This window comes from Mastigoproctus giganteus, chromosome 6 (genome assembly GCF_048544385.1).
Source record: "Mastigoproctus giganteus isolate SK-2022 chromosome 6, ASM4854438v1, whole genome shotgun sequence".
Classification (NCBI taxonomy): domain Eukaryota; kingdom Metazoa; phylum Arthropoda; class Arachnida; order Uropygi; family Thelyphonidae; genus Mastigoproctus; species Mastigoproctus giganteus.
In genome coordinates, this window is record NC_143580.1 from 224590139 (window position 1) to 224734317 (window position 144179).

The 144179-nt window shown below is 37.8% G+C and overlaps 2 protein-coding genes across 2 annotated transcripts; both read left to right on the forward strand.

Annotated features, from left to right (window-relative positions):
* Window positions 1-18744: 18744 nt before the first annotated feature.
* LOC150085032 (uncharacterized) lies at window positions 18745-41579 on the forward strand. Its single transcript, XM_090375727.1, has 10 exons — window positions 18745-18870; window positions 20325-22424; window positions 23668-23780; window positions 25373-25622; window positions 25895-26053; window positions 27218-27287; window positions 34744-34790; window positions 36075-36153; window positions 36912-37174; window positions 41280-41579. Exons 1-10 carry the CDS (start codon window positions 18822-18824, stop codon window positions 41381-41383), a joined length of 3234 nt encoding a protein of 1077 aa, XP_090231853.1. The 5' UTR covers window positions 18745-18821; the 3' UTR covers window positions 41384-41579.
* A 15148-nt stretch (window positions 41580-56727) lies between these two features.
* On the forward strand, window positions 56728-89746 carry LOC150085033 (coiled-coil domain-containing protein 97). Its single transcript, XM_090375728.1, has 4 exons — window positions 56728-57556; window positions 61365-61522; window positions 76796-76916; window positions 89536-89746. The coding sequence occupies exons 1-4, from the start codon at window positions 57012-57014 to the stop codon at window positions 89624-89626; spliced, it is 915 nt and encodes a 304-aa protein (XP_090231854.1). The 5' UTR covers window positions 56728-57011; the 3' UTR covers window positions 89627-89746.
* The last annotated feature ends 54433 nt before the right edge of the window (window positions 89747-144179 follow it).

The following is a 144179-nucleotide window of genomic DNA, read 5'->3' on the forward strand; positions in this document are numbered from 1 at the left end:
TTTCCTTGCTTTTAATGGTGATTGCAGACTTTAATAAAGAAAAAAAACAATCTCAGCAAGTTTCAATGTTTAAATTGAGAACCAAAACAAATTTTCATTTCCTTCAATAACATTTGAAATTTTTTGCACATAGAGTTGTAATGGATTTTTAATTTTTTTAAAAAAATCCATTACTCTATATATAAAAATTTAATTGGAGGAAAGGTACTGAAATAGATATTACTTAAACCATAATAGTATATTGGACTAATTGATTAATATCATTTTATTTGGATCAGCAAAAAATCATTTGGGTAGAGTTTAAGAAAATTAAATTATTTTTAAACAATTTGTTACTTAATTTCACCGTTAGTGATTCACCGTAATTCCTATTTCGATATTATGGCTTCGCTTTTTCTGTAATGTTTTGCACTTTTTCTTGGTAATTCCTCTAGATAAATTTGCACAGAACATTTCTGCAAACTAATAATAAGTTAATTTTTCTCATTATGCAAGAGCTACAGTTAAAATTTCAAAACTATTTTAAAATAGTGAATAAAACAAAATTTCAGCATACGCACATACATATGTAATATTGGTTAAAATATTAATATGAAGAGAAATTTTAATTTCTTTTTTTTTTTTTTTTTTAATTTTGATAAATCATAAGATTAAGTCAAAATGAAATTTTTGCACAATTCTTACAACTATTAAAGTAAAACAGAAGAAGAATGATTAGTTCATAAAGGGAAAATAAATGGAGATAATTTTAATGACCTGCTTGAGAACATAGGAATTCTATCTCAAAGTTTAAGAGTGAAGATTATCTGTGATCAAAATTATTTATAATCCTCAAGGATTAATCTATGGAGGTTGGGTAAATTAAAATCCACAGCAATCCAGAAGATTGACTACTTATTAACTAGTCATTCTGTTGACTTGTTAATAACTAGTCATTATTAACTATTAAACACTACTGATTGCATATTTTTTTTATAAATGAACATAACACAGCCATTTGAGAGAAGGAAGTTTAATTACTCCTAGTAAAAGTTCATAATTGTCTCATTCCTTTAAAGTGGTTTTCGGATTAATGTATATATTTAAGCTTTGCTTTTCTGTAATTTTGCTCATTTTTATGAGTAAAAATTATGACTGCACGCACATGTAATTAGCTCCTGTGTTCGTGTCTGATCTAACTTGTGTTTTGTTAAGAATTCATGTTTTACAAACTATTATTTCACACAGCATAGTTGCCCATCTCATTGTATTTACATAGCATCAAATACAAATTAAAAATATTGATTTATGCACACTTTAATTCATGATCTCTTTCTGTAAAGTAGAGCAAAAATGCTTCTTTCTGCCATTCTTAAAGCACTTGAGAAGCATTACTACTCTGCTTCTAGTCCTGGTAGATGAACAGGATATTTCCATTTTATTTATTAACATCTGTGATCTCCCTTAACTGCTGGTTTTGATGAAATCATGAAAAAAGCAGAAATGTGTATTTGGAACTTTTTTTTTTTTTTTTTTATTATTATAACAGTTTGAGAGTTGTCAAAATATGAGTAATTTCTTAATGATTATAATAATTTTGTAGGAGAGGATGAGAAAGAAGAATATAGGACAAATGAAATATCAATTTTCCCTTAAGTGTTCTTAGAAATTTTAATACAGTATTACTTTTAAAAGCCAGTAAAAGGCTGTGTTGAAAGAGAGAATAATGCACTGTGATATCATCTGCCTAGCACATTGAAAAGAGAAATAGAAAAATCTCTGGACATGTACGATTATTAATGCTGTTTTTAAATCTGATATTGTTATTGTTCTGAAAAGAAATGCTTTAATTTTAATTACTCTTGTTGCTTGAATATGATGAAAAACAAATTTTGGAGGTTACTTATAGCAGATAACAGGAAGTTATTTGAAATGCACTTTTTTGCATATGTAATCTCTGGGAAGATAAGGATTTTTTTGTGGCAGCATGATAGTGGTATGATTAACTGGAATGATTTTTGGAAAAGCAATAGGCAATTCTGAAGTCTGTAGATGAAATTAGCTCAAATTGTTATAGTTTAGGATGAGAATTCAATACTGATATAATTCGCTTAGAAGCGATGTCAAAATAGCCAAGATATTAATCAGGAATATTGGACATTATTTCTTGCATTTCACTTGTTAGAAAAGTTTAGCATTTAGCAAAGTCAGCATAAGATGTAACCAAGATTGTTTATGGATATGTTTAGATAATTTGCATGCCTGGATATATGTTTATTTACATTTTACAGTATTTTCACAGAGTTTTTTTGAGCAAGCATATAATTTGTATGCTTAAATTTTAAGAAATATTGATAAGATGGAATTTGAAGATGTGGAAACAAAATCATTTCTTGTGATTGCAGTTTGCTGAAACAAGAAGATTATACTTTGATGTGAAAATTGCACCTATTAAAATTGAAGTTATTTTGAATTGTTTAGTTTATAATGATAGTCTATGTATGCCCCGTTTCTTTTTGATTACTCAAATACAGAATGCCATTCAGAATCTAATGCCTTATTTGACTGTATTTGTTGTTCTATCTTATACTTGTTTGCTGAAGTAATTGCTGTATATCTCTTTTTTGCCACTTAGGTTCCATGCAAGCTGGATGAAACTCTTAACTAATATCTCTTTAATGTATTAGAAATACCTATTAATAAGATGTTCCTTTTGCATTCTACCTTATTATTGTATCAACATTCTCTTTAGTTGCCATTTTCTGAGAAAAATGTTTCATGTCCAACTATATCAAGCAACTTTATTTAGTTTTTTTTTAAATACTTGATGGTATTTCACAAAGCATGAAACTTCTAATAGTTTATTTCAATTCAAATCAACGTCGATTGTTTTATTGTTTTTTTTTTTTTTTTTTTTTTTCTTGAGAAGATACAAGTGAGTGGTACCTAGTTAATGTTTCAAAAATATAAAACAAATTTTTTTTGTAGAAAAAAAAAGGTAAAAGGGGGAAAAGAAATGTGCACCCAAATATAGTATAACATAATACAGAAATTGCGGTGGTGCCAATTGTGGATCTATGTCCAGGATGGGAGCATTAACAGTGAATGTAATTCCTGCTTTATGTGAAGCACCATAGAGAATTCTAAAGTTGCTTCCTAATTAATGTTTGCTTTGAAAGATTTAATTTTGATAAATGTTTTAATCTAAAAACATTTAAATTTTCATTTAAAACAAGTTGTATTAAAACTCTGTGAAAATGCTTCATGTATAAACTCTTTAGCGAACAGTATTCTTTTAATATCTGGTACTGAAAAAAAAAGTAAAAATTAAACCTAACTGCACTAGTGACTAAAATTAGCATTTTAGTTGCACTTAATTCTTATTTTACTGAAAATAAATTTACAGTATAATTAGATGAGACTGTATGAAAAAGTTATGATATTCAGATATAAAAAAAAAAAACTATTTAATCCTGTAAACAAGAGTGGCTGAAATTAGCTCTGTACTCTGCTATAAATATACTCAGGAAAAGGTTAATATGTTTGTATGGTAAAATTACTGTAAAATGTATTATGAAATTAAGTTATTAAAAATTTCAGCGAATTGTTTTATTTTAATGTGTGCTTAAAAGAAAGTAAGACTTCAGATAATCAAATTTAAAATTAAGATTTTTAAACAAAAAAACTAAACCAATTTCTTTCATTCAGTTAAGGTCAGTTATAAAAACTGGATTTGTTTAATTTTTCCTGCACCAGTCCAACCTAAAATGAGGCTTTGTTGATGAGCCTGTTTCTTATCTCTCAGATAGTCATTTTAAAAGGTTAATGTTTTACTGGCTTTTGAGTTTAAAAATTCAAACATGTAATACCTACAGAAAAGTTGTCATTTGAATTATTCGACTTTGGAAAGAAGTTAAAACACCCCTTTGCATTTCAAAAGGGGAGGTCTGTGCTGTATGAACCAATAAAGTGACAATGGAAAATATTGATAAATATTCCAGTTAGCATGTTCATTGCTGTTGAACATGTACTTGAGTCAAGTAGTAGTGATGATAAATGATGCAAGAAAGCAAACATAAATTCATCGGCAAAAAAAAAAAAAAAAAAAAGTTCCCCCATCTATACCCTCCAAGGATTTATTCAACCCATCCACTTCCACAACAACAAATGATGCAAGAAAGCAAACATAAATTCATTGGCCAAAAAAAAAAAAAAAAAACAACCATCTATACCCTCCAAGGATTTATTCAACTCATCCACTTTTAGATGGAAGCCTGTTCCAGCAATCAACCACCCACTGGCTGAAGGCAAACTTATGCACATCTATCCAACAACCATCCTTCCTCAACTTGAATTTATGCCTCCTCGTGTGTAGTCTCAGCAAGTGGAAGAATACAATTAATGTTCGGATTACTCAATCCATTCAAGGCTTTAAACACCTCAATCAGATTTCCCCGCTGGTGTTTAGTCTCAAGATGCTGCAATTTGCAGAACCGAAGTCTTAGCAATTCCCAAAATTATACGCTTGGTGGAGATATACATACATACACATTAACAACTTCATCCCATATGTGCCTCTAGGGCCTAGTCCCATATGCACTTAATTCTCAAGGTCCAAAGACCATGTATACAGGCTTTGATCTAAAAGTATGTATTCATAATCAACATAATAATAAAATATATAAATAAAAAATAAATCTTTCTAAAATTTCTAATCAAATCTTGGTTCAATATCAATAAAATTTTACATAATATGCACTATAAAAACAGAGCTGATATATTAGCCCGTCAGCACCGAATAGCACATTGTGTTATCCAGTGCCTTTGGCTGCTATATCTATACCTTGTGATGAAATACCTCTACTATCACTTGGTGGGGATGAATTAAAAACAGTGGAGGAGGAAAGAGATTTGGGAGTTACAATACAGGCAAATATGTTTTCTGAACAATGTAAACAGGAAAGCTCATGGTGTCCTATTGATGATTTATCAAATTTTATCCTGTAGAGATAAGGAGAGTTATAATCCCATTGTATAAGGTAATTGTAAAAATTGAACTATTTGGAACACTGTGTTAAAGTATGGAAACCTCGTAAAAAAAAAAAAAAAAAAACCTAACTTCTTGAAAGGGTCCAAAGACAGGCAACTCAAATGGCGAGATCGGCAAAGGATTGACTGTAAAACAAAAGACACTGATTCTGTTGGCTACAAAGCTAGGCAACCAGGCACCTCAGAGGTGACATAATTGAGGTTTTTAATATGCTGATAGGGATTAGTAAGATGAAGGTAAAATTTTCACTGTTATAAAGAATTCCAGAACTATGCCTTAAATTCAAATTACAGAGGTGGAAGTTTAGATTAAATTGTAGGAAGTTTTCTTTCAGCGAGTTGATTGTTTGAACAAGTTGCCCTCGTGTAGTTGAGGCTGACAGTTTGAATAAATTCAAAGATCAGCTGGATAGCTACATGTATGAGAAGGAAGCATATAATTGCAGAATCATCTAGACAAGACTGTCAGACAGCATGGGTTTGTTAAGGGGAAGTCGTGTCTGACCAATTTGATTTGATACTGTGATGTGGTCACAAAAAAACTGGATGCAAAAAATAATTTTGATATATACTTGAATTTCAGGAAAGCTTTTTGATACTGTTGCACATGGAAGCTTACTGTACAAATTTAGCAGTATGGCATTAAGGGCAAGTTGCTACAATGGATAAAAGGGTGGTTGAGTGAAAGAAGACAGAGTGGTAATCTATGGTCACTGCTCTTCGTGGGCTAATGTTCTTGGTGGAGTCCTCCAGGAATTGGTGTTGGGCCCATTGTTGTTTTGTATATTTATCAATGATATTGATAAAGGTATATCAGGCTTAATGTCCAAGTTTGCAGACAATACAAAGGTTGTCAGGGGTGTTAATGACAGTATGCTACTGCAACAGAATTTAGAAAAATTAAGCAGATGTGCTGAGAGGTGGCAACTGAAGTTTAACATTGACAAATGTAAAGTACAGTACTGCATTTCTAGAGGCCTGATTTTAGGAAGAATGTAGAGTTACTAGAATGAATACAGAGAAGGGCAACAAGACTGGTCAGGGGAAGAAAGGGGTGCTCCTATGAACAATTTGCAGAACTTAAGCCTTTCTTATGAAGAAAGGCTTAAGTTCTCCAAATTGCAGCATCTGGAGACTAGGCACCTGAAAGGTGATCTGATTGAGGTGTATAAGGCCTTGAATGGATTAAGCAGGCTCAATGCTGATGGGATTCTTCCTCTTGCTCAGATTACAAACTTGAGGGGGCATAATCTCAAATTGAGGAAAGCCAGCAGGTGGTGTTGATTGCTGGAATAAACTTTCATCTGTTGTAGAAGTTGACAGCTTAAATAAATTCAAGGCAGAACTAGACAAACATTTGGAATGAATTGGATGGGTGAAATTGGAAGGTTTTTTTGCTGATGTTATATAAGCTTGCTTTCTTGCATCATATGCCAATGCTAATGCTTTCTAGTTAAGAGCACCCTTTTGTTTTGTTCAAAAATCTGGTTGTACTTCTCTCCACTTTCTCCAGCAGGTCTACATGCTTTCTCATGTGAGTCCTTCAGACCTGTATACACTACTCAAGGAAGTTATCTAACCATGGGCTTATACAAAGGGATAATCACGTCTTTATCCTTTATAGCAAAGTTTCTGTTTATCATTGACAAAACCCCATGAGCTGTCCTGTCAGAATTAGGATATTAGCATTAGAGGCATATGAAGTATGAAAGCAAGCTTATACAGCATCAGCCAAAAAAAAAAAAAAAAAAAAAAAAAAGAAAATTCCATTTCACCCATCCACTTGCTCCCAAGGTTTGTCCAATTCAACTTTCAGAATGACAGACAGAAGTTTGTTCCAGTAGTCAATTACCTGCTGGCTAAAGGCAAATTTTTGCACATCTATTCTACAACTGTCTTTCCTCAATTTAGGAGTTTATGCCCGCTCAGGTTTGTAATCGCACCAAGAGAAAGAATCCCTTCAGCCTGCTGAAACCATTCAATGCCTTATACACCTCAATCAGATCACCTTGCAGATGCTACAATTTGCAGAACTTAAGCATTTCTTGGTAAGAGCATCCGTTTGTTCTCCTCACCAATCTTGTTGCTCATCTCTGTACTCATTCTAGCAACTCTGCAGGAAGGCTTTACAGCCTTCCTAAAATGAGGCCTCAGACATGAATGCAGTACTCAAGGTATCGCATGACCATTACCTTATACAAAGGGATAATCACCTTATCCTTGCTAGCAAAATTCCTGTATATCATTGACAATACCCCATGCAGACAGGGTGCCCTACTCGGGCACCCTGTCTGCATTGCTCAGAAAACATATCTGACTGCACAGTTACCCCCAAGTTTTTCATTCTAGATCCTGTTGCAGTAGCGTGCTGTCATTACTGTGATTAACAACCCTGTCAACGTTCATATTGTCTGCAAACTCGGACATAAAGCCGGATATACATTAACAATGCCCCTGATAAATATATAGGGTGGCCATTGAAAGAGTGAAGGGGTTGAAAAAGTCATAACTTGTTCATTTTTAATCTTTTTTATTTTCTTTTTTTACAGGTTATAGAGCATCCCTTGGAGGTTAAAATGTGGACACTGAAAGACTGACCACCCTTTAAGAATCTTCTGAAGCAATGTTCTGGCGATGCCTAGTTGAGCAGAGCGACGACGGGTAGAGGCAGATGGATCCTCAAGGACACTCTGCCGTACAGCTTCCACCACTGCGTCAGTGTGCACAGTGCACTTAGGACCTCTTCCCTGAAGATTGCCGACTGATCCAGTTCTTTCAAACTGGGCGATTAAGTTCCGAATCATGTTATCGCTAGGAGGACTTTAAAATGTTGCCAGTATTTTCTCTGAGTTTCAATAATTGATCTTTCACTGGAATAGAAAAACCCAACGAGTTTTACTCGTTGCTGGACATCATACGTAGCCATTTTAATCTCCAAGGGATGCTCTATAACCTGTAAAAAAAATAAATAAAAAAGATTAATAATGAACAAGTTATGACTTTTTCAAACCCTTCAGTCTTTCAGTGGCCACCCTGTATAAAGTGACAAGGGCCCAGCAATACTCACTAATAACATTAGTCCACAAAGAGCTGTGTCCATTGACTACCACTCTGTCTTCTCCCATTCAACCATCCTTTTATTCATTGTACTGACATGCCCTTAATGCTATATTCCTCCAATTTGTACAGTAGTCTTTCATGTACAACAGTATCAAAAATTTTCCTGAAATCCATGTGATAACTAAATTATTTTTTGCATCGAGTTCCTTTGTGAGCATGTCATAGTATCCAATCAAATTGGTCAGACAAGAACCCCTTAACAAACCCATGTTATGTCTAAATAATTACTGCAGTGTTGTCTAGATGATCCTGCAATGCTTTAGCCAGTGACTCCATTATTTTCACTGGAAAAGAAGTTAAAACTATCACATCTGTAATTACTCATGTTTCCTTTGTTAATTGGGTATACATTTGCACATCTCCACTCCATGGGGAACATTCCTGTGTCCAAGGATGCCCTCATAAGTATGGCTAAGTTTTTTGCTTAATTTCTTTGCTATATATCAAATCCTTTAATATACTGGATAGATCCTATCCGCGCCAGAAAGGTATCTATTCTTATGTGTAATTTCAACAAAATCATTTAGCTCCCTGTTAATTTGATAAGCTTCTGGTCTCCGATTCCCTACAGAATTCCTCGTGTAGATGCAGAATACTCATTCAGTTTGTCAGCCATCTGAGCAGGATCATCAACAGTCGATCTATCGATATCAAGTGGACCAACCTGATTCATCCCCTTCATTCTAGAGTTTATATAAGTAAAGAAGTTACTGTATTTCTTTGCATCCTTTGCCAAAGATTTCTCGTAATCTGCCTTAGCTTGCCTAACTTAGGGATTACGAGACTTTTGTGACTTGATTACAGACTAGCTTATATCTGCCATAGGCTTTTGTATCACCTGATAACTTATATGCATCCCATTCATTTTCTTCTCTACCACGTCTTGTTCGCTTGACATCCATTTAGGCACAATTATTGAACAGCATTTCTTAGTTTGAACAAAGAGCCTAGTAGCTTCTAACGGTAATTCCTTATATGCTTCCCATTTAGAATTTGCTGTTGGTAACCTCATCAGTTGGTCTCACTGTATAGAATTTAAAAATTATCTCAGACTACTATAGTCACCTTTACAAAAGCAAAAACTTTCTTTTACTGTTCATCTTTGAGTAAATTCCACATCAGTACACTGATTGCTGCCACCAAGTGATTCCTTTATCTGCAAATTCTTAATGCATGAATAATCAGTGCTGATAATCAGATCAAGATTATTATTTCCTTTGGTTGCCTTTCGAACATGCTGTTGTAAAAAGCACAATCATCCAGTGGATCTCTGCACTGCTCAGGGAATTTCATGTCTGACTACACAATTACCCCCAGGTCTTTTTCATGCTTCCTACCCTATGTGTAGTACTACACAGTTAAGTTACTCTGGGGTTACTGCTATCCATGTGCAGTACCTTGCATTTTTCAATATCAAACTTTAACTGCCATTTCTCTGCCCATTGACCCAATTTTCCTAAATCTTGTTGCAGTAGCTCATCCTGATGACTTGTTAACCACATTGTCAACCTTTGTATCATCTGCAAACTTAGATGCTAAGCCTGATATACCTTCATCAATATCATTGATAACTATTGAAAACAACAATGGACTCAGCACATCAACCTCAGGGAACTCTACTAATAACAGAAGAGCAATGCCCATTGATAACTACTCTGTCTTTTTCTACTTAATCATCCCTTTTTCCATACCAGTAACTTGTTCTTAATGCCATACTGCTCCAGTTTGCACAGCAGTCTTTGATGTGAACAGTATCAAAAGCTTTACTGAAATCAAAATATATGATGACGAAATTATTTTTTGCATCCAGTTCCTTGGTCACTGCATCATAATAACCTATCAGATTGGTTGGCCAAATCGCCCCTTGATAACTCCATGCTGTGATTGCAGTATAATTGCATGCCTGTCCAAATGGTCCTGCATTGCTTCTTTAACCAGTGATTCCATACTTTCCCTAGAACGGACATTAAGCTAACAGGTCTCTAATTACTCAAGGTTGTCTTTTGATTCTTCCTTATGAATTGGGATATATTTGCACTTCTCCAACCCATATGGATCTTTCCTGAATCCAAGAATGCTCTCATAATTATAGCTGAGGGTTTTCTTATGCCATTTGCTGCCTTCCTTAATTTAATTAGATTTCCTCAATAATTTTTGCCACTTTCCTTTCAGTTATCATAGTCATTTAGCTGCCTGTTGAGTTTGATAAACTTTTTGCATCCCCTCCCCTAAAGAATTCTTCATATGTGAATGTGCATGCAAAATACCTATTCAGTTTGTCAGCAACCTGAGCAGGGTCATCAAGAGTTAACCCAAAGACAGCTAAATGACTAAATTAAGGGCCAATGTGATTCAACCCCTTCCTTCTACTGTTAATATTAGCATAGAACTCTTTGCTGGTTTTTTGCACTATTTGTCAGAGACTTCTCATAATCTGCCTTAGCGTGCTTAACCTTTGTGACTTGATTACAGACTACCACAGGTTTCTATATCACCTTATAATTTATATGCATCCCATGCACTTTTATTCTCAATCACGTGTCTCAATAGTTCTGATATCTATTCAGGTCTAAGCCTTGGACAGGATTTCTTTGTTGGCATTAAAAGCACCGTCGCGCCTTTGATTATTTCCCTGAATACTTCCCATTTTGAATTTGCCATTGCTACCATTATCAGTTGATCCTACTGTACAAATTAAATGTCTGAGACCTTTGTAGTTACCCTTATGAAAGCAAAAGCCTTTCCTCTTACCGTTGACAGTAGTTGTCTTTAATTAAATTCCACATTAGTACACTAACTACTGCCACCCAGTGGCAGTAGTTAGTGTACTACTGTACTACTTTATTTTAGTGTACTACTTTATTTTACCTGCAGATTCTTAATGCATGAAGAATCACTGTTGATAACCAAATCAAGAGTACTTCCTCTTGTTGCCTCTCTAACATGCTGCTAAGAAATCCACAAAACTTGCTAGTGTGTGAGTGACCACCCCAGAAATTCCTGTAAAGTTAAACTCCCCCATTATATGACATTCTGAATTACTGGCCCACTCTATTTCTCTGCATGCTACCAAATAGCTAGACTCATCACAGTCATTAGGCCTATAACATACTCCTACCCTCAATTTTTGTTTTCCCTGTGCTCATATCACACCAGACTGACTCAACATTGTACTGGTCACCCATTTCGACTGGATGCACTGCCTTAGATTTAATATGCTTCTTAACTAAGATCATAACTTGTCTGCCCCTCCTGCCCTGTCTGTCCTTTCTATATACAGTGGCAGACAAAAAAAAATTGCATCACCTCAAAAAAAGTAACATTCGTAGTGAAACGTATAAGATGTTTGATTACAGTCATTTTGTTTGTCGCAAAGCAAAGGTATTGCGTCAGATAACGCTTCTATTGCATAAGACAATAATTGCAAGGTATTGATTGCATTAGCCGTTTCTATAAATACGGCGTTGGAAGGGTATACACGGAGGTGTAAGCATGGTTGCGAAGGTGTAAGCATGGCTTCATATGTTCAGTTGACACCAAGAAAAAAAAAGTGTAGCTGTTGCTTTGTCCCAGGAAGGGCTTTCTATGCGTGCTATCGCTGATAAAATAGGCTGTCAAAGTATCCCAGGTGCTTAAATTAAAGCGTGAAACCGGTGATGTGAAGAGAAGACCTGGATCAGGCCGTAAGAGAGTGACTACGCCTTCCCAAGATCGATATTTGAAACGGCTATGCCTTCGTAATCGCCATGCTAGTGCTCCTGATCTAAAACTGGACATTGAGATGGCCTCTGGTGTTAAAACAAGTGCACGAACTGTCCACAGACGGCTTTCGGGATGTGGTCTGCATGCCTATCGGCCCAAGAAGAAGCCTTTGTTGACCCAACAAATGAGGAAGAAGCGAATTGCTTGGGCTAAAACGCATGTTTCACGGACAAAAGAGCAATGGGACACCGTCATCTTTTCTGATGAATCGAAATTCAAATTGCAAGGCTCGGATGGGAAGCGATATGTCAGAAGACGAAAATCGGAGGCATACCATCCTGACAGCATAACACCGACTATAAAGTTCCCCGCCGGTCAGATGGTCTGGGGACGAATTAAGTTTATTAATGGAATGGTGAATGCAGAAACCTACACTGCTATCTTGGAGGAGTGCCTGAAACCCGTTATTATGGATCACCACACAGACGTACAAAACTGCATTTTTCGACAGGACTCAGCACTTTGCCACACAGCAAAATTGGTAAGTTTTATGCTATTTAGATTTAATGATGAGTTTGTCTTCTTGTCTCACAAGGCTTAAAACATACTTGCACCAATGTTTTCCCTAGTTTTTCTCCCTTAAGGTGGAGTCATACCTCAGAAATGCTGGCATTACAGTGTTGGACTGGCCTGGCAACAGTGCAGATTTGAACTCTATTAAAAATTTGCTGGTACGTAATGTCATCTAAAATTGCTAAGAAGAAGCAAACAAGTAAGATTCAGCTGCAGAAGAGCATTGTAAGGGTGTGGTATCACGAAATTGGGCAACCGTATATCCAGAAGTTGATTAACTCTATGCCAGATCGTTGCAAGGCTGTAATTGCAGCTCGAGGAAAAACAAGAAAATATTGAGGACTTATTTTGCAGATTTACAGTACATAATACTATTACGTTAACTTGTCATTTCAGTTTGTACACGTAAATGAAATAAAATGTATGTTTGGTTGTCATGATTGCCATTTGCATTATTTCTCATAAATCCATTAATTATGCATTTTACCCTTTTGGAAGGTATTTATGGCAATTAAGTATATTAGGTGGAGTCTTTTTATTGGATTTCATTCACAGAGATATATATCCCATCTAACAAATTTAGAACATTTCTGCAACTTATAATGCAGCGCAGAACACATTATTTACAAAATTCAAAAGTGATGCAGTTTTTTTGTCCGCCACTGTACATATTACTCACCATATTCAAGTTCAGCATCACTTATGTCTGAATGACACCACGTCTCCATTGTCCCTACAATGTTTGCGCTTGATTACTTAATCAATATTTCAAATTCATATTTATTTACAATGCACTTATCATTAGTGTACATGGAAATAGGGTTTTAGCAGCATTGCAACTAAGGCCATATTGTTCCGTATATATTGAGTGTGTTCTGTGGTTGATTTTCTGTTTGTTGGACGAACGAGCTATTTCCTGAAATCCCGGGAGAAAAAACAAACCATGCTCTCCTCGCCTGAGACCGACTAACTCAGCCAAATTGTGAAAAAGTCCATAAAAATTCCTCACGTAATCGACGGGACTCGAACTCGTCTTTTACACTCGGTGTGTGGAGTACGGTAATTCTACCAAATGTGCTACGCACGAAGCCTCAAGTATATATGCACACGTTACTCTTAGTCACCCTTACACAGTCCATGTGTTCCCTGGTTCTATGATGTCCCATAGTAGGGTCTGTAATCCCCAATATCTTTTCCAGGCTGCTGCATTTTCCAATGGAAGCAGTGCAAGAATGATCTTTACCTCTGCTTGCGGCTCTAGTCAATCTATTAGTATGTCTGTCCTATCATTGCATCAGCAAATATTCTTGCACCCCCTTCCAGTTAAGTGTATTCCACCCCTGTAAAAACAGTTTCTTCTGTTTTCACATTGTTTGCACATGCTGTTTTTACCTCAGTATACGTGTAAAAGGAGGCATGGCAGTTGTGCAGTAATTTCGCGATTGAACATGAATGAAACGTTTTGTTCGATGGGAAGTGAGGGTGCGTGCTGAAGGTGCTCTCAGCTATCTTTACAAACTGTACTCTAGAATAAAGAGTGGAGTTGCACATGGTGTTGGAGACAAATACAAATGTTCGATCTTGGACAGGAGACAGTACACTGTAAGTGCAGACTGTTCACTCGTGGCCTAAGCGATTCCCTCTTTGACTTTGCCAGTTTATTTCTTGTGGGATGGGGATTAGCTCAAGGACATGCTTTTTAAAATAATCTTATTTCACTACAGGAACATCCTCCATCTATATGAATGATAATCTAAAGGTAACGGCGCTAAATGCATATCTGCAATTAGCCATACCGTGTAGCATTGCTTCCAAGAGGGTCGCATCAGCGACTAAGGCTATGTTGCCGTGTGTATATACTGTCTGTAAATTGCGTGCGTTCTATGGGCGATTTCTATTTATCTGGACGAAAACCCGGTTTCTGGGAGAAAAACCATGATACCCCACCTGAGACCGACTAACTCAGCCACGTTGTACAGAGGGCCCATTAAAATTCCTCACCTCATCAACGGGACTCGGACTCAGGTCTTTTCCACCCGATGTGTGGATGACAGCGATTCTACCAACTGTGCTACCCACGAGGGCCTTTTTTTTTTCTGCATATCCAACTTTGTTTATGATGGATTGCTGGGTGGCTGCAGGGCGGAAGGCAGACAGTTGTGCTTAATGGATATTATTCAGATTGGTGTAATGTCAGGGACGGGATCGTCCTCCAAGGATCGGTTCTTGAACAACTGTTGTTTCTCATTTTCATAAACTACATCGACGAAGGGATAAAGGGCGTGATGTCAAATTTTTCAGATGACGTAAGGATTGGTAGAATTGTTTATGATTAGTGTCAAGCAGCATTCCTTCAGGATGACTTGAACAGACTTCAAAAATGGTCAGAAAAGTGACAGACATGTTTTAATTCAACAAAATGCAAGTCTTTCTCCAAGGGAACAAATTATTCAAATTATTATATTAGGGTTACCCGTAATTTAATACATAAACCTGTATTTTGTGTCTGTAAATTGCATCTGTTCTCTGATCGATTTGTCTGTTTTTCTGGACGGAAAAAAACCTTGCTATCTACTCCTGAGCCCGCGTCAGCGACGGGATTCGAACCCGGGCCTTTCCCACCCGGAATGGGGAGGACGGTGATGATACCACTGTGCTACCGTGAAGACTTACAACACCGTACAATGTAGCATCCTGTACAATACAGTGTAGTCACGTTAGCTGTGCAAAAAAAAAAAAAAAACCAACCTATTATATTTAGGCCACCCAAATAATTAAAGTCATCTGCCGCGCTGTGTGTCTTATGTCTGTTGATTGCGTGTTTTTTTTGGTCGATTTGTCTGTTTTGCTGGACGAAAAACCACATTTCTGGGGGGGGGGGAACTTGTTATCTACGCGTGAGACGACTAACTCAGCCACGGAGTGAAAAAAGCCCATTAAAGTTCCTCGCGTCATCGACGGAATTCGAACCCGGGCCTTTTCCACCCGGTGTAGGGAGGACGGCGACGACACCACTGTGCTACCGCGCAGACTCGTTAGTTATGCATATCTTCCTACCTTTATGGGTAACACAGCTGGTAGATTCACCGTCCTCCCCACACCGGGTGGAAAAGACCTGAGTTTGAGTCTCGCCGATGACGTGAGGAATTTTTATAAGCCTTTTCACAATGTGGCTTAGTTAGTCAGTCTCAGGCAAGAGAAGCATGTTTTTTGCCTCCCGGAAACTCTGATTTTTCGCCCAGAAAACAGAAAATCGACCTCAGAACATCGTAATTTACAGACAATATACGCGGAGCAATATGGCCTTAGTCGGAGCAATATGTTACGTCATCAGATCTTTTCTGCAGGGCTGGCGCTAGGGATGCGTAAGTGAGGCACTTGCCACAGGCGCTGCTAGATGCGCTACTGTATATACACATATTCGTGTACGATATGAATTATGTGCCGTTACAAAGTTTGCCTCAGGCGCCACAAACGCCAGCCCTGCTTTTCTGTAATAAGGAACTACTTTTTTAACCGGAGGGTAATAGTGAATTCTTCAGCAGGGAGTGTAAGGAGGGTAGTTGCATATGGGTGTCCCTTATTACAGCAACGATCAGTCTGTGGCACACTTATGTGTAATTTGGTGTTAAATGATTGGTTGTTCCCTGCTGTAAAGCCACACACACTTCTGTGCGATAGCAGCCTTTCATAGATCTTTCCTACTCCACCAAGAAAAGCAATTGGACGATATGAATACACTCCATCATTCGGCTTTAATGGCGACTTCGATATCAATTTTAATAGAGCCTCCTTCCAAGGGGATGGAAATGAGACACACATTGAACATACCCAACAAATGGGATGGGACTATTTTGAAGCTACGCTTTCCATTCCAGAGCATTTGTTACTTCTTATTCTCCCTATTGCGTTCTCTAGTTCTTCCATAGTGAAGTCTTGTTCATCATCTTCACGTTGATAATCATCATTCAGCTTTTTAATCAGCTTCTGTTCCTCCCAAATCTCATCGCAACATCCCTTCCAAATATTGTCTCCCTCCAGATGGTCTAAAATTAACTGAACACTTTCTCTCCAAGTCGGGCCATCACACCGTTTGCTGTGATTGAAAGTGCCAAATCTCTAGTAGGATCTTCTAGTTTTCCAGTACTTAATTTGCATACTGAACCTCAAGGGTCACTTACCGTTCTGCCTTACAATCTCTTTCCAAGATTGATATTTCTTTAAATTAAAAACAATAGAGGAAGAAAGGGATCTGGAGTTACCAAAACGGGCAACTATGAAGTTTTCTCAGCAGTGTAGAGTCAGCCTGGAAAGTCCATGGTATCCTATGAATGATTTATCAAACAATATCCTGTACAGATAGGAAGATCATAGTCCACTATATAAGGCAATTGTTGAGCCATATTTGGATTACTGTGTCCAAGTATGAGGCCTCATTTGAAAAAAGACATTGAGCTTCTTTAAAGGGTCCAAAGACGAGCAATATAACTCGCATGGTGAGATCGGTAAAAGGGCGACCGTAGCACGAAAGACTCCAATTATGTGGGCACAGCGCTTGGCAACCAGGCATCTTAGAGGTGACCTGATTGAGGTTTATAAGGCTCTGAGAGGGATAAGTAAAATGAATGAAGGTGGAACTGTCACTGTTATAAATAATTCCAGAACTACGGAATATAAATTCGAATTATAAATTCGGAATATAAATTCAAATTGTAGGAAGTTTTCTTTCGCCCATCGATTCTTTGGTTGCTGGTACAAGTTGGCTTTGCAGGTTGTTGAGCCTGACAGTTTGAATAAACTGGAAGGTCAACTGGATAATTAACTATGTGAGGAGGGAAGCACATAATTTGTATTTTCTTATTTACTTTTTTGTTTTTTTGCCAGTGCAGCAGAAGCCTGTGGTTTCCTTGCACTATATGGCGAATACTATTACTATCGCTAATTTGATGATGAGGTAAAACCCTACAACAACCAGAAAGATCTTTCTAGACCGGAGAAGTTCTGAAGCACTGAAGGGGTTGAGTAAAATGAATGAGGAGGGTCTGTCCTCCCTCGTCTGTGAGACAAAAACTAGAGGACACAAATATAAAATGTCAGGGAATAACTGAAGATTAGAAATGAAATTCTGCTATGGGCAGCGGGGTGTTGAACACAGGAACAAATTGCTTCCCAACAGGGTAGGGACAGCGAGTCTGGAAAAATTCAAAGTAGAATTGGATAGTCATCTTCTGGGAATGGGAATGGTATGAATATTTTGTTTTATTTTCACTGTTAGAACAAGTCCGTCTCCTTCCATCATTTGGCCTTGCTAACATAATAACAATAAATGTCTATAGGAAATTACCAGCGTTCTTGACGCCCTTCAACCAATAGAAATGACGAATAGCTGGAATTCTTAATTTAGTATGAAATGACAGATGATTGACTATTCGTGAAACGGCTGAAGAGGCAGGTATTTCTTATGGCACATGTTAAGTAACTAAGGATTTGGAAATGAAAAGTTTAACAACTAAGTTCATTGTTTAGTTTGTTGTAGAAAGGTATGGTTAGATTCCTGTGGCTCTTTTCTGTTCCCTAAACTTAAAATCTTAAAATTTGACGGACAAAAGATTTGAAAATGCGAAAACAATCGAATAAAATTCAATCGGAGCAGCAGCTTTTTGTGATTAAGCATGTATATTCCGTCCCTCTTTCTATCCCTCTAAATGTAATGTAATCTTATTTTCATGGATTCAATTCCGATACCTTAAAGTTTGATCAGACTTTCTATATCCTAGGCGAAAGAGAGCGTTTCCAGAACCGCAGACGATGGGCAGGTGATAGAGGAAGGTATCTACGCCCTCTACCTGAAGTGAAATAAATTATGACTTTGACAAATCATACCTTTCTTAATATAAAATATTACTAAAATACTCTGAATGAATTGGAGATATTTACGTTGCATTTTATAATAATAAGTAATAAAGGAATACAACTGAAATTAACGGTTTCATTTTTTCACCCTCTTTACAATTTGCCAAAACGCTGTAAATAAATGTCTGTTTTGAAATAGGCTTGCGTATTATGTAAATATATCTTTTAATTTCTTATTGTAAACGTCCATTTCCATTTTTAACGAAATTAAGCATTTTTTTTACATTTTTATATTTCTGTTCTTTCCTTAAACGTTTATATTCAAATGATCAAAATCACGTGAGATGACTGAACCTCATTTTTTAAGCAACGCGCATTTCAATCATCTTTAACGTACATGAAGCTGACTTTTGTATAAAAGTTAATGCAAGGTGGTTAATCCATTTGGTTCTTTTAGTAAAAGCTAGGGGTTTAGAAATACTGTTTTGATTTTAATGTCTTTCTTTTAGCGTGGACCAAAAGGGGGGAAAAGACGAGGGCAAAAAATGCATTCATTTATAATTAATATATTTATTCTTTCGTCGCTTTGCGCGGGTAAGTGTTATGTGCAGCTTTAGCACACCTCAGTCTGATTTTTTTAATTTCACACTTTAGTGTTAAATCTTAATGTATGAATTGCGAGTCGAGAATAATTAAATAAGTCTGCCAAACAATTTGTGGACTTTTTTTTATGTACGATGTCTATCTGGAATTCTCTTTTCACTTGTAGTAGTCTGCTGCTAAATAGCGTGTGATAATATAAATACTTAAATGTATAGAAATGCTTAATTTTCGATTAACTTTCCTGGCTCCAGTAATCGCAATACAGGTGCTCTGCAAACCCTGTAAATTATTATCCCTCCCCATTATTCATATCATGACGTCCCGTTTTGTTCTTTGTTATTGCTAAGTTTAAGTTATTGCTAAATTATTGTATTGTCTTTACTTTCACAAGTGTGTGGTAACTGAATCCACGCACGTAAAGTAGGTTCTTAACTTTGGTATCATAAGTATCAACAAGTTAGAAGCGACACAGGAAACCAAGGGGCCTGCCTTTTAATTGACCATTAAAAACAGACAAAAGCCAAGCGAACTCCCAAAAATTTGTGATTCTGTGATAATTTAAGTCTCTTTGCAATCAAACGAGAGGGGAGGGGGAAATACAGTACCCTTTATTAAATAGCCAAAGGTTATTAATGCATTGTGTTCAGTAATGAATTTTGACAGTGATTTTGTCTATTTAAATTCTCTATGGTGTCCTAAATGTCGATATTGTTCATCTAATATTTCGACAGAATTTGGTGGGTGCCCTGGAGTCAATTATTTCAATAGTTGGAGGACGCTGCGTTTGCTATTCCGTGGAATCTATATTTCTATGACTAATCTCATACCACGTGAATATTAAGATACTTATCTTAGTATTCAAGTGGTATAAGAGTGGTCATTTTACAAATCTAGATTCCAACAATATTTTTTTTTTTTTTTTTTTTTTTTTTGCAGGAGTATTTAATCTTCGCAATGAAACTCTGAAACAGGGAATCTGCTCCCAACAAATCATTGTGAAAAGATGTGGGCGAAGGGGTGGGGGAGGTCTAACTGCTATGAAGCGCAGTACTAGCTTAACGATGCGGCACGACCTCAGCAGAGTATTCAGTGAGTAAGTACAAATTTAAGCTGTGAGTTTAAATCAGTGTGATGATACTATGAAATACCGAAATATTCTTTTAATCTACCTTGTGAACCTACGTCTCCACTATAGACATCCCACAGTGCAAAGTCCTTTTCATTTATAAGAGTGAGATGGCCACTCATATTCTCCTCTCGTTTGTGAGAGTACGTTCATAATCTGCATTATTTTTTTTTTTACGTTTCTAAAGGGAACAGATACTTTCAAGAGAATATAATCATGTCGCTTGAATCAGTATCTTAAGTTGAATCCAAAATGCCTTTAAATATTGAATTATTTAAGATACAATAAGCATTATTTATTTTTATTATTTTTTTTTTAGGTACTGGTTTCCAGGATATTCCGATCCAATGGGAACCTTCCCAACTAAGAGTGGTTCCATCTGTAATGACCTGGATGACAGGAGACGTCAATTATAAGCCCCAAAAACTTGAATTCTTTCCACTACAAGAAGAATTCCTCGATTTTAAAAGCAACAAATCATTTCACCATGCAGATTCTGGGATGATTCGAATGAGACCTGAAAACACTATGCGAAATAAAAGTGTCGAGAAATGGAATTTAAAACCAAACAAGAATGATTACCATAACCAACAGCGAACGGCTCCTGGTTTTAATCAATCTGCAATTAAGCTAGCGCAGCAAGCCATGTTTCTCCTTTTCAACAAAAGCAACTTACCAGGGCTACAAATGGAACTGTCCTCAACGGAAACATCAGGAACTTTATGGAGTGAATCTAAAAAGATGGAAAGAGAATTCGCCATGCAATCTAACAAGACTTTTAAAGGTGATGGAAGGGATGCAAGGGCATTCTGGTCAGCTCTAGATTCCCTGCGGGAAATACTATTACGGAACTTTGGATCGGATTTAACCACTACAGAAAATACGTTTTCATCTAGTCATGCTACTGTGGAAAATATATTTCCATCTACCCAAACTACTGAATGGTCCACTGATATCACTTCTTCTAACGATAATGTAAGTAATATCTCAACAATTCCAAATTCAATCAGCGTGCACTCAACGCATGTTCTGGAATTTGAAAGGGAGAATTCGTCTGGTGATATAAGAACCGAAATAGTCACCAGTGTTCCTATACTAATCACCACTCATTTTGAGATAGAGAGTTTACTGTCCACGGAGTTAATGGAAACTATGGCAGACAACTGGGAGTCAACTAGTAATGGTCAGCCACTGGAGTCGGAATCCAATGTGACAGCAGTTCAAGGCAGAGAGTCTCGATCACTTTGGCTATCAGTTGGCGAGTTGTTTGGCAATTTCTTCGGCCAGAATCCTAATACTACCGAGAGATTGGAGTCTTTGTCTGTCCTCGAATCGCTTGCTGAATCTGAAAATGTGAATATCTTAACCCAAAATCCAATTGAAAATGCTAGTGAATTGGTCTGGACCGAGAACAGACCAGCAGAGATTACCAGAGACCTTTTTTCTGATACTGTCACCCAGTTCTCTTCAGAACTGGAAGATCAATCAAACAGAGAAGAACCCGTAGATCTCACTATGTTGCCGCTCACGGCTCATACTTTAAACTCCGCTATACAGGAAAACGTAATCGCCACCGGCTTCACTTTAAATTTGCCTACAAGATCGAAAGAGGAAGAAAATGAAGCCGAAAAAGAGAAACTTCCTATAATGACTGAGGCTGAACTTTTCTTTGTTGAAAGTCGTCACTCTGATTTATTCACTCCCTTTCCCATTTCTTCATCTCATGATTTGATTGTAAGTGTGGACCTTCCTGCTCTAGGTTCAGGGATCCTATCCTCCACCGAATCGAGTTCGATTTCAAATGGACATTTTGCCATTGATACTTTAAGTGAAGATGTGTTTGAAGGAAGTGGAGAGAGCGAATCTGCAACACCTCCACATATAGTTAGATCAGGTGCAAGGCGTCTGGACGATTCTGATATCCATGCTCTTAACCTAAGTACGCTGAATGCACTCGATGATGAATTTATATTAACGAATAAGACAAGTCTTGAAACGGAGGAAATTTATATAGTTGGAAGTGGTAGTGGAGATTTTGATTTACTGGCAAAATCAAGTTCATTAACAGAAGAAAATGGTAGTGGGGATTTAACGACCAGATCTGAAACAATGCATTCAGAAGAGCTAACCCCTTCCTCCACCACCATTACGTCAATATCATTTAGGAAGAAGGTAAACATCACTAATGATAAAGATATCTTGACTTTTCACGATGGAGAGAGTTCGACTGATCAGTACAGTTCTTCGACTCTTCGTTTCAGAGAGATGTCAACTGCCGAAGCCCCCGCAAGTAGACTTTGCAGTCGATCTTGGCAGTGTAACACCACTTACAACGAGCGCTGTATTCATAAGGGAAATTATTCGGAATGTGATTGTGGAAGGTCATTTGTAAGAAATCCAGTAACAGCAGTGTGCGAAGGTAAGTTTATTTCTTGGTATTATTTTTAACATTTGTGATGCAAAGTTGTCTTCTATATACTTAGTTTTCATTAATATAAGTACGTAATTTAAGGCTCGTTTAATAACTTAATGTTCGTTTGTAGACGTTCATAACCTTGCTTACAGGTAGCAATGGACACTGTTAAATGCTTGTTGTAATAAATTATTAGAATATCTTTGAAGAGAATTTCTGCGTAGGTAATTACATTATTGTATTATTAACACTTAATAATACAATACAACAGAAGACAGTTAGTGTATACATGAAATTATCGATGTGTGTGAGGATCACAATTTCGAGCCCTGACCTAGAATCTTTCATCTACTCTTGTGCATTGGATTTTATTCCAATGCTGGAAGTCAAATTTTGTATGGGTTAAAATTCCTCCGGATACTAAAGAATAAGGCATCCTAATTCGAGGTTGTAGTTCACTGATGTCAGGCGGATGTAGTAAAGATTTCTCCATCAGTTATTCCTTCTTTGGGTCCCCACAAGATGCAAATCTGCCCGTTGATAAACTTAAAATAACTTTCATACCAGACGTAATGACGCACTGTGTCAAAGTAGTATATGCTTAAATTTGCTATGATAAACTATGGTTATCATAGCAAATTTCGCTTTTCTAGATATTGCTTAACAATCTTTTGCTGCGGTCACCAGAAAAATTCATAACTTTGCTTACTGTCGTGGTTTTTACTTGATGCTGCCAATGGTTTGGTATCGTTATGAGACTGTCCTAACTCTGCTTCCCTGAATTTAATTTCGAGACAGTCTAAAATGGAAAATATCTGTCGTTACAGATTTGGTAAAATCTATTCTTGCTTGTGAACGGAAACTGTTCGATTCAGTCCTTCTGTATATTCTCATATTAGACTTTGGAGTTTTTCTTCAATTTTTTTTTCCAATATTTTAATCAGAGACAGATTGAGTTTAGAACACAGGAAGTATCCGAAAAGTAATCCTTTTAAAATTAACTCCTATTATCAGTTTAGTTTTCCCAGTGGAAATGACAACTGTTTTAATTTTAAGTCTGTAGATGGTATTCCTCTTGCTAGCAGAATATATTCTATCTCACAAAAGTAATTCCTTGAGTTCTACCCTTGTTTGTATAATCGGTTTCCGCAATAATAGTATTTTCTTGCCAGCTTATCCATTGAATATCATAATTAATACAGAAACATTAGTCCTATAAAATTATAAAATCATTTTTCAAATTTTATAGCACAACTCCTCCTGGAAGCAACGATGAAATTCCCTGATGAGAAATATTCTCCACAATTACAAAACCGCCGGTCTGTTCAATACGTACACACAAGAAAAGCTGCAGAGAAAACGGTAAGATAACTGTTGGTATCCACTCAGTCTAGTATCTTGATTAAATTTATTATCATTAATTATCAGCTTGGCACATTGTTTTTTAGAGATTTTATTGGGTACCACCAAAATACCGAATTTCACAAACCAAAGCGGATCGTTTGTTGTAGTAATAGCGACACGTAATGCAAGAAAGCAACCGTATGATGTAGCATCAACCAAAATAAATTTCACACATCCATTCCCTCTAAAAGTTTGTCCAATTCCTCCTTGAACTTATTTAAGCTATCAACTTCCCCAACGACAGATGAAAGTTTGTTCCAGTAATTAACCACTCGCTGGCTAAAGGGAATTTCCGCACATCTATTCTACATCTGTCTTTCCTCAATTTGAATTTATACCCCATCAGGTTCGTATCGCAGGTGCCTAGTCTCCAGCCGCTGCAATTTGCAGAATGTATGCCTTTCTTGGTAAAAGAACCCCATTCGTTTCCCCTCACCAATCTTGTTGCCCTTCTCTATACACGCTCAAGCAACTCTACATCCTTCTTAAATGAGACCTCCAGACCTGTACTCAAAGCGTGGCCTGACCATTGCCTTATACAAAGGGATACTCACCTCTTTTTCCCTGCTAGCAAAATTCCTGTGTATCATTGACAATACTCAATGACCTACTCTGGCAGTCTGTTTGCATTGCTCAGAAGACTTCATATCTGACTGCACAATTATTCCCAGGTCTCATTTTCTACCACCCTAAGTGTAGTACCACACAGTTGGTACGTTTCTCTGGGGTTACTTCTACCCCCATATGCCCAATTTTTTTTTTTGTTAGATTCTGTTGCAGTAGCACACTGCCATTAACAACCGTGCCAGCCAACCTGTGTATCATCGGCAAACTTCGACATAAAGCCTGACATACCTTCATCAATATCATTGTTAAATATACAAAACAGTAGGCCCAACACCGAACCCTGCGGGACTTCACTAATAACATTATTCCACGAAGAGCAGCGTCCATTGATTATGGAGGGCAAGTGCTACAAGCAGAAGTCAGTACTGTAGCAGATTCTTACAAACCAATATAATCTGAACTCGCGGAGACTTTTCTCCGACTATTATTTAATAATATTGAAATATAAGGTTTTAATATTTAAATCTTAGTATTTGATAAACTTCATAATTTATAAAAATTGTCACAAACTCAGTAGTTTCAGTGTCGTTTCCTGTTATTTCTCTAACTGTAACTTCTGTTTCAATTTTAGTTATAATAATCGAAATAAAACTGAAAATATACTATGGGTTTGCATGTCTTTTGAATTACCCGGTAGAACTAACTCTTTCGAACTACGTAGTGTTGAAGCCGCTAACTAGTTCGAAAATGCGTTGTACTCTTGTTCTGACATTAAAAATAACATTAATTTGTTCACGTGTGTATACAGAAAGAGTTGGTCAAAGAATTTTTTTTCCTAATATGAATTATCCTCCATAATTTCTGCGCATGTCTGACCTTCCTGATTCGACTCACTAGTTTTTTTAAACTAGTTATTCGAGTAGTTTAGTATTAACTTTGTCAGCGTTAGCCAAATAAAAGTAATTTTACTGTTTAATTTTTAGATGTGGATGTTGGTGAACATGACCCGTACTCTGCGAAGATCAGTAGCAAGTATTAAAGTTGTCAGATTCCAGCCAGGAAGCTTAATTGTGTCTTGGCAACTAATCTTAGCTGGAGGATCCCTCGATAATGAAACTGCTCTGAACATTACTTCGCTGACGGTGGAAGAATTGATTTCTGCAATGGACAGGCGAATTATGCAAGTGGCGCCTCTAAATTTGCACGACGTGTACATAGTCAGTGTGTCAAGAGGTAGGTTCAAGTCTTATCCAAAATAGTAAGATCAAGCAGCATATAATTCTGTACTTAGTAAAGGCATCAACTAGAAATGCTTTACCCACAATGTCCGAATTAGTTTTAATTGTAATTAAAACTGCGAACTGAAAATAATTTCACTACTCCATAAGCAAATAAAAATATCACATCGAACTATAACCAAAATTAGTTGGTCCTTATGGTTTAAAAGAGTAACTATTAATCTCTTGCATGTACTGTATATTTATAACGCGTGAATTTCCTTTCAGTGCCCAACCCTTGTGTGTACGAGGAACTGAATTATTGTAGCAAAGATGCTAATTGCAAAGCGGATATTACGAAGCCTGGAGGCTTTTCTTGTGAGTGTAAAGATGGGTTCAAGGATATGTCCACAGATAAAGTACAGTATCCAGGAGAAGTATGCAACGGTAAGAAATTTGTCCAAGATTTCAAAACAAATTGGATAAGCTTTTCTTAATTTAATTTGTAACTTTTTATCCTAAGTTAATTTGAGCTTAAAATATTTTAAAGATAAATTTAAGGAGTAACTTTGAATTTCTATTTATGCCAGTCGAAGCAAAACTTAATTACAGTTTTTTTTAATTTTACAGATTAAAATTAATTTAGGGGCTCATTATAGGATTATATCCAGTAGGAATAAAATACGTTACCTTTTCGCAGGTCTTATCCTAGAATACAGTGTATTTAAAGGCTGGAGGAACAAAAGAACCGACAATATCTTTGGGTCCTGGGTACATTGTTAATTTTTCCCCAATCTTATAAGAAGCTTTTAGTCCCTTTTCTGTCGAAATGCTAGTATTGCTCATCTGATTCTCTTCATTTACTGTATCTCCTGGGCAGCTTAATTTATACTTGATATCGCACTTCCCTGTATAATTTGTATAATCCATTTTCATAAGACATGCATATTTGTTAGTGACCAAACACTTTATGCAGAAATGTAAAAGTGAGTTGCATCTAATCCTCCCAACTCACTGTAAAAGTGAGTGGCACCTAACCATTTATCCACAAGTGCCTAGCGAAACAACATAAAACCATAATGCGGACAAATTTAAGCCTTTAAATTTATAAGATCCTCAATAGCTAATGCAACAACCTTTTAATGCTCTTTTAAAATAACTTCGGGGTTCGAACTCGAACGAACTCAACTTTCTATTAATTGATCTCTGTTTTTAGTACCAACTATTGTAAATCTTTTTTATACAATCTACGTCTTTTAGACAAATATATAATTTAGATCACCAACTATCCTAATTTTAAACAAATGAATAATTGTATAGATGTCCCATTTTTCCTTCATGTGTAATTTTGTGTTTTTAGCAAGTATATTGACTAAATACACAATTTCTTTTAAATATTATTACCTTGTTTAAACTTAAATTCCACTCATACGATTGTGGCATAATACATCTACTATGAGAGAGAGAGACTTGAGCCAAAAATAAAATGGCTGTTCAGTATTTGCGTAACTGAGAAAATGTATGTAGTTAATTAGGCAGCCTAATGAAACGTGAAATCAGTTGAACCTGACCAGTATCCTTCATAAAATGTATTTTCTCTTTTTCCTATAGTTGAATGCGCTCCAGATTACTGTGGAAAGCATGGGACATGTGCAGTTGTGAAAGGAATTCTTCATTGCAAGTAAGCTCTTAATTTTTTGTCAATCCAGTTGAGTATTTGATGCCCTCAATTTCCAGTGGAAAATTGAGGGCCTTGCAAATCGGAAAGGAAGACCTCATTTGGAAAAATATTCTTACCATTAAAACTCATTATATACGTCAGCTCAGTGAAATTACCTTTTTAAGATTTCATATTTATGGAATTATTCAGGGGTTCCTACTTTATGCAGGTTCTGTGTGGTCTTCCTCTGCGCCATTGCCTGTCTTAGAAAATGCTATGATTGCTCTTAACCTGTTTGAATAAATTCATGCAAACTATTTGTGCTCTATTTATTACCCCTATTGTTGTAATTTCCCACCAATATTCTCCTTGCTATTGGAGATCTGATGTCCCTCCCAAGTAGACTCCATGACAAAGTTCTGGATTCTGTCATAGTGTAACTGAGGTGAATAGTGGCATCATTGCGAGACTCGATAGCACTTGCGTTTATAAGGTATAGCTTTAAAACTAACTCCCTAGCCAGTAAGGACTGGTAAAGGACTTAGTGTATTGGTTTAGGTTTATGGAACTTGCAGGCAAATCTTTGCCGTTACTTCTTGCTGTTGTAGAATTCGTGGCACTTTTTCTTCAGTAAGAAGGCATATCTACAGTAAAACTTCATTTTACTTTAGTCAACTTTGATCTTAAAGAATCATGAAGACATCAACAGAAGGAACTTATCGACGAAAAAAACTTCTAGTTTTTTTCCCGGTAATGTTGCTTCGTAGCATTTCATATTTTTCATCGATTAACCAATTTAAAGTATCTTTTTCCACAGGTAAACTTGGAATATTGTATGTCCCAGGTCGCTTTAAGTATGTTTAAATTCCATAACCAAAAATCTTTCCCACTTCATGGTGTACTCGCTCAAAAAATCGCCTACGCTCGTACACCCGAAACTTAATGGCAAACCTATCCCAGTTGTTGAGACGCAGAGATCTGGGAGTAACATTTGATACGAAACTTAGTTCAAGTCTCATATCGACCTGATTGTAAAGAAAATGAACTACTTACGTTGGACAACAAAACAGCACCTCTTGCACGTGAAACAGACTACAACAACCGCGGCACCTCCATAGCCAGGTGGGCAGGAGCAGCAGTGCATAGCACACGCTTCTTGATTAGACTGGGGTTCGAGCCCGTGACCACCAAATACGGAGGATGCGGAAAGGTCAGGGAATGACCACCGCATATCCCCGGAGCAATATGGCCTTAGTTGATAATGCTCCTAAAAAAACAAACAACCGCAAGATATTTAAGAACCACAGTGTATTCGGCCATTTTGTATGGCGCCGAATTGTGGGCGTCAGCCACCCCTACCCACATTAGGAGAATATATGAATTCTGGCTGCTGAAGAAAATGATTTGGCTGACACCGCAGCCAAATTAGCAATTCCCAGTAATAATCGCTGCCTGTCAGTCCCCTATACAGACTACAGGCAAATAATACACCAAAAGATACACTCCCAATGGCAGGATTCGTGGAATAAAGACTACGAATAAATTTTATCGTGTAAAGCCTGTAATTGAACCGTGGTAGTCTAGTCTGCGCAGGAATCGTAAGGAGTAAGTTCTTGTCCGGACCCGCATAGGACAGTCATATGACTCATTCGTTTTTGCTGAGGGCTGATGATCCTCCTACGTGTGAGTCCTGTGGCACAATTTTATTAATCGGACACATTTTAATTGACTGTCAGATTTTAGCAATATCCGTTTTACCGCTTTTAATCATCTGACTGAGCTGTAAACTGGATAAAATCCAGTATATCCATTATAAAATCCATTGTCGGATAAAATCTGACTGTATACACAGTCGGATTTTATCTGACAATGTCTGCTGTTTTTAGCTATTTTAAATCAAAGGTTTTTACTTGTATTTAAAATTGACATGTTATTGTTATTTCTTTATTGATTTATCTTTTCTACATTTTATACCTTCGTTATTTTATATCTGGACATGGTGACCTAAGTAATTAGGTCAGTGAAATTTTTATATATCACCTGATTTTGGCGCATTATAGCCTTAGTTGCTAATGCTCCAATAAAACCCAACAACCAACCATCTGGCTGCTGAAGTGGGAAAACCATAAGCACCATCTCCCTCAACAGTTAAGAACCACTCAGCTCTCTGAACAGCTTAAACTGCAGCGTTTACCAGACATCATTGCCTGGAAACGATTAATAACCACAATCAAAATGACTGGCACGATATCATCACCATGCTTCTGGCAGCTTTGTGAGTGGTACACCCCGCCATCTGCATTAAGAGGCACAAAATCCTTGAGAATGAAGACCAACAGACTGAAGATGGCCGACAGGTTTATACCCGCCAGTGCCTTAGAATCAATTCAGTGCCTAAGCTAAGACGTATAGGAATTGACCTACTAAGACTCATAGAAGATCTCAAATATAGGAAACAAACCGCAATGTGGCTCGCTGAAGCTACTGTTGCCTAGTAGTTGTGTGAATTTCTGTCAAGAACTGTGTACGCAATTGAATAATGTATATCTCGCACAATTTGATCAGTGGATGTGATGTTAAGATGTACTTTTGTATTACAATTGCCAGGACTCTACACAGAAATGTAGTGATGAGTAATGCAGTTTATATTTAACTTTTCTTGTATATTTTAGACATGCTTTAATTCATATTTTATGGTAATCCCTGGAATTTTCTGCCGTGAAGGGAATTTGTCACTTACCAATGTACACCAATATTTTAAATTTGGTAGGACAAATAAAGATTTCATCTGGCATAATATTCGGGGAATAGTATGCAAATAAGTCCAACTTATTTGGATACTGTTCCCCAGTAATAAATACCTATACCAAAACTGATTTACCTAATATAGTAAATGTATGGGTCTCAACCATGAGCATTTGCAACCTTTATACGGCACTTTTGGTAAATACAGCAATTATGGCCGAAATGTTATCAGAAGCCCTCAATTTGCTTCAGTTTATCATTTTAAATGGAAAACAAATGTTTGGAAAGAAATCTACTCGCTGTCGACTGATAAGACACTCTATAAGCAATATGACGGGAAGAATATCCTTCCTCACGTAAAGCAACAATAGCACTCTTTCTTCGTGGAGTCAACTGCACGTAACTCACCATCCTGACAAAGTCAAGGAATGACTGCAACTCTTGCAGAGCGTGCTTAAAGTAACGGCTGACGCAATATTACTCGTACCTATGCGTATCAATCTTATCTAATGCAATCTGTAAGAAATATTGCCATATACTTGCGTTATTCGGGCGACGATACAATTTTAAGGGGTGATGCACTTTCTTTGAACACCAGTGTTTATTGTTTATGATCCACAATTAATGGATTGGTACTGCTAATATGCAAAGGGTTCAAAAAAATCTTTATTCACCCACAAGTATTGTGATCAATTTATTTTTTTATTTGATACCTTAAGCTTTATATGCAACCAAACTTTGGTTTCAATCACTTTTTGCGGTGCTGAATGAATGAATTGAAATGGATAAAGTGGAATACAGATCAGTGATTGTTTCCTCATTCTGCAAGGGGAAAACATCCAAAACAATCCATGTAAAAATGATCGCTGTTTATGGAGAAGATTGCCCGGGTTAGAATGTTGCACATGAGTATAAACAACTCAAATGTGGAAGAATCTTGGTGATGAAGAAATAACCAAGATTCTTCTGTTACACCAGTTGCTAGATTACCAGCAACTGGTGTAACAGAAGTTGCAAAAACTGAGGCATTAATCCTGGAAGATCACCATCGCTGAATTAACGTCAGCGAACTAGCTGCAGAGCTCCAAATTAGTGAAGGTCTGTGGAGAACATAAATCAATCAACAGTTGCATATGAGCAAAGTGTCTGCTAGATGGGTTCCCAGACTTCTGACTACTCTCCAGCAGGAGAGGGCACAATGTGCATGTGCAATGTTTTCGATGTGCCAGGAAGAAAAACAAATTTTGCATCCTGCTTATTTTCTTCCTCTTTCCCGCCCTGAAGTTCTTTCTTCATGGAAAACATTTTGTTACTGATGAGGTGACTTCCACTTTTGATTCCTGGTTTGAAGGACAGGCAGGAGACTTCCACAAAACTGATCTGTAGAAGTGTATTGAGAGGTGGTAACCTATATTGAAAAAGTTTAATATAGTTTTTTTCAACCTTCTATCACATTCACTTCTGGGTGAATACAAATATCTTCCCACCCCCCCCTCCCGTATTTATATTTTCAATATGAAAAATTGAGGCCAAAACGATAAATTCTACTTCTGAAACTGAGCGTAATTTTTTTTCTGTTTAGATTGGTTGCGTTATATATTATAAAATTTCTTTCGTAGACGGTGCGCAAGGCTAAAATTATTTTGCAAATGATATGAAGGTTGATAGGGTGGTTAATGACAATAATTTGAATATGCTACTGCAAAAAGGTCTAAAAAATTAGTTGGGCTGAGAAATGCCAAGTGAAGTTTAAAACTGGCACAGGAATTACACATGGGTAGCAGTAATCCCAGAATAACATAGCAAATGTGTTGATACACTCAAATAGAATAGTAGAGAAAAAGACCCAGGGAAATTGAACAGAGGTGGGCTTCCAGAACAGCTCATGGCATTTTGTCAATGATATACAGGAACTTTGATAGCAGAGATAAGGAGGTAATAATTCCGTATAAGGCCACATCCAGAGTACTGCGTAAGGTCTGGAAGCCTCATTTTAAGAAAGACATGGATCTTTTGGAACGGCGCAGAGAAAAAACGAGATTAGTAGAGGGAAACGAAAGGGTATCCTTACCAAGACAGGCTTCAATACTGCAATGTGTAGAGAACAGACCTGCAATGAGATCTGATTTGAGGGGCTTTAAGGCTTTGAATAGATGAGTAAGCTAAATGTATAACACACGAGGGAGTATAAGTTTAAATAGAGCAAGGATGGTTGCAGGATATATGGGGAAATTCTTTCAGCTAGATGGTAGTTGATTGGAAAAAACTGTTGTGGATGTAACAGTAAGTTAGAATAAATTGGAAGAATTAGACAACTTATGAGGGAATAGAAAGGTGATGTGGGAAGTGCGTTTTTGCAGCTTCTATATAAGCTTACATAATTAAAATAACTTCTACAATCCAGTCTTAATCGCTTTCCTGTAACTTGAATTTATGGCCTCGTTCTAGAATAATAATGGAAATTTCACCTTCATTTTACTTTTAATTTCATTTTCATATTACTCTTCTCCTCTCGGAGCCTTATAGCCTTCAATGACCTCTTCCCTCTAAAGTGCTTGGTTGACAAGCTCCGTAGTGTTACTATTCGAAGTCTTTCCCCAGTACTGTTCCTTTTGTAGATCTCTCCATCTTTTTGTCAGAAGGCATTTGAGTATAGCACAGGTTGCACTCTTGGCTATATCTAGAGCTTTCCGTATTGTCTCTAGTGAGGCGCTGCAAGTAATAACCGAAAAATTCCCGTAGACCTAGTGATATTATAAAGATGTTAGATGTACAGTACTTGACTAAAAGAAATGAATCAGTGGAGTTGTGTGGGGTTAGATCGTGCCCCATTGTAACTAAAACTTATGGAAAACGAGATTTTAAACAAAAAAGATTGAGATGGAAGTACATCATATATGGCCGGAGAGTCAAGACTTGGAAGAATAAAATATAGCATGATACCAGACGTTGGCACAATGGAAAGAAATAGCAATGGCCAATTCTAGGCTTGTATCATACTGATCGGGCGCCTCCGTAGCCAGGTGGGAAGGAGCAGCAGTGCGTAGTACACGCTTCTTGATTAGACCGGGGTTCGAGCCCGTCACCACCAAATACGGAGGATGCGAAAGGTCAAGGGAATGACCACCGCATATTCCCCGAGCAATATGGCCTTAGTTGCTAATGCTCCTAAAAACCAAATAAGAAGAATCAAACTGATAATGATGGGATGCGGGTTGAAATTGCAACTACAGCTGGTCAGATTGGTAGAAGTATGAATTATAAATGTGGTGAGATTGAGGATAGCGACCATATAATGTTCAGATGTTCTTTATATCAAGAATTAAGGAATGAGTTTCAGAGGAGAATTGCAGGTGTCATTTAGATGCAGAAATTAAGCTTTTAGTTTTAAGACTTTTTTTTTCATTTTTTATAAACGAGATTTTAAAGTTCGTAATGTTTGATTATATATATTGTAAATAGTAAAGTGTAGAGAGGTGATGTACAGTATTATACATACTGTAAATAGATTTTTGTAGAAGAACAAGAAATTTACCTCAATATGATAAGTAGAACACTTCCGTATGATACTCTCCAGAATTACACGAATATAAGTGTATCGATAGATTATGCCTGGAGAGGAAGGAAGTGAATAATCCTCTCCAGACATAACCTATCGATACTCTTGTATTCGTTCACTTCCGTATGATACTCTACAGAAAGTATTCTCCGTATCATTATTGAAGTAAATTTCCTCTTATTCTTCTACAAATATTGAAGTCAACGTAGAAAACTATTGAGCATCATAGCTAAGTTATATACTATGTAAATATTGTAAAGACTATAGATTATACAAGGTTTTAAATTGTTTAAGATGCTCAAGACTAGAGCAGATTTTATATGATGTGTTAGAAAGAAGACCCACCTCCCCCATGGTAGGAGCGATAAACACTCTCCAAAGGATAGTTTCAGTTGGTGCAGGGAGTTGTGAGGTCTGTAATTTGTGTTGAATGTATAAAGTAAAAGAATTAGTTAAATGTGTTGTTGATGAGCCTTGGCTCAAGAAACACCACGAAGTTAATGATGTAAATCTCGCCAATCGGCTTGCCTGTGTTTGAGCCCTTTCAGAAGCTAATGACATTTTTATAATGTCATCTAACTTCTTGAAATACTGTTTCATGCTTTGAAACAGCATTTCAAGAAGGAAATTGTCTTACGATTTCCTTTACCAGTGAAATTCTGACATCCCTGCCTACAAGCAACGATTCGAAAAATCGATAAGACACTACACCATGGGCCTTCCTTACCACCTGTCTACACTGCTTGTAGAACTTCATATGATTATTTCGTAACTCCCAAATCCCTTTCTTCCTCTGTTCTTTAATTCAACCCCACTAAGTGGATGTTATTTTTGGGATTGCATTCCCCAAGTGTAAAAGTTTGCATTTTGGTGCTGAACTTCACCTGCAAATTGATATCTTACTTCGTAGTAGTCCCAGAACTGATCCTTTGGGTTCACCCAAAGGATCAGTTCTAGGCTACTATTCTTCTAACGTTAGACCAATCTGAAGACTAGCTAATAATCAAAACCTTCTGCATCCTGTTTTTACAATCCATTTTTGAAACATGAACATGATTTCAACGTGTTCCAACTTATACAGTATAATCTCATGAGTGCCTATAAGCTGAACGTGTAGGAATATTGTGTAGTGTAGCAGCGCAGATTCATTTCAAGTTTTTTTTTTTGTTGCAGGTGCCACAGCATGTTTGTTGGACAGAGATGCGAGCTTTCTGTTGTTGGTGAGTAGTCATTTAGATTAGTATATTACTAAAAACTAGTCTTAACCCAAGAAGAATGCATATCACAATTTCATGTGATATGTACTCGGAGTTGAGAACCATTGTACTCTCGCTCAAAAATTGATTTCTTTCTTTCCACATCCAGTAATTTTACGTACGATACTCCAATAGGCATATGTCTCGTATGTTTACTGCGTTTATGTATATTCAAAAACTTTAACGAGAAACATTAAATGTCCGAAACGGATTGGCATCAATGCTATTAGGCAGTTTCTATGAATCCTTATTAACTGCGATGATATTTTTTAATATCGCAGTTGCTGATTAGTGACAACTTTGCACATAGTTGAAGTAAAGTTTTACTACTCTATTTTAGTAGCCGAATTTTGGAGGATTTAAGGTCTACGCTTGATTCGTAACAGCCCTCCTCAACTAACATTTGATCAATAAACTTGACATTCTTCGGTCTAAGTTGTTAGATTTGATGAATTTAAAATCCTGATGAATGGTTTCTCGATGCTTACTAAATTTTTTTGGGCCAAAAAAATGCTTAAGATGACTATATGTGACCTCTTGAATGCATTTTAAATCTTTAAATTACTTAGGGCTCAGTTTTAAAAACTGAGTTATGAGCAAATTTAGAGCGGTGTCAAATTTTTTCATTTGCTTAAGGTTTGAGAATTTTGTTTATATTTAAGAAAAATGTAAGGTTCTATTATATTCATGATATATAGAATAAAACTTCCTAAAAGTGGTATACTTATTTCTTGCACAACTAATTCTGAAATCAGTTTTACTCATAGCGTGGAGTTCATAGGGTTGAGGTTCGCTGATTTAGGGAATTTGGTCACTCCAATAATACATTTAGTAACCTTAATATAATTCTGACTTGAATTTTCGTCAATATTATTACTTTGACTTCAAAAGCATAATCCTTTGTAGGTTATCCTATAATTTTTGTGAAATTTACTGTTGACTAGCTGAGAAATTCCAAACTTAAGTTGGAATGTAAAAATCGTTTTCAATAATATAGTGCTTATAGGCAATTCATACACACTTAGTTTACATAAGTCAACTGTACAAAGTGGATAAGTCAACTCTTTGAACACACGATATAGTGACCACGGTGAAGTTCACTTCACTTAACTATTATAAGAACTCCAGCCAACCTATTATGTTTTGGGATGATGCCCAGTTTTACTGATAATAGTAAAGCAACCGATAAATAACTACCTGTTGAAATACTTGGGCATAAATGAATTTCACTATTGTTTTTCTTTTTAGCTCTGGCAGGAGGTATAACTTCCATCAATCTATTGTTCCTTGGTATCGTAGCCATTACCTGTTGCCTCTACAAACGAAGGTTAGTGTTTATTTTCATTTTTTAGATACTAACTGGAAACTTATTCAGGATATTTTAATAAAGCCTCTAATGCCTCAATTATGACTATCTTAACTTGAATGTCGAAACTATTCAAAAGTAGTAATCGCATTTTATGAACTTCAGTGCTACAAGTTCATAAATTTTTTTTGCCTTCAAGTCTAAAATTTGAAGGCAGATTTGAGAATTTTCAGATAAAGCTTTATCTAAGAAAGTTTCAAACTTCAGAAATGTCCAACATGGGTGACAGCTTCACCTATGACGGACATTTTCCCGGACCCCTTTCCAGCTGTCCAGGAAAATTCTCCAAGAGAAACGCTGGATTGCGCAAGTGTTGCTATTTTAGTTGAGACTTCGATGTTCATTAAGAATACTTAAATAACGCTTCTCTTTTGCCTATTGCAAAAAAAAAGCTTAGTTTCTATTTATATCAATTTCAACAGCAAAGCTACTTTTGCAGTGATAAAGTAGCTGCACAGTTATCAAAAGTGAGTTACTTATTAAATTTCGAAATTTGTATATTTTGTGCTTTACCACAATTAAACTTCAAAATAACTGCAATGAATCGCAATACACTTCAGCAGTTGCTATGCCATTTTAATTAAAATGGCTAGCCTATCCTGATGTTCTCTTTCATCATCGGATATGGTTAATTGCACTAAATTCAATTTTAAATTCTTCACTATGAAACTTGCTCTGTGAAATGAAATTCATACTAATAGTTCCCATTTTCTTAATAGGAAAGTGTCAAGTAGTCCTATGACACGTCGCTATTATCGTCCCAGCAGAAATAACAGCAACCCGGGGAGTCCTCCAGTAACTCTTAATGCTCAGATAACGGACGTTGTAGCCACTGAAGATAAGCTTGCCATTCCATCCGCGTACAGAATGTTGGAATTCTCGCCAATTGTTAGGATTCATCCTCCAACGGAGCCATCGGTATCAAATACAACAGTCATCCCAGCTTCACAATTGCCAAAAATAACAGTAATTTCTCCCGCAGGTAACTCAAAACACTCAAGTGTTTTTGTTCTCTTCCTTGAATTTATGCGATATTTTGGTTTTTACCAAACAGCGGTATTTCTGATTGTGGTACGAACAATTCCATATTGCGATATGGACAGGGCCGTCTTTTGGTGTTAGTTGATCCTAGGCACTCTTCATCCCCAGGCATCACTACGTTATATCAAACATTTAAAATGCCCTTGTGTTAAATCAGATTTTTAAAGAAATTCGAAAGCGTTTGTATAACTTCGGCTTTGAAGTTGTTTTCACAATATTTATTTCGGCACTAACTTACTCGCAAAACGAACTTTAATGTTTATCTTAAAAATCTAAATTACTTTGTAGAATTTTATTGTTGAAATAAAATCGATGAATTTTACCCGAATTATTATTTTTTTTTCCGATCCTGTTTTTCATATGCCTAGGCACAGTGCCTAATGAGAAAAGACGGCCCTGTATATGAAGAGGCCTAACTGTAAAATGAAGGTACACTGCACTCTGATATTTTAAAACTCAATAGTACACAATTCAATGCCTCTTATAATCCTCCATCAAAGGCATGCCAGAAATTTGACAGGTATTTCTCCGCTTGTTCTCCAACATGTGAGCCTGAGTTTACATCTGTTTTGTGTAGCCTTTTTACGCTTTCTTTATTGCACTAGTATTTTTCATTCTGTTTGAAAACTTACTCTTATGCAGCCAGTTCCTAAAAAGGGGCGACAAATCCCTGCAGTTCCAACTGTAGTCCCATTCAGCTTACTTTTACTCTTTCTATAGTAATGGAGAAATCAATTAACCGCCAACTATTAAATTATCTATAAGCCTTCCATCTGATCAATGATCGCCAGTATGGATTCCGTCAGTCGATCCACCGGTTTATACTGGTTTGCCTTCAAGTCTAAAACTGAAGGCATATTTGAGAATTTTCAGATAAAGCTTTGTCTAAGAAAGTTTCAAACTTCAGAAATGTCCAACGTGGGTGACAGCTTCACCTATGACAAAATTCAATGGAAAGGTTTGAACCTCAAGTAGTTGCTTTTTATCGTGTTCAAAATAAGCTTCCGGCTTATGGTTTGCCAACTTTTTTTTTGTAATTGGATATCCAGTTTTCTCTGACCGCTCACTGTAGGTAGGCGGCTGTCTTCTAATTTTGACTAATGATGGTGTTCCACAAGGTTCAGTTCTTCCAACCACGTTTCCTGTTGTATATTAATGACCTTCCATTGACTGGAAATCCTGTCCATAGTTGTGCTGATGATAGCACATTGCGTTCCACCTTCTAGTTTGTGAAACCTTTCCGCTCAGAAACAAGCTTTATCTTCTCGAATATCCACAAATTCCTCTACCAAAACTCAGACCTTATCTCACAAAAATTCTTCTGCTCCTATGCTTATCTTCCACGACACTCAGATTTCTTGACCAATTCACGTCTCTGTATGGATAACCCTTACTTCTAATATCCTGTGCATAAGCGAATCAAGCAAATATTGTTTTTTTTTTTCTGTCTGAAAAAAACTGGGGTTTTTCTTTCGCTCTCAGCACTACTTTTCTTCTAAACAGCTTCCCATCTGTACAAATGTCAAATCCGCCCTACCATATATTGTTCCCGCATTTGGGGGTGGAGACCCCATAACCTCTCTCAGGCTTCTAGATTTAGTTTAATATCCCATCGCTTTCAAAGTCTAATATCAACAAGTATCTTTCATCCCACCCATGGTACTAAGTACTTTGGGTTCTTATACCGTTCGTGTTTTGGAGTTTCATAAAAAAAATTCACCTGTAAATATGGATAAAATAATGCCCTAATTTATGCAACCAGAAAGTTGTCAAACTTGCTTTTCTGAGCAGCTGGGAGTACAGGACTTTCATTTTTGTGCGATGCTTTAGGTGAGATAAAGTATACAACTGTGTATTGCAATTTAAAGTGTCTTCAGTATAAGATCCCCTAATCTGTTATAAAAGTAGGTGCTATACATGCAAAGAATGAGCCAGGGTATCTGACTTCACAATACGTTAGTAACAATAGGCACTATACTGACATCTCAGGAGTACCTTGCAAAAATATGGGCATCTGTCCAAACTGGTTAATTTATACACCATATGAGTTTGGAGTTGCAATTGGATAATACTTAGTCTTTGATAAAGACTGGTCAAATTTCAGCACAGTTTGGGCAGATGCTTAGTTACACGAATACTAATGATTAGTGATTCTTAGATTTTAACAACGGAAAAAGTCTGATCTTAACACTTAAGGCAGATTAAGGTCGAATCATGGAAAATTAATGAGTTACTGTAAAATCCTAATGAGGGCTCAACGTACTTAAAATTCAAAATTTGGAACATTAAATAAAAAAAGCGTAGTATCAGTAGGAGTTTGAACAACCTCATACATTTCTGAACTGTCATATCAGGCATTTGGAACGAATGGGAGGGGTTTTCTTGCCTGATGCTGCATAAGCTTGCTTTCTTGCATCGTATGCCTCTGCTAATGCTAATCATGGATTCCACCAGTACCCGGGTGTCAAATACTGGATGTTTAAGATTGTCACTTATTGCAACGACTGCTGCTATTTCTTATGTCAGTTAAAGGATTCACTATCTGATTTAATTTTATGTTAATGCCTAACAATTAAGGTAAGCTGATTTTTCAGTTTACACTCAAGTGACAACCTTTTTTTATTTTCACTGTAAATCATGAAACGAGGACAATTAAACTAGAGCACATACTCAACAAACATCGTCCACTATTTTTAAATACTGTAGGGTTCGTAAAAAGTACTTCATACGAGTGATGCTTCGCTTTAAGTGAAAGGAATGCACAATATTTCATCTTTTTTAACAGAAAAACTTAATTTTACAAACTAAGTATCTGCGAAAGAATTTCAGTTAAATCTGCTCAGCAGCTACATGGTACTGAAGTATTGACACCATGCAAAAGGAAAATTCGCTAATCTTATACCACGATAGCATTCTATAAATCATATTTCCATCTCATGGGCTTGCATCTTTGACTAGTGCCACTTACGTAAGATTATGAAACGAGATGCAATCTGCATCTATACAGAAAAGTATGCAGCGGATTCCACCACAGCATCTTTAACGGGTCAGTTGATTTTCTGGTCACTGTTCAGTTTACATTTTCGTTTGCTCATTGCTGTAACTCAGGCTTGAAGATGGAATACCGATTAACAAACTCAATCCTTTCAGATTAATTGACTGCATATGAGTGTCCCTACATGCTTAAGTAGTAAGTCGGTTAAAGCGTGCGAATTGCCTGTGGACTAGAAATTACCCGCTACACACACCCAGTTCGGTTATTTGGGCACTGCTGTATTTGTCGTGGCAGGGAAAACGATCGCAACTATATGGGGAAAAACGACATTTTGCTAAACTTTTTTTTTTACTAGAAAATTCAGTAGTTTCTCCAACTCAAGAAGTGGAGTATGATGTACAGTATACTGTTTAAATTCATACTATGCGCCATATTTAAAAAAATTTATGAAACATTTGCTACAACTATGTTAAGGGATTTATGCTACTCCTTTAATCAAGGGCAATTTCACTCGCATTTGTTACAACCTGATCCTTTCATAAACGTAAATTCTAATAAAGCAGGCACTTTTAACAATTGCTGCTACCTTAGGCATGAAATATTCAAGTGCCACGTAAATCTTAGTACGGAAAAAAGTTACTTGATACTGTTAGCATAGATTCTGAGCAATAAGGAGGTTAACATCCAGGTGAAAAAATTAGAATTGTACGTTAAGCTGATACACTTGGGGTTAGTATGTTGAAAGGTTTATTTTAGGTATCAGAATTTCTATTGCTTATATAGGGTCTTATTAAAAGATTCGATCACTGAATAAGAAATAGCAGAACATTCAGATCAAGTTCAGAGTGAGCAATATATAGAATTTAATCTAAGACTTTTGTATTTAGTAATTGTTTATTCAATGTGATTCATTTATTATAGAAAAGTGCGTAAATCTAAAGACAAAGTTACGAAATTAAAACTTTAAAGAAATATCTACAAAATATTTAATTTTATTATTTTTAATATTCACATTGTTCAGATGGCATAAATTTCTTGGTATATTTCCTAGGTTCGTATGAAGACTCGTGGTTCGATTCTGATCATTCAACTTTAAGCATCACTCCCTCTGCCCGTTCCAAGACAAACGACCAGAACTGCAGTTTTGCAGTATAAGTTTTAAACCTGTTTTTATTTGTCTTGATGTTTGTTGGAAATAGTAACTTTTACAGCAATTTCATAGTTATCGTTTTTAATAATTTATTTCTTTGCTTTTTGCATTGATTTGTTCTTTTTTTTATTTGATGTTTTATATTTATCTTTTTAATTTTTGTTACATCGGCCACTTTAAATAAACTCATTCAAGTGTTTAGTCTCTTTGATACAATTAGGTTTACTTAGCATACAGTTTGACATGACAGCACATTGTCAGAATCGTTATGTACTTAAGTCAATGGTGATTTAAAGCTTATGAAACTTTAGGGAAACTCGGGACCAATTAAAGAAAAGATCTACAATCCACCGTTAACTTCATCTACAACCTTTTTTATCGTTAAAAGAAACTAATACCACTACTTTGAATTAGTGGATAATTAAAATATTTTACATAGTCTGTCGTGAAAAAGAAACTTTCTCTAGTTTAAATTATTGGCGAGCAAATAAACTGAAGATTTTTCTATAAATTCTTAAATAAATCAAATGCTCCCCTCTTTTCCTTACCATACAGTTGCGTATTGATTGAAAATATTGGCTCTGCTCTTTCTGTTGGCCGAGAAGGTGTTCTCGCTTCATTGCCAATATGTTCAGGATTTGGCATTCTCTCGGTTTTGAACGATTGCATTTCTTGCTACTTGGAGTGCGTTTGTCAGGCCCTATTGCAAAATCACTTGTTGGGTGATAATTTAAGGAGTCGAAAGTGAGTGCCGAATTGTTCCAGTAATAATAATAAATGATATTAACTGATTTTTAATCTTTGCGACCACTAAACGCTTTGCAATATTTAGCATTAGTTCCCCCCAAATTTCTGTTGAAAAGAAGGTAGTCCGTGTTAATTTAATGGCTAATCTGTCTCTCCATTCTCCTACAAATCAAATGTACAGTTTGTTGCTTGCCTCTTCTACAGCTAATTTCATCTGCACTGCTTTGAATTGACATCCTGTAATTCTCACTTCAGAACAAATGCCACCGCCAGTCAATTTTCTGCCCAACCCACAGAAATTAAGTTTCCTTTCATTTATACTTTCTGATTCATGGTAATTTCCTTCATCCCCCCCCTTAAAAGGGGTGAGGACTGTCTGTAGAAATTAAAGTCCTCTTGGCATATTCAACCCATGCACGATATGAAGTACTGTAGGTTCTCATACCTCCCATGTTTGGGATTTTCACAAAAAAAAAAGCCGTAAGGGAATGAAGATACATTGAAAGACGAAAAAACCTAAATCTTTCAGATTTAAAAAAATCAGATCATATACAGTATAGAAAGGTGTAAAAAAACTTCTCATTAACAAAGAATTGTAGAATTTTTAGTTCTGGTTTAAACGTTAAGAATATCAAGCGAAATAAAAAAAAAATTAAACATCACAATGGAATTTCTTACATAAAGAGAATTTAAATCATTCTCGTTGATAAATTTTTAAATAAATATACAGATTTTTAACATCAGAAGCAATCCAAAATATTTTGTAAGCGTGAATGAATCCTTCTATACATGGAAGTGTATAGAATAACTTTATGAAATAAGATAATTACGAGAAGCTAGAGTTCAATTTATTCTTGAAAATAAGAGTATTGATTTGAAAAAGTGTGGTTGGACAAGAATAAGAAAAAGTTTAATTGAAACAAATGATAAAGTGGAAGAGAAACAAATGATAAAATCTGAAAAGCTTCTGGAATGTTCAAAGCAATCCCAATGTTAATACAGGAAGTTCTCCCTTTAAGGGTTCCCGGGTTTACGAGTTCCCCCCAAGTATCGACAAAATCGAAAATATGAACATTAATTGCAAGAAATGAATGTTAAACATTCATAAATACCTACGTTACAGTAGTTTACCCTGCTTTACGATATCAATCAGTTCAAGAGACACCATTGTATCGTTAAAATATCGTAATGTGAACCCAATAACACATTGTTTTTTGGTAATTCGTTTCAAGATCTCGGAAGTTAATTTTCACTGTATAACTAAGCTATTTATCTCTCTAAAATGTCATTTTTTAAGGTCACGAGCGTGACCTTTTTAAAGTGCACTACCCTTTCATCGTTATCATACGTTCCCGTATAAGAATCAATTTTAAACGCCTTCGTGATATTTTTCTAAAGCACATTTCTGGAGGTCACGACCATAAAACAATTTGCACTTTCCAGTTTATTGGGCTTTTCTGTTACTACAATTATAAACGGGTAGTAAACTTGAACTTGCATTTGCAAAAATACCGATAGCTATAATTGTGTGGTTTTTACATTATGGTGAAATGTCTCCCTTTTACTGAAAAGTTCAATCGTATAAAAAACAATTTTCAGAATCTTCTCCATTTTTTTAAGCTTCGTAAACTTGTTACTCCACGCGAATCGTGTTAGTTGCAACTTGTGTGCCGTTAAAAAAAAATGCTTATGCATGCAATCGTGAAATCTTGGAAACAAACGCATCTCGAAGCATTTCTGAAGACTACTTGTGCAACAAACAAGAGTGCCGAGCCAATAATAAGTGATCAACGAGAGTGCATTTAGTCGATGATGAAGAATAAACATTCTTTAACATCTGTAAGTCGTAAATTTCTCTTATTATAATTTGCCTGATTTTACAGGCTACGTTTTCATTTTTTTGGATAAATCAATCATTGTTTAAACAAACTAATTTCAGTGAGAACGTAACCCCTATTTTTAACCTTATGTCTATGGGAAATTACCGATTTACGAGTTTTCGCTTTACGAGCGTGCGCTAGGAACGAACAAAGTCGAGAATTACCTGTAATGAAATTCAAGAAATAGTCAGCTCATGAAGGTAGTTCTAAACCCTTAATACAAAAGATTAAGATCGTTTCGATTTTGATATTATCAGAAAAACAAACTTAAGAGCAGAATGTGAATTAATATTCATCATGAAACCCATGTGTAAATTTTTTGGTTACTGAGGTAACTACTGCGAACACAGCGCATTTTTCTCAAATGAGAGATATTTGGGAGCAGAAGGCAGTATTTGGACAGCAGTGATATTAGTGCGGAAGGTTTTCCCGAAGAGTTTATTTTGAATAATTATCAAAATCATTTTTCAATGCCAAGAGACAATGTGTATCCAAACATCACAACTAAATCAACGTTTATTTTCCAACAGAAGATAACGTTGACTTATGGTACACAAAAACTGTTGGTTGCACCAAACCAACTACGGCTTGAGGCTCCAGTGTATTGTTTCTTCTAATTGTGTGTGCTCTGGTTGGTCCTCACAGGAGCAGTCGATATGATCATTATTTTCCTATCACTATATGCAAAATACCACGTTCGAATCTTTACGATGATACGGGCATATATATATTTTTTTATTTCTCCACGCCACGCATGAGTAGGTCTGTCTCAAGCCACGGTTGCATAATTTGGTAATCTTTTACTTTAGCGTGGCACCGCTAAAGGATTAACGGAGCGCTTGGGCTCCTACGTGCGGTTCCAACTACGGATTTTGAGGAAACGTGCATGACACTCAACATTTTGCTTATCTCTATGCTGGGATTTGAAACTTCAGGTTGAGTGTTGACTCCTTCCAGAGATGTGTGTGTGCAAGAGATTTGCAATGTTTGCAGCAAGACAATTTTTTTTTATATTTTAGTTAAAACGTTACTTTAACCGACGACTCGATTATTTGCTGTAGAACAGAAGTGAAGCTTGCGGGTCTGCAATTGCGCACTTCATTCTTTGATCCCCTCCCTCATTTGTGAATAAGAAACATTTGAACATGTAGGGCCTGTCCTGAACCGAAGAATGCTCTCAATGGCTAAAGGTTTTCCACTTCTTTTAATATAATTGGAGATTCCATAAGTGAAGGGTACCTTATTCACTTTTAGCTTCAACAATTTTTCACTATCCTCTATTTTCACGAAATTATTTAATTCTCAGTTAAAACATAGTATACTTCTGGTATACACAAGCGAAATTATTATATTGGGGTCACCCGTAATTGATTACATCTACCCATATGTATTTTTGTCTGTAAATTGCGTGTGTTCTTTGGTCGATTTGACTGTTTGTTGGACGAAAAAACCTTGTTATCTACACCTTGAGACCGACTAACTTAGCCATTAAGGTTCCTCGCATCATCGACGGGATTCGAACCCGGACCTTTCCCACCAGGTGTGGGAAGGCCGGTGACGATACTACTGTGCTTCCGCGCAGGCTTCTGCTATACACATCCCTAAAAACTTCTTAACGCTTCAATGTAGACAGAAATATTTATTCGGCTTGTCAGAAAGCTGTACAGGATCATCAATAGTTACGCCATTAAATATCGTGGGCGAATGGATTACATCCCTTTCCATATAGTGCTAACATAAGCAAATAATTATTTGCTATTGTTCTTCGCATTCTTAGAGTGCTCATCATCAGCTCTGGCATTCCCAGCAAACTGGTACACTCACAATGAAAGCAACGCGGAGATGGGGGAAACCCCTGGTGCCGCATGATATCAATATACCTTACATCAGCCATGGCTTGCCTAACCTCCTAGTGACTTGATAGAACACTAGTTTATATTTACTTTAGATTTCTGTCTCCTCTGATAATTTATAATCACCCATATACTTTCTTCTCTATCACTAGTTTCACTAATGAAAAGTTAATTAGTTCTTGCACCATTTGTTTAGGTCTAAATCTTAAACGATATCTCTTAGTTGTTATATAAGACCATTGTAGCCACCTTTAGGAAAGCAAATTTCCTTCCCAGCTCGACATCCAAAATGCACCATTAATGAACCTTATGCAAAAGTTGCGTAGTATGTTGTATGCGATTTTTACATATTTTGCATTTTCACGTGCACTATTTTTGCTTTCCGCAAGGCGGGCTAACTGCTATTGCATCTGGACGGCATTCAACACACTTTCTTCCATGGCGGGAGTTCGCGTCGAACGTGGTCTGCCCGCACTACTCCTGTTAGCTTTAAATGACCCATAATAGCACAAAGTTTGATGCACACGCACAAACAAACGGTGGTCCGGTACATGTCTGTCTGGAAAGCGTTCTCCATAAATTCGTTGAGCGGCTCGTCCATTGCCCTCTGCTAATCCATACACTAGGTGCATGTCTGCCAGCTCACAGTTCGTATATCGATGCATGCTCTTCGTGCGGCGACTACCGCGCCGTCTACCGACTTACGGTGACGTTTCCGGTTATGGGTTCCTATGCGATTCACATTCCTTTAGATGTTACATACTTCCCCTAAACGTTTGTACCAATATTTTTGAGACACCCTGTAGATTTAAGTGAAGTTGCAAGTGTTCCATCACGGCCAGGGGCTCAATAATAAGATCATATAGATAAAATTGCTTCCAATGCATTGCTCATGAGCGGGACGCTCTTCCTCGAGACTGAAGGATTCATGCTCGCCATCCAAGACCAGGTAATCAACACCAGAAAATACATTGCCGAGGTGTCGGCGCCTCCGTAGCCAGATGGGCAGGAGCAACAGTGGGTAGCACACGCTTCTTGATTAGTCCGGGGTTCAAGCCCGTGACCACCAAATACAGAGAATGCGGAAAGATCAGGGAATGACCACCGTATATCCACGGAGCAATATGGCCTTAGTTGCTAATGCTCCTAAAACCAAATAATAACAAACAAGGTGTCCGACGATCCATGTCGACGATGCCACCCTGCCTCAGAAACGATCCAACACATTACCGCGCGATGCAAGGTGATCACCCAGACTGAGTACACTCATAGACACGACCAGGTAGCCAGAATAATACATCAGAAGCTAGCAAGGAAATACCAGTTGATTGAAGAAAGTGTACCGTACTAAAAGTACGAACCCCAGGCAGTACTAGAGACCCCAAGCCGCACTGAGACCGCGCCATAATAACGGATAGGACAATCCCGCACAACAGACCGGACATAACCCTTGCGGACAAGAAGGAAAAGGCTACCTATCTATTAGTCGAATTCCACCTTGCAAAATCTGTGTTGAAAAAGTAACTCTGATGTCTACACCCTACAGCGATCAATACCCGGTCAATCACTGCCCATTTCTAAGCATGACGAGTTGTGCCTGGTTCTATTATCTAGTGCTGCTGCACCAATTTGTCGTCCAGTGGAAGGAATGCAATACCAAAGGACAGGAGCCCTCAGGCTGCCCAACCCAAGGGAAAAAATAAATAAATAAAAAGAAAAAAGAAATTTTTTTCTATGTATAGTTAATACCATTATACAAAGGGTACTAGGAAAGTTTTGCAATACAGCTTTTTTTATTTAATTTTTTTCAAAGTAATTTCCTCTACATTCAATACACCTCTCCATCCTCCGAAACCAATCTTTAAACCAGTTCTGCCAAGTTTCACTAGGGAGTAAAGCACACTCGTTGTCCCAAGCCCGTGGAAGGTCCTCATCACTGGAAAACCGCCTCCCTTTTAGCTTCATTTTCACATGCGGGAACAGTGCAAAGTCGCAGGGAGCAAGGTCTGGGCCTGTAGGGAGGGTGCTCGAGAAGTTTCAGTCCTGTCGTGGTCAAATTTGGCGCGGTGAGCTGGAGCATTATCGTGATGGAGGTACCAGGTGTCCATTCTTGACTTTGGCCGCAGGTTCTTCATAGATCCAATGACTTTAGGCAGGCGTTGTTCAGTATACCACTTAGCTGTGACTGTCTTCTGCATGTCCAAAACGACACGTTCCACAATTCCACTCGATTTGAAAAATACAGCTATCATTTTCTTCTTTACAGATCGGGATTTTCTGACAATTACGGGTGTGTCGTCATCATCAAAGACCCAAACTTTGTTTTGAGCCTTGGTCGGCAGATCGTAATAGTACAGCCAAGTCTCGTCACCTGTCACGATGTTGTTCACATACCGAGATTGTCCCTTATCAAACTTTTTTAACATCTCCCGGCACCAAGTCACACGTCGTGTGATCTGCTCTTCAGTCAGTTGATGAGGCACCCAGAGAGAACAAAGTTTCTTCACGTGCAGATGATATTGCAGAATCGAACGAATTGCTGGTGCATTTAGGCCCAAAGTATCCTCTATCTGTTGGTAGGTCACTCGCCTGTTTTCGTCAAGCATTTTCCTCACAGCAGTAACGTTTTCCTCCGTAACTGACGTTCGTGGCCTTCCCGGCCCCTCAGAATCCTCCAGAGTGAAATTTCCCCTTTGGAATTCTCTATACCACCTGAATATCGTTGTACGATATGGACAATCATCATCTAGTGCAAGAGTCATTTCTTCTAAGCACTGGTCTATGGTTAAACCACGCACGAAATTATACCGCAAAACTGTCCTTATCTCATTTCGTGACCACGATGCCATCGCAAGCACTTTACACTCTCACTACTAATGAATAACTGAGCCCATCGACTTGGCGCGGCGGCTACTATGCACGTATGAACATGTCTCAACATGCAGCAACAAGCAGCTTCCTGTGATTCATTGTTGCGTCATATTGCAAAACTTTCCTAGTACCCTTTGTATACATTCTATATTATTACTAATTTAAGAACAAAACATTTAGTTTCTAAGTTAACAACTGTTTGACCTAGTAAGGTAGAGGTAAGTTCATGAATACATCAGTCTACTGTTCACTACTAGAATTGGTAAACAAGGTGCGTCTTTTTTTAAACACCTTGTCAAAAAACGATTAGAATGCTGCAAAGTTCTTGGCATCTTGAATCAAAATGTCGAGGTTATCAGTCCTAATAGGTTGAGTGCTGTTAAATAGTTCTTGTCTGAAGTCGTCATAAGCCGGGCTATAAAGCAGAACATACCTCCAATCTTCTACTGCCCCACAAAAACACAAAGGGTCAGGTTCAAGTCCAAATTTACACAATTTATCCCGCAGTGAGCCATGTCCAGTAATTAAATATGACGTTTTCATTGTAGGATAAAACCATCCCATAACTTTCTTATTTACAGCAAATGTAGAATCTTCAATGAACTTCCTGGTAGTGAGTCCTGTTTCACTGGATTGCCATCTGTATTTCTACTTCTCAGTGAATTTTGTCCAAAGATTAATTTTCTCCTGCCGAATGTCCGTGGCCGGATTACTTGCAATGTCTAGGATTTGAGTTGCCAAACCTTTCTTTAAGTTATAAATCATGCCTTGGTATGCCACATAAAGATCAATCGGAATACAACCTGAGATCACTTGTAATGCATTAGTTGATGTTGTTCTGCAGCATCTGTGTGTTGCCAATATCATCTTTCTCTGCAATGATAAAAGTTTGGCCTTCACTATGACGTGAATAACCCTAGGAAACCATATCGCAGCCGCATATACTACAATTGGCAAAAATATAGCCTTATAATATAATGCCAAAGTTTCGTGCTTTATACTCTATTCAGCTCTTGAAAGCCTAATCACATTGGCAGTAAACTTCTTAATCTTTTCAGTTACGTTCTTTACGTGGGGATAAAAGAAAATTTATCATCAATTAAGAGACCAAGATATTTATTTTGAGAAACATAAGGAATTTGGGCATTGTTGATATGAAGTTTAGGAGGTCTGTTATAATCCAGTTTATTGTTGATCATCATTTTAGTTTTCGTGTCAGAAATTTTTAATTTGTTTATTCTAGACCATTCCAGCAAATCATCCAGGATTTCTTTCCCATGTGTTTCTAGCAAAAGTCTTGACCTGCCAGGTATGCATTGCACTAAGTCGTCGGCACATGCTTTTTTATTGCAAATTTGACTTTCCTTTAGTAACCATTGGTCTAAAACAGAATTCCAGAGGAGAGGCCCAAGGACCGAGCCTTGTTGGCATCCTCTGTAAATGAATTTTGAAAATACCAAATGTTGTGAGATGACTTTTATCTGCCTATTTGAAAAATAAGATCTAATAACCTGATATAGTAAAGCATCACATTCTGTCTTTCGAAGTAACCTGAGGGCGCTCTCCCACCAGAGTGTATCGAAAGCGCCCTGAAAGTCGATAAAAACAACCATAATGTATTTCTTGTCTGTAGTTTTACATAGATTCACCAAATTTCTGATGGCATCTTCAGTGGAGGAGCCTTTCTTAAAGCCGAATTGTGAATTAGAAATCATATTACTTGTAGCTAAAACCTCAGCATCCTAGGCGCTAATAATCTCTCATAAAGCTTTCCAAGATTTCCTAGAAGGGATATATGCCTTGGGATCCGTTGCCAATTTTCCAGGCTTTCCGAGCATCTTTAATAATGCAATCTTCCAAAAATTTGGAAAAGTTCCCTCTAATAGACATTTGTTGAATACATTCAACAATAATGGGGAAAATGTTGGTGAAATATTTTGCTTACAGCATTTTCAACTAAGTCCATTCCAGGACATTTTGACAGACTGATTTTAGAAATTGCAAGTGCACGTTCATCTAGACTAAATAGTTCCGTGTCATTTGATCCCTTGTAAGATCCGTTAACGAACCTTATCTGAAATTGTTAGGTTGTGTCTTGCTCTGGGTGATCATCAGGGAAAAGTCACTCTATAATAGCTTCAACCGTGGAGAGCCAATCAGTAGTCAGACTTCCATTAGAGTAAACAAAACTATATATCCCATACAGGTAATTCTGATCCATGGGGATCAGAATTACCTGTATGGGACACTAGTTTCTGCCATGAGGATCTTTTGGCTTTCGCAATAGCTTTGAAATTTCCTTACGTAATTGACAGTAGACTTCTTTTAGTTGCCTAACGTCTGTTTCTGTTAAGTATCTGTGCCTTATAGATGCAAGGAAGAAATTCTTCCTTGCATCTATAACCCGTCTTCTCAAAACAGATAACTGGGGATTCCACCATGGGGTGGAGCCAGATCTCCTAACTTTTCTTTTAGTGGATTCAGTCAAAGCTCTGTAAAGAGTGTTTTGCACAAAGTACGCATATTCTATTGCAGATAAACTGTTCAATTGTGCAATTTTATCATCTGAAAATTCTTGTTGCAAGACTTGCTTAAATTTGGTCCAGTTCGTGGTTCTGATAGAGAAGCCGTTTAAATCCTGAAGGTGACCTAAAGAACCTCCATCCCTAACATTTTAATACTAAATCCAAAGTGACAGCACGGTGATCGCTATTTCATACATCCGGGTAGACCATCCAGTTTTTTACATGCTGCGACAAGCATGGAGAGGAAAGGGTAAGGTCTATGTTAGACCGTCCGTGAACGTTCCAAAAGGTTGTTGGCATGTTGGGAAGATTATGCACATTCCAGTGGACAAAACCTCTAGCGTCGTTGCATTCGCTAAACCAAAGTTGAGATTTTGCATTGGAGTCAATTGAAACCAATATATTTGCACTAGGAAAAGTGCTTAAAATTTCTTCCAAAAGATGCATTGATATCTCAATATTATCATTTGGAGCGCAATATAAAGAAACCATGTAGAAGTCTAAAAATTGGGTAGAAATATGGATTCACGTAGAAAAGGATATACAAAAACGAGATATGACTGTTACAGTTAGAGCTCCATTAAATACAACGATGGCAGTTTTTGGCTGCTTGGATTCACATGCAACGACTCTAGCTACTACCGGGTATCCAACAACTTGATATAACTTATCCGTTTGTCTATACATCGAGTAGGACTCCTGAATGTCTACTTTATCCTGCAAACAGGAATCTCTTAGTTCATCTGCAACGCAACGTGAAGGTTATGCGTTCACCTGAATTATTTTTAGGAAGTATTTGTTGGTAGATCTGTTGCAATTTAGATGGTTTATTTGTGTATTATTCATTAGCAATTGTCAGTCTTTCAAGTTCAGCTGCCTTCTGATATTCTGGACAGAGTGGATCCCTTACAGAATGTGCAATGATCTCCATCAAGATCACATAGATAAAATTGCTTGCAATGCATAGCTTACGAGCGAGACGCTCTTCGCTTAGATAGAAGTATTCATGCTCGCATTCCAAGACCAGGTAATCAACACCAGAAACTATAGAAAATACATCGCCAAGGAGCCCTTAGTGTCCGATGACCCATGTCGACGATTCCACCCTGCCTCAGAAACGATCCAATACATCACCACGGGATGCAAGGTGATCACCCAGACTGAGTACACTCATAGACATGACCAGGTAGTCAGGATAATACATCAGAAGCTAGCAAGGAAATACCAGTTGATTGAAGAAAGTGTACTGTACTACAAGTACGAACCCCAGGCAGTACTAGAGACCCGAACCCACAAGCTGTACTGGGACCGCGCCATAATAACGGATAAGACCATTCCGCACAACAGACCGAACATAACCCTTGTGGACAAGATGGAAAAGGCTACCTACCTGATTGATATAGCGGTGCCCAACACTAGCAATGTCCAGAAAACCCATGAGGAAAAAATTAGGAAGTACACGAACCTGAGACACGAGATCAAGGAGATGTGGCATATGCAACCATCCCAATCATCGTGTCAACAACCGGTATGGTACCAAAAATATACATAGCACCCTTGCAGCAATAGGTCTCCCAGAGAACACCTAGAAGGAACTCCAGAAAGTCGGAATCCTGAACACCTGTAGGACAGTGAGAGATTTCCTCGACCGACAATAACACCAGACATTACAACCACCCCGTGTACTTGGTAGCAGTACCCGTCACGGAGTGGAATCACCAAATCAGGGAGAAATAATGTAAGAGCAATAATAATAATAATAATTATTATTATTATCCAAGGTTGGTGTTGGCTTAACATCACATGTTTTACAACAACAATTGAAGGCAGCTAAAAATCTCTTTGTATTAAGTATGGTTTTTTTTTTTTTACTAAAAAAAATAAAATATAAAAACGTATAATTCAGTTTAGTGTGGCCGAAGGAAGTGAAAGGATATTCTGACTTGTATTGTAAATAGTATAAATTTTTCCTTTTAAATAGATTAAATACTTTCTTGTAAATTGTAAATATTTTCTTAAAGCTCTTGTAGTTTTACTTTTTATCATGATTTCCCCCTTCATTTGTATTTTTCAATTTCTTTTTATTCTTACATTACTGTTAATCAAATAATTTTATTTTCTTTTGCTGTTCACAATAAATTGGTACTGTTGTGTTCGGCCCTGGAAAGATTGTGCAAGGCTCAAGCGGTAGAATTTTTTTCAGTCTGGTCTGTACTTGTTAACAGAAGGGACTGTTTCTACAGGGATGAGACACACTTAAATAGAAAGGGTGGAAGAATATTTGCTGATGCTATCCAGGCAGTGTTAGGTGGGTCGGAAAACTGCTAGCTTGGTGGGATACAAGGACTAAAAGATTAACCGTAGCCACTGGCAGAGGTGAAAGCGATTCTTGCACTGTTTCTATTGGAATGAGAAGAAGCCTCGAAAACAACACGCAGGATATTTCAGAGACTGCTGGGAGTCATTGCGGTACAAGTATACACATAGGTTGTGTTAGGGTAGCTAAGAATAGGAACAGGTGCATGTATACTTGCATGTACACCAATGTTAGGAGTTTGGTAAATAAATTTCATGAATATGAGGTATTGCTCAAAGCATCAAAGGCGGATATTGTTGGAATATCAGAGACGTGGTGTCACACAGACATAAGGAATGCAGAACTGGAATTTGGGGAGTAGAATGTGTACAGAAAGGATACGAAGGGAGGAGGGGTTATGCTGTTAGTTAAGAAACACATAAAATGCAAGGAAGTGAAGCCAGTTGACATCGCTGGACAGTGCAGTGTCGAGTCAGTTTGGTGTGACTTAAGCATTGGGAGATCAAAATTGAGAGTAGGAGTGTGCTATAGGCCCAATGACTCTGATGGGTATAATAAGAAACTGTACAGGGAAATAGAGTGGGCCAGTAAATCAGAGAGTCTTATAATGGGAGATTTTAATTTCCCAGATATTCACTGGAATTTGTGGGTTGGTCACTCACACACTAGCAAGGGTTTTGTGGATTTATTGGATGATTGTTTTCTACATCAGAATGTTCGGGAGGCAAGTAGGGGGAGTAATACTCTTGATTTGATTATCAGTAGCGATTCTTCATGCATTAAGAATCTGCAGATAAAGCAACCACTAGGTGGCAGTGATCACAGTTGCTGAAGTGGGATTTACTCAAAGAGGTAACTACCATCAGGGGTAAAAGGAAGGGTTATTGCTTTCGTAAAGGCGACTACGATGGTCTGAGACAGTATTTAAATTCTATACAGTGGGACCAACTGATGATGTTACCAACAGCAAATGCAAAATGGGAAGCATTCAAAGAACTTATCTTGGAAGCTACTAGGCTTTACATACCAACTAAGAAATATTGTTCAAGGTTTAGGCCTAAATGGATGTCAGATGAACTAATGAGACATATGGCAGAGAAGAAAAATGCATGGGATACATATAAATTGACACGTGACACAGAAGCCTATGATAGGCATAAGTTGATCTGTAACCAAGTTACAAAGGAGGTTAGGCAGGCGAAGGGAGATTACGAGAAATTTTTGGCAAGGGATGCAAAGAAAAACAGCAAAGAGTTCTTTACTTATGTAAACTCTAGAAGGTAGGGGATGAATCAGATTGGTCCACTTGATATCAATGGTTCCACTGTTGATGATCCTGCTCAGGTAGCTAACAAACTAAATGAATATTTTACATCGACATTCACACATGAGGAGTTATTCAGCGAGGGGAATGCCCGAGGTGTATTCAACTCTGGCAGTAAGCTAGATAATCTTGTAATAACTGAGAGTAAAGTGGAGGAGAAATTGTTGAAGATAAACAAAAGAAAGGCACATGGGTGGATGGGATCTATCCAGTTATATTAAAGGAGGCAGCAAAGGAAGTAAACAATCCTTTAGCCATAATTATGAGAGCTTCCTTGGACTCAGGGGAGGTACCCATAGACTGGAGATGTGCAAATGTGACCCCAATTCACAGAGGAGGATCAAAGGGTGACACAAGTAATTATAGACCTGTGAGGTTAACTTCTGTTCCAGGAAAATTAATGGAGGCACTGGTTAAAGAAGCACTGCAGGATCATCTAGATAAGACTTCAGTTATAGCTCGGACACAGCATGGTTTTGTTAAGGGGAAGTCTTGCCTGTCCAATTTGAACGGATACTATGATGCAGTCACAAAAGAACTGGATGCAGGAATAACTTTGTTATTATATACTTGGATCTTAGACAGGCTTTTGATACTGTTGCACCTGGAAGACTGCTTCACAACGTGGGGCAGTGTGGCATTGGAGGCAAATTGCTGCTATGGATAAAGGGGTGGTTGAGGGGGGAGAAGACAGAGAGAGGTGATCAATGGACACTGCTCATCGTGGACTAATGTTATTAGTGGAGTCCCTCAGGGATCAGTGTTGGGTGCATTATTGTTTTCTGTATTTATAAATAATATTGATGATGGTATATCAAGCTTAATGTCCAAGTTTGCAGACGATACAAAAGTTGGCAGGGTGTTAAGGATACTACTAACGCTATGCTGATGCAACCGGATCTGGAAAAGTTGAGCAGATGGGCTTCGAGGTGGCAAATGAAGTTTAACATTGACAAATGTAAAGTACTACATATGGGAAACAGCAAACCCAGAGCAACGTATCAACTCTGTGATACTACACTGACAGTGGTAGAGAATAAAAAGGACCTGGGGGTAATTGTGCAGGCAGATATGAAGTTCTCTGAGCAGTGCAGACGGGCTGCAAGTGTAGCTCATGGTGTCTTGTCAATGATATATACAGGAATTTTTCTAGCAGGGATAAAGAGGTGATTATTCCCTTGTATAAGGCAGAATGGTCAGGCCACACCTTGAGTACTGTATACAGGTCTGGAGGCCTCATTTCAAGAAGGATGTAGAGGTGCTGGAACGAGTACAGAGAAGGGCAACAAGATTAGTGATTGGAACAAAGGGTTGCTCTTACGAAGAAAGGCTTAAGTTTTGCAAATTACAGTGTCTGGAGACTAGGCACCCGCGAGGTGATCTGATAGAGGTGTATAAAGCCTTGAATGGTTTGAGCATGCTCAATGGTGATGAGAGGGCATAAATTCAAATTGAGGAAAGACAGATGTAGGATAGATGTGCGGAAATTTGCCTTTACCCAGCGGGTAGTTGGTTGGTGGAACAGACCTTCATCCCTTGTTGTGGAAGTTGATAGCCTAAAAAATTTAAGGCTCAGCTGGACAAGTATTGCGAACGAACGGGGGGGTGAAGTGGAAGGTTTTTTTTTTTTTTTTTGGCTGATGCTGCATAAGCTTGCTTTCTTGCATCATATACATCTACTAATGCTAATTCTTTTTTTCTGGAACAAAATAAAATACAGTTCATCAAAATAAAAATAAAAAAAATTGTATTAAATATTATTGTCTACTGGTGGCGCCACGACTAGTTTTTAGTGTTGCACAAGCGCAAGATGTCCAACTAATGTTTTGAACTTGTGATAAATTTTGTAATGAGGCTTACGCGGTTTGAGTTATTTATTCCTCTTTAGTGTAGTTTTTAACATTTGAAATATATATTTATTAGATGAATGGAAGCGGTCATCTTTATAGCGAAAATTCATTTTGATAGTTGGAGTTTTGTGGTGTCATCACAAAACTTATCATCCAACTTATTCTCTTCATAATGACGCACTTATGACAGACTTATTCTCTTCATAATCTTATATATCCAACTTATTCTCTTCATAATCTTATACATCCAACTTATTCTCTTCATAATGATGGACTGCGCCGTAGAAACTTCACGTAATCCCACAAGCCTCTCCACTTCACCTGATCTTCCTATGGAAATTACTGATGATACCTCACTTCTCGAAAACGTGTTCATAAAATGTCGTATACTTGACCAAGTTGCCCAGAGTAACGCTTATTTTAAAAGTCAGCAGATCGGGGAAGCGGATCTGACCTTTACGGAAAAGCGAAAAATTGCAGGAGAAATACTAGAAAGCAACGTACCATTATTTTTGCAACGCTATGGTAAATATATAACAAAAGAAGATATGGCTTATTTTGAACCGTTTAGCGGCGATTATGAAGTTAACTTTTATTTGAAAGAAATTTCCAAATCTTTTGACAACAGAAAAGTTGCAACAAAAGTGAAAAACAGAAGATATGAGGCACTTCAGAAATTAATTTCGGAAGGGAAATATTTTAGTGATGCAGAAATGAGAAGACGCAGCCCTCATTTATTTGAACAAATGGTAGGAAAGTATATGACAGAACGTGAACGACTCGAAGTGGAGAAGACTGATGAAAATATGAGGTAACTAAAAATAAATTATGATGTATGCGATTTTTGCATAAAGCTTTAATATTTTATGTTGGTTTAGTTTTAGTTACACTACAGTAATTGTTTAGGTAAGGAATGCATGTTATCAGGTTGTGGTATTTCAGCATTAATGATTTCTGAAATTTCCACCTGATAGACAACCTGGCCAAAAAAATATCAACCTTTATTCAGTTTCGAATAACAGCAGTGAGTGGTGCGGTATGGATTCTCTGAGGTGTTTTAGTGCGTTTTGGTCTAATTGTAACCATTCTTACAGTAAAATATTGCGTAGCTGCAAGAAATTTGAAGGAAGAGAACTTTGTTGCAGAATAGTTCCTCCAGCATATCCTACACATTCTCAAAAGGATAGATATGTAACCCTCAGGTGAATATGGGGACCAGGGAAGATGGTGAGAAATCTGTCATGTTAGCCGAACCATGCTGGCAGTGTCATTCATGAAGTGATCATCGCCTTCAGGTTAAAAGTGTACCATTGTAGGGTGCAGTAGATCTCTGATACAAAATTCAAGTACTCTCTGGATGACATTTCACCTTCCACTGGTATCAGTGGACTCAATCCCGGCCAACAAAACATTCCCCATACCATGATACCACCTCCAGATTCTTGGGTTGTTTTAACAATGTGTAGGATATGCTGGAGGAACTATTCTGCAACAAAGTTCTCTTCCTTCAAATTTCTTGCAGCTACGCAATATTTTACTGTAAGAATGGTTACAATTAGACCAAAAGAAGGGCCCATTTCTTTGTGGAGGTTCACAAAGACTTCCATTGTTCCACTGCCCATTCATGATGTTTTTGGCATCGCTGCAAATGGATGTTTCTGTTTTTCTCTGAAACAAGTGGCTTCCGAAAAGGCAGGCAATTGCCAATATACTTCAACTTCTCGAATATCCTCTACCAATTCCTTAAATGCCGATCTACAAGTAATTCTCCAGTGGGGCAAAGACAACTTAGTTGATTTCAATCCTTCTAAAACTCAGTCTTATCTTATATCTCGCAAAAAGGATTCTTCTGCTTCTACACTTATCTTTGGTGACACTCCAATTTCTAAGCAAAATGAAATATCTCTTTTGAGGATTACCCTGACTTCTAATCTCTCTCTTGGCACAAGCATATTACTAATATTGCTTCCTCTGCATCTAAAAAACTTGGTTTTCTCTTTCGCTCTCGGTGTTACTTTTATTCCAAACAGCTGTTCACTTTGTACAAATTGCAAACCCGCCTTACCATGGAATATTGTTCCCACATCTGAGGTGGTGCCCCCAAAACCTCTCTCAGGCTTCTAGATTCCATTCAGAAGAGGGCAGTTAGGTTAATTAATGATTCCTCTCTAACAGAGTCTCTCCACTTGCTGTCTCATAGATGTACTGTTTCTGCTACATGCCTTTTCTACAGATACTTCCATGGGCACTGTTCTTCTGAATTGGTTTCTATAATTCCCGCTCTCTCCTTCAAAACAGTCCGAACATGTGCCGCCACCAGCCAACATCCATTTACTGTCCAACTTCAAACTCACAGAACCAAATTTTCATCTTCCTCATTTATTCATTCAACTGCCGTTTTCTGGAACAACCTTCCTTCATACGTATTTCCTGAAAATTACAGTCTACAGAAGTTGAAGTCTAATGTCAACAAATATCTTCTTTTATCTTCTCAACCTCCAACCCAAGCATGGTACTAAGTACTATAGGTTCTAATACCTCTCGTGTTTGGGGTTTTCATAAAAAAAAAAAAAAAAAAAAAAAAAAACAATTTCTTCAATTCTCCGCATGTGGTACCGGTTGAAATAGGGCAGTTCTGGGCTTGGTTGACTTAAGATATTATTTGCTGCACGCTGGATGTCCTGTTTTTTCCATACAGTCCTCCTTAGAGTATGATGGCTTCACTCTTGAAGTATTGTTTTTCTGTCACATGTATGCTTTTGAAATGTGGAAGAATTGCTTGCTTTCTTGTCAATAAAAGCTTTTGAAATGAACACGTTATGTCTTTGGTTTCTTGAATTTTGGCCCCTTCTCAACATGCACAATAAGATGTTTTTCAGTCTTATCAAATAAGACCGTATAGGCTGTAATCTGTCATGTTAGATAGATTACTGCAGTCGAACAGCCTGTGCAGTCTTTATACTCAATGAGGCAACACGTTATCATCCCACATCACAGTTTTCTTTGCATTTATTTGCATTTCTCCTGTCTATGACTCTCTTAATACAAAGGTTTGTATTTTTTTGGCCAGCATCTGGTTTTAAAGATGCTAAAAATCTTTAGAATTCCAGGTCTTAGAATCAAAAGTCTCAGTCTATTATACTAATTCATTGCTAAAGACAGTGACCAGCTATAGCATAGAAACATTTTTTTCTTTCCCACCCTTCCCCAGTCTAGCAGTTACCAGATAAGTCAGTTCTTTCAAAAAAAAAAAAAAAAATATATATATATATATATATATATATATATATATATATATATATATATATACGTATATATATATATATATTGTTATTTTGTTATGTATATATTTTAATGTATACAGCCACTCAAAACAATGTATAATCATACAGTTTACCTGTGATTGACACCAAGAATATTCCTCAGCAAAAGTTTCATCTGTAATAAAACTGAATACAGTTCTAAATACCAGATTTCAGTTTTATTTTTTTAGCTATGATTTGTGGATGTATAACTAGTTTTGCTAAACTTATCCGCATAAAAACATGCTGTCGTTTGATTTGAAGAAATTCATTCCCAGATATATACAAGATTATTACAAAAATAGCACAGTTTAAAGAATTTAAATAGTAATGTCAGTTGAAAATAAAAAAATAATAATAACTTACCAGTTTTGTTGTATGCTTACAGACGTTCAATATGACTTCTGTGGTGGACTCTTGCTAATATCCAAACAATACCAAAACTCTTCTCACACTTTGAATAAGGGGTCTTGGTCAGTTGGATCTAGAGTTTAACAAACCAGTATTTCCTTAATGTCCAGATTAGCTAAGAATTTTATAGTATAGCTTCAAGTCCCATTAACAAGTTTACCAGATGATAAGTCAATAATAAGTCAAAGAATGAAAATATAAATTGTCATTTAACTAAACTTATCTCATTTCAAAATAGGTTTGAATACTACAAAACAGTTCAATGGTGATTGTGCAATATTATTTAGATCAAATGGCCAGTAAAGTGGACCTCAGTGTAATGGCACTTGCATTGCAAAAACACCCTTGGATACCCAGCACTTCCTATTCAAGTATTTATACTTGAATGGAAAGCATCTTTCAGTGAGTGCTGCCACTTCTCATCTGTATTTCTAAGTAATTATAGACACAATTTATAATAGATAGCAATGCAAAAATAGATTTTAAAATTGGAAATCATTACTGTTAACTATTTTTGGCCAATTTTGGCTTACAAAAGCCAAAACTCTCTCTCGAATTCAGATCCAGGAGTTGAAAAAATTGAATCAAGTAATACTTAAATAGATATAGAAGATAGACATAGATTATATCATAAAAGAGCACGAAATCAATAACTCCAACTAAAACAGGCAGAAAATTCTTGAAATTCTTTTTTAAATGCAGTATATGTCCATCAGAAAGATGTATAGTTTTTCACTCTCAACTTATTTGTTATAAAATGAAGAAATCTGTGGTAAAAAAAATGTCTTGTGCTATTATTGAGATTACCACAGCAATATCTGTAATTGTTCTCTCTGTATTGATACTGTGTTAATTCATAATAAAAAATTTTCTTTTTTGAAAGACTAATTTTATTTTAATTGCTAGGTTTTCAACATTTTTATTATCCTGTCTGGATCATATGGAAACTGAATATTTGTTACGAAAGCAAGCAGAAGAAGAGGAAGATGCATTTCAGGAGAGTGAAGATGATGATGATGATGATAATGATAATCACAGGAAGCAGGAAGAAGAAGAAGAGGAATGTAAGTTATACTTATATTAATACTGCATTCTTGAACTTTTATATGTACTAATGTAAGAATTAAGAAACTGAAAACTGAATATCTGTTGTATCAGGTTGTTATTAAATAACAACCAAGATTGAACAGCAATTGAATAATTAAATTTTTAAATCAACTAGACAATTGTTATTTACATTGAAAGTACTAGGAACATGAATATGTTATATCTAGAATATTCATTCAAACTAGATAGAATCGCAGGATTGATAGTATAGAACACTAGAGTGGGGATGTGATCATGGAATTCAAAGTGGGATGGTGAGAGACAGAGAGAGAGAGTCACAGTTGTTAAAGGCAAAGGAGACCGTCTCCTTTCTGTAAATTAAAGATACTGCATGGCCTCTTATCAATTGAGAAGATAGCAGGAGGAGGACAAATGCAGAGCAATTATGGAATACTTTTAAAGCAGGGTGCTAGACAAAAGTGGGTTGCACATGCACAAATCAGACTTCAGAGAGTAGTCAAAACTTTCCCATTTATAAGCACTGATGATCAGTTTCAATGAAGTATCACACGGTAACTCTATGAGGCTGTCTTATTTGATTGAAGTTAATACTGCCTTGTTATTCAAAGCTGCATCGAATGGGTATCCAATCCAGTTATTACTGGAATCAGGAACAGGAGAATAATCCTATAAGTTAATTTTTAATTCTTATAAATGTTAAATATGAATATTTCTTGTATTGTCAGAGTTGATCTCAGAAATTTTGAGGAAATGATTTGTACGCAAAAATTTGAAAACGATTTAATCATAAATGAAGTATTTTTAGCATTGCTACTTTGTCTTCAATTTTGAATATACTTACATTTACCCTTGAGGGCTCAGATTTAATCGGCTTAAATGGGCAAAAGTATAAGCTAAATATGCAACCATATCTAACTGTGTAAAGTCATTTAAATGCTCAGCTAATTGAAACATATCATAAAATTATTTTTATTTCTTCATGTAATTTAAAAAAAAAGTACAGGAACTGTAAGGGTTACGTTCCGTGGAACGCTACGTAAGTTGGAATTTCCCCCATGCTCGTGCAGCACTCGCAACTGTGCTCGCTGAATTGATCGAATCAAAAAAGAAATCTTCAATGAACATGTAAATAGAATTATTTATTGTATTTATTTAATTTTTTATCTCTTGCAGGAAAAATTACAAAAGCGTGCAATTTAAAAAAACTTAAAAATTATAAAATTACAAAAAAGAGAGGAGACAGGCATAACGTCAGTAAGTTTTACCTCTCAAGCATCATTGCCAGAATTGACGTCATCAGCTGATAAGTATGCCACTGCAGAGGTTTAGGGCTGTGGAAATTTAGAAGGGGTCGGCCGCTCAACCTTACGAAAGAACATATTAATGGATGACTGGACGGTGGCTTTTTCTTTTCATCGTAGATTTCTTTGTAGCAAGCAAGCATATCATTTACCCCTCTGTTAACTTTTAAGAATTGTTTGCTGTCAGGATCCATCTTCTCAAACCTCGCCATTGCTGATGCAATTTCACAAAATGCCATTGCCATCTCTGTAGTGATGAAGCGTCTCAGCTCCTAATTTGGTTCATCTTGAGCTTCGTCAACATTTTCTTCTTTCACTATCGCTGCCTGCAAGTCAATAAGTTGTTTGTTACATAATTCCTTCTCTTCTTTTTCTAGTAATTCCTCCACATCTTTGGCATCAATCTCCAACTGAAGCAGCTTCGCAATCTTTACATTCTTATCTGTAACCTCTTCATGTGATTCATCTTTTTCAAATCCTTCGAAGCCTTTTATGTGCCGTGGGCATATTTTCTTCCATGCACCATTTAAACAACTTTTAGTAATTTCTGCCCAGGCCTTATTAATGTTTAAGATGCCGTGGTAAATATTAAGATTTCCAAGTCTCAACATAAAATTTTTCTCATCGTCTACTGCAGACAATGCCTGCATAAATACAGTCCATTCCGGTTATTTGGGACACATCGGGACTAGTGCATTTTGGCCCGATTAAGCGGCTGCCCCAATTATCCGAAGTTTCACGTAAATAGTTAAAAATACAATGTACCCCCCCCCTTTTACAATTGGTTCACTGTACAATCAAATCACGTTACGACGAACTCAACATAGTAAAGTACCGTTCACTATACGATGTGCAGTAAGCGCCGATCATTGTGATCACATTTGTGAATTGAATTTTAATTCTATTAAACAGCGATTCTTATTATCGAAAATAGGAGGAATATTATCCATAGGCTATAAAAGCAAAGATATATTAAGCACAAATTTACCCTTTATTACCTTGCCAATTAAAAAATTAAATGATACGTGAAAATCAGAATAATTAATACGTACTGTAATATGTACATAAGAGCTAATTGTCTTTTCTGTTCACTGACATTTGTGGGCGGGGGAGGTTAAAATTTAAAACAGTAAAAAGATAAGCAATCAGTAACAAAGAACACAGCACACGCAAATTGCAAGTAACACAACATGCACAAGTGAGAACGGAGTAACGAGTTACAAAGCTTTAAAAATAGGAATGAAGAGAAGATCTGAAAATTAATTTTTTTATATGATTGAAGATTGCATGGAAGTGTAAACACATTTCACCATAATAACCCACAGAATTCCAGCTGTCGGTATTATCGCAAATTCAGTAAGATCGAGTTTACCGTATGTTTATGATAGATTTCACTAACAGAAAAGCCCAATAAACAGGTGACTGCTAATTGTTTTTATTGTTTTATGGTTGTGACCTCCAGAATTTCAACAGAACCACGTGGAACCATCAGAGACAATCATAGGGTAATCTCCAGTGCTGCTGTCTCCTGCCCCGATTAAACGGCATGCTGTCCCAATTAAGCGAAGTAAACCCTGGCTATTTTCTCGATTGGTTTCTGTTTTTTAAGATTTGCCCCAAATAAACGGCTGCCCCGAATTAACCGGTGGCCCAAATAACCGGAATCCACTGTAGTATGCTTTTAAATTCAAAATAACACCCTGATCCATAGATGAATGAAGTCATGTTTGACGGTAGAAATATGACTCTCACGTTCAAACTGAAATCATCTAGATGCGTAGGACGTCCAGGAGCATTATCTAATAGAAGCAAAATCTTGAAAGGAACGTCGTTGTCTTTACAATATTTTTAAACCTCAGGAATGAAAGAGCATTTAAACTAATTCTTGAAGAGATATTGTTATCTATGCTCTCTGGTTCCATCGGAAATTCACGGGCTTTATTGATGCCCTTAAATGCACGAAGATTTCCAGAATGGTACACAAGCAGTGGTTTTAATCTTTAATCTCCCGCTGCATTACCCCCAAGCAAGAGCGTGATCCTATCTTTTGACGTCTTAAAACCTGGCACTGTATTTTCCTCTTTGGTAATGTATGTTTGATCCAGCATTTTTTTCCAACACAGAGCAGTCTCGTCAATATTAAAAATTTGCTGCGTTGAATAGCTGCCCGCCTTCATCAATAATTTTTTTCAACTCATCACGAAATTTCTCTGCAGCTGCAGAATCGGCAATGGCAACTTCACCGCATACTTTAGTATTGTGAAAACCAGCGTGATGCTTGAACCTATTAAACCTCCCGTTGCTTGTCACTAACTTGGCATGGAGTTTACCGTACTTATCCTTAATATCTTTATAAATACTTGTTGCTTTTGCTTGAATAGTCATTAGACTCAGGGGCACTCGCTTCTGAATCTGTTTTTCCATCCATATTATTAACAGCTGTTCCATCTTTGATGTAGCACCTGAACAGTTTTGTGATCACTGTTGGTCTTAAGTGTGTTGATCCTTCGACAGTGCACGTATAACGCACTGTCCTTTAAAATAGTATTCACTGTTGAAGCAGCGAGACCTAATTCCCTTGCAGTAGATGACAAACTTTGTCCTGCTTCTTAATTAATCATCTTCATTTCTAAATAAATTTTGTTTCGTTTTCTGGTACTACCACCACTTGCACTTTCTGTTGGTTGCTTTCCCTTCATCATTGTAATATGTAAATAGGAACGAAGAGATGTTTCTGAAAATTTGTTCTTTATAGGATTGAAGATTTCAGTGGGGGGAACACATTTTACCATAATAGCTTAAAAACCCACACAATTGCAGATATCGGTATTATTGCAAATGCAATAAGATAGAGTTTACTACCCATTTATAATTATATGCACTAACAGAAAAGCCCAATAAACCGGAAAGTGCAAATTGTTTTTATTGTTTTATGGTCGTGACCTCCAGAAACGTTGTTTAGATATCACAAAGGCGTTCAAAATTTATTCTTATAACGGGAACATATGATAACGATGAAAGGGTAGTGCAATTTCCATTATAAATATGACCTTTTAGAGAGATAAATAGCTTAGTAATATAGCAAAATTTTCAACTTCCAAGGACTTGGAATGAAATACAAAAGAAAACCAACCCAGTGTTGTTGGGTGCACATTACGATATTTTCACGATACCTCCATTTATTCCTACGGGATGCAAAATACATTTCCATGATTTTTTTAAGTTTGCACCAGCCAGCAAAAACTTACATAAAGTCGAATTTCCTTAAGTTCAATATTACGTAAGTCAAGGAGTTCCTGTACTTTTCTATGAGATAGCAAGTGAATTTTGGAATGCAACAAAAACTGCTTATTAAGACTTATTTACTCACTTCATAAAGAATAGAGCATACACAGGATATTTAGAAAAATCTGCTGAGGACAGCAGTGTTTTCAATGATTGGAAAGCTAATGCTAGAACAACAAGTTTAAATATCTTTTAGAGACATGTCAGGGTAATAAACAATAGATGAACACTCAGTCTGAATTGTGTTGACAGCAATGTCAGGAGTGTTATCACAAAAATGAGTGAATTTTATCTCCTCAGTAAGGCAATTAATGCTGAAATATAGAGCTAATGGAAATTTGGTATCACCCAGAAAAAGCAGAATGAGAAATAAATTCACCATGTGACTCAAATTTTTAAATCAGCTAGATGAATATGATTTATATCACCATGTTAGAGAAAATACTAGGGTCAAAAATGTTCTAGACCTAATCATTCTCGTGATTCAAATAGCATCGTAGGGCAGGCATCGCAAATGGTAATCAGTAATCATTAGTAGTAGCAAACGATATAAGAACATCAGCCAAAAAAAAAAAAAAAAGGACACCTTCCATTTTACCTATTCATCTCCTTCAATAGTATGTCTAGTTCTTTCTTGAATTTATTCAAGCTGTCAACTTTCACAACAACGATAGAAATTTGTTTCAGCTGCTGGCTTGCTGGCTAAAAGCAAACTTCCTCACGTCTATTCTGCAACTATTCTTCCTCAAAAATAAATTTATGCCCCCTTATGTATGTAGTCTGACAAGAGGAGGAATCCCATCAGCATTGAGCTTACTCAATCCATTCAAAGCTTTAAACACCTTAATCAGATCACCTTGCAAGTGCCTAGTCTCGAGACACTGCAGTTTGCAGAACTGAAGCCTTTCTTGGTAAGAGCATCCCTTCATTCCCTTCACCAGATACAGAGAAGAGAAGGGTTATTCTCATTACCCTTCTCTGTACTCATTTCAGCAGCTCTACATCCTTCTTAAAATTCTCCAGACCTGTATGCAGTACTCAAGATGTGGCTTGCCCATTGCCTTATACAACAGGATAATCACATCCTTATCCCTGTTAGTAAAACTCCTATATATCATTGACAAAACCCCATGAGTTGTCCTGGCTGCATTGCTCAGAGAACTTCATATCTGACTGCACAATTACCCCCAGGTCTTTTTCATTCTCCACTACACTGAGTGCAGTACCACACAGTTGGTACATTACTCTGGGGTTTGATTATTTCATGAATAAGTGCATTATTTTCATTTAACTGAAGATTAGAAATGGAAATTTTAAAAATATGGTACTAGACAGAAGTGGCGCCTCTGTAGCCAGGTGGGCAGGAGCAGCAGTGCGTAGCACACGTTTCTTGATTAGACCGGGGTTCGAGCCCATGACCACCAAATACGGAGGAAGCGGAAAGGTCAGGGAATGACCACTGCATATTCCTAAAGCAATATGGCCTTAACTGCTAATGCTCCTAAAAACCAAATAACAACTACTAGACAGAAAAGCCATTAATCCCATTATATAAGGCTATTGTTAAGCCACACTTGGAATACTGTGTTCAAGTACTGCACCTAAAGAAAGACATTGTGCGAAAGGATCCAAAGACAGGTAACTCGCGTGGTGAGATCTGCAAAAGGGCGTCTATATGAGGAAAGACTTCGAATATGTGGGTTGCAGAGCTTGGAAACGAGGCACCTTAGAGGAGACTTGATTCAGGTATTTAAGGCTCTGAGAGACATAAGCAAAATGAATGAGGACGAAATTTTCATGGTTATAAATGATTCTAGAACAAGGGGCCATAATTTCAAGTTACGGGGAGAGATGTTTAGACTGAATTGCAGGAAGTTTTATTTTAGCCAGCGAGTTATAAATTACTGGAATAAGTTACCTACATGGGTGGTAGAGGCTGGCAGTTTGGGGAAATTCAAAGGTCACCTATGGGAGGAGGGAAACACATAGGTTGTCCATTTCCTTTTCTCTTATTAATTACTATTATTTTATTATATATTTTTTTGGTTGGTGCAGCATAAGCCATAAGCTTCCTTACACCAGGTAGCCATTGCTAATACTAATACTAAAAGTCACACTAGACGTACTTTGGACTATTTAATCCAAAGATATGTATATATGTTCATGTGTATGTGTGTGTATACAGCAATATCCCGCATTGCAATGATAATTGGTACCGAAACTGTTCCGTGTTATGTGAAACCGTGCTGATTGAGGTATAATTATAATGGGTTTTAATTGAATGCGTACCAGAGAAACAGTCTATAAAAAAATTATAATAAATCTATAAACAATTTGCGCTTGATAGCTAATTAAAAGTATTTGAAATAAAAAATATTGAAAAAATTTTATGAGAGATGAGTAAAAAGCTTTATTGTTTATTTAGGTATTTCAATAATGAAGTCTGTTGAAGTCATCTCTTTTTTTCGGCATACAAGTGTTTGTAGCATCGAATCCTATCTTTTAAAATTTGCTGTATCTTGATGCTACATTCATTTGGATCTCCATTCATAATCGCCTCACAGGCCATGTCAAACCCCTGAAACACTTTCTCCAATTCTTCTGTTAAATTCTTTTGGTGCCACTTCAGTGTTATCCACTTCAGAATTGTTTTCCCTCTTCATATGCAGTTTGCTTGTCAATTTCAAGGAGAATTGCATCATCTAAGTCATTTGCATATGAGTCAGTGCAGTCACATACATTGGCTCTGTCCAAACTTTCGAATCCCAAGTCTTTTCCAATCACAATGTCTTAAACAATTGTCTGAATTTGCGATTCAAAACCAATGAAATCATTTGCCAAATGGGACAAAACATGCCGCCAAACAGAACAAATGTTGTTGGCAGTGATTTCTAGCCAATATATTTAGATATATTTTGGATCTCATTTAAAGGATAAAAAAATAAAAGGATAAAAAAATTTCTAGCCAATATATTTAGATATATTTTGGATCTCATTTAAAGGATAAAAAAATAAATTGTGAAATGAAAAGTTTGAAAAGCTATCATGTCATCTCGTCAGGATGGAATTAGAATACTGAACACTGTTGCACATTGCCGCTGACTGCCTGAGGGGAGCTATTGGCATATGTGCGTGTGAGACAATAGAGTTGGCACCGCAGCATATATGTATGCATACCTAGGCTATGACAACACAGCATATATGTAGAGTACGTCTAGGCTATTGAATGAGTTTTAATATGTACAGTAAATTTTTGACTTAAACTTAATTGAAAACCGTATTATAGTGAAACCTGTGCCAAGTGAGGTATTGCTGTATACATACATATATATATATATCTTTTGATTAAATACCCGAAATTATGCCTATACAGTGTAGTGTGGTTTTTACTCTATTATACATACAAATTAAAAATTTTATTAGCTTATTTCCCTTTTCCTAATGTAACTGGATGTAATAGTTTTGTTAAGATGAGTTAGGTTACGGGAAAGTAAGAAACAAGGGCAAGAGTATATTGAAAGCAGCCCTTTTACCACTACTGAAAACTGCAATTGTACATGTGATATAGCTGATGTTAGCTTTCGTCGACTCACTAATCATGATTGACAGTCTTCTGTTATTGCCTAATGTGGAATCAGTTATCTTGCTGATACTGTAATGAGGGAAGAAAAAATTTGTTGAGTAGCAATAGATCAAAAATAACATCATACACTGTGCTGAGAATCAAATTACCGAAAATGATATACTCTTACTGAAATTATAACTCTTTAATGTCAGGTAATACTCTTTAACCTGGAGTCAGTTGTGCGGTGTTAGTAGCCAGGTGGGCAGGAGCGGCAGTGCGTAGCACACACTTCTGGATTAGACTGGGGTTCGAGCCCGTGACCACCAAATACGGAGGATGCGGAAAGGTCAGGGAATGACCACCGCATATCCCCGGAGCAATATGGCCTTAGTTGCTAATGCTTCTAAAAACCAAATAACAACAACAAACAACAGCGGTGTTAGTTCAGCCTGACAATTTTTCAGCACTTTGTGCTTGTACTCTATCTACTCAGCTGAAACTTCTAATAGCTGCTGTTGTTAAACTTAATTATATGTATGTTTTAATTGACATTGATCATCTTCAGTTATTGATAGCAAGTTCGCTTTACTGCTCCATGCTTTCTCCAGTTGGTAACGTGCTCTGGCTTTGTGTTATTGATGCATTGCTTAGAATCAAATTGTTCATGCACTAACTTCATGTTTCATCCAGTGAGCATTCCTGTTACTGACTAGCTGCCTTCTAATTGCAATGTATGTTGAAGTATGCAAGTTTTTAAATTTTAATTTGCTCACCAATAGGTCTAAAGGGAGTTTTAACTTTCAAAAATAAATTAAAAATATATGTTTTTAATATACTATATAGCATCGGTGTAAATACACCATAGTTAACCCATAAATTTGAACTATGTAAGTAGTGTAGAAGGCATCGTTTTAATTGTATCTCATATTGTGGTTGCCTTCACAACGAGATAGCGGTATTGCACTACTTCAAATAAATAATGCTTCTCTAGTAGAAAAGACTACTGTTATTTATTTTCAGAGGATACCACCATCCAGACGATCGTTTCGAAGCTATTGGGCTTCATCATCAGTGGGCGGGTAGGTACCTTGGTAATACAACATGCCATCAAATTTATGGGTTAACTATGGTGTATTTACACCGATACTATATAGTTAATTACCAAAACCCATAAGAATTATTTTTTATTTATTTTTTTTTTATGAGAACCCCGAACACGAAAGGTATCAAAACCTATAGTACTTAGTACCGTGCATGGGTTGAAGGAGAAATACGGGGAGAGGGGGGGGGGATGCCGGAAACTTTGCTCTAGAGACTAAACATGGGTTTCACCACTTCAAGCCTCCAATAAGCAAAGTGGTGGTATTTCACCGGTTGATGAAAGTCATCTACCACCTGTAATGCCTTGTGCATTTCATTTTCAAATTACATTTTTACCAACACCCTTCGGCATCTCTCATATTGTGGATATAACTTTGCAACTGTGATGGCAGGCATGTTGTATTACCAGGGTACCTTCCTGCCCACTGATGATGAAGCCCAATAGCTTCGAAACGATCGTCTGGGTGGTGGTATCCTCTGAAAATAAATAACAGTAGTCTTTTCTACTAGAGAAGCATTATTTATTTGAAGTAGTGCAATACTGCTATCTCGTGAAGGCAACCACAATATGAGATACAATTAAAACGATGCCTTCTACACTACTTACGTAGTTCAAATTTATGGGTTAACTATGGTGTATTTACGCCGATACTATATACAGTGAAACTTCCCTTTAACGGACAGCCATGGGGAACGAAAATGTGTCCGTTAGAGAGGTGTCCGCTAACAAGAAGTCTGAGGGAGAAAAAAAAAAAGAAAGAAAGAAAAATCGTTAAACGTTTAATGTAAAATTAAATTAAAATATATACAGATTTTGAACAATATTTTTGTAAATAATATACAATTACATACACAAGAGATAAAGAAAAATCGTTAAACGTTTAATGTAAAATTAAATTACATTATATACAGATTTTGCACAATATTTTTGTAAATAATATACATACAATTGTGCTATGCATATTATGACTTTATCTTAAGAAAAATACATACAGTAATCACTTATTTTCTTCTGCACCTTCTTCCGGCTGATAATTTTGTTTTCAACATTTGTTTGGAGTGAAGAAACCATCGAAAGTCCTTCAGTATCTTCTTCAGCGGCAAAAAACATTTTTAAACGATTGATTTGTATGAGCGCTTCTATTTTCATCGGTGGTTCGTCGTTAATACGTTCTTCGACAGAATGACCCTCCATTTCTTCATCCTCGTGAGGAACTTCTTGAAAAATATCGATGATGTTGTTGATATCTATAGCACCATCTTCTGTAGTGAGGTTCGAGTCTATATCTTTGTAGCCAGGGTCACTTGTAGCGGAAGTATCGTACATTATCCATAGATGTTGAAGTTCTTGTTCTTCTTGGTGCTCCACGTTGCTGTTCACAACTTCAATTTTTGCGTTTGAGTAGCCAGACTTTACAAAACAGTTCACAACAGTTTGTTTTCTAATTGCCTTTACTGAAGAGGAAATCCACTGAATCGCAACTAGGATGCTGATTTTCTTTGCAAGGTCACTCGCACATGTTACATCATTCATGTTTGCAATGAGATGGCTTAAAACACGTTTTCTGTAGTGAAGTTTAAAAATTTTTATTATCCCTTGATCCAAGGGCTGACACTCTGCAGATGTGTTTGGCGGCAGAAAAACGATTTGAATGATACAATTCAATGTGCGGGTGAGATGCAGCATTATCCATGAAAAGAGTAATTTTTCTGTTTTGACGAATCATGTTTTGGTTAAAGTGACTTATCCATTCGCTCATGATATCTCATATCATCCACGCTTTTTTATTAGACTTCCAGTCAACATTCAAAAGATTCAACTTTTTGCCCTTGAAACAATGAGGATTTTGTGGTTTTCCTATAACAAGAGGTTGTTCAAAGTCTCCCAGCATATTTGAACAAAATAGTACAGTCAAGCGTTCCTTAGAAGTTTTTCCGCCCTGGCACTTTTCGTTTTTTAGACTCTGTTTTTTCAGGAAGAGCTTTAAAAAAACAACCCTGTTTCGTCACAGTTGTAAATATCCTTAGCTTCAAAATCACGACATAAATCTTCCAATTTGACGGTCCACTCTGTTACAACCCCAGTATCAACAGATCCACCTTCACCACTTACGGTTTTCCAAGAAATTTTATGCCGAGTTTTGAACTTGTCTAGCCATCCCACAGAAGCTTTGAACTCATTTACTCCCATAGATTTCGGAATCTCCAAAGCCTTTTCCCTAATAATAGGAAAATTCCCGTTAATGGGAATTTTTTTAGCACGTTCGCGACAAAACCACTCATGCGTAACATTGTCAATTTGAAGTCCAACAGTTTTCGGGAATGATTTTTGAACCTAATTATTTCCATGTTGCCAAAATTGTTTGAGCATTTCATTTTTTTTTTTTTTCTTTAGGATGTCGCTTACCTGCGTCTTCCCGATTTTGAATTTCGCAGCGAGATTGCGAATACTATTTTTTTGCCGATCATACGCATTAATGAGTTCGACTTTATCTTTTAAAGTTAAATGTTTACGAGAAGACATTGTGCACTTCACACGACACTGAACAAAACTGGAAACTGAAAAGACGAAAGGCCGACCAAATTCCCCCCCCCCCCTGCACACACCGAATTCATCAGAAGTTTTACACGTGCCTTAAAATTCTCGAAACAGGGTTTAGAACCGCGACGTAAATCTTGATAAAATTCAGAAAAGCGGAAATAGAAAATAAACACACGATTGAGACAATACGTGGGTGGAAAGGGCCGTCAGCTCTCCCGCAGTCCGTTATGGGGAGATCAAATTAAGTGCTAATCTAAACGAAACAGTGCAGATTGCCTGTCCGCGTCCGTTACAGAGAATGTCCACTAGACAGAAGCTGCAAACACGTTAAAACCAATGGAGGTGAGTTGGGGAATTTGAAAATGTCCGTTGTAGAGAGATGTCCGTTAACGAGAGGTGTCCGTTAGGAGAAGTTTCACTGTAGTTAATTACCGAAACACATAAGAATTATGCCTTGTGCATTTCATTTTCAAATTACGTTTTTAATATAGAACATGGATTTTTCATGGTTTTGTTCAGAAAAGATTGAAAATATAGGTAGCATCAAAAAATGTACAATTTTGATTTATTTTTTTTGCTGATTTTTCATATTTTTGCATGCTTGACTCAGGATTAATATCATAGAAGTGAATTCTGTCTGAAGGTCTAGAATGCCAAGTTTATTGATATTAATAAAAGTAACAGTAAAAGACTCGCTATCACTCCCATATGAGGATTTGGAGTTAGTTGGGAATAAAAGCAATATGTTTTATTTTGCCAAGAATCAATATTTTTGCTGATATGTTTTAATATCAAACAAAAATATGATTTGGAAAAAAAACAAAAAAAAAAAACAGCTAAACTCTATATCCAAGTAAGGGGCTAGGACCTTGTATTTACCAAAGGAGCATTCTACAACCTTCTGCTACCATTGTTGCCAATACGTTGTTTGCTCTCCCTTGTTTCTACTTTCCCAGCTTATCTTAATGAAACTGTTATGTTTGGTTAGATAATAAAAATGGGGATAAGGTAATAAAATTTTTACTTCTAATTTGCAGTTAAAAGAAGAAAATATGCTGTCTCCTCTCCTCCCTGCCTACCCCCCATACTTCGCTTGGTGGGCTTGTCTCCACTGACCTCTTTAGGGATGCCTACTCTATCGTCCCTATTCTTCTATCTGTTTTCCCCCAGTCTTCAGTCTCCCTCCCTCTCTCACTAAATCGACCGAGTACACCCTTAACAATGCCGCCAAATTCTAATCAACGTCTAAATTCTACCAGTTTCCTGTAAATCTCTAAGACAACTAACACTATTAGCTTTTATCTAGCATATAGCCTCACATGTCTAAATTTAATAACATCAAAATTTTGCCCGACCTATTTGGCCTTTAACACATCTCTTTAGCGTTCAACCCCAACCAGCAATTTCCTAACAGCAATCCCATTAAGCATTAATGTCAAATGCAAATTTTTTTTTTTTTTTTTTTAAATAGGTCCTAGCCACTGAAATCCCAGGAAACTAGGTGGCAGGACCTGCCAGAGCAATTTGTTGTGATACTGGATACACCCGGCTAGCCTCCATGTGGCAGGGTATGGGCAACGTCAGGCCCCACTAGGGACCTGGCTGCCAATAAGCCAGATAAACAATGGGCACAACATATCACACTGCACAGACATGGCCCACACACACTTTCAAGTCTCTGGCTTGACAGTGTACTGTCCTCGATACAGCGAAACACACGCGGAGATGGAAGAAATCCCAGGTGCCATCTGACACGAACATACTTTATACCTTATACAAACAAACACAATTGTGTTGTTTGCCATTACAGGGGAGCAAAATAGGATGAACTGTGTTATTTCAGTTCTTCTTTTTCTTTAGGGATAAAGAACGAAACTTAAAATCTTCTCCTTTACCTAAACCTTGGTTTTCCAGTAAATGTTCTAAGGCCGTTCAAAATAAGAATGTAGCATATTGCATTTGGCTCATCCAAATCTCCAGCTTCATTTTGTAAAAAAAAGTTATTAACTATTTGTAACTTGGCTTATCCAAATCTCCAGCTCACAACATTTATAAAAAAATAGCTATTAACTATTTCAAACTTCATTTTGAACAGATTAAAAGTAGAAAGCTTGCTTCTCGTCCAAATGGTAGTCCAGTATTCTTGTGCCTTGCCAAAGCTGTTGGCCATAATTACTGTCCATCTATACTTCTACCACTCTTACATCCTTATGGTTCTGTTGCATCTTGATCTAAAGATAAAGCCAATTTACTAACATTGTACTTTTCTTCTAATTCTCATATCTACAATCTTGGTAAACAACTTCCTGCCATATCCAGTGCACTCCTTTCAATGCCTCATAGTCTTCCAGCAGAAGGATACTGGAATTTTGAACAATCTCAATGCCAAGAAAGCTCCAGGTCATAATGGAATTTCTATAGTTCTCCAAACTTGTGCTCCTGAGCTTGCTGTTGTTCTCTGTCACCTTTTTTACACTTTCTTATTGCACTAGTGTTTTTCCTACTAGATGGAATTTGCTCATATCCAACCAGTTCCTAAATATGGTGACAAATCCCTTCCACCCAGTTATTATTCTATTGCATCTATCTCTACTCTCTCCAGAATAATGGAAAAATCTATCAAGTGCCAACTCTTAAATTATTTTGAAACCTTCCGGCCGATCAACGATCACCAATTTGGATTCTGCCTGTGTCAGTCCACTGGTGATGTATTGGCTTACATTGCTCATTTTTGAACAAATTCAGTGGAAAAAGTTTTGTGAAATTCAAGCAGTTGCTTTTGACATTTTCAAAGTTTTTGATTGTGTTTAGCATGAAATAATTCTAAACAAGATCCCATCTTATTGATTGCTGACTGTCTTTTGCAATTGGGTATCCTGTTTTTTCACTGACCACTCATTGCAGGTAATTGCATATGGCTTTATCTCTTCCAACTTCTCTGCTAATGCTGGTGTCATCCAAAGTTCAGTTCTTTCTTCCACTCTATTTCCTCCTCTTGTATATTAATGACCTTCTACTGACTTGAAATCCAATTCATAGTTTTGCTGATTATAGCACACTACATTCCTCCTTCCAGTTTGAGAAATTCCTGCACAAACAGCCTCAAGTTCTTGAATATCCACCACCAATTCCTTAAATGCCAATTTAGAGTAATCTTCATTCTGCAAAGAAAACTGTAACTTTAATCCTTCTACTCTAATACAACTTTTATTTTCCTTTTGTAGTTTTTCATTCAAATGACCTTTGTATATATATACACATACATGTTTTCTTATTTGAAATAATTTAATTTATTTTTTTTTGCCAGAGATTAATCAAGTTTGATTTTATTTATGTTGATAATGTAATATGGGGAGTTATGGTATAGTTATTAACAAATTATGAGTTATGACATTTGATAACATTTAGTTCTTACAATATCAGATATCAAGAAATAGTAGCATTCACATTTTGTTATCCATTTTTCACCATATAGATTTTGATGATGAGAAGCCTATTTCTGTGTCAGATTCTGAGAAAAAGATGCTTCGGAGTGAATTCACCAAAGCTATGTATGAACAGTTTTTGAGGGGAAAAGATCAAGATTTTGATTACAGGTAATAGTGTTTTTTTTTATATATATATATACACACATTACCAGTGACATAACTATGATATTTTGCCATCTTTCACTTCATTTGCTATAATTGCCAACTGAAGGCAAAATTCAGAAGGTAAAATGCAAACCCTTGGCTACTTTTAGTGCTTTTATTTATTTTTTAATTTCTAAAATTTTTCATTTAATTGTATTTCATGATTTTTAACTTTAGTATGACTAACCGTTATGAAAGGTGTGTATCTTTCCTAAAGTGGAATAATTTTAGTTTCTTAAATTTTCTTTTTATCTTTCAATATTCACTTAAACCAGAAATAGAGATGATTCATATAAATTTGAAAAGCCATTGTTATTTTTCATGTAATTAGTATTTATAGTGAAATTTAAAGCTATTTTATATTAATTTATTAAATAACATACGTGTATATTATTTAATGTATACAGTAACATAAATCGAATGTTTGGCCATGGAGTACTATGGATGACAGTTATAGTACCAATGTCAGAAATGTTTGGTTTGTAAGGAAATTTAATGAAAGACACATTATCATATGACATATTTAGCTTATTGATACAAAAGCATAAAATGATATAATTAGACCCAAACAGTCCTAAGAACTGAATAAAATTGGCCATGTTTCAGATTTCTGTATTGAAGTCAATTTTGTGAAAGTGACATATGACAAAATTACATGTTAGCCTACACCACATGAAATGAATTTTCTAACTAAATTAAAATGAAAGGTTTGGAATTAGCCATTACTTCAAAAACTGTCTGACAGGATGTAGAGACTTATAATACAGTATAATCTCAAACATTTCTTCACACCTCTTATTTCATTATTCTTCCAAGTCCCAACTCCCATTGGCTTACATAAATTTCTCTTTTAATTCTGCTGTTAATCACCTTTTCTGCTTAATTTTCACTTTTTAAAACCCTATCAAAGTATTTATTTCAAATAATTTCATCACTCTCTGAAGAATAATGCTGCTTCCAGAATGAAACTTTAAAAAATACCAATAAGATGATTATTCATCTGGAAGCAGCATTATTCTTTGGAGTTTAAGTTTCATTTTGGAAAAAATGAAATTTTTTCCAAAATGAAACTTAAATTGGAAAAGTGTTAAATTTATCATGCTGTGTGTGCATATCATGCAGTGTATCATGATTAGCAATGGTACTGTAAGTTGCAATAGTGAAACAGTGTTAACAGTATCTGGGCCATATAAAACTAAAAATATTCATCGCTAACTTTATCAGGCAAACAAGAACTGAGAGAAATAAGAGGCTGAGCATTCAGGATTATCTAAAACCTCTTTTGCCAAAGAGCAAAACATTCCTAATAGCATTTTTTTTGTCAAAATAAAGCATCCTTGTGATGGCCGAGTGCTTGTTGAAAGGAAAAAGAATTTGAAATTCTGATTATGATAAAGTGGAAATTGGAACATTAACTTGACTGAAACAAGCACATTTGTGCAACCTTCCAATATCTGTCCCACTCCTTAAAGAGACACCTCTAGAATTTGTCAAAAAAATTAGGAAGACCGTTGTCAAAGCTTCTGATGGTTGATTTAAAGTGCTTCAAATGTAAACATGGCATTATGTTCAATTTGCCAAAAAATGTGACATGTACTTTACAATCACTATATGGGGGAGTCATACAAAACTCAAAATGTTTTATATGATGCAAGCTATTAATGGAAGATCTAATAACTGCCATGAAAACCAGACAGCAACTTTAAGATAAATCTGCTTGATGTTATTCTACACCTACTAGGTTGGAATCAAGTGATGAATGAGATGGCTGTGAATTGTTTCAGGAATGCTGGATTTAAACATTTCTTTAGTAACAGGATAATGAAACAATCTGAATGAAAATTTCATGGAGAATGGAATAGAAGAACATAAAACATTCAGTGCTTCATTTTAAATGTTGCATCAAAATAGATACAGTCTTGTAGAGAAAGTGCAAATGGATTGTGAAGGTGCTGACTGTGATTTCATCTTGCATGGCAGTTGATCATGTTATAAGTGATGTCAGTTTGCAAAAATGTTTTGTCAGACGAGAGAGAGAGAGAGAGAGAGAGAAGAAAAAAAAAAAAAAAATCCATTATGAGTAGAAATGATGCAATTAATATGTCTAATTGCTCTGAAGCAATTAGAAATTATTTAGTGACAATTAATAGTAATGATAAAGAATGTGATTTCTGCTTTGGCAATAAACAGATTAAGTACTAGGAATGTTGTTCAAAAGAGTATAGATTATTTTATTTAAACACTGTATTCAGTATTGCATATACTGTAATTTTTTATTATTTTATCTAATTATGATTATCTATGCCCTGTATCTACTGTACTGCCTTTAATTTAGCATGTTGTTAATTTGTCACATTTGGGAGGGTCTCACTGGTGACAAATTTCTCAGGTTATACCCTAACACTAGAAGAATTTTTACCTAAACTTTAAAACAAACATATAAGTCACAAAGGTTAATTATGGTATCAGAATTTTAATCAATAAAACTTGTGCTATGATAGGTTAATCAAATGCTGACGACCACAGCTGGGACAAAATAGTTTTAAAACCTAAAATACAGAACAAGGATTTAATGAGAACTTCATGTTTAGGTAATATGTGATCTAAAAATTAAAAGAGATATACTGGGGGCGCCTCCGTAGCCAGGTGGGAAGGAGCAGCAGTGCGTAGCACACGCTTCTTGATTAGACCGAGGTTCGAGCCCGTCACCACCAAATACGGAGGATGCGGAAAGGTCAAGGGAATGACCACCGCATATTCCCGGAGCAATATGGCCTTAGTTGCTAATGCTCCTAAAAACCAAATAACAAACAACAAACAAACAGAAATACTGGGTAGTTATAAAATAAGTTTCCCTATTCAGGAGACCCCAGTGTCAAAACGGTTAGAGATAGCACTGTGAAAATTGGTGGGTGTCATTTAGGGTATGGGGAAGAGATTTGTAGAAGGAAAAAAATTAGTTCAAATTTCCACCACCAGGGGGAAATTGGCACTGTAAACATGAGATGGAATACTTAACTTAGGATTACATTTTAATATCAGAACTTAGAAATCTACAGATGTTGTTCTACGTGCTTTCCTTCACTTCAGATGACATTCTAAAAACGGAGGACTGCGTGTGACACAGTTTCGTGTAGCATCTCATTGGGGATGTTTGTTATGTGCTGTTTAATGCTTTCTTTCAAATCAACAAGCGTCTGTATGCCACCATGGTAAACTCTGACTTTCAGGTATCCCCATAGCCAGAAATCACAGGGATTGGGTTCTTGTGATCGGGCTGGCCAGAACTGCGGAAAGTCTCTAGAAATGATGCGATCATTTCCGAATGTTTAACAGAGCAGTTCCTTCACTTGTCGACCAATATGGAGAGGGGCACCATCTTGCATGAACACTACAGTCTCCAAGCATTGCCTTTCTTGCAGAGTGGGAATAATGTGATCTCCTAGAAGAGCACAGTATCGGGCACTAGTTACCTTACAGTGCCATGAGGTGTAGACTCTTCAAAGAAAAATGGTCCGATTATAAACTCTGCTGCGAATCTACACCATACTGTAATGCATGGACTTTGTAGTGGTCTTTCACACACAGCAGATGGACGAGAATATTCGGCAGTTTTGTGCATTTACAGCCCCATGAAGAGTGAAATGTGCCTCATCAGACCATAAGATCATTTGAGCCCCTATATCGTCAAGTTCCATACGAGCCAGAAATTGTAGAGCAAAGTCTATTTGTTGTTGCTGATCACAAGACTTGCACTACATGAATCTTGTACAGGAACCAGCGTAAAATTATTCGAAGCACTTTATTACAGTAGCACAAGGAAGATTCAAGTCTCTGCCACTACCGACTGGTAGCATTTCACATTCTGACCATTGCAGGCACAATATGGCCCAAGAGGCCCTTGTGCCAGAAAACCCAAATACAACAACAATCTGACCATTGCAACTGCCACTTTATCCACTCCCTCCATTCCGATGCGTGGTCGTCCCCTGCCTGAAATTACACCTAACTCCTTGCCCGGTCGCTTCAAATTTCTTTATTAGTTTTCGAAGTCCCACTGACGTCAAAGGTCTTTTACGTAAACCTTTAAGTTTCCGATATTCATGTCGTGCTGCATTAGCATTACTATTATTCTGGTAGAACAGTTTTACTGAAAGAGCACGTTCCTTTTTTGTAAGAGCCATAATGGTTATTGAAGGTGGCATTGGCCCTTCTGCTTTTATCTAACAGGATGTCATTTGCATAAGCAGCGTGTCTTGAAGTAAATGACAACTTTTACATATGTGCAGCGCCGTTTTTCCTCTAGAGGCGGAAATTTGAACAAATTTTTTTTTCTTCTACAAATCACTTCCACATACCCTAAATGACATACCCACTGGTTTATAGCACTAACTCTAACTGTTTTGACATTAGGGTCTCCTGAATAGGGAAACTTATTTTATAACCACCCAGTATTTATAAAAGAGAAAATATGGTTTAATATTTTATAAAATAGTTACATTTAATATGTTTGAGGAATAATTGTGGTAAAATAAATTAGGAGTCAAAGGCTTTATTCAGTTATATTTTATTGAACTTCATTCTGCCCTAATCATATTTTGAACAATAAAAATCTTTACATGCTAAATTTATGTTAAATTTACTTAACTATAATGGCACACTAACAGTTTTTATAAGGCGCATGCCAAAAAGTTTCTGGGTTGGCTGCATGGAATGCTAACACACGTAGTATAACAGTGGCTGCTGAACTAATTCATTGTGAGTAGTTTGGCAAGTTTCATGCCAGCAGGTTGTTACAGGTATGGAATACACTTAAATAGAATGGGTACAAGAAAATTTGCTGATGCTATTAAGGCAGCATTAGGTGGATTGAAAAACTGCTAGTTTTGGTGGCAGGAGCTACACAGACTAATAGTTTAATGGCAGCTATAAGCACAGGTGAAATTGTTTGCAATACTGTACAGATGTGTAGTAGCCTGGAACGCAAGGTAGGGAATTACATGACCTGCGGAGGGTGCTCGTAGGAAAGAAATCATGTGGGCTATGTTAGAGCTGCTAAGATTACAAACAGGCACACATATACAGCAATACCCCGCATAGCACTGATAACTGGTACCGAAACTGTTCAGTGTTATGTGAAACTGTGCTGATTGATGTATAATTACAATGGATTTTAATTGAATGCATACCACAGAAACAGTCTTTAAACAAATTATAATAAATCTATAAACAATTTATGCTTGATAGCCTATTAAAAGGATTTGAAATAAAAAATATTGCAAAAATTTTATTAATGAAACGGTAACATCATGAGAGATGAGAAAAAAGCTTTATTGTTTATTTAGGTATTTCAATAATGAAGTCTGTTGAAATCGTCTCTTCTTTTTCTCAGTGTACAAGTCTTTGTAGTATCGAATCCCATCTTGAAAAATTTGCCCCATTTTGATGCTATGTTCAACATTCAGGGGGTGTACATGGCCTCACAGGCCATGTACACCCCCTGAAAAACTTTCTCCAATACTTCTGTTGAAAATGCTTTTGGTGCCACTTCAATGTGTTATCCACTTCAGAATTGTTTTCCTCTTCTTCATATGCAGTTTACTCGTCAATTTCTAGGAGAGTTGCTCATCTAAGTCATTTGCATGTGAGTCAGTGCAGTCACGTACATTGGCATGCCCAAAGTTTCGAATCTCAAGTCCTTTCCAATCTTCACAACGTCTTTGGCAATTGTCTGAACTTGCAATTCAAAACCAGTGAAATCATTTGTCAAATGAGGCAAAATATGCTGCCAAACAGGATACATGTTGTTGGCAGTGATTTCTAGCCAAGATGCAAATATATTTTTGATCGTATTTAAAGGAGTAAAAAATAAATGGCGAAATGAAAAGTTTGAAAAGCTATCACGTCGTCTTGTCAGGATGGAATTAAGAATACTGAACACTGTTGCATATTGCCACTGACTGCCTGAGGGGAGCTTTTGGTACATGTGCATGTGAGACAATAGAGTTGGTGCTGCAGCATATATGTATGTGTACCTAGGCTACGACAACGCAGCATATATGTATGTGTACCTAGGCTACGACAACGCAGCATATATGCATATATTTCATGGTACAAATGAGTTTTAATATGTACAGTTAATTTGACTTAAACTTAATTGAAAACCGGTTATAGTGAAACCTGTGCTAAGTGAGGTTTTGCTGTACTTGTTAATACACTAATGCTAGGGGCATAGTAAACAGATTTGATGAATTTGAAGTATTGGCCAAGTCATCAAATGTAGACATGAGAATATCAGAAGCATGGTTATTGCATGACATATGGATGCAAAATTTTAATATGGTGAGTACATGTACAAAAGAGCAGATGGGACAGGAGGGAGTTATACTTTTAAGAAATACATAGATTCTTAAAGTACATCCAATTAACAATAAATCCATGTGTGAATGTGGATGTATAAGTGTGACTGACTGTCATGTGTGTGAATGTCAATGACCCCCCCTCCCCTCCACCCTGCTTCCACCTACATGCTCGTGTCAGCTCATTCCTGGCTGCTTCCTTTTGTGATTTGATGATATGCACTATGTCCAATAACGTAGATGAGTTTGAAATGATTATCCAAATGGCATAGAGCAGAGGTTCCCAACCACCAGTACGTGAGCCGGTACCAGTATGCAAGGAGTAAGCTACCAATACACTGGCTGTGAATGAAACCACTTGCAGTTTCCCTTGTGAGAGAGTAAACTTTTTAAACATTAGATAAGTGTCTTACTAAAGCCAAAACTTCTTTTTATTTTTCACACTTTGTATCTATACGAGTATTTCTTCTTGGAAAATATACCTCTTTTCTTTCTTGTACCTCTTAATTCATACAGCTTTATTTCTTTACTTCCCCTCTTTTTTCTTCTTATTTTATATGGTCAGTCTTCCTTCAAAGTTTGGTTAGTGAACATTAAAAGTAGTGTTTGCAGTTGTAGTGATTTCACAGGTAATTTTAAATTTAGATCATTAGAAATTACGGCATACTGCTATCCTAATTATTATATAGTTTTGATATTCCAATCAACAATAATTAATACTGATTAATACCATAGTTCAAGTAAAATATGTGTTCAAAATGCAAGTTTTAAAATTCTGTTTAGGAGATATTTAAGTACTTGAAACAACAATTTTCAACAACTAATTTTCCTTTTATTTATATCGTTAGCTTATAAGTTATCAGTAGTTTTGCTTATCTAATTATTTATGTGACTTTTTAAAACAGATTTGTGTACTCATTAATTAACACACCAATACGTCATAAGATACCAATGTGGTTGGTATTTTATGACATATTGGTGTGTTAATTAATCGGTGTGTTTATTGGTGTGTTAAGTAAAGGTTGGGAACCTCAGGCTTAGAGTAATCAATATTATACTGCTTATACTGTTGTGGTAGTGACTTTTGTTAAACAGGCCCTTTGATGCTGTTGATCAGCATATGCTGAACAAAGTTCCTGCTTTATTACCCCACCAACCCTTCTCCAGCAGATAGAGGAGAGGCCTCTGCCATTCCCCAAAATTATATCCCCCAGTAGCTTTAAATGCATTTAACCCCTGAGATATCTTTCCTATCCTTTTACATTACGTCTTATGTAATATAATTTCCTTTTTTTTTTTTTTTTTGCTTAACTTTTTGTTTTTCCCCTACCTACTCTTTTCCCCTATTTTGAATACACTGATTTTAATATTTTAATGTGTACAGAAAGGACAAACATTAGAGGGTACGTAGTTGTGCTTTCCTTTAGAACAAGGGTAGCCAAACTGTGGCATCTATTCCACTTGTGGTTCTCATAGTCTTCCTAGTGTCCCACCTCACAATATCTACCCTCCCCTACTACTACTACATCCCCTTCCTCCTTTCCTTAATCATCTCTTCTACTGTAACCCTAGGATTATGATCAATGGTCAAAGGACCCATAATTTAATTTGTAAAGAAGATTGCCTGCTTCTTGGTGGCAAGGATGGCTGATTGCGAAGAGACCATCAAACAACATAACACAACACATCACCAAACACACAAACCAACATAACATGCATGACTGGTTTTGCAGATATGCTTAACAAGAGACAGGGCTGCTGTAACAAGCTACACATATATATGTACATGTCCTTTCTGTACACATACTCACTGTATTGATATTCTGCATCACCCGTGTTAGATGGGCACTATTTTTCGATCCCTATAATGTATGTATGTGATAACTGAGCCAATACTTTATATTTATCCAATTTACCACTCTGCTCCTTGCATTAATGTACAAGCAAGTATTTTTCCTCTTAGTAACTCTAACATGCACAGCCCATATATTTTATTTCCCCATGAGGACCCCAGCTGGCATTTAATCTCTCACATCTTGCTTTCCAGGCTACTGCATGTCCCAACAGAAGCACTGCAAGTACACATGGCAAATCCATTTTGCCTATATATAAAGCTGCCATTAAACTATTAATCTATATTCCTCCACAAACTAATTGTTTATCACCACCTTGATAGCATCAGGAAACATTCTTGCACTTCTTTTCAAGTGTAACCCATTCCTGTAAAAACAATCCCTCCTGTTAACAGTACAGGCCACGCTGTGAAAAATTGTATCCTATGAGCCTTGCACAATCTCTTCCTTTCCTGATTGGAAAGGAACTCATATTGTGCCTGGGAAAAATTCAAGATTTAGTCCCATGTTATGCCTTTTTCTCAACATTTCAGCACACCTGCAAAGTAAGTCCTTTAATTGTTATGCCTAATGACATTAATACCAATATGTACAACATCATTTGTGCTCTTAAAAGATAATTGTTCTACCTCAACTTTTGCCTCTGGTGAGATCCTGATTCACATGAAAGCAGGGAAGGTTGTTGTTGTTTTTTGGTTTTTAGGAGCATTAGCAACTAAGGCCATATTGCTCCAGTGATATGCGGTGGTCATTCCCTGACCTTTCCACATCCTCCATATTTGGTGGGCTCGAACCCCGGTCTAATCAAGAAGTGTGTGTTACGCACTGCTACTCCTGCCGACCTGGCTACGGAGGTGCCTAGAGAAGGGAAGGGAGAGTGAGATTACATGGCCTGTTGGTGATCCTCGTAGGACAAGCAATTATATGGGCTGTATGAAAGTTTGAGCACAAACAGGTATGTATACTGGTTATGAGTAGGCGCCTCCGTAGCCAGGTGGGAAGGAGCAGCAGTGCGTAGCACACGCTTCTTGATTAGACCGGGGTTCGAGCCCGTCACCACCAAATACGGAGGATGCGGAAAGGTCAGGGAATGACCACCGCATCCCGGAGCAATATGGCCTTAGTTGCTAATGCTCCTAAAAAAAACCAAATAACAACAACTGGTTATGAGTGTAGTAAATAAATTTGAAGTATTATTTAAGTCATGAATGCTGACATAGAAAAATCAGACACGGTGCTACTGTAATACGAGAGAACAGAATTTGAATACATTGAATAATTTGATATTGATATGTACAAAAAGGACTGATTTGTGAGGGGGGGGATAGTTATGCCTTGGGTGGCCAAATTGCGGTATGCATGTCACTTGTGACTTTTATAGTCTTGTTAGCTACTCACCTCCTGATGTGAAAAAAGTTATAAAAAAAATCAGAAATGAAGCTAAAAACATATACAATGGAAGTTCCCAAAGTGTGTGTGTTGTGTCATGTCCCAAATGGTTTTTCTTAGTTTTGGCAACATCCTTTGTTACTCCTGTTTACATGTTTATGGCCTGAAAAAAAAAAAGGAATTTGTACTATCACAGTTACCATTAACTTAAGGATAAGAATCAAAAGGAAAAGGAGTAGGATGTCAAATTATTTTTGGCATGTACATAAAGAAAAGTTTGGAAAGTACTGACATGCAGTTTAAATTCCAATTTTATTACCAGGAACTCAGGTTTTTGGCATGACAGAAACTTAATTACTGGCTCACATTCCCCTTTAGTTTTAATTTAGCACAAGTAAATAGGGCTGCTAGTGACCATCTTGAAACATTTTATTTTGTGAAGATGAATATTTATTTGATAACCTATATTAAATTTATTTTATAAATGTAGATTTTTTATTTACAAGCATTTAGCATAAAATTCCTTTGCATAGTTAGCAAAAACATTTGATGGTACTAGGCACTGATCAGTGGGGGGGGGGGGTAGATATTGATTCCAGTAACTTCTGAACCTGCCCATAGGTGGGCCAAGATATGTTGTTAACATATGTTGCATGTTACAAGAAAAGGTTGTCTGTCCCTGATTTAGAAGTACATATATTCTAATACAGTACCCAATGGACACCAATTGCTAATATAATATAAACAGCTAGTGTTACATAAGAATTAGAAAAATAAAAATGAGAATATGTGTATATTATTAGGCCAGATGACTGTGATGATTATAATGACTATACAGACAAATATATTGGACCAGTAAATGAGAATGTCTTTGCATGGGAATTTTAATTTTCAAATACTAATTGGAATTTGTTGGTTGGCTGCATGTCTGATAATCAACCATTTCTGGATTTGATGGATGGCTATTTCCATACTAACACATTTCAGAGACAGAAAAAAAACAAAAAAAACAGGCAGTATTCTTGATTCTGATTATTAGCAGTGATTTCTCATATATTAAGAATTTTCAGGTAAAGGAGCCACTTGGTAGCAGTGATTATACTGTGTAGTAATGTGGAATTTATCAAAGAAATAATTATGCTTTCATGAAGCTAATTATAATGGTCTTAGACATTTTGAAAATTATTTTCAGTGGAACCAATTGATGTTAACTAAAGCTAATGCCAAATGGGAAGTGTTCAGGGAAGTCTGATGAACTAGTGATAGAAAACAAACACACATGGGATGAATATAGATTATCAGAGGACACAGAATCCTAAAGTAAATATAAATTAGTCTATAATCAAGTTACTCAGAGGGTTAGGCTGCTAAGGCAGATTGGGGGGCCTTTTAATTTAAGAGTACAAATAAAAGTAGCAAAGAATTCTTTGCCAATGTTAAGATCAGAAAGAAACAGATGAACCATAGTGATTCACTTGATATGAATGACATATGTATTAATATACATATATCCTGTATAGGTTGCTCCCAAGCTGATTAAATATTTGTATATTTTTGAAAATAAAACACTACTGTGTGAGGTACGATGCTGAATTTATTGTATTGCTGGATCATATTCCTGAAATGTGTACAAGAAAGGCCAGATTGAAGAGAATGTAAACTACAGTTAATTAATAAAATAAACTTACATAAGACTGACAAACACATAAAGTTAGGGCAGTGATGAATACAGAACAAGCTTTTGAGATAAGTGACAATTAATCATTCTCCATTGCTTCTCACAGCTAGATAAATCTGAACTGGAAACTTAAATGGGATCAGTGTTTGCAAATAAGCTGATATTGCCATATCAGTTTGCTCATGTAAAGTGTACTGTTATTTGCTAGAACACTCTCAAATCCATTGTTAATGACAATGACATATTGGCTATAACATATATTTGTTTCACTCCAAGTTTTGTCTGTTGATTTTATCCAAGTTCATTTATTTTATTAATTAATCTTCATTTATGTTCTCTCTTCTATTTGGCATTTATTGTACAGATTTCAGGAGTTACATCTGCCATATAATAAATTCAGTGTTATAGTCATGCAGAATGGCATTTTATTTTCAAAACATTGAGTTTTCTGTTACCTACAGTTGAAAGAATGCCCTTAAACTCCATAAAAGTATGTACAGTAGAGTGTCGGTTATCTGGAAGTCAGTTATCCAGAATAATTTGAAAGGCTGATTTTTCTTTTTTTTTTTTTTTTTTTTTATTAATGGTAGTATTTGAGACAAATGTTTATTATGCTACGAGAGTATTTCTGTCTGTTTTTTTACGTCATATATCTGGTGAAATGTTGGATTAGGACTAATGGGTTTTCTCAGAACCCATGAGTGATAAGAGTTTAGTCATTTGCTTCCGTGAACCCAATTTTCCATTACATATTTTGTTCTCTTCATTTCATATTATGTTTAGTTTAGCTCCAGATTCTGTAAGAATAATATCTGTGTGATTTATTATTTTTCTCAGTTTTTTTTTACGGTAAAATGTCAATGAAAAGAAACAGCACTGAAATGGGCAGAAAACCAGGAAGAATATGATATAATCAAATTGATATTATCAAGAGACTTGAGAGATTTTGCAGCAAAAAAAAAAAGTTCATAATAAACGAAACAAAAAACAATCAAACATTATTTAAAAAAAAATTACTTTAAAATTTTTTTACACATAAAATTTGCAATAAAATACCTATCTGAATATACATACATATGTAAATGTGCAAATTTTTATGTATAAGTTGTTATTATTTTTAATTAAATAAATTTGTTTTTCTCACACTATTTCTTTTACCTTAATACATTATAACAGAATTTATTTAATTTTACCTTATGTTTGATTATCCAGAAAATTTTGCTATCTGGAAAAGGTCTGACATTAATTATTCCGGATAACTGATGCTCTACTATATATAAATAATTTGTTTTGTTTAATTTCAGCACTGTGGATGATAATATAGAATACGATGCTCTTCATATTCTGCAGTTGGATGAAGAAGAGAAGTACTTTAATTCAGAAGATCCTGACTGATTTTTATTGGAATCTTGTTTTGTTATTTTGAAAACACTCTGTAACTTATGTAAAGAACCTTATTTGTTTTTCATGGTAGCTGTAGATAAGTCTCATGTATATAAAAATATTTCATGTTAATTTCAGCTGTTGCTTATGTTTCATGTTACAATAATTACATTAAAAAAAAAAAAAAATTGGACTCTGCATAGAAATACCTGTACACCTGTAAGACTATTAATTAAATAGGCTTTTCTTTTAATAGTGTAATATTTACTCCCTTCCTTAATTTAAAATACACTTTACTGAGTGCAACACTAAGTAATTCATAATATTTTTAATTATATAAATGAGCTCATGGAATCATCTCTACCTCAAAGTTAAATGCTTATAGCATGGCCATTTTTTGATTATTTCTCATTAATTTTTTCCTTGTAAATTATATTATAATTACTACAAGAATAATGAAACGTGTGTTTGGTGACTGAATTTTAAGTTCTTCAGGGATATTATCTGACAAATAATACTTCCATCAACGAAAACACTTTTCTGTCAGATAAAAGTTAATTTAGTTTATTCTGGATAAAAATTTTACATTCATGCCTTAAACAGTCCCAATAACCATATTAACTGGTGATGTTTCTGAATTGTTGTTTGAGGCAGTGTTAGGTGGGTTGGAAAACTGCTAGCTTGGGGGGGGGACTCACAGACTAAAAGGTTAAAAGTAGCTGCAGGCAGAGGTGAAGGTGATTCTTGCACAACTTCTATTAGAATAAGTAGCGACCTGGAGCGAGGGGTGCTGGGGGTTTCAAGGACTGACGGCAGTCATCGTGAAACAGGTGGGTATATGGGATGTGTTAGAGTAACTAAGAATAGGAGTAGGAGCATCTATGCTTGCATGTATACCAATGCTAGAAGTATAGTAAATAAATTTGATGAATTTGAAATGTTGGTCAAGACATCAAATGCGGATATTGTTGGGATATCAGAGACGTGGTGTCACACTGATATTAGGAATGCAGAATTGGAATTTAGGGAGTACAATTTGTACAGACAGGATAGGAAGGGAGGAGGGGTTATGCTGTTAATTAAGAAAAACATAAAATCAAAAGAAGTGCATCCAGTTGATATAGATGAACAGTGCACTGTTGAGTCAGTTTGGTGTGACATAAGCACTGCGAAAGCAAAAATAAGAGTAGGAGTGCGTTATAGGCCTAATGACTCGAATGAGTACAATGAACAATTGTACAGAGAAATAGAGTGGGCTAGTAAATCGGAATGTCTTATAATGGGGGATTTTAATTTCCCAGATATTGACTGGAACTTGTGGGTTGGTCACTCACACACTAGTCAGACTTTTGTGGATTTATTGGATGATTGTTTTCTGCAGCAGCATGTTTGAGAGGCAACTAGAGAGGGTAATACTCTTGATCTGGTTATCAGCATGATCATTTGTGTATTAAGAATTTCCAGATAAAGGAACCACTAGGTGGCAGTGATCACAGTGTACTGATGTGGGATTTACTTAAAGATTTAATTACCATCAGGGATAAAGGAAAGGGTGTTTGCTTCCGTAAAGGTGAGTACAGTGGTCTCAGACAGTTTTTAAATTCTGTACAGTGGGATCAACTGATGATGTTACCAACAGTAAATTCTAAGTGGGAAGCATTCAAGGAATTAATCGTGGATGCTACTAAAAGTTTCATACCTATTAAGAAATATTGTTCAAGGTTTAAGCCTTTATCAAATGTTTTTTTTTTTTTTTTTTTTTGGTAGTTGGCGCATCGGCTTCTGTGGCCATAATGCACCTCCCAAGGGTTTTGCGGTACTTTGATCCAAGCCCGAGGCGGGATTCGAACCTGCGGCCTTTGGGTTGCCTGGTAGGCATTTTACCCACCCGACTAGCCCGGTCGGCATCAAATGAACTAATGAGACTCGTAACATAGAAGAAAAATGCATGGGATGCATATAAATTATCAAGCGACTCAGAAGCCTATGGCAGATATAAGCTAGTCTGTAATCAGGTCACAAAGGAGGTTAGGCAAGTGAAGGCAGATTATGAGAAATCCTTGGCAAAAGATGCTAAGAAAAACAGCAAGAATTTCTTTACTTATATATTTACTTTCTTTACTTTACTTATATATTTACTTTCTTTACTTTACTTATATATTTACTTTCTTTACTTTACTTATATATTTACTCTAAAAGGAAGGGGATGAATCTGATTGGTCCACTTGACATTGATGGTTCGACTGTCTTTGATCCTGCTCAGATAGCAAACAAACTGAATGAGTATTTTGCATCTACATTCACACATGAGGAATTATTAAGGTTTGAAAATGGCAGTAGGTTATCAATTTGTAGCTGGGTACTTAATGATTTTGTAATAACAGAGCAAAGTGGAGGAGAAATTGTTGAAGTTAAACATAAGAAAAGCACCTGGGGTGGGTGGGATTTATCCAGTTATATTAAAGTTGGCGGCAAAGCAACTAAGCAAACCCTTATCCATAATTATGAGAGCATCCTTGGACTCAGGGGAAGTTCCCACGGACTGGAGATGTGCAAATATATCCCCAATTCACAAAGGGGGATCGAAGGGTGACATGAGTAATTACAGACCAGTTTCACTTCTGTTCCGGGTAAAATAATGGAGTCGCTGGTTAAAGATGCATTGCAGGATCATCTAGACAAGACTGCAGCAATAATTCAGACAGCATGGGTTTGTTAAGGGAAAGTCTTGTCTGACAAATTTGATAGGATATTATGATGTGGTTACAAAGGAACTGGATGCAAAAAATAATTTTGATATCATATATTTGGATTTCAAGAAAGCTTTTGACACTGTTGCACATGGAAGACTATTGTACAAATTGGAGCAGAATGGTATTAAGGGTAAGTTGCTACAATGGATAAAAGGATGGTTAAGTGCTAGAAGACAGAGGGTGGTAATCAATGGGTGCTGCTCTTCGTGGACTAATGTTATTAGTGGAGTCCCACAGGGTTCGGTGTTGGGTGCACTGTTGTTTTGTATATTTATCAATGATCTTGATGAAGGTATATCAGGCTTAATGTTGAAGTTTGCAGATGATACAAAGGTTGGCAGGGTTGTTAATGACAGTAATGGCAGTGTGCTACTGCAACAGGATATAGATAATTTGGGCAGATAGGTCAAGAAGTGGCAGCTGAAGTTTAACGTTGACAAATGCAAAGTACTGCATGTGGGTAGAAGTAACCCCAGAGAAACGTACCAACTGTGTGGTACTACACTTAAGGTGGTAGATAATGAAAAAGACATGAGGAGTAATTGTGCAGTCAGATATGAAGTTTTCTGAGCAATGCAGACAGGCTGCCAGGGCAGGTCATATTTGTTTGTTTGTTATTTGGTTTTTAGGAGCATTAGCAACTAAGGCCATATTGCTCCGGGATATGCGGTGGTCATTCCCTGAATGACCTTTCCGCATCCTCCGTATTTGGTGGTGACGGGCTCGAACCCCGGTCTAATCAAGAAGCGTGTGCTACGCACTGCTGCTCCTTCCCACCTAGGCAGGTCATATGGTTCATACTTGTAATACGTTACACTTTCTTTGATCAATTGGTATTTTTGTGCTACCTTCTGATTTATTATCCTGACGACCTGGTCGTGTATATGAGTATACTCCATCTGCATCCCGCGGTGATGTTCTGGATTGTTTTTGGGGCCAGGTGGCATTCGACACTTCATCTGTCACTGTCACTCCAGGGTCCTTGGCAATGTATTTCCTATAGTTGCTGGTAACTACCTGGTCTTGGATTGTGAGTATGGATCCTTTGGTTTCGAGAAAGTCTCCTGCTAGTGAGCCATGCTTTCGTAGCCATCTTATCTATGTAGTCTTGATGGAGCTCATTGAGTATTTGGCATAGTGTCTTCTTCCATCTTTCTGTCTTTGTTTCTTCTGTCTGTGTGGGAGGTGTCTCCTTTATTGAAGCCGTTTGTGCATCTTCCTTATGACTTGGTAGATTGACGCTGTGTATTCCTGGAAGTAATGCTTCAGGTTCTTAATCGACTTCTGATGTTTAATGAGATCTGTCAAACCCCTCCCTCCTTCTTTCTGTGCTTTAGTCAGTATTTCAATGGCCGGCTTGAGATGGCGTTGGCGGCTCTTGCTCATCATTTTCCTGGTTTATCTCATAATCTCGTCCAACTCGGTGTTGGCCTAATTTATGATCCCAGAGAAGTATGTTAGCACTTAGACTGTTTAGGTATTTATGGCTCTGACCATGTTCCTGTCATTCAACATTGTTCTTAACAGGCTCCTCAGTCTGTGATGGTATTTCCCAGTCAGGCGGCCCTTAATCTCTTTTTGTTTTAACTGTTTAGCCTGCATCATCCCCAGATATTTGTAGGTCTCTCTCTCTGTCATGGCCTCAATCTCTTCACCAGTCATCAGCTAGTAGTTTCGGCCAACTGGATTTCTCCAATGCAATCCGTGGGTTTTGCATTCTGATGTCAGGGCTAAACTGTTCGGTGATCCGGAGTAATTGTTGGAGTTGATTCTCGTTTCCCGCATAGCATTTGATATCATCCATGAACATCATGTTAGAAAGGGTGTACAGGTTCTTCCTCCCCTTTTTAAGGGTTATCCATATTTCCTGTTGTTTTGCATAGTAGATAGTAGGTCGAGTGCTAGACATCGCCCTGAAATATTTCTCTTCTGATAGGAATCAGTCTGGTTATGACATTATTCACCGTGATGGTGGTCTTCCATTTTGCCATGGCTGCCTCTACGAAGTGTGACAGTGTCGAGTTGAGTGTAGATCTTCAATGTTTCTATAAGACAGCTATAGGGCACGGAGGGTTTGCGTGGTAGCACAGTGGTATCGTCACCATCCTCCCTACACTGGGTCGAAAAGGCCCTGGTTCGAATCCTGTCGATGACGCGAGGAACTTAAATGGGCTTTTTTCATTTCGTCGCTGAGTTAGTCGGTCTCAGGCGTAGAAAGCAAGGTTTTTCCCCCCAGAAATAGGGGTATTTTCGTCCAGCAAAGCAACCAAATCGACCAGAGAACACACGCAATTTACAGTCATAATACATACGCCGATGAGCCAAAACATTATGACCACCTACCTAATATGACGTTGGTCCTCCACGTGCAGCCAAAACAGCTTGTACCCGGCGAGGCATGGATGCTACAAGATTTCTAAATGTGTCTTGTGGTATCTGGTACCAGCACGAGACCAGCAGATCCTTTAACTCCTGTAAGGTCCGTGGTTGAGATGCCGCAGATAGGAGTTGCTGTTCCAACACAAACGACAGATGCTCCCTGGGATTGATGTCTGGGGAATTTGGAGCCCAGGGCAATACCTGGAAGTCTTCCTCGTGTTCCGCAAACCAGTCTCGAACAATCCAGGCGATGGCGCATTATTCTGCTGAAAGACGGCACCACCAGAAGGGAAGACCATTGCCATGAAAGAGTGTACCTGATCAGCAATGATGTTCAGTTGGATGTGTGTGTATATGTAAGGGCGGCTCCTAGAACGTCCGTTCAAATCCGCCTCGTGTCCATGTTAATTGAACAGACTCTATAAAATAGGCCAGCCGTATATTAATGTCATGTTTGTGTAATCAGTGTGGGTTGTGTTATGTGGTGCTGGCTACTAAGAAGCAGCAATCACTAGGGAAGCTGCTTCTGAGTACTCGCCCACACCACAGGAAGGTGGTGTGGACGAGTACTCAGAAAAAAAAAATAAAAAATAAAAAAAAAATAAAAAATATATATATATATATATATATATTTTTTTTTTTTTTTTTTTTTCATAATTCAGTCAATCACTGAATTATGACCACCTACCTAATACTTCGTAGGTCCTTTTTACCTCAGTACAGCAGCTATCCGATGTGGCATTGATTCAACAAGATGTGGGAAGCGTTCAGGAGGTATGGCCAACCAAGCTGTGTGTAATGCAGCTAGCAATGCAGGTATGGAGGTAATTAGTGTATCCAGACACCTGATATGCCTTTCCATAGGGTTATTTTTATTTCTTATTTTATTAATTTTATTATTTTTTTGATTTATTATTATTATTATTTATTTTTTTTTTTTTGCTGGCACTCAGGTTTGGGCAGCCCGGGTGCGGGATGTTGGCACCCACCTGTATAGCATTACCTCAGGTGGGTGCGGGATTAGTGCCAATTCGCACAATAAGAACTTTAGTAGACCCAGTTTGGAAAACGTGCCTGGGACGGGCACCAGGAAGCAACTGCCCAGGTGTTACTGCTTCCTGGTAGTGAGGTGGCCTGACATTTATAAGCATGCTGAATATAACGTTCAGGCCACCTGTAATATTCATAGAGTACAGGTTCGACAATAATACTAGGTGGATTTGGACGTGAGTCTTGGGGCCACCATAGAACAGAAACAAAGATGAAGATGGATATGCTCTGAGTCTGCGCGGTAGCACAGTGTTATCGTCACCGTTCTCCCCACACCGGGTAGAAAAGGCCCGGGTTCGAATCCCGTCGATGACACGCGGAACTTTAGTGGGCTTTTTTTCACTCTGTGGCTGAGTTAGTCGGTCTCAGGCGTAGATAGCAAGGTTCCTCCCCCCCAAGAAACTGGGGTTTTTTCGTCCAGCAAACAGGCAAATCGACCAGAGAACACACGCAATTTACAAACAAAATAAATATATGGTTCATCCCACAGCGCCAGTTCTGCTTACCAAAAGTGGCCCACTGGGCACTCACATCCTTTCGTCCGGGCTTCGAGTCAAGCAAGCCGGACTTCTCACACATTTAAAGTTTGAGAATAGGTTGAGGTCGTTTCGGCCCCAAGGCCTCTAATCATTCGCTTTACCGGATGAGACTGATTCCCTCGAGCGCCAGCTATCCTGAGGGAAACTTCGGAGGGAACCAGCTACTAGATGGTTCGATTAGTCTTTCGCCCCTATACCCGGGTCTGACGATCGATGTCAGATGTAATCATTTACGGGGGACCCTAATATCATAATCTGGATATGCCCTGACCCAGTCGTCTGGCCAATACAATTTGGCCTGTGTCAAACTCGGTGAAGTCCGCCGCCTTTCCCAACTGAAGAACAAGAGTAACACTGATTAACGGAGCTCAGTATGGGGTGTTTTTTATACCGTGTCCCGACCTGCGCACGCGCCATAGTTCACCTGCTGTTGCTTCGATTTGCATAACGACTCGCTGGTCATAATGTTTTGGCCCATCGGTGTAAATGGGTATATGCAGAGATTACGGGTGGTCCTAATATAATAATTTGATTTTTTTTTTAAATGGGGCACGGAGTCGATGGCCTTGCGGTAGACAATGAAGACTGTTTACAGCTTGCAGTGCTGTTGTAGAGTTTCAGGCGCATCATTAACTCAGGCCATATTGCGCCATACATAATATGTCTGGAAATTGCTTATGTTCTGTGGTATATTCACTGTTTTCTGGATGAAAAACCCGAGTTTTCGGGGACGAACCATGGCACCCTCACCTGAGACCAACTAACTCAGCTACGTTGTGAAAAATGCCCATAAAATTTCTCACGTCATAGACAGATTATTGATCCAAGACTTTCTATCCAGTGTGGGTAGGAACATTGTTTATACCAACTATGCGACACCCAGGAGGGAATCTGCTGCTTAAAAATACTCATGAACCCAACATGACAGGTTTTATTCTGAAAGACTTAAGACTCAATGATAGAATTTACATTACAGATAAGAATACACGTTACAGTTTATTTCCGGCTATGCATTATAATTGCAAAACGCATTGATAATGCACACGAATAAGAGAGATTAACTAGCAGTTTCCTGGATAAATTAAAACCAACTGTTGTAAATTCAGACAACATAAAACTAAACTAATTTTCTGTGGCAAGAAAATACATTCAGTACACATTTATAAGCATGCTGAAACTCACTGTAGTTTAAGCGATTTGGGCTATCAAAATATTTGGAAATAATTAGCCACCGTTTCATCAATCAAAGTCGTCTACCTGTAAACACAGTTGGCACATTTTGACATGGTTCTAATGAAATCCACTACAGAAAACATTAGAAAATGTGTTTATACATTTTCTAACATTAGAAACATTATAAAATGTGCTCACTTTAAGTGGAACACAATAATCCGAAAGGTAAATTGTGCATCTAATTGGATTAGAATAATCAGATTCCTCCTCCTCCTCCCCCTTAAATGCAATTTTATGGGAGCGGCAGTTACAGCCTTCTAACACGTACGCTACAAAGCAACTATCAATCCTTGTTTTGTAAGTTCAAAAAAACTCTGAAAAAAATCCATGAAAGCTCCTACATCCTGACAAGATGGGAATTGCGAAAATCGGGGAGATCAAGTGTTACATCACGAACGAGAAAAGGGAACCGAGTGGTCAAACGGTAATAGCTAAATACGATTAACAGTTGCATTCATTGTGTCATCTGATCTAGTGGTCGTGCCAACTATAAACAGGACATTTAGAAACATTGCGATCAACGGCAGTCTTTAATCCACACCCTGGAAATGTATTTTCACTGCGTAAAGATTTTCTTCACAGAGAAGCCACATTTCTGTCGCGTTATAATGGAACAAATCAGATCGATTGATTGGGTTTTGATTATGTTTGATTTCGTCATTAAAATAAAAATAAATTTAGGGTTTAAGTCGGTACGGAAGTCAAAGAAATTAAAATCCAGTGAACTAGTAAAAGGCTTGTCTTCCCAATGCTGGTATACGGTCTTGACTTGATGGCCTTCTGTTGCTTCTCTATCCAAACATATCATATTAATTACACAAACACACACATGTCTGTGGTTCTCGCATGTGTGGTGCGAAAGCAGTAAAATGCTGTCACCGAAGGAGGGGCAATACGCTAACCGTAAAAAATGAGGCTCGGTATTCATGTACCGATGGCTAATATGATTAAATAATTTATCCCGTCAGCGCGAAGTGTCATTACAATCTTACGTTTTGGTCCTGGCACATCGTGGCTGGCAACAAATTATTAAAGAAAGAAAGAAGAAAAGTTCTGTTTATGAAGTGGTTTCGTGATGTCTTCAATGCGCCATGAATTGTGGATGCTAGTGCAGCTCGCTACATGAACCCGATGAGTCCTGAACAGTCGTACAATGAGAAAATACACGCAGAACATGTTCATCTGCAAACGGCCAAAGATTGGTTCATACAGATGAGAATCAACATCAACTACAATTAGCAACTTACTAATTTTTATTGATTAGTAACATTGATTTTCGCAATTAACTGACAACCTTAAAACTCATTCTTATTGAATTTCATTTTAGCAAAAAAGGACTCGTAACAAAAACATTTTGGTAACCCAAAAGCTCCAAAATTTCTCAAGCTTGGAAACTGATTTTTTATGGATTTCTTTTCTTTAAAAAGATAATTTTACCACGAAAATCATACCGAATCCATATCCTTCAACGCAAATCATGCAAAATTTCCTGGTGAGTGATTACTGCAAACAAACAATCACCAATAATCAGTGTTTCATTCTCCGAAGTTTCTCCGGGGAAAGGTCAGAGATCTATCATCTCCTACCAGTAGAGATACTTTATGATCTAAACGACCATGTGAAGTGTGAGAAGGATAATGTGGGTCCAAGAAATCTCTAAACAGACCGCGGATTGCCCATACTTCCTTTAAATATACACAAACTTCTGTTCCATACTCTCCAAACTTGGAATTGCTGTTATTTATAAATAGAGTGTTGGATTAAACTCCTTCTCTACTACCGGCTGGAATGACCCATCACAAAAGAGGAGAAGAGTACTCCATACCGAACAATTAACGATGATAACGCTGTTCACGTGTGTCTACGTTTCCTAGTGATTCCATTCGACCAGAGAGGCCATGAAAGCGAATCAGCTGACCTTTTGTTTGCAGGCCAGTTCAAAGAGGGACGGCGAGGTGGATCGAACAGGACAGTCCTTTTGTTCTACAAAAAGGGGAGAAGGGAACTGTCAATGGAGAGATAGAAAGGAAAATGCCACTGTTGCTATGGCTACCAATCAGTCAAACCGCCACTACGCTCTTTTTGATTGAAGCGATTGCGAAGAGCAGAGTTTCCATTTTGGGCGAAGCCCTGTCGCCTGCCAAGGCTCGGAGGGGTTATTTCAAACTGCGAGTATGCCTGAATGGAGGAACGCTACATGGCTAATGAGTTTGATTGTAGGGCTTCATTGGCTAAATGAAGTTAGCGCACAAAGGTCGCGGCTAGATGAATAGAGAAACACATGTTGAGCCCATTGAAGACGGCCAATATGGATGAATTAGGAGATCATAATTCATTCGCCCTACTCATAAATCACGCATTTTCGTAAACCTTCCTGGAGGAAATGGAATAAGTCATGCTATTGTCATGGAATGTGTGCGTTGGCAGCATTTGGTTAGTTTCTCTGTCTACAGCCATAACCGGATATACTGAACCTTGTCCCAAATCTCTGAAATTTTTAGGATATGCTCATAAGTTTATAAAAACATTGAAGAATCTAAAATTTACTTCTTTATTCTTCATTTTATAATACTATTTTAAAAAAAATAATTTAAGGGTATGGGAATTTACCGATTATTGCTCAAAATTTCATTTTTATAAGCGCCTCTATCGGTTCAATAATAGTGATTTTTTTTTTATCTTAATTGTTTAAACTTATCCGATTCCAAAACTTTCAAGACATATTTTTTCTCATATTTTATTTGCCATCATGTACAAGATGTGGCTATTAAATAACGAGACTACGCGCCCAGCCACTACGCACCAAGCACCACCTGTGAAACGAAGTAGTAGTAGTAGTAGTGGCATGTGATGCAAGAAAGCAAATGTATGAGCTTATGCAGCATCAGCCAAAAAAAAAAAAAAATCACACCATTGCCTCCAAATGCCTGTCCAGTTCCTCCTTAAATTTATTCAACCTATCAACTTCCACAACGACAGATGGAAGTTTGTTCCAGCAATTAACCACCCGCTGGCTAAAGGCAAATTTCCGCACATCTATTCTACATCTGTCCTTTCTTAATTTGAATTTATGCCCCCTTAGGTTCATAATCTGAACAAGTGGAAGGATCCCATCAGAATTCAGCGTGCTCAACCCATTCAAGGCCTTATATACCTCAATCAGATCACTGCGCAGGTGCCTAGTCTCCAGCCACTGCAATTTGCAGAAATTAAGCCTCTCTTGGTAAGAGGATCCCTTCATTCCCCTCACCAATCTTGTTGCCCTTCTCTGTACCCGCTCAAGTAAATCTACATCCTTCCTAAAATGAGGTCTCCAGTCCTGTACGCAGTACTCAAGGCGTGGCCTGACCATTGCCTTATACAGAGGGATAATCACCTCCTTTTCCCTGCTAGCAAAATTCCTATATATCATTGACAAAACCCCATGACCTGCCCTGGCAGCCTGTCTGCATTGCTCAGAGAACTTCATATCTGACTGCACAATTACTCCCAGGTCTTTTTCATTTTCTACCACCTTAAGTGTAGTACCACACAGTTGGTACGTTTCTCTGGGGTTACTTCTACCCATATGCAGTACTTTGCATTTGTCAAGGTTAAACTTCAGTTGCCACTTCTTAGCCCATCTGCCCAAATTATCTAGATCCTGTTGCAGTAGCAGACTACCATTACTATCATTAACAACCCTGCCAACCTTTGAATCATCTGCAAACTTCGACATTAAGCCTGATATACCTTCATCAATATCATTGATAAATATACAAAACAACAGTGGACCTAACACCGAACCCTGTGGGACTCCACTAATAACATTAGTCCAAGAAGAGCAGCACCCATTGATTACCACCCTCTGTTCCTTTTATCCATTGTAGCAACTTACCCTTGATACCATTCTGCTCCAATTTGTACAATAGTCTTCCATGCGCAACAGTGTCAAAAGCTTTCCTGAAATCCAAATATATGATATCAAAATTGTTTTTTGCATCCAGTTCCTTTGTAACCACATCATAATGTCCTATCAAATTTGTCAGACAAGACTTTCCCTTAACAAACCCATGCAGTGTCTGAATTATTGCTGCAGTCTTGTCTAGATGATCCTGCAGTGCATCTTTAACCAGCGACTCCATTATTTTACCCGGAACAGAAGTTAAACTAACTGGTCTGTAATTACTCGTGTCACCCTTCGATCCACCTTTGTGAATTGGGGATACATTTGCACATCTCCAGTCCGTGGGAACCTCCCCTAAGTCCAAGGATGCTCTCATAATTATGGCTAAGGGTTTGCTTAGTTGCCTTGCCGCCTCCTTTAATATAACTGGATAGATCCCATCCACCCCAGGTGCCTTTCTTATGTTTAACTTCAACAATTTCTCCTCCACTTTGCTTTCAGTTATTACAAAATCATTAAGTATCCTGCTACAATTTGATAACCTTCTGCCATTTTCAAACCTTAATAATTCCTCATGTGTGAATGTAGATGCAAAATACTCATTCAGTTTGTTTGCTATCTGAGCAGGATCATCAACAGTCGAACCATCGATGTCAAGTGGACCAATCAGATTCATCCCCTTCCTTTTAGAGTTTATATAAGTAAAGATATCCTTGCTGTTTTTCTTAGCATCTTTTGCCAAGGATTTCTCGTAAGCTGCCTTCGCCTGCCGAACCTCCTTTGTGACCTGATTACAGACTAGCTTATATCTGCTACAAGCTTCTGCGTCGCCTGATAATTTATATGCATCCCATGCATTTTTCTTCTCTGTCACGAGTCTCATTAGTTCATTTGACAACCATTTAGGCCTAAACCTTGAACAATATTTCTTAATAGGTATGAAACTTTTAGTAGCATCCAAGATTAATTCCTTGAATGCTTCCCACTTAGAATTTACTGTTTGTAACATCGTCAGTTGATCCCACTGTACAGAATTTAAAAACTGTCGGAGACCACTGTACTCACCTTTATGGAAGCAAAAACCCTTTCCTTTACCCCTGATGGTAATTAAATCTTTAAGTAAATCCCACGTCAGTACACTGTGATCACTGCCACCTAGTGGTTCCTTTATCTGCAAATTCCTAATACATGAATGATCACTGCTGATAACCAGATCAAGAGTATTACTTTCTCTGGTTGCCTCTCGAACATGCTGCTGCAGAAAACAATCATCCAATAAATCCACAAACGTCTGACTAGTGTGTGAGTGCCCAACCCACAAGTTCCAGTCAATATCTGGGAAGTTAAAATCCCCCATCCCACTCTATTTCTCTGTACAATTGTTCATTGTACTCATTCGAGTCATTAGGCCTATAACACACTCCTACTCTTATTTTTGCTTTCGCAGTGCTTATGTCACACCAAACTGACTCAACAGTGCACTGTTCATCTATATCAACTGGATGCACTTCTTTTGATTTTATATTTTTCTTTATTAACAGCATAACACCTCCTCCCTTCCTATCCTGTCTATCCTTTCTGTACACATTGTACTCCCCAAATTCCAGTTCCGCATTACTTATATCTGTGTGACACCACGTGTCTGATATCCCAACAATATCCGCCTTTGATGTCTTGACCAACACTTCAAATTCATCAAATTTATTTACTATACTTCTAGCATTGGTATACATGCAAGTATACATGCACCTATTCTTATTCTTAATTACTCTAACACATCCCATATACCCACCTGTTTCACGATGACTGCCATCCGTCCCTGAAACCCCCAACACCCCTCGCTCCAGGTCGCTACTTATTCTAATAGAAGTTGTGCAAGAATCTCCTTCACCTCTGCCTACGGCTACTGTTAAACTATTAGTCCTTGTATCCCCCCCAAGCTATCAGTTTTCCGACCCACCGAACACTGCCTCGATAGCATCAGCAAATATTCTTGCACCCTTTCTATTTAAGTGTATCCTGTCCCTGTAGAAGCAATCTCTCCTGTTAACAAGTACAGTCCAGGCTGAAAAAAATTCTATCCCTTGAGCCTTGCACAATCCCTCCAGGGCCGAATTGATCGACAAGGCTGTCATCATATACTCCCTCCTATCGTGTCTGGGCAGAATTGCAGACACTTTCAAATTCAACCCTACTTCACGGCTTTTTTTCAACAGTGACCTGTACTTGTTAAGTAATTCTGCTGGTCTCCTACTCTTAATATCATTAGTGCCAACGTGTACAACTATATCACCTTTTGTGCCCTTAAAAGATGATATCGGCTCTACAACGTCATCAACCTTTGCCCCTGGCAGACATACCCTGGTCCTGTTGCACCTATCCTTTTTACAAAGGATGTTCCCCGTTTCCCTGACAATAGAGTCACCAACAACTACTAGTTCCTTTGGGACCAGCGCAATCTGCCTTGGGGGTTGCCGCTGTGTTGCGTGGTGACCAAGTGCAAGCTCTGGCGTTGATGTGGGCAGCTGAGAGCCTGATGGGCCCCTCAATTTAGATCTTTCGAGGGCATCCACCCTGTCCTTCAAACTCTCATATAGGCCCATAACAACGCTGAGTTGTCGCCTGATTTCCTTACACTCCTTACATCGCGCACACACAAAGACATCCCCCATGGCAATATCATGTTCCGTTCCAGATAGTTCGGCAAACATTTCACAAGTTGCACATTTTTTTAGGCTGTGATGCGTTGGAGAATCGCCCCCCGCAGTTCTTCCCCGAGTCACAGCACTCCTGCCACTTTGTGCCCGTTGCTTTGCTGCTCTAGTTCGGGGCATGATATTTTAAATTAATAAGATCAATAAATTAAATTAAATTAAATGCCAATAGTACGCTATTTAATAGAAACAGTGAAGCGTATTACTGTTTCTATAATTATACGTTAGAGCTACCTAACTACCTCAATTAAAAATTTGAATTACCTATCACTATATACAAAAACAATGCCTGCAATATTCGAATGAAATAACGGTTTTATAAAGTATTACGTATATCTACAAAAACTGTTTATACAAATTAAAATAAAAATAACCAGCGTAATTATAACTATAAGACTACGTATTAAGTACAATATAAAATAACAATTATGTAAATAAAAAGCAAAAACTTATCGTTTTTTTCGGAGCCTGTAACTTGCAGCTGTATTTTCTAAAGAGAGTCGGCGCCCTCTCTCCAAGTACAACAGTTTACCGCGAACCTCTCCCTAGTTGTCTGCCAAGTCACGTTCCAACATGCTCATTCGCTTTGCAGTGAGACAAGTTTTCATTACCTTGTGTTTTTGCAGTTTTCCGGAAAAACGACAGACAAAAGAATCGAATTGTATAATATACTGATATTCTGTATACTATAGAATATAGTATACACTGTATAGAATATACAGAATATAGGTATACACTGTATAAAATATACAGAATATAGTGTACACTGTATAGAATATACTGTATAATATATTAATAATTAATAATAATAATTAATAATAAAGAATGAGAAGACTCTAAGTCTGTGAAGATCTTTTGATAAAAACTGAAGAAGATCCAATTTTTTTTAACAATTACAGCCAGTCTAAACAAAATTCCCCCCGTCATCAAATTACTCGTAACTAGTTGAGACGATGCGTCTCCGAAAATACAAAGTCGCTTCCTGTTACTACTGCGAAGCGTCAGAATGTGGGTCCGAGTGCTGAAGAAAGGGAAAGAAAGTTGGAACCTCACTTAGTCCGGTGACACCGTTCCCACACATAATAACAGACACACGCCAGCATGTGCTGCACGCGCCGTTTGCTTTCCCAACACCACTAACTCTTCTTTGTCAAGGAAAGGGCGCAAGGGGAACAACTGCGATCCCTCATGAATCATTTATTGTTCTGAGCAGATCTTTTGTCAGACTGATTGGGATTCCCAAGACCCAAATCAGTCTAACATTCAAATATTTACAGTCTGAGCTTTATGCAGAATACATTCTGGGATACTGAAAAACCGAAGTAGCGATTTTAACCTAATTAGCCTCTTAAAGAAGTGCACATTAATTTTAATTAATTTGCACTATAATACTGTATAATATATTAATAACCAGTAAAAACAAGTTAATGTACGCAACGCATTACATTTAAGGCTCGTTAGCGAATAGCTACCATCCGTCACAGTGCCCATTCATTCCCTTAACCAGCGCAAGGCAAAAAACATGATATCCAGTACTTCAGCTACAATATATGGTATATGAATAGCCTATGCGATATGTGTATAAAAAATAATAATACTTACCAAGCTTCTATTGGTTCAATTTAAATGAAATTTGGGAAGGGTCGACAAATCGTTCTAACAGAGCAAAATATAAAATTTCATGAAAATCCATCTACTGGAAGTAGAGTTATTATATGCGGCCGGGTGGACAGACGAACGGACACGGTTAAGACAATACGTGCATTATGCAAATATGCCAACGCACCTAATGAATTGTAGTGTTCATTGTTATTATAATTATCAGTTCCTACGTGATATCTTTAATAACTTATATCAGAGCACTCCGACTATACACAACAGTGAAATCATTTACTGTATATACCATATATTAATATGCTCCACATTGCAGTGTGGAGCATCTCGAAACTACTTCAAGTGCGGCCCCCTTCTCGCCCACCCTCATTTTCCACCATGTTTCCCAGCCCCTCTACACCGTATAAAATCTGATTTAAACCGTTGTCTTTTCTCTTAATGTCCCGATACTTTTGGTAACATGGTATATCAGACATCCACTCATGTTCCATATTAAGGCATATCGTCTGTCCTTTTAATTATTACAGAAAGTGTCGCCATCTTACGGATTTTCTTAGTACTGGAATAGAAATGATATTTGCGTCTCACATCTCATTCCAAATTTAATAGTTTGATTGAGTGCAGAAGTTTCAGTTCTATCTGCTTCTAGTTCAAACATCCATTTCTGTGGGTGAAATACTTCAATATTGATTATTCTAAACAAATCAAAAGTTTAACTTAGTGAGCGAGAAGTTCTGAAATAATGAAGATGTTTGATAAAAAAAAATAACCATTGTGTACCCAAGGGAACCCATCACTGGAGAAAGGAAGGGAACGGAAGGGTATTACGCTAATACTCGTAAGAGTTCATCTTTAACGGAAAATACAATAAAAGACTCCTGATTACGCCGAATGAGGATGCATCCAGATTACAATAGAACTCTTGGAAAAATTTGTCATAGACTAAACAGCCATCATCCATCATTTAGCCAAATCCGACTTCATTCGACGTCTTTGTGTTTTTTTTAATATGGAAAGCATAATCTTCGTGGATGTCACATAATGGCACAGTAATCACATAATGGTATATCACACGCGAGTTTAACAAGGTACTGACAATCTCCTCCACAAATTCCAGCAATCAGCTTTATAGATCCACTAATGATAAGCTTTATCAAGCTTATAGGGGATCTTTCTCCTCTCAGTGGAATATATCAGGGCCCTTTTGTCGTTCCCTTACTGTTTAATGTTTACTAGCGATCTCTTCACATATAATTCCCGGGGCTTACATCTGATGAGTATGGGCTTGGCACACCCAGGGTCCTGAACTGGATATCATCATTCTTCTCTCTCTCTCTCTCTCTCTCTCTCTCTCTCTCTCTCTCTCTCTCTCTCTCTCTCTCTCAGGGTAACACAGGAATTTTTTTGGCTGGTGCAGCATAAGCCTCAGTCTTCCTTGCATCATATGGCTAATAATAATAATAATAATAAAATCCTGTGGAGAGTAACCAACCACCTCAATTGGCAAATAATGCCACATTACCTTGACAACAATGGTGCAACGCTGGAAGCTATCCACACAGCCGTATACTGTGCTGCCATAGCCAGCCACTAGGATTAATGGAAAACAAACCAGAGACCAGCAGCAGAAGAACCGAAAACAGAAGGAACCGCCAGCTTGGGAAAGAAGACTTCAGCAGAAGATAGAAGAATTAAGAGTCAAGATAGATCAGTTGACCCAGTACCAACAGGGTAATAGAAGTAAGAAATTGATTGGAAAGGTGAAGAGCATCCTCAAGGAGACGGCGTCCACAGCAAACTTGAGACCAGAAATCAGAGAATAGGAGAATACTTGGACATACCGAAGCAGAACCTCCTTGCACTCAGCAAGAGACTACACCGATACAAACAGAGCTCCCAGAGGAAAATAAACAATCAAATCTTCGATGAGGACCAAAGAGCCTTCTACAGGAAACTGGATGAACATGAGAAAGCAGGAAACGGACCACCCGAGAAGAAGACGATCGAAGAGTTCTGGGGAAATATCTGGAGCAGTGAAGTAAGACATAACAACAGAACACCCTGGATAGAAATAGAACGGAAGAAAACGAAGGATATACAAGAGATGAGAGAGTGGCAGATTCGAGAAGAAGAAGTAAAACAGTCGATCAGGAACACCCAGAACTGGCGAACCCGGGAATTGATAACATTCACAACTGCTGATACAAGAAGCTCACCTGCACACACAAGCACCTAGGAGAGCAGTTCACTCGAATGATAAGTAACCGGAGACAATCCCGAAGTTTCTCACTGAAGGAGTCACATATCTGAAGCCTAAAGATGAAGATACAAGAAACCCGGCGAAATACAGGCCAATATCATGCCTCTCAACGATGTACAAGATCCTGACCAGCTGCATAACTAAGAAGATATCAGAACAGTTAGAGAGTCAGAACATAATGGCCGAACAGCAGAAAGGATGCAAGCGGAGGAGAAATTGACCATAGATGCCGCAGTTATGGAGCAAGCCTTCAAGAAGTACCGCAACCTATACACGGCCTACATCGATTACCGCAAGGCCTTCGACTCCGTACTTCATAGCTGACTAATAGAGAACCTGAAGATCTACAAGGTCAATCCGATAGTGACAAACTTCCTAGGAGCAACAATGGCGAAATGGAGTACCACCATTAAGGTCGAGAACATCACAACCAGGCCAATCCCCATTAGAAGAGGAATCTTTCAGGGAGATGCTCTGAGCTCACTATGGTTCTGCCTAGCACTCAACCCGCTATCCACCATGCTCAACGGCAGCAAGTATGGATATAACCTCAAAGAAGGAAGAAAGAACCTGTACACCCTCACCCACCTGATGTACATGGATGACATCAAGCTCTACCCGGCAACCGAGAAGCAACTTCAGCAACTACTCCGGATCACCGAAGAATTCAGCAAGGACATCAGGATGGAATTTGGTCTAGAAAAATGCAAGACCCACACACTGCACCAGGGAAAATTAGTTGGCCGAAACTACCAGCTGCTGACTGGTAAAGAGATCGAGGCTATGACAGAAGGAGAGACCTACAAATACCTAGAGATGATGCAGGCTAAGCAGTTAGAGCACAAGGAAATCAAGAAGTGCCTGACCGAAAAATATCATCAGAGACTCAGAAGCCTGCTGAAAGCAAAATCGAAAGGAGGGAACACAGTTAAAGCCATAAACACCTATGCAGCTCCAGTACTAACATACACATTCGGGGTTATAGATTGGACTAACACCGAGCTAGAAGATATCATACGAAAGACAAGAACAATGATGATCAAGAGTCGCCAACACCACCCGAAGTCAGCAGTGGAGAGAATAACAATACCTCGGAAAGAGGGAAGAAGGGGCCTGATAGACCTGATAGAACAACAGAAAACAGCGATAGTTAACCTGAAGGATTACTTCGATAACAACACAGCACCACTCTACCAGGCCATAAAGAAGATAGATAAGTGGTATACCCCACTCAACTTAAGCGAGGAAACCCCTCCCGCCCAGACAGTACAAGAAACAAAGTTAGAAAGATGGGCAAAGAAGACACTCCATGGTAGACACTACAATGACCTCCATCAAGATCACATCGACACCATTACTTCCAATGCATGGCTCACAACCGGGACGCTCTTCCCCGAGACTGAAGGATTCATGCACGTCATCCAAGACCGGGTAATCGACACCAGAAACTATAGAAAATACATCGCAGAGGAGCCCGGAATGTCAGATGACAAATGTCGACGATGCCACCTGGCCTCAGAAACGATCCAATACATCACCGTGGGGTGCAAGGTGATCACCCAGACTGAGTACTCTCATAGACACGACCAGGTAGCCATGATAATACATCAGAAGCTAGCGAGGAAATACCAGTTCACCAAAGAAAGTGTACCATACTACAAGTACGAACTCCAGGCAGTACTAGAGACCCGAACCCACAAGCTGTACTGGGACCGCGCCATAATAACGGATAAGACCATTCCGCACAACAGACCGAACATAACCCTTGTGGACAAGATGGAAAAGACTACCTACCTGATTGATATAGCAGTGCCCAACACTAGCAATGTCCAGAAAACCCATGAGGAAAAAATTAGGAAGTACACGAACCTGAGACATGAGATCAAGGAGATGTGGCATATGCAAGAAGTATCAACCATCCCAATCATCGTGTCAACCACCGATATGGTACCAAAGATTCTATATAGCAGCCTAGCAGCAATAGGTCTCCCAGAGAACACCTATATGGAACTCCAGAAAGTCTCGCAATCCTGAACACCTGTAGGATAGTCAGAGATTTCCTCGACCGACAGTAACACCAGACATTACAACCATCCTGTGTACTTGGTAGCAGTATCCGTCACGGAGTGGAACTCCTCAATCAGGGAGAAATAATATAAGAACAACAACAATAATATAATACACCAACACAACTGTTCAAATCTCAGGTTTTAAGATGACTTCCAACTTTACACTACAATTAAAGAATCCTTTCGCTGTCACATCTACAACTGGTCTTCAGTAGGCTGAAGAACCAATTTACACTCTATGGTACATAAACTCGTTAATAGCTATTACTCTTTAACTAAAAGAAAAATTCCTTAAATCTAGACCTAAATATACGCCTTGTAATTCATGTAACCTGAAAAAGAGAAAAGATATTCTAGCGATTGGTTAATTCAACCTCTTAAGACCCTTAAAGCCTCGATTAGTTCAGATATGGATGCCTAGTTTCTAGAGTTTAACTTGCAAAGGCAGAGTCGTTTCCTGTAAGAGGACCTCTCTTTGTGTCAATAACTTAACTTTGTTTCTCTTCGTTATACCCTTTCACCCAGCCTGAGTTTTAAAGTCTGCATATAATACTCGAGGCCATCACTTTTTTGTTCCTGCTAGTACCTCATAGACAGAATCTCGTGTGCTGCCCTGGCAGCATTTCTGCACTGCTAAAATTGCAGGCTCCTTGGTGCTAATCAAACGATACTGGAAATATAGTGTATACACCACATTTACTCGTGTAATTTGCGCATCAAAATCTCAAAAAGCTAATTCCTAAAAAAAAAAATCGAAAATTTTTTAAATAATGCAATATTCATGTGCTTGTTGTTTGACAGTTCATAGATGAGATTTGGAAAACAAAATCTGCCTGTTTGTTTCTCTGATGCTACCTCTCACTTTAGCACCATGAAATTCAGTTTCACAATGAGGTCGTAGTTTCGCAGTTATTTTTCTAATCCAAGACCCCAAAACGTTACTGATGGTCAGGGTCAGTCGCAATCTGTTTTAGAAACAGTTCAAGGTCAACACAGTGTGGTGTGAGCTGGCGTGTAATACGTTGCATGCATGAATTTGACCTGTTTTGGAAGTTGATAATCATAATTTCCATCAAAACATACTGCAACAGTAACATGAGTAAATACTGAGGTAGACGTACCAGCTACATTGAAAAGCATTCAAATATTCAGAAAAATTAAAAAAAAAAAAAAAAACGGCATCAGAAAAATTATTCTAATAAACAAGTGACGTGTGAAACCCAGAACGCTATCTTTGTGTGAATGTATTTATCAATAGAATTTGCATATCAAGTCTTCAAAGATTGAAAAATAAGGACAAAACTCTACACGAAGAGGTCATTAGTCTTAAATCGAGAAACGCTTACTTTAGAAAGACTGCCGTATTTCGCGATTAAAAGTTCATAAATTTTGCTGACTAATCAGCAGAGGGCAGAATTGGTGTTATTAGTTATACGATATTAATCGTATAAGTTACGATATACAGACACTGGACCAAAATTTAGTAAACTGTGTAATTTTTCAATTAATAATGCGTATCGTCTCTTTCAGCACGAATCACTTGATGAATTGTCTTTGGTAGGTATTCAACTACACCCCTTAATTGAATAGTTTATGTCAATATTAGGCCATTCTGAAAACAACTGAGGTCGCCATTGACTTGGCTGGCCAATTTAAACCCTTCACCATTACTCCGTGTTCCTTGTGCAAATTAAAAATAGTGGAAGCCCTGTGAACTTGACAGTTGTCATCCTGGACAGTTGCCCGAGAACAAACTAATCCAACCATGAGCATTATGTTCACAAATTGCGTATGTTCTCTGGTTCGTTTGCTTGTTTTGCTGGACGGAAATCCCGAGTTCGGGGGAGAAAAATCCTCGTTATCTTTGCCTGAAACCAACTAACTCAGCTACGTTTTGAAAAAAATTCCATAAATGTTTCTCGCGTCATTGATGGGGTTTGAACCCGGGCGTTTTCTATCCGGTGTGTGGAGGAGACGGTGATTATAACCACTCTGCCAACCGCGGAGACTACAGAATATTTGTATAGCTAGCCTGATTCACCTGGTTGGTTTTTCAAGTAGGGGTACCACTTCATAATAATTAAAAGATCCACAAAGCACTGTTCAACGTCTGTAGACTAATCGCCCTAACTTGCTAATCCAACTATATAATCCCTGTCTTCGGGATGGTATCTTCCCCACCAGATGGGAACATTCCAACATTCGCCTGATCCCAAAGAACAATGCAAATCCTTCGCAGCTTTCCGAATTCTACCGTCCAATTGCCCTGCCCCCAGGATCGCTGCGACTCTTATGTGTCGCCAGTAAGCGAAATCAATGCCGTCCCAAAATATTTGGATTAAAAAATAAAATAAGGCGCAAATAAAATAGCATTCATTTATTAAAAGAGAAAATAATTACAAAATATTTCGCATGTAATATAATGAAACAACAAGCAAAAATAACAAAATCATTCTGAAATTCTGGAAATAAACTTTAAATTCTAAATCACAGTAATCGTATTCTATCACACTAATAAAATAAAAGGAAAATTATAATTTTTAAAAAAAATTATACAAATTTATGTTTCCTTGCTTTAAGAAATGCGAATTTATTAATTATTTCTTCCAAAAGGTACGACCTTTTGGAAGAAATAATGTTCAGACATTGTATATCGTAAATAATTAAAATTCCCATTTTAATTTCTTCGTTACATTTTAACCATACGGATTAGGGGGGATAAGTTTCGTGATATTTATAAGCAACGCTAAAAAACTGAAATCGTATAAAGAATCGAAGCTATAAGCATATGCTAACGAATAAGCTGCTCGTGGTAACAAAAAAATACTTATCCTGAGAAGTCCTCGTATAACACGCGTTTACACTACACGAATTCGATCATACACGATTTATAAATAGAGGAACGATGTCGTATATAACACGAACCGAATTCGGTTATGCACAATTCGCCTTTGTGTTTACAAGAAATGGCAGTCGAAGTCGGGAATCACCCGAACTGAAAGAAGAGAAGTTTCTGAAAATGTATTTGTTTTTCATACGATTGAAGATTTCAGTGAAGTGAAAACACATTTCGCCATAGAAACCCAAAATTCCAGCTGTCGGTATTATCGCAAATGCAATTAGATCGAGTTTACTACCCGTTTATAACAAATTCCACCAGCAGGAACTCAACTGGAAATTGTTTTTATTGCTTTATGGTAGTGATCTCTAAAATGTGTTTTAGTAAAATGTGAGCTAACGAGAGATGATAACAGTGTGTTTCTGTCTTCACTGCTTTGTTTATTCAGTTGCTACAACCGGACAGCTTTGTGTATCAAGCGTGCCTTCTATTTGCATTTTTGTCCTTTTTATACTGTAATTGTGTTGTATTCTCTAAAAATGAGTAAAATACTTGAGAAGAGTGTGAAAAGGAAGCGTGCTGGTGAAGATACTACAGATTCAGAGAGAAAAGAAAAGCAATATTGATAGACTGTCAAAAATGTTTACCGAGGAAAACTTGTAGTGGCCTCATACAAGTGTTTATGGCCAAAATCACACTGGCCTCCGGCCCACTGGGATTTCCCCAGTAAGACTTATGGCCAGTCTGCCTCTGTCGATAGAGGAAAAAACGAAATTATGAAACGCTTTGAGGAAATGAAAGAACATGTGATATTGCGCGTATCGCTAAATAGAAAATTTCGCTATAAAGAAGTTCGTTAATTAAACATAGGTCCGACTTGTATATGTCAAAAGTTTTTTTGGCACCCTCTTGAACTGCCGCCCGTAAGTGACGCTTACCTCGCCTACCCACTTGCGTCGGCCCTGCCTGCTTCCCGTCTTAGGCAAAGTTTTTGAGCGACTCCTGCTTATTAGGCTGCGATTATTCTATGACAGGAAACGGATGAATGCTCCAAATCAATATGGGTTCAAGCCAGGTTGCTCTATCGTGGATGCTCTTTTAGACATTTCACACATTGCTCGGTCATCACAATCTACTTATGTGGTTGCTATTTTTGTCGATTACATAGTGCGTTTGATAGCGCACTAGTGTGGTGGCCTAGTGTTCTCAAGCGCGCTAGGGAATCAGAGTGCTCAATTGGCTTGTACAGGTGTCTCACCAACTACTTTGAGCACAGAAAGATCTCTATAAAAACAAAATACCATTGTACTGTATTACCGAGGAAATTATGAGGGATGTCCTCAAGGATCCAACTTAGGACCTGCAGCCTGGAATATGGTTCTTGATGAATGGTTAATGCAGCAGTTCCAACACACTTCTGCCCTTTCTTTTTCTTTTTCTTTTTTATTTTTTTTTATTTTTGTTAGTTGTTGGCGCATCGGCTTCTGCGGCCATAATGAACCTCCCAAAGTTTTTGCATTTTATTCTGATCCAAGCCAGAGGCGGAATTCGAACCCGCGACCTTTGGGTTGCCAGGCAGGCACTTTACCCACCTGGCTAGCCCGGTCGGCGCCCTTTCTTATGCAGATGATCTCGTTCTGTTCATCGAGGGTCCATTGCGCTCAGCACTGGAAACCCAGGCCAACATTGTTTTCTCTTATCTAGCTGTCTGGACAACAATTCACAAGCTTATCATCTTCATCAAAAAGTGCAGTCCCCCTCATGGTGAAGGGCAATCTTGACATCCAAAAAAAAAAAAAAAAAAAAAACCAAACTACATCCAGTATCCATGGACAACCGTGGCCGTGAGGTCCAACCAGAGTACAGCACCATCGTAATATCCAAGCCCGGATCCGAACCCGCGACCTTTGGATTGCCAGGCAGGCACTTTACCCACCCGGGCTAGCCCGTTCGGCTTTATGTCACTTGCTAAAACAGATATGATTTCATTTTGAAAAGCATGGCTTAAGTAACGAGGTATGTGACTTTTAACAGGTTGAGATTGTGTTATGTTATTGTCATGCTGTGAGATAATGGGGTCAAATTTCGCCAACATTTCTATAGTCTTTAAAAAATTTCCATTATTTGTTTCATAAAATTTATCATTTTTACTTCTGAAAGATAAACACTGCCCTGCTAAAAACTGGACAATTGCAATGATTCTTTCAATAATGGCTCTCCATCGTCTTTTTTTTTCAGATTCAAAGTATCGTTGTTGTTCTTTGTCAATTGTACAATTGTTGTCGAGGCGTGTTTTTAATTCATACCACTTTTTACAATTTTGCATATGTTCTACGCTCGTTTCATGCCGTGATAAATGAGTGACTAAATGTCGCCAATCTGAAAACCCCTCACTATCTGTTACTTTGTTTTGCTTTAAAGCAAAACAACTCGCAACAAAAGCAAAACACACTATTCGAATTTGCAGAATACGAATTTGACCCCATTATTTGACCCCCACGCTACGAATCAACAAAAAGAAAACAAAGGTGATGAAGGTCAGCAGGACTGCAAGCAAAATCACGATCAAACTAAACAACGAAAAATTAGAGCAAATACACCGCTTCAAGTATCTCGGAGTACTCATTGATGACCAGCTGAACCATGAGGCCGAAATCAAAAGCAGAATTGAACAAGCCAGGCAGGCATTCACCAAATGGAGAACCCTCCTCACCGACAGAAGCTTGAACATCATGCTCAAATTACACACATTGAAATGCTACATCTGGCCAATACTGCTCTACGGTGTAGAAACCTGGACTCTAACATCAGCCACTACAAAAAAGCTCCAGGCCTTCGAAATGTGGCTCTACCGAAGAATGCTGAAAATTCCGTGGACAGCCAAGATAACCAACGCACAGGTCCTGCAGGACACGCACACGGAACGGGACCTGCTCAAAACCATCATCAGCAGGAAATGCAAATACCTAGGTCACATCGCTAGGAACCAACAAAAATATCACCTACTACCACTCATCCTGGAGGGAAAGATCGAAGGCAAGAAACGCCCAGGCAGACCGAAAATGGCATGGCTAGATAACATCAACACCTGGCTTCACATGACAACAGCACAAATTCTACACGCAGCGCTAGACAGAGAACAATATCAAAACGAAGTCGCAAACGCCATTCGGCAGCATTAAAGAAGAAGAAGAAGAAGAATAGATTAACCAAGTTCATTGAACTTTTTCACCGTTAAGTAAAAGTCTCATATATCGTGACGCAGAAATGATCTTCCATTGTAATCTTTAGGAAATTTCATATTTTGAGGCGTTACAGCTCCCTTGTGAATTATGAGTTCTAATAAGCGATTATTAATAATTGGTGGCCAGCTAAAAGGATCCCCTATATCATATTCGGCCGTCAATTCAACACAATTATTATTTTCTAAATTATCATCACCACAGCTTGATTCAGGCACTGATATTTCTTGGCACAATTTCAAACGAACTTCAAACTTGTCATTTGGTTTTTCAACTTCCATTTCGTCCTTACTGTCTGAAATGAATTCCGAAGCGACTGCGTTGATGCTGTCGAGTCACCCTCGTTCAGCTTTACGAATTTAAGCATGGATCCTAGTAATTTTTCTTTTTCCTTATCACTTTCAATCTTCCGCTTGCAATAAAAAGCACCAGACTGACGACTTAAACATCTTATGATTAAACAAATTCTATTACTCCTTTTTGCCACACAGTAACATCTTTTCCGTGCCCCATCTTTTGTCCCTTGCTGCTTTAGTCAGAGAAAGTACGCTTGTAAATAGAGAAAATGGGTTAACCTTATACAGTACTCTAATTTCGGTGACGTAAGCAAACAATCTTAAGAAGATACGTGTTTAATCTCTCATATGCCCTAAATACCAAAAGTTCCTAATTTTCTATCGGGCGTCTGTAATTTAAAATTTAAACAAGAAACTAATCTTGTAATTGGCAAGAAACATAAATACATACACGATTCGCAAAGTAAACAGTTTATTCACCCGCAAAATAGTCAAACCGACCATGCAGCACACAGTTTACAGAGCGTGAACACTAACATCTGAAAACCTGAGTTGCTTCAGCACTCATCCAAACAACCAATCTCCTATTAATATACAATTATACTCTGAAAAGTATACGCTTGAACGCTGTAAACTGTGTGCTGCATGATCGGTTTGCCCATTTTGATGGTGAATAAACTGTTAACTACACCTCATCAAATACGGAGTGGTCCAAGTCAAGAAATCTAACATTTTCTTTAAACTGACAACAGATACAGTAAGTGACGTCCATTTAAAAAATATAATTGCATAAATTTTACATGAAATTTGGCCTATTCGTGAAACAATATAATTCATCTGAATATGATATCATCAAGGTGTTCTCTTTCTGTAGAATGCAACGCAACGCAGAGATCTGAAAGATTCGGAGTGATGGGTGGCTACTGATACTGATATTAATGATGACAGAACAGCGACAAGTTGAGGAGGCCAGAGCCTTCAGAGTGTCAAGAATGGTAATTTCAAGGTAAAGACAACAACGTTAGGAAAGGGAGGTGTGTCGAAGTAAAGTTTAAGAACGGTCAACAAGAGTTATAACATCCCAATATGTCAGCTATCTGGCCAAACAGCGAAGTCAACCTGCACACAGACGACTTCAGAAAGTAGATATCTGAGTCGCTATGGTTTGTGATACATTCATTTTCTCTCCCACGAAACAGCCCACTTGTAAATAGTGGGAAGTCTACTCCAATGATTGTATTGGATGAAATGCAATATTTGGAGCCAAGATCAATGGGTCACTATTCTCTTTCTCCAATTGAGTTCAAATTCAGTCTGTCTTGATACTTGACGTGTTCTCATCTGGAGAGAAGGGGCTATTATCGCAATGGGGAAAAGCCATGCTCAGTGGGCTCACTGATAACTACATCTTTGAGGAGACATTATGTCTGCTCGGAAGTGGAGGGATAAGATCTTTGAACTTTGTGTGCGACTCTTGAAGAGGAAACATAGCACTTGAATTAATTTTCATGGACGATAACGTTTGTCAAGGAACAGTTCAGATGGTCAACGCATTCCTTCAAGATAAAGATATTCTTTGTATGGAGTGGCCAGTCATATATGTGCAGCTGAATTCAACTGAGCATGTCTAGGATACTTAAGGGAAATGAAGTGGACTAGTTGATCTTCCCTCCATGCTCTAAGATCTGCTCGTGTGATGGGGTGGGATTTAAAAGCTAAAAGGACATATTTTTAACAAACAGGTGTGCATAAAATATTTTGCAACCAACAAAATCTTCATTATAAAATCGTTTTAAGAAATTTTCTTACTTTTAAAATATTTTTAAACGAACAAATATTTTATTCGCCAGTTTCACCTTTTGCCGTACCAAATGATTCGCACTACCTCTCGTTTCTATAAGAATACAAGACAGATAAAAGTACACGTAAGTAAGTACATTAAAGATTTTTTGAAAGAGTGAAATACGCTAATAAAATGAAGAAGCGAGAATTTATGGGTAGCCATGACTCGAGCATAAATTGCCGTGAAAGGAGAAGCTATAAAATCGATCGATTCTATAGCCCCACTTCTGGCAGCTGATTCCCAGACTTGCTGAGGTCTACAGATCGTGATCTTCGGCTAGCTTGAAAGTGATAAGCTTCAACGATGTTTGTTCCGAGATCATACAGGTTCGCAAACAGCTACCAACTTTGTAAACAAATACATTTCATTGTTTCCGGAAACAAAAAGTTACGAGTACAGGAAAGAAACCTTACTCAGCTGTGAGTATTATGATGGAATACGATCATAACACAAAGAACATAGTTTCTGATTGCTTGTTTGCTGTTTGCGGAAGATAAGTTGTGGCAATGTCCCGTTAAACGAACTCGTCAAATTAGGGTGAATGTTCGTAGTCAGACGCTTATCTTTCCTATTTATAGTGCTCTCGGCGTTTCTGTTTTACAAGTCCTAAGATACTCGTAATCATTTAAGTAACCAAAACAAGTACGATTTCGGTTCTGTTTACTCTCAGAGTTGGACCCTATCCTTTTTACTGCGGTCACCCCGACATGGATATTTACCAACCGTTAATACACGGGAAATACGAGTACACGTACGCTGCCCTACCATTAATATCTAGACACCTGCATATCTACAAACAACCCTTATTTACAGGAAAAGTAATGAATGTACGCTGAAACCTTTAGCCTTTACGAAGCCTCTAATCTCCATGGATCACTCCCCATATGTTTCTGTAAAGGTCCTCGGATATTTTCCACCATTCGTCCTTCAAAGCGTCCACCAGTTCAGCTCTGTTTTTTGGGCAGCCTCTTCTCACACGCACCTGATGATCCAGTTCGTCCCAGAAGTTCTCTATGGAACTGAGGGCTGGCCAGTTCAGCTTTTCGATGTTCATGTCCCCAAACCAGTCCATCATGACACAAGCAGCATGACACGGGTGTTGTCCTGCTGATACCGGTACATTCAACACGACCACAGTCTGTAAACAAAAATGCAGAAATGGTGTGTGTGTGGGAGAAAAAAAGAAGTCTGTGGTTCTGAAATTATTGAATTTGTCGTTATGAAACTTAACCGAGAAACTTCCATCTTTTTGTGAGACACTGCAACTCAATAGACGTATACACTGAGTGGCCACTTTATTAGGTACCCCTATCATTTTCATGAAATGCAATAAGAGCATCAACGTTTGTGCAATTCGATGTAAAGAAGGTTATAATTGTAAAATTTAATTGTTACAAGACCAAGAATTGTAAATAACTGGTTCCAAGAAAGAGTGAATTCAGCGAAATAACTCTGAAAGCAGGACTAATAGGCGGTTCTCATACCAATTCATTTCGTATTTCGCAACGCGTTTTATCTGACCCCCAATTCCTACGTTACATCATTTGTGAACAGCTCCTTAGTCAACGATGAATTTCGTTCGTTTCACTAACAACGTTCACAATAAAAATCTTCACAGTTCGAATTATTGAAATAATTTAAAAAATAAAAATGTAACAGTAACCTCTCTCCACGATAAAAATTGAGGCTGCAGTGCAATTAGAAGAATCGTTCTGTACTGTTGGATGACCCACTTCTGATAGCATTATCAGACTTTAACCGATGACAGTAAATGTTTCTTAGAAGTATTCTGACGGCTAATTCGAGATATGAGGAAGCGAACCTAGCCATGACCTTTTTTCTTAAGTTTTTAACACGTTTAAGGAAAAACCTCGAATATTTCATGTGGAAATTATGACGCTGTTCAGTTATTGCCTTAAAGCCATTTCTGTAACTTCCTTTCTTCAGAATCGTTTTTAAGCATGCTTAAATTGCCTTTTAGGCGCTTTAAAAAGCTAGGAGAAGTAAAACTGTAGTAGTAAAGTTGCAATTAAGGAAGGAGAATAGATCACAGCGTACAGAACCCAATTTGAAATTATATGCATTTTTCCGTCATGACTTGCACAAAAAATTTAAAGCATCCTGGTTTTATTCGTGACTTTGATCAAAGTTAAATGTGACCAATTGTGATCTATGTACGAACCAAGAACATTTCGTTTCTTTGCATCGGCTCAATAAATAAATCAGCTCAATGAATCATTCCAAATATAAAATTTCATGAAAATCCATCTTCTGGGAGTCCAATAGGAGGACGGAAAAAACAAAAAATAGTAATTGCCGGATTTCTATTGGTCAAATTTTAATGAAATAAGGAAAAGCTTCACAAATCTTTGTAGCAGGCCAAAATATAAAATTTCTTAAAAGTTCGTCTACTGGGAGTCGAGATGTTACATGCGGACGGACGGGCAGACGTGGTGAAGACAGAGTGCATTATGCTTATACGCTAACGCACCTAAGAACTGGGATAATAAACTGCTGATTAGATATGCCTAAAGTTAATCAGGTACATCAAACTGAGGGTCGGTAGTGTGGTTTCGGTAACATACCTGTAATCATACCAGGTATCGCGGTAATGTATTCCATCATTTCGTTGGTTGATAGAAATTTAAACAGATAAAACTATCCGTATTTGTCTTTTGTGATTTATCACCTGGGAATGAGTCAACAAAAATTAAATATAACCGTTGAACTAGTTCCATTAGATATAGTTTAACCTTTGATTACTTTTATAATCACAAAAGAAAAGGAGTATTCAGGAAAATGAGGCCAACATGCGGCAAAGTAAGTTTAAACGAAAATATGGAATTTTCCTGTAACTGCTATAAAAATTCCATCGATCGATATCGTTGTAAATGATTCACTGCCTTTGAGATCAAGCAAGATAAACAAATAACCTTTATTATGGAAAGAGAATGGCAGGGGTTTATAATCACTTTAAACGAGTCGTCTATTTAGAGTTAACTTTTAATTAACACACAGTGCACCACGATAATTATCTTTATCAGCATAACGTTCCAAAAAATGCAGTTTTCTGGGACATGTCTTCACCATGTCCATCCTCATGTAAACTCGATTCCCAAAGGACGGATTTTTATGAAATGTTATATTAAACAAGTTCGTTAAATTTCTGGCGCGTTCAATTTTTTTTCTTAATTTAAATTATTTAAGAAAAAAATATTTTTTTATTATTATTCCGTGATTAACTGAAGTGAAAAGCAAATATAGTTATCTCTTTTTCAATTATTTACTAAGATAATTGAAACTTTATAGATCACTTAATAAAACTCTATAGTTTTATTAAACTTGAACGACAGTTCAATTTAATTATAAGTGTAGGGAACGTAAAACTATGGAATTTTATTAAGTGTTCTATAAATTTATAATCTTAATTTAATCCATAAGGAGACAATTATTTTACTTTCCAGTTGTATTAATCACATATTAAACTTCACTGCACGTACCCACAGAACGTAATATCTACGTTTTGTAATACTTTGTAACCAACGCATGAAATGCAACACATATTTTAGTCTCTGTGATTTAATAAATTAAATTAAATTTCGTAGCATGCTGTCAACGCTTTCGTAATGCAGTTTACGTATTTCTTCTTGGATTTTAATAACAATTGCAACGTGCATTTCACATTTCTGCTGTGATTAATATAATAAGAAAACATGTAATTAATATAATAATAATTTATGGTTATTCATTGAAACTATTGAAACGTTAAGTCCAATTTTAATCTATATTCTACTGACCCCACTTGTAGCAAATGAGTAAAGAAATACGGTTAATTACGCTAGCCATAATTTACAAAAAAATTACAAAAATGGAACTAATATAGTCCAAAGGCGAAACCTTTTACTCGTGTGATGAGCAATTTTTGAGTCACTCTCCATATGGAGTCTTCACTGTTCTAGTTTACTGTTGCTATGGGCAGACAGACAGACAGGTAAATATCGAGCCATTTATGACAGTCATGTGACCTATCTATCTGCATAACGCAGCTGTTTGTTTCAGGGTGACTTGATTTACGATAAAACACTATCGTGCAGTAGAAGACGAAATAAAAAAGGAATACTGCCTGATAAAGATTAGATTAATAATGGCGGAACAGCCTTCTGAAAACTCAAAGAAAAACGTGATCTGTAAAAATATATGTGGCCAATTTACAACATTGTCTGGATCGGTGTTTATTCCCCTCTACAACACGACGATTTAATTTGAAGCCTTTCCCGTATTTATGTTATTTATTTAATTATTATTATTAGGCGCGTTATCATATATGCATAATGAGCCTAATTAAATTATTATTTCTTTTTCTGTCCGTCCGACCGCATATAATAACTCGAGTGCCAGTGGATGGATTTTCTCCGTTCGAAATGTTCTCAATGTAAATTAAATATTCCCGGTCAGCTCATAAAAGTCTTCGCCTTTTGCTCCTTTTCTTGTTATAAATCATGAAACTATTTTTAACGCGCCTAAAATGTAATGCACTGCGTACACTAACCTGTATATATAGCCCTCAAATTTTGAATGCCCTCGTATATATAGCCCTCAAATTTTGAAATAATGTTCTCTTAATCACTGTGCTGGCCCAGCTGGCCCAACTGTGCTATCCATGAGGGCCACCAACTGGCCCTCATGGATAGCACAGTTGGTGTAATCACGGTATTCCTCCACCGCGCGGAAAAGACCTGAGTTCGAATCCTATCGATGACGCGAGGAATTTTCATGGGCCTTTTCGCATTGTGACTGAGTAAGTCGGCCTCAGGAGGATGTAGAATGATTTTTCTCCAGAAAATAGCACATCGACCACAAAACACATGCAATTTACAGACAATACACACGGAGCAATATGGCCTAAGTTGATGATGCGCCTAAACCCTACTACAATCAACCAAACTGCCCTCGTAGGTAGCACAGTTGGTAGGATCGCCGTCCCCACACCGGCTGAAAAACATCTGAGTTCGAATCCCATCGATGGCGAGAGGAATTTTTATGGTATTTTTCACAACGTGATTGAGTTAGTCCGTCTCAGGCGAGGGTAGCATGGTTTTTCCTCCCGGAAACTCGGTTTTTCGTCCAGCAAACAGGAAATCGATTTTAGAATTTACAGACAAATTATATACGGCACAATACGGCCTAAGCTGCTGGGCGCTTAAAACAAACTATGCTACTGGCGATGGTACAAAAAGAAATTCTCTTCAGTTTTAATACACTGAATGATATTTATCAATGATATTGATGGAGGTATATCAGGATTAATTTCCAAGTTTGCAGATGATACAAAGGTTGGCAGGGTTGTTAACGACAGCAATGGCAGTGTGCTACTCCAACTGGATCTAGACAAGTTGGGCAAATGGGCTGAGAAGTAGCAACTGAAGTTTAACATTGACAAATGTAAAGTCATTCAGGGAGTTGGAGAATGAAAAAGACCTGGGGGTAATTTGCAGTCAGATATGAAGTTCTCTGAGCAGTGCAGACAGGCTGCCCCAGCAGATCATGGAGTTTTGTTAATGATATATAGGAATTTTGCTAGCAGAGACAAGCAGGTGATTATCCCTTTGTATAAGGCAATGGTCAGGTTACACCTTGAGTACTGTATACAGGTCTGGAGGCCTCATTTTAGCAAGGATGTAGATTTGCTTGAGCGAGTACAAAGCAGGGCAACAAGATTGGTGAGGGGAACAAAGGGGTGCTCTTACGAAGAAAGGCTTAATTTTGCAAATTACAGTGTCTTAAGACTAGGCACTGGCGAGGTGATCTGATAGAGGTGTATAAAGCCTTGAATGGTTTGAGCATGCTCAATGCTGATGGGATTCTTCCTCTCGCTCAGAAAAATCACCTGAGAGGGCATAAATTCAAATTGAGGAAAGACAGATGTAGGATAGACGTGCGGAAATTTGCCTTTAGCCAGCGGGTGGTTGGTTGGTGGAACAGAATTCCATCCCTTGTGGTGGAGGTTGATAGCCTAAATAAGTTTAAGGCTGAGCTGGACAGGTATTTGGAATGAACGGAGGGGTGAAATGGGAGCGTTTTTTTTTTTTTTTTGCTGATGCTGCATAAGCTTGCTTTCTTGCATCAAATGCCTCTACTAATGCTAATGCACTGTGCTTTTAGAGTTTATTAATAATAACTTAAAACGAATTTCGAATCCTTGATATTGCCAATTGCAATTTTCTCCTGTAAACATGATTGCCGAATAAAACTTTCTTTATCTCACTTCGCCTTTTCTCTACCCCCCCCCCCCCCCATGGTGAACCCTGGTCCTTCCTTAATTCTATCTCTCTTGAATGGTTCATGAAGTACGAAATTATTCTAAAAATAACTGAAATAAATAATATTTGAAAAAGAATTTTGCAATGTGCTTTTGGACAGCATCCTTTACATTCACCATACCTTAAATTATAAGAAAGATTTCATTTTTATTCGTAACGATAAAAATTTTGGTAATCAAACAAACTTTGTACCCACGTGGATATTCTGTTTACAGCTAGGATTACGGTAAGTTACCAAACTTGTTGTCTGAGCTGTGATTGATTGGAATATTGTGATATTCCCACATCGCATTTTGATGTGGTGTTTAGCAAGCTGTCTAGATCAAGTGTGCTGTTAGTAATCACTGCTGCTAGATTAATTTGAAACGGAGATCGATTATTTTGAAAATAAGTAAAGATGAAACTGCTTTATCCCGCAAACTAATGTAGTAGAATGATACTCTTGTTGCTCTTTCATCACGCCCAGTAAACCATGAAAGTTTACTTTCATCGCACCCAGAATTATCGTCTTGGAAGATATCTTTTCTGTCCTGGTAAAAATACAACATGGCTGAGTAGACACAGCCATGTTGCATTTTTACAACCGGTAGAGCCACCTGTGAAACGTTGGTCCATACCAGGGGTCCTAGTTCTTGCAAGCAAAACACACTCTATATTAAGCAACCACCGCCAGCTGCCTGGATAGTTGGCACCATGCACGATGGGTCCATGGACTCGTGTTGCTTCCACCACACACGAAAGCATCCATCCGCCTGTTGCACCAGGTATTGGGCTCATCCGATCAGCACACACACACACGTTTCCAGTCCTGCAGTTCCAACTAGCGTGTTCTTGACACCACAGCATTCGCCATCAATGATGATCAGCAGTGTGGAGAGGGTGTCTGTTGTGTTGTCTGCTGGGGAACCGCATACGTCTGAGTGTGCGGCACATAGTCATTTTGAATATTGTTCTTGCATTTCCCATATTGAATTGTGATGTAAACTGTCTCACAGTGAGCTGCCGTTGATCCCGTACAAGGCGCTGAACCCTTCGCTCTCCACGAACATCCACCTTGTATAATCCTTTACAGTTCTGTCGGCGGGAGGTGGTTTGACCCGTGCCAAACCATTAGTAGTACACCTAAAGCGCAGTGGGCAGTAAGCAACCGACTAGACGTGCCATTTCCGATAAATAAACTTTCAATCAACTGTTTATTGTCTCTTTTTAAACATTCAGGCTGAAAAAAAATTTTCTCGACTCCCGCCTTGGACTATCATAGGGTGATTTCAAAGAAGCCTAATAGCATATTTTCAGTTTTATTTCGATTATTATTATAAATTGCAATACATTTATTGCAATTTATAATATGCAGAAATTGCAATAAATGCTGAAAGTATACTACTTCGAAAACGTAAGCGCAAACTCTTTTCACTATCTTCTCTAAAAAGTTATCACTCTTTTCTTTGATGACACTTGACATAGTATATGAACAGTTATCACTGAAATTTCTGATTTGACATTGACTTTTAATTCTTGCAATACACGAAGGTTGTTAGTGTATACCAATTCTTTTAAGTGTTCCGATAGATAAAAACCGGGGAATCGTCGATGTTCAATCATGAATGTGTGTGTTGAAATTGGGAAAAGGATTTGCTGCAGCCTTCGTTGTAAACAAAATTGTTTAGTGACTGAGAACTAGCATATAAACAAACGTTAGATATTTGCGGATGGCCAATACTATTACTACAGTAATCGGAATCAAATTTTTATGGGCTTTTTTCACAACGTGGCTCAGTTAGTCGGCTCAGGCGAGAGTTTCGTGGTTTTCCATCCCGAAACTCTGCCTTTTCATTCCAGAAAACAGGCAAATCGACCACAGAACACATGCAAAATGCAGACATAATATATATACGGCGCAATATAGTCTAAGTCGCTTCTGATGCGCCTAAAATCCTAAAAACACAACAACATCCTCTGCATCATAGGCTTCGAACTGAATCCAAAAAGGGCCAAATTACCTTTAACCGCAAAAATAAAAAGGATAATGTCATAAGCACTTGAATAGCGTACCCACAAAAAGAGCGGAGAGCCATTAAGATTTAGCAACCATCTGGAACGATAGACTGGATAGAAGAAAATTTTCTCCTAATTAAAGAGTCATTACTGTTGGAATAAATTTCAACTCGGATAAGATATTATTTTGATGGTAGATGGTAAATGAGCCTGGCTTCCTTGCACCATTTCTCTTTATTAATATTAGCATCATAACGTTAATACCATCATCGTAACCAATTCGGTGCTTAGTGTTTCGTTGATTCATCTTCCCAACATTTCCATGTTCATCCTGATTCGTCATCTGGCGTCAGCTTCAAAATACGCAAATGCAAGTTGCTATGGTGATGCTCATAAACTGAAAATATCATAAAGCAATGAATCAGCCACCTGCACGAAGTGTAAACGTGGTGGAGTTAGAATTGCCATGGGAACCTGTTTGCGCTATCGTGCTGTTATCAAAGGAAGAAAGGGAGTACCAATTTATCCTGATAGCGCCTCTTAAGATTTTATTTTCCACCGTGCTCCTATTTCAAAGAATGATTGTCTCTTACGGATGAAGGGGTCACAGTTCCAAACTTTTCCACAGAACTTTTAAACTTCTATGGCCTTGTCCTCTTTTATTTTACACCTCTACGATAACGGTGGGAATATATACAGATGTTTCTGGCCCACGTGCGTATAACTTGACTGTAAATACGTACATTGTACAAAGTCTTGCTTGATTTCTTAATCATTGTTTTTCTATTGAATAACAACAACAAAAAACTAATTTCAAGGCTGTTTTAGCTGTCCTGCGTTGGGAATTGACGTCAAAGGATTGTAGAGAGAGAGAGAGAGAGAGAGAGAGAGAGAGAGAGAGAGATGTAGGATTTTTGGACCCCCCCCCCCTAGACGAACGCTGGACCATTTCCACACTTGTCGAGAAATTGGGGACGGTAAAAAAATACAAGGGAGAGGGTGAGGCTATTAATATACATTTTGCCCAGTGCTACCTTCTCCTAAAATGTAGTTTGATATCGGATTTCAAAGCATAGTACTTAGGAGGTTAACTACGAAGAACCGGAAGGGCTAGAAAGTCGTTAATTTGTAACGACTTATTACAAATTACAAATTTGTAATTTGTCGTTAATTTATAAAACATTTCTTTGATATTCATAATAACTTTCTTTTGTGACTTGATTTGAAAGAAACAAATAAAAATCTATACAAATAGCGATGCAGAATCGTAATTAAGCACTACTTTTTAAGACAATAACTTTCGGGAATAACCCTCATTATAAAAAAGCTGTTCTTGCTAATGCTGTCCGATTGAATAGTTCAGACTAACTTTTTACATGAGACGAAAGTGCACTAGCTATTGAAACTGGATAAGTTGAATACACGGATGTTTTGAAGATATACCAATATATATCTTCGTGTGAATCATATTATAAGAAATTTAAAGGAGGCTAAAGGCAAATTTCTACACTTCTATTCTACATCTGTCTTTCCTCAATTTGAATTTATGCCCCCTTAGGTTCGTAATGTGAACAAGTGGAAGAATCCCATCAGAATTCAGAGTGCTCAACCCATTCAATGCCTTATACACCTCAATCAGATCACTTCGCAGGTGCCTAGGCGCCTCCATAGCCACGTGGGCAGGAGTGGCAGTGCGTAGCGCACGATTATACCGGGGTTCGAGCCCGTAACCACCAAATACGGAGGATGCGGAAAGGTCAGGGAATGACCACCGCATATCCCCGAAGCTATGGCCTTAGTTGCTAATGCTCCTAAAAAAAAACCAAATAACAATAACAAATAGCAGGTGCCTAGTCTCCAGACACTGCAATTTGCAGAACTTAAGCCTTTCTTCGTAAGACCACCCTTTAGTTCCCATCACCAATCTTGTTGCTCTTCTCTGTACTCGTTCCAGCAACTCTACATCATTCCTAAAATGAGACTTCCAAACATGTATACAGTACTCAAGGTGTGGCCTGATACACAAAGGGATAATCACATCCTTTTCTCTGTTAGCAAAATTCCTGTATACCATTGACAATTCCCCATGACCTGCTCTGGCAGCCTGTCTACACTGCTCAGAAAATTTCATATCTGACTGCACAATTACTCCCAAGTCTTTTTCATTTTCTACCACCCTAAGTGTAGTATCACACAGTTGGTGCATGCGTTAATGCTATTATTTTATTTAATGAAATATTTTGAATATAAAATATTTCCATTTTCACCCAAAATGGAAATATTTTGTATACCTTTTGCAAGCTACATGACAATGCACGTGCATAAAGAATACTTCCGTTGATAACGGAAGTCGACGCCTTGCTGATCGGAAGGAATAGTTCAAAAAGCGGAAGCTGATTTTTCTTTCAAATCTAAGCGAATTTATAAACGCAGAATAATTATGAATATCATGAAATGGTGTCAATGCTTGCAATAATATTTTAAACTTTATGAAGGATTACAATATAATATTTACGTTAATAATATTTATATTAATATTTAATTTAACCTATTTTTATAATTTTTATATTCATAAAAGTGGAACTTCTTAAAATTGTAAATTATAAGAAGTCCAGGGAAGTCTAACTGGTTCTTAAGAAGAAAAAAAAAGGGGACAAAAAAGGGGAAAAAAATCAATTCTAACACCAATTCTTTTTTCTAAGATAAGCATTTATTTTCTTACTTGATTATTAAACAACTAGAATATACGTGGCGAATATTTCTCCAAAAATGTTTCAGAGAAGGAGTAATTACAAAAACCTCTCCCTGAGTCCAATCACTGCTAGCTAATGTGTCAACAAAAATTAGTTGATATGTCAAAAAAAGAAATTGGGTAATAACACACATTTAAAAAAAATGACTAAAATTTTTAAAAAATTATAATGACTAAAAATGTAATTTGATCTAATTTTTTGCATGTATGACTATGTCGTCCTTTAAAAAATTATAATTATTGCACAGATAAAATTACAGTTATTCTAGTGTACCCGTGGCGAATATTTCGCCAAAACTGTTAAAAAATTAACGGAAATTTTGAAAATCGGTCAATTTTTTTTTTTTTGAAAAATTGACTGCAAATTAAGGTCATTATTAAATTATATAATTCTTATACCACGTGAAAATTAATAATATAGTTTATTAGGCTGTTCGCTTATATTACTATACATTAAGATGACGTTTCGGGTATCTTACCGATACCCATCATCAGACCAAGCTGTTGGGGGACAGAAAAATTAGAAAGAGTTACAAATTTTAATATTTTAGAATTTTATTATTGGTATTGTAGTATTCTAAAATATTCAAATTTGTAACTCTTTCTGTTTTTTCTATCCTCCCAACAGCTTGGGAGGGGGACAGAAAAAGGGATGGATTTCGGACCCGAAACGTCATCTTAATATATAGTAATATAGGCGAACAGCCTAATAAACTATATTATTAATTTTCGCGTGTTATAAGGGTGGTTTTAATTTAATAATAACCTTAAAAGGAAAACAACCACGCAGTGTTCTTCCCGAACTATATTTACTGCAAATTGATTTTTTTTTTATTTTTCTTAATTTTACTGCTAAATCAAACTTATTTCAAAAGGAATCAAGTTAAAAGCTTGTTTAGTCTTTGAGTTATTCAAAGTGGCGCATTTTCGCCAAAACTCCAAGAAAAAATTGCTGAGGAACAGTTCCGTTTCGGAACTGCTAAAAATAATGTAAATTTTGAAAATCAGTCGGAAAGTTTTTTTGGAAAATTTTACTGCAAATTGTCACACACACACACACACACACACACACACACAATTTTACTCTTAAATAAAACCATTGCAAAAGGTATCAGTTCGAAAGCTTGTTTAGTCCGAGTTATTCGAATTCAAAGAGCGTTCCAGACAGTAGATATCCGCAAATTATTATATTAATTTACCGGAAGTGCATTGATTTCTAGGTTGCAGCCATTTTGACGGGTATTTATACGTGAAAGTATCTAATCTGGTCAAAGATAACAGAATTTCAGTTACCACCAAAAAATATAGATTATAATTAACAGTATTTCAATTTAATTAGCGTACAAGAATGATAAAAAATTTGCATAAGTTAATTCTACCGTTTATTATATTTAGCTAATCAAGTTACATGATCAGCAAATTTTTATTTATTACCTAATAAAAACTCCTAAGGAGTACAAATAATTTAACTTGATGTACGTTGTACGTACGAGTATGTTTGGCAATGGGGATCTTCCAAAATATCAATAAATATATTTTGTAATTAGGATCTGGTTGTTTCTTTCTTAAAAACGCAATGAATGTTTTTCGCGTTTGACGACTTATTACGTTATTGGAATGCAAAAGCACGCATTCGTTTATAAATACGGTAGTTTTTCTTAGTATCATCTGGTGTCAAAGATCAAGGTCGTGAAAAAAGGGTAGTTATAAAAGAAACAATTCATTCGTTTCAATGCATTTTACTTGTGCGAGCAAAAGAAGACAAGGACGTTTGCTACCATCGCTCCCTAGCGAGCAGTTTACGTACTTCCGAAATAAGTGATAGCAATCATTGACTGCAGACTGTAGATTATTCATAGCTGACAAGCTACACTTACAGCGTGGATGAAGGAATCGATATTTCAACTGCCCAAGTTCAGATTACGGGAACAGAATGTTCAGTTTGAGACATGGGATCATTTTGAACTCATCCAAACCGGAAGTGAAATCTGTAAAGGTGCCCGAACTGAAGACGGATGTCAATAAACATCACAGAAAGTCATTTAAAGAAAGGAAATCACTAGGTAAGTGAATTTATGTGGTTTTTTTTGTTATTGATTCGGGCAGTAATTTTTATTGGTTAATCTGATCTTCGGCAATTTTGTCTGGATTGAATGTATGCATAATTGTTGGTCACTGTTGCTTTTGTTTTGAAGGATTACGTTGATCAGTCACTAATATGTTAAACTTTGATATTTTTACTATTTTCATATTATTTATGATTACTGGAATCTTTTTGCCTTCCTTACTGTAACTAGTGTTTATCACCGAATAAACATATCCAACTTATTTTTCCACTAAATTCCGATTTTTCAAATAAGCGCAAGTTACGAGTCATTCAAACAGCACACATCCATATGAAATTTCAAGCAGATCTTCGTGATAAACCCCTTTAACAGAAATTAATTACCGGATGGATGTACAATTAATTGTAGCAAATACTTGCGACAGGATCTAGAAAAGTTGGGCAGATGGGCTGAGAGGTGGCAACTAAAGTTTAACATTGACAAATGCAAAGTACTCCATGTGGGTAGCAGTAACAACAAGGTAAGGTACCAATTTTGCGGTACGACACTCAGGGTAGTGGAGAATGAAAAATACCTGGGGGTAATTGTGCAGTCAGTCGTGTACAGTGCAAACAAGCTGCAGAGCAGCTCATAAGGTCTTGCCAATGATATACAAAAACTTTGCTAGCAAGGATAAGGAGATAATTACCCCCTTGATTCATAAATTCAAGTTGAGGAAAGACAGTTGTAGAATAGATTGAGGAAATTTGCCTTTAGCCTGTGGGTAGTTGACTGCTGGAACAAATTTCCATCGGTCATTGTAGAAGTCGATAGCTTAAATAAATTCAAGGAAGAACTGGACAAAGTTTGGAGCGAATGGATGGGTGAAATGGGAAGTTTTTTTTTTTTTTTTTTTTGCTGATACTGTATAAGCTTGCTTTCTTGAATTATATGCCGCTACTAATGCTAATGCTATAAAAAATACATGCAGAGTTTGTGTAAAAATCAAAGAAAAACTAACAGTATAACCTTTACAATTGCATAATTTAAAATTAATGTTGAGTTCTTGTTTATAATCCTGCATGACCACCAGTTCAGTGGAGTTTACAATAAGTTATTGATTATTTGGCTTTTAGGAGCATTAGCAACTAAGGCCATATTGCTCCGGGGATATGCAGTGGTCATTCTCTGACCTTTCCATATCCTCCGTATTTGGTAGTGACGGGCTCGAACCCCGGTTTAATCAAGAAGTGTATGTTACGCACTGCTGCTCCTTCCCACCTGGCCACGGAGGCGCCATTTTTTACAATAAGTCATCGATACAAATGTTAATCAGTTAACTTGCTACCACTCTATTTTGCCCTATTTAATAAGATACAATATTGTATAAAATTTTTAATCACGCATTCATTTACATTGTAAAGAAGGACCAAATTTAAGTACGTTTAGTTCTATTACTGATACTGAGAACGTTGTTGCTGACTTGTTGCCTTTTTTGTAGTTTAGGAGCACCAGCTACTAAGGCTATATCACTCCGTGTATACTGTCTGTAAATTGCATGTGTTCTAAGGTCGAAATTCTGTTTGATGGATGAAAAATCCGAGTTTCCGAGAGAAAAAAACCATGCTACATCCTTCTGAGACCGATTAACTCAGCCATGTTGTGAAAAAGCCCTAAAAAATGACTCACGTCATCGACGGGACTCGAACTCAGATCTTTTCCACACGGTGTGGGGAGGACAGCGATCTTACCAACTGTGCTATTCACGAGGGCGATACTGAGAATACAACGAAATGGAGTTGGTAAATATCTTTCGAAATAAAGGTGCAGTGATTTCCAACTTTGACAGTAGGGTATACCATTACGTAGGATAGATGTACATCACCTCTGCAACTTTTTTGGTGTGTGTGTGCTTTTTGCCAATTTTATTACATCATTCTTCGAAGGTAAGTAGTGGCGTAACTAGGGTGAGGCAGGTGGCGCACGTGTCCTGGGCGCCATCAACCCTAGTTACGCCACTAAAGGCAAGTTATTGGATTTTCCTATTGAAACGTAAACACGTTAACACGTTCGTATGTGGATCTCCCCCGACTCTCTCTCCAATGAATTTTAATCATTGGTTAAGAATAAGTCGCGAGAATTATAACAGCCACATCGAAAACGAATTCCGTGTCAAATCAGTTGACAATATTTATGGATTGAAAATCTGGTATAATTTGATTATCGAGTAATTTCTAGAATTATTTTTACACGCGTGTGCACATGTAAATACAAATTTTGTACTGAAGTCAAAAGGTTAATTATGCATTGATAAATTTTGCGCAAGATAATGTGTTAATAATGTCGCTAATTTATTTATCTATTTCTAACTCTTTCTCGTATTACTCCAAACTTGCGTCGTAGTTTGTGTACTTTGTACAGTGACCAAAAATTGTATATAACTCCGATTCAAGTTAGGTAACACTCGCATTTTCTGACAGCCTAATCTATATATTATTATTATCAATGTCTTTTAGGATGTAATTTTAATATACACTGCCCTACCATTAATATCCGGACAAGTGTGTTTAGGGTCTAACGGAACCAGGGGTTTCCCCATTTCCGTTAATAATAATATCCAGACAGCTGCCTCTAGACAAAAAAGAGCTTTTATTTGTCATTTAATAATTTGTGCTCAAACCTTTTGCTTTTATGACGGCCTTCAATCTTCGCGGCATATTCTCAACCAGCTTTTCATAAATGTCAGGTGATATGTACCTCCACTCAGCCTTCAACGCAGCCACCAGTTCGGCCTTGTTCTTTGGGCGATCTCGACGTGCACGTACCCGATGATCCAATACATCCCAAAGATGCTCGATAGGGTTCAGATCAATACTCTGGGCTGGCCAATACAACTTTTCCACACCCGTGTCCTCAAACCACTCTGTTATGATCCGAACAGTATGGCTTGGCGCGTTGTATCGCTGATATAGGTATGGGCTTTCCCCGAAGTATTGCCATAATGTTGATAGTGCATAATTGTCTAGGTTGTCCTGGTATTGCACAGCATTCATGGTTTTGTCGATAACGACTAATGGGCCCAAGCCAAACCATGAGAGGAGTCCCATACCATGACACTGCCTCCACCAAACTTCATTGTTAGGAAGATACGATCAGGAAGAAACTGTTTCCCTGGCATTTGCCACACCCAGGAACGGCCATCACACTGGTACAGTGCGAACCTCGACTCGTCTGTCCACAGGACTGTTTTTCCACTGCTCTATAGTCCAGGATTCGCGCTCATTACACCATGTTAATCGGCGTCTAGCATTTGTTGAAGTGATCAATTCTGTTGAACTGTTGAGGTAATTCAGGGCCGTGCGGTAGATTTTCTCAGTATGATGCAAGTCTTCGAAATGCCGCCCCTATTTTTATTTCCTGTATTTTTATTTCGCTGCTTATGCCGCCCCCTTACGGTGCCGCCTGATGCGGCGGCCTCTCTGCATCATAGCACGGCACGACCCTGAGGTAATTGACTGTTGAACGTGTCATCTTGCATGCCCACTTTTGCAATTGTCTGTTTAAAGCCCAGTGTGCATATTTATAGCAGGTTCTGTGACGTGTTGCATGCATAGGACCTGTTTCCCCATCCATGGAAGGGTGTCCGAATCTAATGGCACGGCAGTGTATATGCTTCTGTGAATGTAAGGATGTATCCACGGCTTGGTTTCTTTGTTTGTTATTTGGTTTTTAGGAGCATTAGCAACTAAGGCCATATTGCTCCGGGGATATTAGCATTAGCTTCAGCATTAGTAGAGGCATATGATGCAAGAAAGCAAGCTTATTCAGCATCAGACCAAAAAAAAAAAAAAACAACAAAAAAAAACCAATCCCATTTCACCCCTCTGTTCGTTCAAAATATCTGTCCAGTTGAGCCTTAAATTTATTTAGGATTTCAACTTCCACAACAAGTGATGGAAGTTGGTTCCACCAACCAACCACCCGCTGGCTAAAGGCAAATTTCCTCACATCTAATCTAGCCTAACATAAGTCTTTCCTCAATTTGAATTTATGCCGTCTCAGGTAATTATTCTGAGCAAGAGGCAGTATCCCATCAGCATTGAGCATGCTCAAACCATTCAAGGCTTTGTACACCTCTATCAGATCACCTCGCCGGTGCCTAGTCTCCAGACACTGTAATTTGCAAAACTTAAGTCTTTCTTCGTAAGAGCACCCCTTTGTTCCATTCACTAATCTTGTTGCCCTTCTCTGTACTCGTTCCAGCATCTCTACATCCTTCTTGAAATGAGGCCTCCAGACCTGTATACAGTACTCTAGGAGTGGCCTGACCATTGCCTCATACAAGGGAATAATCACCTCCTTATCCCTGCTAGGAAAATTCCTGTATATCATTGATAAGACACCATGAGCTACTCTTGCAGCCCGTCTGCACTGTTCAGAGAACTTCATATCTGCCTGCACAATTACCCTCAGGTCCTTTTCATTCTCTACCACTGTCAGTTTAGTACCACAGAGTTGATACGTTGCTCTGGGGTTGCTGTTTCCCATGTGTAGTACTTTACATTTGTCAATGTTAAACTTCATTTGCCACCTCTCAGCCCATCTGCTCAACCTTTCCAGATCCTGTTGCAGCAACATAGCGTTAGTAGTGTCCTTAACTACCCTGCCAACCTTCGTATCGTCTGCAAACTTTGACATTAAGCTTGATATACCATCATCAATATTATTTATAAATACAGAAAACAATAATGGACCCAACACTGAACCCTGAGGGACTCCACTGATAACATTAGTCCACGATGAGCAGTGTCCATTGATTACCACTCTCTATCTTCTGCCACTCAACCATCCCTTTATCCATTGCAGCAATTTGCCTCCAATGCCACACTACTCCAATTTGTGCAGCAGTCTTCCATGCGCAACAGTATCAAAAGCCTTTCTAAGATCCAAGTATATAATATCAAAGTTATTCCCTGCACCGGCATCCAGTTCCTTTGTGACTGCATCATAGTAGCCAATCAAATTGGTCAGGCAAGACTTCCCCTTAACAATACCGTGCTGCGTCCAAGCTACAACCGAATTCTTGTCTAGATGATCCTGCAGTGCTTCTTTAACCAGTGCCTCCATTAATTTTCCTGGAACAGGAGTTAAACTAACAGGTGTATAATTACTTGTGTTGCCCTTTGATTCCCCTTTGTGAATTGGGGTCAATCTCCAGTCCATGGGTACCCCCCCCCCTAAGCCCAAAGAAGCTCTCATTATTATGGCTACGGGTTTGCTTATTTCCTTTGCCGCCTCATTTAATATGCGGTGATCATTCCCTGATCTTTCCGAATCCTCCGTATTTGGTGATCACGGGCTCGAACCCCGGTGTAATCAAGAAGCGTGTGCTACGCACTGCCGCTCCTGCCCACCTGGCTACGGAGGCACCTCCACGGCTTGGAACGGATGCCTGAACGCAGTTCCGGTTAGTTATACGCATTGATAATGTCATTATATTAACTACTGTCTTCAACACATTATTCTGGCGAGCGTGCCGTTTCATATTGTCTTTTTGTTGGATGAAAATCCCGTCAGTGGTTTGCCTTTGTGATTTGGTATGGTTTACCATGTCCATCTTAATTGATGACGCTGTGGACTTTGAAATGGGCTGACAATTATTTCTAAACTGGACTTTGGACTGTTTTCTATATGTATGTATATATTTTGGTGCCGCCTTCATTATCTATTTTTGTGTGGTCTTAGAGGGTCTTTCCAACCCTGTAATTGGTCAAAAACGAGGGAGGAAGTATATTAGTTATGTATATTTTTAAAAACGATGTTGCTAAACTTTGGGGACCACCTAATACAATAAAAAAAATACTTTTATATATTAATTGTTAATTAATTAATAATTAATTATTTACTTTTAGCTTCTGTTAATCACTGAAAAAGAAAAAACTCAACTAATTTAAGAATAAAAATCGAACGAGCCTGAAATGGAACACATGCATTATAAACTATATTTCATACCCCGTGGTTGAAGTTATTCGTGATAACAGTTATACGTCCTTTCCTTCTTGTCAGTGAGGGTTATGTCTGGTTTGTTATGCGGGATCACCTTGTTCATTATGATGGCACGGTCCCAGTATAGTCTGTGAGTAGAGGACTCTAGTACATCGTGAGGCTCGTACATGTAATTCTGTAAACTTTCTTTGATGTTGGTATTTTTGAGCTGTTTGTGATGTATTATCCTGGCTATCTGGTCGTGTCTGTGAGTTTACTCCGCTGGGTGATCACCCTGCATCCTGCGGTACTGGATTGTTTCTAGGGGCAGGTGACATCGTCAACATGTTATCAATCTGTTACTCCAGGGTCTTTAGCTATCTATTTCCTTGGATGGCAAACATGAATCCTTCGATCTCGGGAAAGAGCCTTCCATTCGTAAGCCAAGCGTTGGAAACCATTTTATTTATGTAGTCTTCATGGAGGCCATTGTAGTGTCTGAAATGGATATCTTCTTCACCCATCTTTCTGTCTTTGTTTCTTCTGTCTAAGTGTGCTCCCCTTGTTGAGGTTGAGTGTCGTGTGCCGTTCGTTTACCTTTTTTATGGCTTGGTAGATGGGTGCTGCGTTTTCCTGGAAGTAATCTTGCAGGTACTTAATTGCCTTCTCTTATTCGATGAGGTCAGTCAACTTCTTCCCTCCTTCTTTAAGGGCTATGGTCAGTCTCTCGATGCCCAACTTCGGGTGGTGTTGGGGGCTCTTGGTCATCATCCTGGTCTATCTCATAATCTCATCCAATTCGGTGTTAATTCAATCTGTGATCCCGAAGGAGTACGCTAGTACTGGGACTGCTTAAGTTTTTATGGCTGCGACCATGTTCCCGCCATTCAGCTTTGATTTTGGCAGGCTTCTCAGTCTCTGATGGTATTTCTCAGTCAGACAGGCCTTGATCTCCTTGTGTTCTAATTGGTGGGCTGCAACATCTCCCAGATATTCGTGTCTCTCTCTTTGTCATGACTTCATTCTCCTCACCGGTTTTCATCTGGTAGTTTCGTCCGATTGAATGTCCTCGATGAAATCCATGAATCTTAAACATTTGTAATAATATTTTAAAGCTAATGAAGGATTCCTTTATTTGTAGGCCAAGTCTCATCCTGATTTCAGTTCTGAACTGTTCGGTGATATGGAGTAACTGTTTGGTGATACGGAATAGCTGTTCGAGTTGATTCTCGGTTCCGGCATAATTTGATGTCAGCCATGTACATCAGGTGAGAGAGGGTTTTTCTTCCCTTCTTTTAGGATCCGTACTTGCTCTTATTGAGCATGGTGTACAATGGGTTGAGTACTATACAGAACCATAGTGGGCTCAGGGCATCTCCCTCGAAGTCTTGTCGTGATGTTCTCGACCTTGATGGTGGCCTTCCACATTGCCATGGTTGCTTCTAGGAAGTGTGTCAGCGTTGGGTTGACTTTGTAGTGCTTCAGTGTCTCTATCAGCCAGCTGTGGAGCACAAAATCGGAAGCCGTACGGTAGTTGATGTAGGCCGTGTACTGGTTGCGCTGCTTTTTGTAGGCTTGCCCCATAACTGCAGCGTTAATGGTCAGTTGCTGCTTACATCCTTTGCTCATTTGTTTACATCCCTTCTGCTGCTCAGCAGAAGGGATGTAAACAGATGATGTTGTGGTGTCTTTGGCCTTAGCCTTCTGATAAGTGATTCCTTGAGTCAGCGTTACGGCGAAGTCTCTTGCTGCGTGCCAGAAGTTGTGATTGAGAGTGTCAAGGTGTTCTTCGATCCTCTGATTATAAATCTCATGTTTGCTGTGGATGCTGTGTTTCTTGAGGATGGCCTTCACGTTTCTGATTAGCTTCCTACTTCTGTTACTCCGTTGATACTAGGTCAGTTGGCCTAGTATCAACTCACTCTTATCTCTTCAACCTCTTCAACCTTCTGCTATATCATTCTCTCCCAGGCTGGTGGTGCCTTTGTCTTTGCGTGTTGTGTTATGATGTTCACTGGTTTCCCATCCGTTCATCCTAGTGGCTGATACAGCGGCACAACAAATGGCTTTGTGGATGGCTAGTGTTACTTCGTTGTTCTTGAAAGGTGATCTGCATGAGATGGTCTATGACTTGCCACAGGATTCTGTCGGGTCTCTGCTTCAGTATGGTGTGGGTCTTTGTGGGGGGTCCTTCCCTCGAATTCTGCTAGGGAATTCTTCCACTCTTCTTCTATTCTGGATCTCGCGATCTTGTATGTTTCCACTTCTTCTGCTTCGGGTTATAGTTCTTGTACTTGCTGTTCCTCCTCCAGTTTTGGTTCCGTTGTGTCCGTTTTGTTTGCAGTTGGTCGCTCACATTCTGCTTAGTTTTTCCCAAGGTTTCAGGAGCTACAGTATCAGGTTCTTCTTGACGATGATTCGTCTCTGATGTGCTACTCGCTGTTCTGTAACTTGAACAGTCGGGAACCGTATCAACCACTTGGTGTGTATTTTCGTCGTGTACATTGTCACGTCTATCTTAAGCTTCGTTACTTCGCAGTATATTCGCGTGATGAATGTATTCATTTTGATGCGCCACTTCATGCGTTGGCTTCTTCTTCCTTCCTGGGTGGTCACTTGCGCAGGAAGTACTTCCAGATGGTTGTGGGTGGTTTGCCCTTCAGTTGTGGTACGATAGACAGTGCCACTTGCTCACTGTCGTCCGCGGGAGTCCTCTGACCCTTCTGCCTAAGGACTGAACGCGAGTGACTTTATCCTGCGTCACACTTGATGCAGTGTGTTCAGTATTTCTTCTCATTTTCATCCAGCTATGAAGGTGGACCTGTTTTAGCTTTGGCAGTGCATCCAGTGGAGGGCGATAGTTATGGGAGACCAGATGGCGTCTCTCTCTCAGCCGTCACTTCTACCTTGCGGAAGGTCGGTTCAATGAAGCGATTTTCGCGATTCCCCGCAATTTTGCCTCTTCGCTGTAGGAGTCTGCGCGCACAGTGGTATCGTAACCGTCTTCCCCACACCGGGTGGAAAAGGCCCGGGTTCGAATCCCGTCAACGACGCGAGGAACTTTAATGAGCTTTTTTCACTCCGTGGCTAAGTTAGTCGGTCTCAGGCGTAGATAGCAAAGTTCTCCCCCCCCACACACACAGAAACACGTTTTTTCGTCCAGAAAACAGGCAAATCGACCAGAGAACATAAGCAATTTACAGACAAAATAAATATGGGTAGATGTAATCATTTACTAGGGGACCCTAATATCATAATTTGTTTTGTTTTTTTTTTTTCTTCGCTGTGAGATTCGAACCCTGGTACATGAATTAGCAGCCTGGCGTCGTAACCACTAGGCTAATGGAGCATTGTTATTATTACTCTTATATTATTTCTCCCTGATTGGGGGTGCCACCTCGTGACGGGTATTGCTGCCAAGTACACAGGGTGGTTGTTGTTGTTATGTCTGGTGTTACTGTTGGTCTAGGAACTCTCTGACTATCCTACAGGTGTTCAGGATTGCGACTTTCTGGAGGTCCTTGTAGGTGTTCGCTGGGAGACCTATTGCTGCTAGGCTTTTATGTAGGGTCTTTGGCACCATACCTGTGGTTGACACGATCATCTGGATGAACTTAACTTGTTGCATATGCCACATCTCTTTGATCTCCTGTCTTAGGTTCGTATACTTCTTGATTTTTTCCCCATGGGTTTTCTGCAGATTGCCAGTGTTGGGTACCGCTCTGTCAATCAGATAGGTTATGTCCAGTCTGTTGTGCGGGATTGTCGTGTCGAAGAAAATTGCAACCATAAATTTTCCTGCAGAAATCTGAGTTGGTTTACAAAGGATTCATCTTACATTTTTAATTGACTGCTTTTATTAAAAAATCAGCTATTTTTGTGTGAAATTAAACATAATTTTACATGTGGATTAACGAGACCCAGTACTAACTGGTGTAGTAAATTTTGCGTTATCAAGAATGTACGTGCTAATATTGCTCGTATATTAGGCCACGTTTCCTCTCTGAACAGGAACTTTTGAACACACGCCGATGTCATTTCCGTAATGTAGTGTATATAAAACTTACTCAATAAACTCCGTTTACCTTCAGCAGTTATTGTTGTATGTTAATATTAAATTCACCTGATCCAAACCCATAGTTAATGGGAAAAAAAAAAAAAAAAAAAAAACTTCATGCGAAACGCGTTTTGATAGAGACAATGAATTATAGTACCACGAAATGCCCAGACATGAAACTAACCTAGGGTAATCTAGGAAGATCACGAACACGTCGTTCACAAAGTTTCCCTCCCCTGATGGGTGGTCACCTATTAAATCACTTGTTCACAATGCAGAATGATCAAGTTCGTTTGGCATTGTTTGTGGCTGTGCACGATGTCTGTTTGTAGAGGTTCTGGCCATGGCTGACTGTCTGTTATAGAGAAACAATCCTGTAGCACTGAGAATGTCCAATATTAAATGGTTCGTCCTGCTTAGTCCAAGTTTTCCTCAGATCACGAATCACTGCTACCGAAGACCTTTCTAAGGAACTGCACATATCACAGAACTGTTTAGTGTTCATTTGGTTAATTTTACACTTTCAAAACAAAATTCTTTTGTTGTTTTGAAGCGAATATTTGAAGACTCGTGATATTCTCTAATTAGTTGATTTTTTCTTTTTCTTTGTAGCTACACGGAAAGAGGAAACAATGCACATGAGAATTAACTTCCCGAGGAAAGTACCAGTAAGTTAAATAACTCCATTTCAAATTATCTTTGCCTGAGTACAAAGTAAATAATTACTATTTAGACTATAACGAATTTGGCTTATGCCTGAGGTTGTGGAGTTATACTTCACAACTGTTTTGCCATCATTGCATCATTTGGGTACCTATCCACCCACCGAAGAAGGGCCAAATAGCCCTGACACGGCACCAGGGGGAGCCTGATGATGTCCGGAGTTTCCAAGAATAGGTAACAACAGTCTTTCCCACTGGGGAAGCGTTGCCTATTCAAGGAGTTTTTGAGTGGTGTGAGTTGAAGGAGTTACTGTCCCTTTCATTCTTCTACACCGTTTCTTTTCCTCTTCCACTCCTACTATTACTTTCCCTCTACTTTTTTTGCTTTTCTAAGTCTAATAGGGACAACTGGATAGTCGAGTTATTATCCCACACAAATACAAAATAGCCCTGAAACGGTGCCGTCTGATGGTGGTATCCACTGAGAATAAGTAACGTTAGTCTTCTCCTTTAGGTGAAGCGTTACTTATTCGAAGTAGTGCAATATCATGGCAACTCGTTCTGCAGGTATCCACAATACGAGATATGACTTAAAACGATGCCGCCTTTGCAAATATTTTGCTAATTTAGAATTGGCTGTGTATTTTAATGATGCATTTGCACTTAACTTATACATAGTCTTACTATTTAGACTTAAATTATAATTACTAATTGAAAGCTTCATAAATTAAGCACTCTAATAATCCGAAATAACTGGACTTCCAGGAGATGCATTTTCATAAAATTTGATATTTAGATCTTTCAGGAAGAACTGTTGAGTCCTCCCAAATTGCGTTAAAATCGGACCAATAGAAATCTCACAATTATTACTTTTTTTTTCATAATATCACATAGGCTATTCACATATCGTATATTGTAGTAGCTGAAGCATTGGATATTGTTTGTTGCCATGCGCTGGTTGGAGGAACGAATGGCAATGTGGCGGATGCGCAGAAACGAAATGTTCTCGGTTCGCGCGTAAAAGTCGTTGCTTTTTCTCGTTTTTTTTTTTTTTATAAATCATAAATTATTACTATTTGTTAACGCGCCTGAAGTGCAAACCACTGCGTGCACTGACAAACTTTTGAACGACGTGTTTTAGTTATAAATTCCAAAAATTGCGCGCTTTCCTCCCAGAGGTGTAACTGTGTCCACACAGTTGCAATGGAGACCACCTCCAAAAGGAGCCGGAACCTCAGGACGATATATTAAGGCATGGACCTCTGGAAAAGTGTTTGGAAATTTCGATTGCTTAATCGTCTTTCTGAAATAGAGAAACCCGAGCTTGAGATGGATATCCCTCGAGTTTCGAAGATAAACGAGTATTTACGTCAGCAGTCAATGGGTATCAACTGCTTTGTGGCTAAACTTACACGCGATTAAGAAACCCATTCCTGTTTACAAAACAGGGTAACTGCCCTTTAAACTATTTCGGTTGCAGTTCTTCCTACTCCGAGAGAGATGTCTGTCACCTTCCGCGTAGACTGTGAACGGCGGGTTGATAAGAGAATAGGAACAGCTCGATACTTTCTACGAAAGTCATGACCAGAGCGATCGAGGCACGTCAGTCCCCAGGGTGGAAAGCCACGCAGATTACGTCAATCTCGGCCTTGTAAGAAAGAAATAGCTCCGTTATCTTGTGGAAAGCAAATGCGCCTCCACAGCTGTCTCTGTTCTAGGGGGCGAGGGGAGGAGAATATTATTTCCCCGTATTCTTAATGTATTTTCAAGATTTTTGATTATTTTCTTGGATTGGATCCAAGAATTATAAATGGATATCGAAATAGAAGCACCGTGAGCTGCGCGAAATGCACTCGATGATTTCTGTCGTCGGTGAGGGGGGGGAAAGGAGGGGCTGTCACCAATAGGTTTCCCCATTACGTACTAACTTTTATTTCTGCCTAGCAGTAGACATTAATCTCTTTAGGTGAATCAGATGATCCATATATTTCAATGCTTCGCGTACGTTGCTATTAAACACTACCCTCCCTTC

Coding starts and splice junctions, on each gene's coding strand:
- LOC150085033 (XM_090375728.1), top strand. CDS start 57,012: ATGATGGACTGCGCCGTAGAAACTTCACGTAATCCCACAAGCCTCTCC. Junction 57,557..61,364: donor AAGACTGATGAAAATATGAG/GTAACTAAAAAT, acceptor TTTAATTGCTAG/GTTTTCAACATTTTTATTAT. Junction 76,917..89,535: donor GATCAAGATTTTGATTACAG/GTAATAGTGTTT, acceptor GTTTAATTTCAG/CACTGTGGATGATAATATAG.
- LOC150085032 (XM_090375727.1), top strand. CDS start 18,822: ATGCATTCATTTATAATTAATATATTTATTCTTTCGTCGCTTTGCGCG. Junction 23,781..25,372: donor GAAAAGCTGCAGAGAAAACG/GTAAGATAACTG, acceptor TTTAATTTTTAG/ATGTGGATGTTGGTGAACAT. Junction 27,288..34,743: donor AAAGGAATTCTTCATTGCAA/GTAAGCTCTTAA, acceptor TTTTTGTTGCAG/GTGCCACAGCATGTTTGTTG.